Consider the following 128,867-nt stretch of genomic DNA (forward strand, 5'->3'; position numbering starts at 1 on the left):
AGGCTAATTAAAACAACTGTACCCCAAACCTTTGCTAATTCCTTTCTGGATTTGGTCCACTGGGAAATTGTTTCTCAGTGTAAACCCATTTTTGCCAAAACCCTACCCTTCCTAAATTCCTTTTGGAACTAGCCCTCTGGGAAGTTGCTTCTCAATGTAATAAACCCATTTTTTGCCAAAAACCTTGCCTGCAGATCAGGACTGTGAATTCTTTGCAAAAACCTGTCACCAGCCTGGGGACTCCATTGCTGTTAGGGTAAATCTCACCCCTCATTTCTCACATCTCAACAAAATGAAGTGTGGTTAGTTTTCTTCAACCCTTATAATAACTAGATATGGCTGTGTTTCTTCAATTAGTCATTTTTCCAGATCAAGCCAATTTAATTTGACACAGGAATGCTAAGAGAGCATTTAAAAATGAACATATATGTGTGTATATGCATATATATATATAAACTAATTCACAAGGCTCATCTTGGAATTCTTATCTCTCTTGCTGTAGAGATTCTATTGAGAATCATGTCCCACCCTGCCCTCCTGAAGTACTCATAGATACTGCCCTTGCCCAATAGCCGAATTGAAAGAGGAAGGAAGAAATGAGAAAAAAAAATAAATTAAAAAATTAAATATAAAATTAAAATTACATGAAAAAATAACTACATGTGACTTAATAACTCAGTTGTTTTATTGGTAAAATACAATTTAAATGAACACATTACATACTATGTATTTTTTAAAATAGATCTCTGATCAAAATCAAATCAACACCCTAATATTAAACACCAAACCTGTTTAATTACTTGGGCAAGCTCATACAACAAGAGGAAAAAAGATAACTTTATAAATACTTCTAAGGTAAAGAATTAAAATGTATTATTTTTTTACTTTGATTTACTTACTCAAATTTGTTCAATTTGCATAGCTTGTTTTCTACAATTTACAATTTTATTTTGCCTTCTACAGAAATTGCAAAAATAATAAACATGAAGTCATTTGGCAGTATGAACTAGAATACAACAAAGGAAAATGAAAGTGAAGTGGTTTGGACCTCATTATCAACACAATATTTAGCTGCTTGTAGTATTCATTTTTATTCTAGTTCAGTTCCTTGGATTATATTTCGAATCTTCTCAGCATCTTTTCGTACAACTTTGTTGGATGGATCAATCTTAAGTGCTGCTTCATAATCCTGTAAACCTATATTCATAAAGCAAGGGACAACAAAATATATATTTTATAGAATATAAAAAACTCATATATATTGTAATGCTGGAGAAACTGAGCAAGATAGAGATTAGAGAACAATTTAATAATTTATTTAAAAGGGAGAGATTTACTGGGACCAAGTGGATCCATGGTTTGGTCCCAGGGCTGAATGAGACTATCATCTCAAAGAATCCACCATGGACTATGGGATACGAGATTCTTTTATAGGGTAATAAGAACAATGACATAATGGGGCGGGGGTACCTGGATGAGGATGACCTAATGGGGAGAGGCACCTAGGATGACATAATGGAGGGAGGTACTGGAAAGGCTTCTAATATGCTAATGATGTCTAAAATGGATCAAGACCTTTATCCCATTAAAAATTAAAAGGGAATAAGTATAGCCTAAGGTCTAATATATAAGACCTTTATCCTATCAAACATTAAGAAGGAATGATTATAACCTGAGGCAGAGTAATTAAATAGGACAATTAGGGAAACTGGGTCAGAACATTAAAAGAGAACTGTGGCACAACAATATTACATATATATATGTACACACGTGTGAGTGTGTATACCTCACACCTACCCACAAATATATATATATATAAAACTTATTGTTCTACAAAACTGGGTCTTACTAGAATATAGATATATATTTCTGTCCTGATATTGGATCTTTACAGTTTCCTGCCTTGTCATTGTGATGATAGGATTTATCTTCTCTTTCATGCATTTTTGATCAATCCACTCAACTGACTCCTTCCTATATGGCTAAAAACATGTTTATTTTTTTCAAATGCTAAAATACACATCCTGAGATTCATCCCTCCCAAATGATTACAATTCTCTTTCTCTCTAATACCTCTTGTTAAACTTAGTACCTTGCACAGAATAGGTGCTTAGTGAAGCCCATGTTGATTTGAATTGAAACTTCCTTAAAATGTTGTCTTCACCCTGATATAAACATTTTGGAGAGCAATATGGGACTATACAATAAAAAAGCCCTCACTGGGTTATATTTTTTAACTCAACAATTTCATTCCTAAAATTTTATACTAAAATATCAAAAAGAGGCCTATCTGTACAAAAACATTAAATGTTTATTTATTTAAAATATCCTATACATCAAACAACATTCTTGATTGTGTTTGACTATCTGAATTGTCTAAATAATTTATCTGAACAAATTATGGTATATTAAATGAATGAATTCTTATGGCTCCATGAAAATAGCAAATAAAAATACAAGAAAATACAGAGACTTAGGTAAAGTTACTTAAAATGAGTCCAAAAGAACCAAAACTGTATACTCATTGATTAAAAATATATCCATACATTTTTTTCTTTAAAAATAACCAAGTCATTACCAAAGTAAATAAATTTTAGAGACACTTGAAAGGTAACATAATTATCCTGACCCAGTCTGAAGAGGGAACCCCAAAACTGAAAATCCTTAAAGGGGAAAACCTCCTTCGACTCTGCCTCAGTGAGGGGTCTCCACCCCAAGCACAAACAGTTTAATGTTTGTTATCTGAGTGGGGTCAGCTCAATCCCGAAACCTACTGACTTCAATTCAAATTCTAACCCTAGCTAAAACCCAGTGAGGAGCCAACCTGGGACTCCACCCACGAGCCCCCCTTCAGCTTGCAACCAAAACCCCCTATTATAAAAGAGCCAGCCTGAAGCCCTCTCTTTGCAGAGATTCCAAACATGCCAACTAAGTCATGGTTGGCATCCCAACGAGCCTCTGTCCACTGGAATACAGTTTCCAGTGCCCTTTCTCTTTACTCTCACCTGTTTCCTTAACCTGACTTTAACCTTACTTCCAACCCCCATAATAAACCTCTTTTATCAATCTAGGTTTTCAGGTCTCTAAATACCTTTACAGGGGACTCTTGTGCCGCCAGAAGGGAATCCCAGAACTCCCTACACTTGTGCCACCACTAGACCTCATTTAGACCTTATTTAACTCCCTGACCACTAGTAACCCTAATTTCATTTGGGTACCCCAAATCTAAACCTCATCAAGTCCTGAATCAGTTTCTCTGCTTCAGTTTATAATAATCAGCTCAAAGCTCAGTCCTGCAAAACCTCACCTCCTTTATTATCAGAATATTTGATAAGGATAAAAAGATATTTTAGAATATCAGAATGCCTCCCCATCCCAAGCTACTGGAATGTCAGATACCATCTTATCAAGATTCCTCTCCCCATCTCTGGGGTTTGTCCCCCCATTAGGTCATCTCATCCCCCATGCCCTGTCAGAACCAGATTGTCAGAGTCCTGTTCCCACTCTCAGCACTCTGACTCTGCCCCTGCCTCAATCAACCCCCTGAGTCTGAGCCATATGTGTATAGGTCAATATATAGATTAAATACTCTCTACTCTCTATCTTGCCTCAGTTTTTCCACCATTACAATAAGAACAAACAAGAACAAACACATTTTTGTTTATAGTCTGCTGTGATTAGCTCTAGAATGCTAAGAGTTTATGGAAGATTTTCTTTATGTTTTTGTATTTATTTGATATTTTTGTTGATGATTATTAAATTTATCATAAATTTTGTCTTTACTCAATGCTTTTATTTCCCCCTTAGCATTCACTCTTCTCTTCTTAATTCTTTATAATCTGATTTCTATTTCCAACATTCTACTGAAATTTTCCTTCCAAAGTTAACAATGATAGATAAGTAGACAGATGGACAGACATGCATATATCATATAAAAAGGCTTATTAAGCATTTATTATATGACAATTTCTCTGTCAAGTTCTCTGGTAAAATATAAATACACAAGTAATTGGCTAGCCATTATGCCAAATTTGCCCATGCTTCATATGTTACTACTTAAGGTATTGTGCCACAGTTCCTTAATTGTCTTACTTCAGTTTCCTGAATTGTTCTGCCTGAGTTTCCCTAATTGGTCTTGCCTCAGTTTCCTTAATTGTTCTGCCTCTATCTCCTTAGTTGCAAACCCCCCCCCTCCAGTTTATTAAGACTAGTATAACTCAGAGGTTATAAATTCTCAATGTGTAAACTCAAAAAGGGGGAGTCCAGACTTCCTGGCTCTAAACTAGACATATTCTTAACTCCCAGTTTGTTAGAATTTATGGTCCTACCCCGCAACCTGTCAGAATCAGATTGATAGTTCCTGCCTGTAGATTCCCCAATCACCAGAGTTTGGACTCCACTCCCTGCCTTTGTTTAGCTATTCACATTCTCTGCTGGATGATTTTGGACATCATCCCTGGGGGCAGCATGCCCGCAGTACAATCTCTCCCTCTTAGAAATCCAAATAAAATATTAAAAACTCTAATCTCTATCTTGCCTCAGTTTCTCAGGCATTACAAAGGATAAGCATCAAACCATTTTTTAATTTAAATCTCTTATTTTCAGCTTTGTATATTACATACAATAAGCACTTAAAATAATAATTGAATAAAACCAATTCACTGAATGAAATGAAAAAATTTAAGAAGTAACACATTACAGGTGTCTGGGAAAATTTGATAAAAATCTGAACAAGGGGTTAGAAAATCTGTATTATGCCTCATAACTTTTTCTGATTGACTTTAGAAGATCATTTAATGTCTTTGGATCACACTTTGAAGGATTAAGTGGCCTTTTTGTCCCTACTTTTTCCCTCTTTAAAGCTTTTAATCCAAAGACATTTAGGGAACAGTTTAAAAAGGAATACAATGAATATTCAACCATAGGCATAGTTTTGATGGTTGTGAAAGCCAGTCAGATACTAGCTGTACTATCAAGTATTCTTCCTAATATCATGGCCTTTTCTGAAAAATAGCCCAGGCATCTATGTATTTAAACTGAAGAGACTTAGATGTGATATGCTGCAGAGTTGCATGGAAGGAATAACTAGTATTCTTAGCCTTCCTTTTCTTCAAAAGAATCCAGATAAACCTCCCTGCAGTCTACCTGAAAGTCAATAATATTCACATGCCTCCAAGAATGCTCTGTTTTGCATCTTGTCCCTTACATACCAGAGAAAGATATTACTGGCAAAGGGCACATAGAACTTGTCCAGAAGAGTCCAGACTCAACAATATCTATAGTGTTGCTCAGATTTCACACTGGCTGATAAGATTTGGTCAAGTCATTATCAGGAAGAAGAGTAGAAAACTTAATGTCATCCTTGAAATCAGTTGGGCACCACTTCACAAACTAGATGCTATTCTTTGTCTTGATGGTGGCTATGGCAGCATTAACATCATTGGGAACTGTGTATAGGGGGCCCTTCAACTCAAAATAGAGAATTCTCAGTCACCATTTCTTGCTCCAGGTGACAAAAATGGAAGCTCAGAAGGAGCTTCTTAGAGCTGATTAGAGTCTAGGCAGCAAACTGGGCATTTGCCCTTTTCCCCACCTGATTCAGGATATAGAATGAAAGCATTCACATGCTTCATACCTGAAAAAAAAAAGCAAAATAGTACAGGAGCCAATAGTTCACTTTTGTGAATCTGATGAACTCTTTTAGTTCACCAATCAATTAGAGGTCTCATCTTCCACTGCAAAACTTCTCAGGAAGGAATTGTGGAAGGCCCACCCACAAATTCTCACATGGTTACTCAACCAGAAATAGCAATGGAGCATGCTTTAGAGAGGCAGGAAAAAGCCCTCCCCCTGCCCCAATATATAGGCACCACATTTTTCCTCCACCTGGCTTGAAATTTCCATGTTTGGAATTACAGATCAGTTAGACAGCAAAGGTATTTTTTTCTAGAAGGCAAATAGTTAAATGCATAGTACCTGGAAATGATTCTCTAGCCCCCCCCCCCTTTTTTTTTTTTACCATATACAGATGTTAAGTAAATTTTTACTAGTTGACAAAACTTTTAATAATAGAGGGTTTCATGTCTTAAAAGCAGAGGAAAACAATTTGTGTAGAATGATACTCAGCTTTTCAAGATATGTTGTTCTCAGTTGCAAGCTTGTATCTTGTGCCCTTTGCAACTTTTTATTCAAGATTTTTCATTTGTGGTAGAACCTGAATTACTGGGATCCTGGTTGTGCTTCCTTGGTTGTAAACTTCCTTCTGGATGCTTGTGGTATTTTTTCTTTGATCTGTGAGTTGTAGATTTTGGCTATGACATTACTGAGACTTTTCCTTCAATGCTTTTACTTTCAGATGGTGATAGGAAGATTCTTTTGATCTTTACTTTGTCTTGTGATTCTAAGAGATCTAGGCAGTTTTTGAAATATGATGGTGAAGGGGAAAAAAGCATTATAGCATCCAGGCTTTTAAAAAATCATGTTTTTTAGGCAAGTAATGATTTTTCTCTACTTGACCTGTTTTTCAGAGCAATTGTTTTTTAATAATAAATGGCTTACATTTTCTTTTATTTTTATCTTGCTATGTCATATAGTCATTGATTTCTGTTTAATCTATTGTGGTTTTCAGAAATTCCATTACTTGGGGAAATTTTACTTTCTTTAGAGCTTTTATTTCATTTTTCCCTCTCTTATTTTATTTATTCTAGATATTCCTGTAGTTAATGTGAAATATTTTTTTCCTTTCAGTATATGCTTGTAGCTATTAAAGAGTGACTCTCTCATTCTAAGACCTTTTGTGAGGCACATTGTATAATAAAATTTTTTATGCTGGTGTCTTCTGTGGTTTACTCATCTCTCCAGATTTACTTTCTAAAATGGGACTTTGTGCTAGGGTCAGGTTCTACCCCTTGTATTTTTGGGTGGGATGGTCAGCCTTGCTTGGTCTCATCCCAAATTACCTGGGATTCCTGTGCTAACCTTCTCTTCCTAGAGTCCATTCCATATCAGAACCTTTGAGGTTTTCAACACTATTCTCAATTTGTACCTGTTGAAAGTGATCTCTACCATCCTCTTATCATAATCTACTTTTTATAATACCTATTTGCATGTGTTGGATTCATTCCCACTTTGCAATTAGATTATAAATTCCTTGAATTTAAGGACCAACTTCTTTTTAATCTTAGTATTCTTAGTAATTACTTTGGCATCCTATATATGGCATATATGTGCTTAATCATTATTTATTGAGCAGGTAAATTTCAACTGGATAACATGAAAGAAAGTAGGTAAAAGTATGAGAGTAGGATTTGAATGACACAATACCTGGTTTGATTACCACTGGTGGAGAAATAAAATATTAATAGCTAACAGTTTTTTAACCACAACATCCTTCTGTGGGAGGCAATGGAAATATTTTCCTTTCAAATGAGGAAACTGAAGCCCAGAAAGTCCATACTCTTTCATATATGACAACTAGGAAAAGGACCATTGGCTTCTAGGATTACAGCTCTAGAACTAAAAGAGATTTAAGAAATCATCTAATCCCCTTATTTTGCATATGAAGAAATGGAGATCCAGTGATTATATTACTTAGCCAAACTTACACTGTAACTCATATCTTCCACTCAACATCTATAAACGGAATTCTAAAAGAAAAACTTTGCTTGTTTCAGAATTTTGCCTTGAGTTGGCAATACCTAAGGCATGTAGGACTGCTGGTCCTGAAGTGACAAAGATTTTATTTCAAATTATACCTCTGATACTTAGCAAATTTCTGACCTTCAGTTTCCTTTTTAATAAAATGGAGTACTAAATATTTATAATCTTGTCCTTCAAAGGATTATTGTGAGATTCATATGAGATGATGAACATAAAGCATCTTATAAATCATAACAGGCTATATAAATAAATATTATTTGAGTTTCTGTGAATAGTTATTTCTTCACAATGATTATGTATATAAATAAAGGATTAAATTATGGATGTAGCAAAAGTAGGAACCATCTGGCAAATTAGTATAGTAACATTTTCATATTGTATCCAATCTGACTATGCCTATATAATGGTCAAATAAGCTCACTATTTCCTTGTATTTTTGGATTATAGAAAGATGATAAATAACTATTGATTAAAGTCTATACTTTTATTACCTATATTTTCCATAAATGTTTTTTATCCATTTGCATTTTGTTTTCTTAAAAATCTAAATTGAATTGAAATATATTTGAAGAAAATTGACAACTATAAAAAGCAATTGAATAATCACTATTCTAACCTCAGTTTACATAATTCGAGATTAAATTTGGGAATAAGAGCAATTCTACTAAATCAAATGCCTACCTTCTACATATAATTCTAGTTGGCAGAATGCTGTTCCACGCCGCACATGAGCTTTCATTCTTGCATTTGCATTGTCTGCAACATGTGGTATAAGTAATTCCAGGGCCTTCAAAAAAACCCATAACAACCAAACATATAATAAATATAAAGACCAAGCATTTCCTATCTAAACTTGAACAAAAGCCTGACCAAAAGCTCAAATTCAAAACTAATTTCAAATCCTCCTACAATCTTTGGCCACATTATTTCTATTCATTCTCCCAGACAGCAGAGAAATTACCTATTAAGTAAATTAACACCCCCCTCTGCCCAGGTCAGAATGTGAGGACAATATTAATATGAAAATTTATTTTATGATATGGCTTATGATTTAGAATACATCTAACTATAAACTCTTGGAGGTCCTCATTCTATTTTAATCTAGCTGGATTAAAGTTACTATTTGTAACTTTTTTTGTAGTTATTTTGTGCTGCTTGGTTGATAGAATAAGGTCTATCAAAAGTTCATGAGATCTAGAGTAGAAAGAGGCCACAAAGACCATTTAGTCCTACCTCTTTATTTTGTATGGAAGGAAATTAAGTCTGTGAAAGGGGAATTAATTTATTTGGCCAAAACATAGTGGATAAATTGTGGAACTTGGATTTTAACCCTTGTCATCCAACTCCAAATCTATTGTCATTTAGATCTTTAGTTTAAAATCTGTGAGCTCTCATGAACTTGTTTGAGTATGTTAATTTTTATTTTTAAATAGTAGAAATCATATTCAAAATGAAATGTAATATTCAAATTATTAATCTTCTTTTTCTATTTTGTTAATAATATATGTTTTCATAGATATACATTTTTTTCCTTTGCACCAAAGGGGCATCCAAAAATTAGGGAGTGTTTTTTTCTTCAATATCATACTCTTTAACACAATTGTTGCTTTCTTAATTTGTTCTTTGACCTATTCATAATTTAGAATGTCATTATTAAGTTTCTATGTAGCCTTTATCTTTTGCTTGTATTCTATATGTTAATTAATATTTTTATTAAGAAAATGAGATGACAACTGGGTTGGGTAAACAATTTCTCTTTACCCAAAATATATTCTGAATCTTTTACTTGTTTAAGTATCCTATAAATGTTATCTAAAAAATGAGCAAAGAAATTTGTCACAGAAAATGAAAAATTATGCTAGTATATTTTTCTCCCCAAGCTAAAAATGGCTTGAATATGGATTAATGTTAAATTAAATTTAAAAATTTGATAGACATGCTTAAATGCAGGGTACAGAATCAGTATTACTCTTCAATAAGGATATATTTTGTTCCAGACTCATATTTTTATTCTGTATGTACCTTTATTCCAGAATCTCTACTGGTTAACTTATCGAATCTGACTAGCAATGAAATGACTGCTATGAACACTGTCCATGGCAAACAGTAGGGTCCTGAAAACCCAGTCTACATTCTAAGTAGAATGAATATTGGATCTAGAGTCAGAGGACTTGGATCCATATACTTAGCAAATCAATTTATTTCTATAAAATAAAAACTATCTTTATAGGAGAATGATATTTGTAACTCATTAGAACTTTGTCATTATTATGGCACTTAGAAGGAGTACATATAGACAGAAAGCACAGGTGTGAGTTGAATGTGAAAGGATAATATCTAAGAAAAATAAAATGAAGGAGAGAGGGAGGAATGTACTGGGAGAAAGGGAAAGGGAGAAGTAGAATGTTGTAAATTATTTTCTATAAAAAGAGGCAAGAAAAAACTTTTATATTGGAGGGGAAGAGGGGAAAAGAGGATGAGTAGGTGAATCTTTCATTAGAATTGGCTTAAAGAGGAAATAACATATACACTTAATATGGGTATAAAAATCTGTCTTAACCTGCAGGAAAATAGGAAGGGAAGGAGGGAGGGTGATAGAAGAGAGGAAATATTGGGGGAGGGAATGGTCAATAACAAAATACATTGGAGGAGGGACAGGATAAAGGAAAGAGAGAATAGGACAAATTGGGGGTGGTGGTGGAATACAGTTAGCAATAATTATAAAAATAATTTTGAAGCAAGTTTCTCCGATAAGGCCTCATTTCTCTCTCTTTTTATTTCCAAAACATATGCATGGATAATTTTTCAATATTGATCCTTATAAAACCTTATGTTCCAATTTTCCCTCCCCTTCCCCAACTCCCTCCCCTATGTATTATATGTTAAACATGTTAAAAATATGTGTTAAATCCAATATATATATACATATTTATACATTTATCATGCTGCACAAGAAATATCAGATAAAAAAAAAAACAAAATGCAAGCAAACAACAACAAAAGATGAAAATACTATGTTGTGATCCATACTCAGTCCCTACAATCCTCTCTCTGGGTACATATGGCTTTCTTCATACAAGATCATTGGAATTGATAAGGCCTCATTTCTCAAACATAAAGGGAACTAAGTTAAATTTATAGAAAAATAAGAGCCATGCTCCAATCGATAAATGATCAAAAGATATGAACTATGCCCAAAAGATTATAAAATCATGCATGTTCTTTGACCTAACAAGTCCACTAGTAGGTATGAATACCAAAAGAGATTTTTTTTTTTTTTTTAAGGGAAAAGGACCTAATGTGCAGAATGTGTATAGCAACTCTCTTTTTAGGACAAAAAAAATGGAAGTTGCAGGATGCCCATCAATTGGAAAATAACTGAATAAACTGTGGTGTGATTGTGACTGAATATTGTTGTTCCATGGGAAATGATGAGCAGGATGTCTTAGAAAAACCTGGAAATTCCTCCATGAACTCAAGCAAAATGACACGTTCTGGGTTGATCAGCTATGAATGACTTTGCTGTTCTCAGTAGTATAATGATCCAAGACTACTCTGAAGGACTTATGATAAAAAATCCTATCCATACCCAGAGAAGGAACTGATTCTGTCTGAATACAAATTGAAGCATACTCATTTTTTTTTCTTTCTTTGTTTTTCTTGAGGGTTTTTTTTTTTTAAGGGGAAGAGATCTATGTTTTCTATCACAACTTGGCTTTTATGGAAATATTTTGCATAACTTCACATGTGTTTTAATAATGGGGGCTGGAAGGGAGGATAAGGGAGAGAATCTGTAACTCAAAAGTTTTAAGAACAAATGTGAAAATTTTGTTTTAAATGTAATTAGGGAAAGTATTAAATAGAAAAAATATGAAAAAAATCTCTTCTAGCTCTAAAATTTAGTGTGCTATGATATTAATAAGATATAGTAACTATGTGATCACTGGCAAGTCACTTAACCTCTAAAGCCCCAATAGTTTCCAGCGCCATAAAAGCTACAGACAAGTTTCTGATTTGTGTTCACAAAAAGATAGATCAGTACAAAAAATAAGTGTTACTTTTATAGATTTATTGATTTCACAAATCAACAAATTTCTAACAAGAGTGAGATCTCCAAAATACATCAGCTTTTGCTTTATTTTTTAAATGATTGATCAGTCCTAGCAAACAAAATATTCTTAAAATCTCAATTAATTAAAATTATCATGAAAAACTATAAAAATAGAAAACTAATAACACAAAGTATTATGACAATATACCTTAGAAGAATCTTCAATTGTCTTGTGTAGATTTTTAAGTTTGAGGTGACAAGCAGCACGATTCAGATACAAGGATGGAATCTTGTTGTTTAATCGAATTGCCAAGTTATAAGCATTAATAGCTGCCAGATAATTTTCCGTTCCAAACAATTTGCTAATAAAATGACAATTAAAAAGAACAATAATTAAGAAATTATTTAGATTAACTAGGAATACATGGCTATAATAAATATTTAATTTTAAAATAGCTAATGCTCTTGAAATTCTCTTTAAATAAAAAATATATACACAAAGTATTCCATAACTTTGGTGCAGTTTCAATACCCAGTCTCAGTCCTCATTTAGTCCCTGGGTATTGTAACATGGCATATTCCATGTTCAATCCCAGTATTCAAAAACTTATTTCTTTAAGCCAAAAAGCACTGGAAAAATGATGTTTTTCTTAGATTTCTTGATCAGAATTCAATCTGATGAATTTTCTAGATCTTTATGGCAACATACAGTTGAGGACCTAACCTATATGTTTTTTTGAAGTTCTTCCATCTTGAAACTAACTGCAGGATTCTATTAATTTTGAAGTCTCAGTATCCCCAAGACTAAGATCTATCTTAGTTTACATTACAGGATTACATTTAGAGGGATATATACATATAGAATTCCTAAGAAATCTAGGCTTCAATGAACACAAAGTGCCTGAGTTACGTAACTCACTGAACAGTCTTGCCAGTTTTGAAACTGGCCCATTTGAGCATAATTCAAAAGCAAAAGCTTCATATTCATTTTACCCTTCCTGAGTTCTGTTATAGCATTTAGTAATAATACAATGGAATGTCTTCCGCACATAATGTTAATGATGTTTCTTCAAGTAAATGTTAAACAATACAAAGTCTAATTGTTCTATAATATTCATGAACATTTTATCTATATGCTCAAAGGATCTAAAAATTTCTTCCTGGAATCCACCATTTTAACTATAATGGGATCTTTGGCTCCAATGATAGAAATTGGAAGAAGCCATAAGAGATTAATAAAGACCCACTAGATATTTATTGGATTATTATTTATGTAGACACACAGTGGATAGATAGAACATGAATTCAAATATTGCCTCATATACTTACTAACTGTATGATTCTGGGCAAATCATTTAACTTTGTTTGCCTCAGTTTCCTTATCTGTAAAATGAGCTGGGGGAGAAAATGGCAAACCACCCTGGAATTTTAACCAAGAAAACCCCAAAGAGGCTCACAAAGAATCTGATACAATGGTGAGGGGGGGGAAGGGTGTTTGGGGGGAGGGGGCGGGAGGGAAGAAGGGAAGAGAGGAGAGGAAGAGGACTATTTAATTGAGAAATATTCTTAATCTCTAATTCTATTGAGTTCCAACCAGTATAGGAATAATGGTTAACTCTGTTTTATGGATTTCCATGGCTTTAGTATTATAAGGAAAATTCATTTCAATACCATTATCATTTTCACACTTTGCTTGCAGAGACAAGCAGCTCAAGCTTTCCTATATTTTCCAGAGTTTTCCATAGGTTTTTTTTTAAACAATGCAAAAGTCATACAGAAGTGTATGTAAATACACATATAATGTGTATATAAGTATATAAATGTTATATAATCTATATTATATATGTTATATTATGTTTTCATGTTATATATATAAAACACAGCATATGCAGGATATATACAAATATGTTACTAATTTATGTGTAATGAAATATTTGTGTGATATAAAGCATACACGTTTATAAAATATGTACACATACATATGCATGGTACATGTGTACATGTGTATACATATACATGTATATACGTACATTTACATACATAATCTCCACAATGAAAAGTATATATCAAGATAGTGTATGCAGGTAATGAGGGAGGACTCAAGTATGAATATTCTTTTGGTAATAGATGAATTATTTTTTGTAAGCATGGGGAGAACTAGACTCATAGTAAGTATATCCTGCAAAAATGAATCTAGCAGATCTTTTGTGGACTATATTAGCAAAACTCAATGGAGAACCTGAGGCTATGTATTAACTATCAGCACAACTAATTTCCTTGCAGACTACTCCAATGGACATCTTGAAACCTGAAATGCCTTTGGTATACAAGGATGAATGAGGTGCTAGGAACAATAGAAAAAGGGGACAAGGCACTACAGTCATAGCAAGCTAATTATTTTAAACTTCTCAGGGATACCAACAGCCACACCCACACTCATACCCATCCAATTAAAATGATAATAACAGTTGTATACTGGGGCTGCTGTGTGATTCTGAAATAGAGAACATCAAAATCTCTGATTTCAGGGAACTTAAGATTGTAAACTGATGTATGATTTGTGTAAATAGATGATACCATTCTAAAATATATTTATGCATTAACATTTGTACATTATAAATTTAGAAAAGCAGAAATATTAAATGTAACTTTTGTCAAACATAATGCAATACAAATTATATTCAATAAAGGGCCTATCAAGCAGATTAAAAATTGGAAACTAACATAACCCCAAAAATGAGTGGGTAAAAGAACATATACATAGAAAGCAATAAATAATTTCATACGTTATAAAAGTAGAAAAAACTAATAACAAAATTTCTCTGAAAGAACAAAGGATCAAGAATATATATATATAAAATAATGACCAAAAAAGGAAGGGCAGTGAGTAATACCAAATCTCAAGCTATACTATTAACCTATAATCACCAAAACAATTTAGTGTACTAGATAAGAAACAGACTAATCTGCAGAAGAATTTAGGTACAGAATATACATAAAGAAATGAGCACTGGAACTTATCAGTGTTTGATGAATCTAAGGATCATAGCTATTAGGGCAAGAATGTACTATTTGAGGATAACTGCTGTGGAAAACTGGAAAACAATATGGCAGAAACTAGGTATAGAACATCTCATACCACATATCAAAAACAAGCCTCAAATGGGTCCATGAGTTAGATATAACAAACAAACACATATTCAAACAAATTAGAAGAACATAGAAAAAAAATATATCCATCAGATGCATGAATAAGGAATGAATTCAAGACCAAATAAGAGATAGAGAGATTCAATGGAGATAAAAGAAAAAAATTTGCATAAAATAAAAGTTTCTGACAAACAAAACCAATGTTGCTAAAATTAGAAAAGAATAAAAAAACGGGGAAAACTTTTGGAGCAATTTTTTCCATAATGCTCTCATTTTTAAGATATATGAGGAACTCATTCAAATCTGTAGGATTTAGAATGATTATCTTTTTAAAATTTTTTTTATTTTATTAAAAAAACAATAAAAAGGAGAACAAAAAAGGAATACCAAAACAAAATAAAACAAAACAAAGAACACTGTCATATGCCTAGCAGAATATCAGGGAGGATTCAAAATATATAACAACAAATAATCTGTTCAAGAAAGTGTGTATGTATATATATATGTGTGTGTATATATGTATACATATATATACATACACACACATATATGTATATATGTATGTATATATACATATATACACACATATATTATTAAAAGAAATTATATTAATGAATGTCTATCTTTTCTTTACTTCTATGTAAATTGTTCTTTGTTCTCTGCTGCGAACCTTTTTTACTTTATATTCATTTCCTCCCTTTCATTCCCCCCATCTTCAAGCAAACTATAGTTAAGATATATTTATGTACATATGCATACACACAAACAAACACCTCATCCCTCACCCACATACACACATACCTTTCCTATCCTTATTGTGACTCTTTGCTTTAATTTTGCTCCTTAAATTTGCCTTGCTATTACTTAACTTCCCCCCACCCAAGGATCTCTCCTTTGTCTTCTTCCCTCACCCTTTGCTTCCCCTTCTGCCCATCCCTCCCCCTTAATTTTTTTGTAGATTTTAAAGGGTGCCATATCCCTCGTGCTATATATGTAGTGTTGCCTATTTAACCTATCCCTAATGTGAATAAGTTTTCAGGACTAAGAGCCTTCTTCCCCTCTCTAATGCCTCTGTATCTATTCTTCCTCTGCACCTCATTTAGATAACATAATTACTATTTTTATCTTAATTCTGCTCTAATCTTTCTTTTGAGCTACCCTATTGTTGATGTCAATCTTAAACATGTTATATATTTTCCATATTAAAAAAAACATAAACAATTTGCCCATGTTGAGTTCCTTGAAAATGATTCTTGATATTGACTCAAACATATTAAATTTTCCATTTAAGTTCAGGTTTGGCTGATAGAAAGTCCTGAAAATCTGCAAGTTCCGAAATGAACATTTTTTCTCATTTAATATCATACATAATTTTGCTGGATATGATATTTTTTGGCCATAGGGCTAGTTCTTTTAATTGTCCATAGATATGATTCCAGGACCTGTGGTCTTTTATTGTGGCTGTTGATAAATCCTGTACAATTCTAACTGGACAATTTCTCAAATGCAATCTCATTCTCTCCCCTCCTCCACTTCAACTCTAATGTCTAATCACTTCCATCAACATTGTTTATTCAATAAAGTCCTGTTAATAAATTGATACATGTATGGTTACTAAATCATACTTAATAAAAAGAACATCATAATTTAGTTTTTCACATGAAAATTATTAACCCAATATCTTTCAAGTGACCTTAAATATTGTTGGAAGCACCATACTATATTCTGGCACTTGGTGAAAATTACATAATTGTCATGTACAAACATATGCATTTATAATATCTCATCTTCAATCATTTAGACCCTGTGAAGAAAAAGCTTTGTGCATTTAGCATATACCTTTGTAGAGCTAATATCTCATATAATTTGAAATGCTATAACTATACATCTATATTTTTCAAACTGGAAAGCAGCTATTCTTTTTTTTTTTTTTTTTAATAATTTTTTATTGATAGAACGCATGCCAGGGTAATTTTTACAGCATTATCCCTTGCATTCATTTCTGTTCCGATTTTACCCCTCCCTCCTTCCACCCCTTCCCCGAGATGGCAAGAGTCCTTTACATGTTGAATGGGTTGTAGTATATCCTAGATACAATATATGTGTGCAGAACCAAACAGTTTTCTTGTTGCACAGGGAGAATTGGATTCAGAAGGTATAAATAACCCGGGAGGAAAAACATAAATGCAAGCAGTTTATATTCATTTCCAGTGTTCTTTCTCTGGGTGTACCGAAAGCAGCTATTCTTAAGTTATCAATCAGATTGGATCTGTGTATCCTCAATGTGAATGTAAAAATAAATGAACACTAAGTTTTTCAAGTGTGAATTTTGAAAACTGCATGTATTTTGAAAATAAAAAGCTGTTATAAAAATAAAGTTTCTAACTATATGCCACTAACAAAATGAAAAAAAATAAATGAAACAGAAAATTTTGGTAACTGAAGATGTAATTCCTAAAAAAAAAAAAAAAAAAAAAAGGATAGAATTTAAAATCTTGATATTTCATAAAGAAGTCCTCTTGAATTTAGAACTAAGCTTCAAAAAAGTAAATTCTAAAAGGAAACGCTAAAAAATATCAATCCCTACACTTGCAGTTTTGAAAATGTGACAATTTTTTAGCATTGAGAATTTTAGCCTCCTCAAATATTAATAATATATACTAAAGACAATAAAAAGAATCACAGAGTTGGACTAAGGGATCTGGTTTCAAGCCCTTTCTCTGATTTCTATCCCCTATGACCAAGAGCAGATTTTGACCTTTTGATCCTAAGTTTTCTCATTGAAGATTTTACTACCTTTTTCACAGTTATTGTGAGGACTGATTATAACAACTGTTTTGTTTATATTCAATTACTCAAAGAATTATTTCACAAATTTTTATTGTACAAAGAGCTATGTCTTTAAACCTGACAGCCTCTTATAAACCTTTACAAGTATATTGGGGAGACTACTAATGACTTGTGCTTAGTCTCACAGATACTGTAATTTAGGAACCATCTATTGAATCCACTTCATAATAAAACTATTTATCTGGGAACGTGACACCCTCTCCCTCTGGCAAATGATATTTTAATATTTAGATGTATTTAACATAGTGAGGTAATTTGGTTTTGGTAAACACTATAAGAAATTCAGCTATCAAAAATAATCGGGTTCACAGATCCCAAATCAAGAATCCCGGTCTCAACAAGAAAATTAAAAAATTCCATTAACTTCTGATACTGTATCAACAGGAGTGTTTCTGTGAAGCAGATCTTCTGAATTTTAAGCTTGAAAACCAAAATGGTCATAGTGATTTAAAACTGGTTTTGGGATTTTAAAGTTTCAGATTAGTTGTGACTAAAAGGTGACATGGATTTTTAAAATATAGCTGGGTAAGAACTTATTTATTTGAATAATATCCCTCCACACGATGTATCTAAAGATATCTGAGTATTCTTCAACACCATCTCCTTTCCTCATACAATGTGAGGAATGCTACTTTTATAACTATTTATTGAGAGTTGAATTGATGTAAAGTTCATTTAGATCTTCTGGCCTCAAAAATCCCTTCTAGTTCTAAATTTATGATCCTATAAGTCTAACAATTTTTTTTCTTTTGCAATTAAATAGGCAGTGCCATTCTTGAGATCACCTAAACCAAAGCATAAGAAAGCAAAGAATTTATCTTGAAAACAATAGTCTATAAAAGTGTTTTTCTTCTGAAGATGAATCCTGGTCTTCCCTGTTCCCATAATATTTTTCAATGATGGGGTTCTTTCTTCTTTGATGGTTCATTTTTTTTTAAATAAGAAGTATTACTGTAAACATCTCTAATTTTGAGGTGAGAGGTACGATGCTTCATTTCCCTCAAGCTCTCCCCTCTGACCAGGAACCTCAAACCAAGAGCTCCACCCTCCTGAAAGTGCCCACAACCAGCAGTGCCTCTGCCTTGCTGTTTCTCCACTCACCAGTTGCTGCTTCCTTCTTGTTCAGGGCTGTGTCTTAGCAGCACAGATGGGCCTGGCGGTTCCCCTAGCCAGGGTTCACTAAGTCTCCCCAGACTCAAACCCCCACTGGAGGTGAAAGTGACTGTGATTCCTACAGAAGCTCCAAGCACACCCAGCTAACTCGAGCGATCCTCATTTGAAGTTTCTACGGAGCTATCCTGGGATGTTTTTACTTCAAACAGGTTAATCTTGGCCCTGGGTCGTTCTTTAGATCTTGCAGAGCTATATCAGGAACACCCCTGTTCTGCCCCAAGCCTTCTTGATTTTTTTACCAGTCTGTGATCACCCTGAAGTGCAAATTTGTTCTATTTGGAGGAGAAATCAGGAGAACTGGAAATTTACCAACCTGCTCTACCATCTTCCCAGAATCCTCATTCTATTTCTTTACATTTTATGAAGGAAAACTTCCATTTCCAGTTAGATGCCAGGTTTGGCTATTATATAATCTCTGAGTATTTTGAAATTATCATGCACAAATTGACTCTTCCAAAAGGTTTTCTGACCTTTTATCCATATCAAACACAGTTCAGAAAAATTTTATACTAATATGCCAATGAAAATTCAGGCTATAACTTTCAGATTTAGACCTGAGAGGATAATTTAATATTACAATAATGTTCTTTCTTCTATCATTGCCTTATGAGAGTTTGTCAAGGTCACTGTGTGCATTCTTGATCCTACTGTGATAAAGATAGAGAGGTTGTATGGAGTAAGGCATCTAGCCTTCTTGTTTTGTATTGCTAGAGATTAGTTATAGGGCTGTGTATAGATGAGACATTGAAGGACTACAGAAAACTGTCTTTCCCATGGAAAACTTTCCCATCTATGTTATATTGATGGAAAGCTCCTACTGACTGTACCATAACCATATCCTGTTAATATATGACTTATTCCCAAGTGTATTTAAGTACTACTATTACTTATTTCTTCATGTTTTCAAACCAGTGTGAAAGACTAAAAATTAGGGCTTTTACTTAGCTCAGGAAAAGAGTTGATTATAGGACCAATTAGAAGGTTTATGATCTGTTTTTTTTCCCCTTGTAACTGCAAGATTTAAAAGATATCTTAACTGAATAAGAAAATTCAAGATTATACTATTAAAAATGAGAAAAGAACAAGATCAGTCACTTTTAACAGTTGAAGCTAGTGGGAGAATTCTTAATCATATGAGCAACTAATCAGTAAACAAGCATTTATATTGTCTGTTAAATGCCAGATACTATGCTAGGTGTCAGAGATACACACATCCATAAAAATAAATAAACCCTATTCTCAAATATTTAGTGGATAAGAAATCACAAAAGATAAAACATAATTTTGATAACAGGACTTTTACAAGTTTTTGCATCAACAAAATCATCAGAATTAGATAAAAAAAGAAGCTAGTCACTAGAAAAATATCTTAGTGATAAATGTCTCTGAAAAGGCCTGAAAACCAAAATATAGGGAACTAATGTAAATATATTAAAAACAAAAGTAATTTTTCAACTGATAAGTGGCAAAAGGATATGAACAATGATTTCTCATGAGAGTTACAGACTATAAACAACCGTATGAAAAATTGCTCCAAATCACTAATTGTGATAGGACCAATATCTGTTGGATTGCCCCGGGACCATGGGATAGCTTGGATTTTCCTTAAAAGACAATAAAACTTGGCCTTGATTAGCTCAAGGATGGGGCAAAACTCAAGTTGTGCTTCCCTTAACAAAGCTTTTGGGTAATCTCTGGCTGTGCTGACTTGGTTGCCTGGTCACCTAGAACATATAAGATCCACCCACACTATATTGGTGCTCATCAGAGTAGGTCGATGATTATCACTGTACCTTGTCCTGCTGAAAAGAGGACACATCTCTTTTTGAAGATGAAAGGGATTGCAGCTATGGAAGCTAAGTGCTATTATATTTTTGTCACATGTCATTATTTAGGGCTAAATATGTCTCTAAAGTGAAGCAAGCAGAACCAGGAAAACAAAATAATATAAATGGAAAGAACAATAACAAGTAACATAACACTGTATAATTATAAAATTACATGTCGTCCTAAAAAAAACATAACAGACCATTTTTTTTTCTTTTCAGAAACAGGGAGACTATAGATGTTGAATATTTAATATGCTATTAGATTTGATTGGTCTTTTAGTTAATTTTCTGAACTACTTTTTTTTTCTTTTTAAAAATTATTATGCACAAATTGACTTGTTCAAAAGGATTTCTGATCTTTTACCCAGATAATGGATGATCCTCTGGGTAGGGGAAAGATAGGAAATAGTGTGACATAGAAACATTTTAAAACCTAGAAGATACTGAGTGCTCAGTTCACTTACAAAAATCAGGATTTCCTAACTGTGGAGGTTTCTTAAGTGGAGGTATAAAGGTTTTAATAATTCATATCATCAAGAATGGTGATATCAGTTATGGAGTCCATTAAAGGGAGATGCAAAATGAACATTTTGTCCATGAACTGACTCAAAAGGATCCCAAGGTTCTGCAGGGATTCCAAAAACACCCTTCCCAATTTTGCACAGATGTTTGCTTTAAACTTATTTCTATGATTCAATAGTATTCCATGAGCTCTTCTATAAAATGAGAAAGAGTATACAAAATAACTTAAACCTACCACAAAGTTATTTTGCAAATATGAAGACTGGTCTTAATAAAATGCCAAAATGTTGCTCTTTTGAACAATTACTAATCATTTGTATGTGTTCAGAATGGATGGAAAGCTTCTCATTGTAAAAAAAAAAAAAAAGATTCTGTCACAGTTATTAATAGACTCTTAAAAAGTTCATTTCTACATTTGTTATAAAAAATGAAAGAAATGTTCATTTTATAGAAAATCTATAAAACACTGAAGATATAGAAAAATTTCATTGCCCTGAATCTACTGTCTACTGGGGCAATAGAATGACAAACATATATATGTATTAGGAAATATTATATACATGAATGTACATGTGTATGTACATGTGTATAATATTTCTTTAAAATAAAGTACTCATCACACAAATAAAATCTTATCTAAACAATTGGGAAAATATCAATTGCTCATGGGTAGACTGAGCTAATATAATAATTCTACCTATATTGGTCTACTTGTTCAGTACCTTACCAATCAAACTGATAAAAAATTATTTTATAGAGCTAGAAAAAAAATAAAGTTCATCTGAAACACAAAAAGTTCAAGAATATCAAAGCAATTAATGACAAAAAATACAAAAAATGGTGGCTTTGCAGTTACATACCTAAAACTACATTATGACGCAACAGTCATCAAAACCATTTGGTACTGGTTAAGAAATAGAATGGGATCAGTGGAATAGGTTAGATACACTTGACACAATAATCAATGACTACAGAAATCTAGTATTTGATAAACCTCAAAACTCTAACTTCTGGGATAAGAATTCACTATTTCACAAAATTTGCTGGAAAAACTGGAAAATAATATGTTAGAAACTTGGTATAGATCTACCTCTTACACCCCATACCAAAATAAGGTCAAAATGGGTACATGATTTGGGCTTAGAGGATGATACCATAAGCAAATTAGGAGAACAAGGGAGAGTTTACCTATCAGATCTTTGAAGAAGGGAGGAATTTAAGACCAAAAGAAGAGCTAGAGAACATTATGAAATGCAAAATGGACAACTTTGATTACATTATATTAAAAAGTTTTGCATAAATAAAACCAACACATTCAGGTGTGAGGTGGTACAGCTGGGGAAAAAATTTTACAACCAGTGTTTCTGATAAAAGTCTCATTTCTGAAATATATAAAGAACTGTATCAACTTTATAAGAATACAAGTTATTGCCCAATTGATAAATGTTCAAAGAATATGAACAGATAATTTTCAGATGATGAAATTAAAGCCATCTGCAGTCATATGAAAAAATGCTCTAAATCACTAATGATTAGAGATATACAAATTAAAACAATTCTAATGTACCACCTCACACCTCTCAGATTGGCTAAGATGACAGGAAAAGATAATAATAAAAGTTGGAGGGGATGTGAGAAAACTGGGACTCTATTGCATTGAAATAATCCAACCATCCTGGAGAGCAATTTGGAACTATGTCCAAAGGACTACAAAATTGTGCAAACCCTTTGATCCAGTACTGTAACTACTGGGCCTGTTTCCCAAGAAAATCATAAAGAAGGGGAAAAGATCCACATGTGCAAAAATGTTTGTAGAAATTCTTTTTGTGGTAGCAAAAGTTGGAAAATGAATAGATGCCCATCAATTGAGGAATGACTGAACAAATTGTGGTATATGAAAGTAATGGAATATAATTGTCCTATAAAAAATGATGAACAATCTGATTTTAGAAAGGCCTGGAAAGATTTACATGATGATACTGAGCAAAACAGGCAGAACCAGGAATATATTGTACACAGTGACAGCAAGATTGTGTGATGATCAACTATGAAAGACTTGGTTCTTCTCAGTGATTCAGTGGTCCAAGGAAATCCCAAAAAACTGCAAAGAAAACTCTATCTGCATCCAGAGACAGAACTATGGAGAAGACATGTAAATCAACACATGCTATGTTCACTTTTTTCTTCTTTTTTTTTTTCTCTCGTGATTTTCCCTTTTTGTCACTCAAGACTCAATCAAGATGATTCATAAAGAAATGTTTATTTTAAAAAATTAATGTATATGTATAACCAGAAAAAAAATAAACATATATAAACTAAAATACTTAAAATTTGTGCTGAAACTCAAATGGTCAGCTACCATGTGAACAGAATTCATAATCAGAAAGTTTAAAACCAAGTGAAAAATTGGACTTACTATGCCATATGAAGTTATAATGAGCAGGCCCAATATCAGTTCTATTTGTTATTCAGTCATTTCAGTCATATTTATCTCTTTATGATCCCATGTGAGGTTTTGTTGGCAAAGATATTGCAGTGGTTTGTCATTTCCTTCTCCAGCTCCTTTTGCAGATGAGGAAACTGAGACAAGCAGGGTTAAATGACTTGTGACCAGGTTATACAGCTAGTAAAGTCTGAGGCTGAATTTGAACTCAAGTTATCCTGCTTTCAGGCCTAGAACTCTATCCACTCTCAACATTACACCTATATGGATCTAATTTTCTGACTTGCAAATGGTTGATGATATTGTTTTAAACTATTTATAAGGCACAACTGAAATGCAACAAAGCTTTCTATACAAAAATACAAACTTTCTTGTCTAGATAACTAGAGGGACTTTATTATTCCTACCAATCTAATAAGTGGATGCATATATTAATGGAAATCCTCTCTGGACCTTCCCTATTAGGCTTATAAGTTCTCCCCATCATTAATACTTTTAGAAAGTATCAAAGTCTTACAAATTACAAGACATTGCCTCAAAAGAAAATGGAATAACCATTCCTTGTTTTGTCTGAAACAGCCCTCCAAATTGATGGTGAGCCTGGTACTGATTAACATGGAAATTCCATCCATCAGTGAGCCAGGCAATTGCCCATTTTTGAAAAGGAACAAGACTTTCTAGAGTAAAGATGATTTGCCACAATGACTTTAACTATGATCTCGACAAGTAATAAGTTCTCTATCTACCTCCCAAACGTGGACATAGTTGGTTATCTGTTATTTATTTCCCATAGAAGAAATTTTTGGTTTTTTATTCTGGCTGAATGAATAACAGAAAGAAAGATTAGAATTTTCAAAATGTGACCTATCCACTACTTCAGGATACAAGATTATTATATCCTGATATAAGTATAATTAATATAAAAAATTTAAACATCTCCAAATTTTGGGTTTGTTCCACTTATTTACAAAGTGGAATCTCAATAACAGTTGCAGATACTACAAGTATAATGATTCAAAATAAAGAGTCTAATTACTTTCAGGATTGGGAGATACATTCTGGTCACAATAAGTAGATAATCTGATACCACCTTTTCTTCATGAGTTGTCACCCATGCTAACCATCAGTGCTAAAATGGCTCTAGGAAAGCTGACAAGCACACTCCCAAGTCCCTTTATGTTATTATAAAGAAAAAAACTGTAAATAGTTTTAAAGTCAATCCCTTGGATTAAAATGAAGCTTTAAATTACATGAAGATAACCAATGGGATTTAGGATATCATTTTCGCTCTTTGGGTCTCTTGGTTCTACTATCATATGTGGAGTCAATATTAATCATGAAGTTTCTTGGAATTTGTATGCATGTTAGTAACAATTGAATAATATTGTTAAAACTATGAGACAATTCTCCAAGAAAATTTAGCTGGGGACAAGATATAGAGATGGGGGTGTGTGTATGTGTGTGTACCTAGACATATATATATACAGACACAGACACTCATATACACACATATATATGCACACATGTACATACATATAACAGGAAATAGAAAATATGAGGAATAAGAAATTATTATCATATTAAACTTCAGACTTTATGGTGAGGTTTAGGCACAAAGAAAGAAACTTGAGAATCAGTGAAATTAAGGCTTCAAACTGTTTCCAGGCTTTGCTGTTTATGCACATAAGGGGAAGGATAAAGAGGGATAAGACTGAATCAAAAGCCATTTGTTCTTGAGAATGTAACAAGAAATTAAAACTGTTTCCTTAGAAATTTGTAACTGTTAAGATTTCACATCTGACAGTTCTTGAAACTCCATGTTATGTCCTTCTTGTTAAAAATACAAAAAGTTCTTTGATTATTTTCTTGAGGTAAAAAATTCTTAACTGCAACATTTTATATACACAGACACCAAAACAGAAATTACTGCCTAGACTCCTTTTGAGAAGATTTAAAGCTACCAGATCATGTCTGTTATTCAGAATTCTTTGACTACATGGTTTAGAACAAAGGTATCAAAACACATGGCCCATGCAAGAAATAAATCTTGTGAACAATACTCACATTTTGGTTTTGGTATCAATTCCTTTCAAATTTTCCTTTTTCTTTCTAATAAATATTATCTGACAGTGATGGTGTTAACATTTTATTCTTCAATCCTTAAAAAACTTTTTGATAAATATTACTTATTGAGACTTAGAAATGTTAGCATAATTGACACTTCTTAGCGTGATTGAGCCAGATTAAAATGTAATTGGGAAATGTTTAACAAAAGAAATTAAAATATAGCATAAGCATTAATATGTGGTTCTCAAAGTTAATATGTGCCCACAAGGATCTTTATGTTTGATTTAGTACTGCAGTACCCACATCTCTCCCTATTTCTATTTGATTTTGACACCACTGACCTAGGAAACCATCCAACTACAAGATACAAAATGTAATAAAAAAGTGATTTTGATAGTTCTGAATAAACATAATATAGAAGCTCTTCCTTTCTTTCAACTAATCCAAAGCAACAATAAAAATGGTTGAATATACAGGGGAAAATTTAGAAGTTGAAATTTTGTTAATGTTAAAGTGCACATTTTAAAAACCAAGTTACAAACAAAAGATTTTTTTTAAATACAACTGTTTTGTAATCTTTTTTTCTATTGCCTATTTGAAATTTGTTTTTATATTGTTTATAATAATAATTTTAAAAAGACAGTATCACAAATAAAACTCATAAGTAACCTGAAATTATCTTGAAGGTATAAATACTATATATAATGTAATTCTTCTAAGATGATGGATTGGAGCCACGCTTGATGAAAGATTCTGGGAATAATAATTCTTAGAGGTTTAGAGCCACTTGTGCCTATGGCATTGATTTAGTACAGCATAGAACTTTCTTGAGGGTATTCAATTTTTTTCTTTGTATCCTGGCACAAAATGGGTTCATGATAAATACTTGTGCCTTAAGATATTTACCAATTATTAGAGAAATTATTTAGACAACATAATTTTACAAAAGTCTCTATGTTTCATTTGCTACAGAATTTTTCCTCTTAACTGGAGATCTAAGTACGTAATTAACCAGTTAATATTGTATAAAACATTCAGGAAATTATTTTTATCCTCTCAAAGAAAGCTGAAACTTACTTTCCTTTGTCCTTCAACCATTCTGGATTCTTTTCCTCTTCTTTTAAGTCATGGAGTTCAGGAATATCTTCATTCATTATTCTTCGTGCCTCTGCTTGTTTATGTAACCACTATGATAAGAAATTAAATCTTGTGAACAATATTCACATTTTGCTTTTGATAGCAATTTCTTTTAGATTTTTGTTTTTCCTTCAAATAAATATTATCTGACAATATGTTAGCATTTTATTCTTCTACCCCAAATATTACTAATTAAGATTTAGAAATATTATCACAATTGAGCCTAGTTTTCCAACTTTATTAGGAATGTAAAATAGTTCCTAATCAAATTGCACAAATAAGTACTTTAAATTTTTTTAAAGGTAAGTCTTTCTACACACACACACACACACACACACACACGCATACACACACACACATATACATATACATATACATATATATTTATTTATTTAAGATTTCTTAATCTTAAGTCAAGTCTTGGGGTTTTCTGAGCAAGTACAATTATATTATTTCCAAGATGACAAAAAATTTTGAAACATGAATTGTCATATCAGCAACTTTAACCTACCAAAAGCTTATCATAGATATTATATAAAAAAATACTATATAAAACCAGCACTTAGAAAAATAAGTAGTAAGCATAACTAATTTGCCTTTTCAAATAACATTATTATCTCACTAACAATTGGTGCCAAGAATTTACAAATTCTTTTTGCTCCTATCATTAGCAATCATTAATAAACAGTAATATCTTTAGTTTAGTAAAGATGTAAGAAACTCAGCACCAGCAGAATTCTGATAAATGGTTGAAATAAGTTATTTATGAAACATTTTCTTTGATGGTAATGGTCACCACAAACAATAACAGTTATCTCTACCTCTTCTTCTTCTGCCACTTGAGATTCTCTGAGAGCAGTTGGGAAAACTCGAGGGGTAAACTGAATTTTAATATTGCCAGTGGAACGAGGGGCAGGAACATAGTCATCTTTTAACTTCTCAGAAAATATAATTTTTGCATTTTTTCCTTCAAAAAGAATATTAACAAATATGACATTAATTTTTTTTAATTCATTGCATTTAATAACCAAACTGATAACAAAAGCATCTGTGCTTTGAAGATGTTAAAGGGAAAGAATTCCCAAATATAATCAATATAAAATAAGTCCAGAATTCTTTTTAAATTGAGAGATGTAAACATGTTGATCATATATATTTGTTCAAATCAAATCAACAGCCATTTATTAAGTATCTATTACATTCCAGACATAAGAATTATGATAGAATACTAAAACAAAAAATGAAAGTCTTGTTTAATCCCTCTTATGTGACAGTCCTTCACATATTTTATTACATCTCCCGTAAGTCTGTTCTTCTTAAGGCTAAACATTTGATTTGCTTTCAAGTGATTTTCATGTGGTACATACTTAAGCCACTCTCAAATTTATTAATACCCTTCCTAAAAGTTGGCACACAAAACTGAAAATACCACTTCAGATATAGTCTGACCAGGACAGAGTCTGAAGCAGATTCCAGTGGCCTAAACACTATGCATTCCTCAATATAGAAAAAAATAGCATTAACTTTCTTGACAGCTAAAGCAGACAGCTCATTTGGAGCTAGTAGTACATCTATTGTTAAAAATAAGTTTTTTTACTTTTTTATTAAGCTGTACTTGAAAAACACAAATTAACATGAATATTCCCACATATGAGCATAGATATACATATATATTTATATGAAATCTTGAATCTCTAAAACACCTTGCTTTTTTTTGAACATGTAATAAATTAAACATGAGTTTTAAAATTGTTCTGTTTGTGTATATCTCCTTCTAGACTTTCTTATTTTCTGTTCTTTTAAATCTTTTTTTTTGCAAATGCTTCAATGACCCTAGTTTCTTTTTTTCTTTACATTATTATTTCAACCCATCTCCTCCTCAAACTCACTTTCCCCAAGTTAAAAACAAAACAAAACAAAACACTTAAAGTGATAAATAAGCAAAACAAATTTCCCTAGGCAGGTGGACAGTAGATAGATAGAGCTAGTGGCTAAGAGTTAGGAAGCCCAGAATTTACATCTGGGCTCACTAGTTTTGAGATCCCCAAGCAAGTCACTTAACCTTTGTCTCAATTTTCCCAATGGTAAAATAAAAATTAATAATAGCACCTACCTCTCAGGGATTGTAGTGAGGGTCAAATAAGTTAATATTTGTAAAGTATTTAGCACAGTGATTGGTACATAGTAAGCACTTAATAATACTTGTTTCCTTTTCTTCAAAAAAATTGATTTAACAGATTTAATTTCTTTGGTTTTGTTATTGCTGTTTCCATAGATATATTGTATATAAATACAAGCAAAAAGAAAAGATTTTTACTCAACTATAAAATGGGGATAACAACAGAACTTACCCCCAGGGTAATTGTAAGGATCATATGAAATATTTGTAAAGTGTTTAGCTACATGCCTGGCATACAGTATTGTTGTTTAATCATTTCAGTCATGTCCAAATCTTTGTAACTCCATTTGGGGTTTTCTTGTCAAAGATACTTTGGTATTTGCCATTTTCTATTCCAGCTCATTTTACAGATGAGGAAACTGAGGCAAATAGGGTCAAGTGACTTGCCCAGAATCATCCAACTAGCAAGTGTCTGAGGCTAGATTCAAATTCAGGTCTTCCTCACTCCAGACCTAGTGCTCAATCTACTGCATTATCAGATTGACCTGGCACATACTAAGAACTTAATAAAGCACCACAAAGCACTTATCTTTCCTTTTGATCATTTATCTACTGGGAAATGGCTCTTGCTATTATATATTAGAATTAGTTACCTATGTTTTTGGGATGTCAGACCTTTATTAAAAAAATTTGCTCCAAAGATTTTTTCCTCAGTTAACTATTTTCCATCTGATTTTTACCTGCATTGATATTGCTTGTGCATAAGTATTTGAATTTAATCAATTAAATTGTTTTTTTTTCTCTCCTAATTCTCCTCATCCATTTCTTATTGCTTCTTCTATTTTCCTTTCCTGGATCTTCATCTGTGTCATGCCTATTAATTGTGAGTATCCCCTAAGAATGTGCCTTCTTTTTTTTCTTTCTCCATACCAGGGGTTTGTAACTTAAGATTCCTAGGTCCCTAAGACATCTCTGGATAGATTTCAGGAAATACATAAATTGTTTTTTAAATTATTTTGATAAATTGAATTTCAATATAATGAGGTTTGAGGTGTTTGTTTGTTTGTTTGTTTGTTTGTTTAGTAATCCTCTATATTTTATGTCATATATTTTAAAATATTCTGAGAATTGATCCACGAGTTTCATCAGACCACCAAAAGAGTCCATGACACAAAAAAGGTTAAGAACCCCCCAAGCTCTAGAATAGGAACAAGACGGCAGATTAGTGGCAGTCACCCAACTGAACTTTCCTAAAACTCCTCTCCAAAATCCTTCAAAATGTCTCATAGGAAATTTTGGAGCAGCAGAGACAACAAAGTTGGGGTGAGATATTTTTCTGGCCAAAGAAAACGTAAGAGGTAGACAGAAGAAATGTATAATATCAGGGTAGAGGTCAGATAAAGGTCTGTCTGAATTATACACAGGCTGTGGCAGCAGCTACACCAGTAGCTTTGGGAACTCTCAGAACAGAAGGAGTCAGACAACTGCTGAATTACAGGTAATTGTTTACTGGCACTGGATAGATCTGACACTGATTAGCAACTGCCACTATGCAGTTCTGGGTGGCAGTTCTAGGAGAGAAAGGAATATTGGTTATTGAGCACAAGAAAGCAGAGACTCCAGTCATAGTACCATAACAGAAAAGAATGCTAGCGCCTGCAGGTGCAAAGAAACAGGGGCCTTCCTTGATAAAAACTAGAGCACAGACCAGGAAAACAGTGACAACATATCTCCCAGGATTGTACCACTTTGATAGCACCCAAAACTTGCAGGTCCACAGAACTAGCCCTGAAAACAGCATCATGAAAAAGCCTAAAGACTGGCACGGTGCCTCCCTAACCTCAGGTGTGCAATCAACATTAACATTAGGTTTGAAATCAAGAAATAGACTAAAAAATGAACAAACAACACGAGCAAAATATTTTTTTTGACATTAAAAAGCTACTGTGGTTGCAGGTAAGATCAAGACATAAACTTGGAAGAAGATTACAATGTGAAAGCAGCTACTCAAAAAAATTCATAAAGAAAAACACTAATTGGACAGAAGCCCAGCAAAAATTTCTGGAAGAGTTAAAGAAAGAGATGATAGATGAAAAATTGGGAAAAGAAATGAGGGCAATGTAAGAAAATTATGAAGAGAGAACTGACAGCTTGGGCAGACAGGTAGTACAGTGAATAGAGTGTTAGACTTGGAGTCAGGAAAATTTATCTTCCACAGTTCACATCTCACCTCAGACATTTACTAGCTGTGTGATCCTGGGCAAGTCACTTAACTCCGTCTTAGTGCTTCATCTATAAAATGGGCTGGAGAAGGAAATGGCAGACCACTCCAGCATTTTTAACAAGAAAACTCCAAATCAAATAAAGAATCAGATATATCTGAAATGTCTGAATAACAATATTGAATATTGAAATATTGAAAATATTGAAGAAAATAACTCTTTAAAAACAAGGACTGGCCCAGTAGCAAAAGCAGCACAAACATTCAATGAAGAAAATAACTCTATAAAAAACTTGACCAAAGTGGAAAAAAGAGGTACACCAACTGACTGAAAAAATGATAATTCTTTAGAATTAGATTAAAATTAGAATTAGGTTAAGTTAGAATTAGTCAAGTGGAAACTAATGACTCCATGAGATATCAAAAAAAAAAATACATCAAAATATAAAAGATGAAACCAAAAGAGAAAGAAAATTTAAAAAAATTGTATGTGTATGTATATATATATACACACACAAAAATTGTATGTGTGTATATATATATACACACATACAATTTTTTTTTAATTTTTGGCAAAGTAATTGGGATTAAGTGACTTAACTTGCCCAGAGTCACACAGTTAGTAATGTTAAGTGTCTGAGACTGGATTTAAACTTGTTTTTCTGATTTCAGAGCTGGTATTCTATCCACTGTACCATCTAACTGCCCCAAAGAGAGATAATGTATGAATTATTGGACTCCCTGAAGGACATGACTAAAGAAAGAGCTTAGACATAACATGGGGGGAAATTATCAAGGAAAACTGTCCTGATGTCTTAGATCTAGAGGGTTAAATAGCAATTTAAATAATTCATCAATGTAGAGTCAAGATGGTAGAGAAAAGGCAAAAACTTGCCTGAGCCCTTTCCCAAACTTTTCCCTTAAACTTCTAAATAACAAATAAACAAATTCTAGAGTGGCAGAACCTCCCAAAAGATGGAGTGAAACAATTTTCTAGCCTAAAACAAGTTAGAAGTTTAGCAGAAAAGATCTGTTGCATCAGAATGAGAGTGGAGTATTATAGTCCAGTGCAGGCTATACCAATGCAGACTAGATCTTAGCAAAACAGGAGTGGTCCTTGAGGATAATTGAATCAACAATGGTGATTTATTTGTGGTGATTTCTGGACCTCTTAATCCATAGATAGTAAGGAGGATCAGACAAATAGTCAGAAGACAATTAAAGGGATCTCTTTACTGGCACCAGGGGCAAGACTTTATTCCATTGCTCATATTTGCATGTGAGTCACAGTCTTGGGTCTCAGTCTCAAAGCAAGAAGGAATACTAGCACATCAGAACTTGCAGCCAAAGGGAGCAGGTTTAGGGTAGAAAAAAGTGTTTGTGGACAATCAAAGACCAGTGCACAGTACAGGACAGTAATAAACATACTTCTGTAAGAACTGAAAATTTAAAGGTTCCCAGAATTACCTCTAAAAACAGCTGCAGAAAAAATTCTAAAGTTTGGGATATTGCCCTCTCCACTCCAGAAGCAGAGCCCCAGTTTAGCATAGTGTTAAAAGTCAAGAAATAGGCTGAAAAATGAGAAAATAGCAAAAAAAAAAAAAAAAAAAAAAGATCCTGCATTTAGAAAGTAACAATGGTGACAGGGAAACACAAACTCAGAAGTAAATACCAAAATCAAAATTCTTACATCCAAAGCCTAAGAGAAAAATATGAATTAGTCTTAGGAGGAACTAAAAAAGGATTTTGAAAATCAAGTAGAGGAAAAATTGGGAAGAAAAATGAGAGTGCTTAAAAAAAATCATGAAAATAGTTAGCACATGGCTCTCTTCACCCATGAGATGTTTCTTTTTTCTTTTTTTTTTTAAATAACTTTTTATTGATAGAACCCATGCCAGGGTAATTTTTTACAGCATTATCCCTTGCATTCACTTCTGTTCCGATTTTTCCCCTCCCTCCCTCCACCCCCTCCCCCAGATGGCAAGCAGTCCTTTACATGTTGAATAGGTTACAGTATATCTTACAATATATGTGTGCAGAACCGAACAGTTTTCTTGTTGCATAGGGAGAATTGAATTCAGAAGGTATAAATAACCTGGGAAGAAAAACAAAAATGCAAGCAGTTTATATTTATTTCCCAATATTCTTTCTTTGAGTATAGCTGCTTCTGTCCATCTTTGATCAACTGAAACTGAATTAGCTCTCTTTATCGAAGAGATCCACTTCCATCACAATACATCCTCAAACAGTATCATTGTTGAGGTATATAATGATCTCCTGGTTCTGCTCATTTCACTTAGCATCAGTTCATGTAAGTCCCATGAGATGTTTCAAACCAATTCCACTTGTTCAGTGATGAAGAGAGCCATCTATACCCAGAGGGAAAACCATGGGAACTGAGTGTGGACCACAATATAGCATTCTCACTCTCTCTGTTGTTGTTTGCTTGCATTTTGCTTTCTTTCTCAGTTTTTTTCTTCCTTCTTGATCTGATTTTTCTTGTGCAGCAAAATAACTCTTTAAATATGTATTGACGTATTGGATTTAACATATACTTTAACATATTTAACATGTATTGGACTACCTGCCATCTAGGAGAAGGGGTAGGAGTAGGGAGGGGAAAATTTGGAACAGAAGTCAATGTTGAAAAATTACCCATGCATATGTTTGTAAATAAAAAAGCTTTAATAAAAAAATGAATGAATGAATGAATATTAAAAAAATAAATAAAATAGTCAGCAGTTTGATAAAGGAGGCACATACAAAAAATTATTGTAACCAAATTGTAAAAGTGCCACAAATCCAATGAAGAGAAGAATGCCTCGAAAAGCAGAGTTGGCCTGATGGGAAAAGATATATAAAAATTCCCTGAAAAAAAAGAGAACTCACTAAAAAAATAGAATTGGCTAAGTGGAAAAGAAAGCACAAAGGTTCAATAAAGAAAACAATTGGTTATTATTGTTCTATAAGAAATGATCAGCATAATTTCAGAAAGACTTGGAGAGACTTACATGAACTGATGCTAAGTTAAGTGAGTAGAACTTACAAATTTCAAATATCTCATTGGAAAAATAGCTGACCTGGAAAATGGATTCAGGAGAGAGAAATTACGAATTAGTGGAATACCTGAAAATTATAATCAAAAAGAGTCTAGATACCATCTTTCAAGAAATTATCCTAGAATCAGAGAGTAAAGAGAATTGAATCTACTGGTCACCTCTTGAAAGACACTTCCAAATGAAAACTCCCAGAAATACCATAGTCAAATCCCAAACTTTTTAGGTCAAAGAATAAATACTGCAAAAAACCAGAAAAGAAACAATTTACATATTGTGGAGCCATGTTGATAATAAGGTAATAATTGATGGTTTCTACATTAAAAGATCAGAGAACTCAGAATATGATGTTCTGGAGGGTGAAAGAGCTAAGATTACAACCAAGAATCATCTACCCAACAAAAGTGAGTATAATATTTCAAGTATAATGAAACAGAGGTTAGAGGATTTATATTCCCACATGGGAAATAAAAACTTTCTCATTATAAGGACAATTAGTATATATAGTACAGTATAAGTGAGATTAGTATACATAGATAGAAAGCACAGGTGTAAGTTGAATGTGATGGGATGATTATCTAAAACAAATAAAATTAAGGGGTGAGAAAGAAGAATGTATTTGTAGAAGGGGGAAGGGAGAGGTAGAATATAAATTATGTGACATAAAAGAAATCCAAAAGAGATTTTATAGTAGGAGGAAAGAATTGGCTCAAAGAAGTAACCCATACATATACTCAGTTGAGATATCTAACCATATAGGAAAGGCAGGAGGGGAGAGGCATAATAAAAGGGGATGGAGCTGATAGGAGAAAGAAGAGATTAAGTAAGGCAAAAGTTAGAGGCAAAACACTCTTCAGAATGAACTGAGTGGAAGGAGAGAATAGCATAAATCAAGTAAAAACAGGATGGAGGGAAATACATGGTAATCATTACTGTGAAAAAAAAACTCTTAACCGCAAATGTCTCTGATAGACCTCGTTTCTCAAATATATAGAAAACAATCAAATTTATAGAAACAATAAGTGTCATTCCTCAATTGATAAATCATCAGAGATATGAACAGTTATCAAAATAATCAAAGCTACATATGTTCATATAAAAATGCTCTAAATGACTACTGATGAGAGAAATGCAAATTAAAACAACTTTTAGCTATCACCATACACCTTTCAGATTGGTTAATAAACAGAAAAGGAAAATGATAAAAGCTGGAAGGGATTTGGGAAAATTAAAACATTTATGCATTGTTGTTGAAGTTGTATACTGATTTAACCATTCGGGAGAATAATTTGGAACTCTGCCTAAAAGGCTACAAAATCATGCATACATATTCTTTGACCAAGCCAACTGCTACTAGGTTTATACCCCAAAGAGATTTTAAAAATATTTACAGCAATTTTTTTTAGTGGTGGCAAAGAACTGGAAATTTAGAGGATGTCTATCAATTGGTGACTTGCTAAGTTGCTATATATGATTGTGATAAAATACTGTTGTGCTATAAGAAATGATGATCAAGATGCTCTTAAAGAAATGGTCCCTAGATTTTCTCAATCACATAAAATTCTAATCCTTAAATATTGATTTGTTTGTTGTTGTTATTGACTTTTGGCTTTAGCAAAGCATTTATTTGATGATTTTTCCTTGTTATATTGATAAATAAAATGGAGAGGTTTGGGTCTTGATGTTAATAGATCTAAGTAGGATAAGAACTAATTAAATGGGTGAAGCCAAAGAAAAGTCATTCATGAATTACTATTACCTTCTGGAGGGAGATATCATTAGTTCTTGGTTTTAAATAGTCTTTTCTATATCAAAAGGCAAAGTTTTATTTAATGTGTGGCTTTATTTTATTTTTAACAAAAGTCAGTGGTGTATTTTGTTAAAAGCCTTTTCTGTTTCCATTGATATATGATTTTAAAATTGAATTTGTTATGAATATGGTCTATGATGCTAATTGTTTTCTTTATATTGAATGAATACTGCATTCCATGCAAAAGAACACTGAGGGAATGATAGAAGACAATATGTGCCAGGTTAGTCAAACAACCATCACCACTTCAATTGTTATCCTTTGTGAACCCGGGCCCTCTTATGCTTGTACTAAATGATTTAAACATGTTAGAGTTCCCCTTTTCACACGGAACCAAATAATGTAATAGTACAGCTAGCAATTCGGAGGACTTCTGATACCCGAGTTGCTTGACATATTAGTGATCCTTTGCAAAGCAAACTTCACCTGAACTCAAAGATACTTGTAACTGCTAAAACAAGTCTTGACAAGCTTAGAAAGGAAAAGTAACCATCTTGGTTTCTGACATCTAAAGGGAAGCAGACCTTTTCTGACTTATCTAAAGAACAGCAAACATCCTGCTTTCTGATTTATTGTATTTACAAGTATCTTGTACCTAGACTCTCATTACCCTTGATTTCCCAATTTGTTTTTACCTTGACCCTGGCACTCATAAAATTCATGTATGTATGAATATTTCACCCTTTTCCACTCCTCTTTGAGCAGATGAAAACATTGTCTCATTGATCCAGCTTGCAAGCTGCAATAAACGTAGTTACAATCTTTGTAGACTGTGATGGGATTCTGGTTCATTCTGTTCTCCCTTTTGGACTTGAAATTTCTTCCATTGTAGCAGTTCATAGGGATTTTTATTTTAACCCTCTCAAGAGACTATATTGAAGACAGCCAAGAAGAAACTTGTACTCAAGAGCCCAAGAAACAGCAGTGCCCTCAGGTTCCTGGAATTGCTTCCAGTCTAACCCTGCAGCTATTATCCTTTGGAAATAAACCTATTGGAAATGCTACCTGGAACTGTTTCTACAAATGCTGTAGTCTTTGCTTCCTCAGCAACGAGAGTAATGAAAAGATGATTAGCAACAAATGGCATTGTCAAATGGTTCATCATCAGAAACAGATTATCAGTAAAAATAATGTTAAAGAAGATATTTTACCAACTACTCAATTATACTCTATATACCATGGATCCTTTCCATCTAATTAACTGCTTAAAGTTCCCATAACTGGAACTTCCCCACTGAAATGTGAATTTCTTGAGAATGAAGACTGTTGCCATTTTTCTATTTGTATCTTCAGTGCTTACCTTAATGCTTTGTACATAGTAAGTATTTAATAAATGCTTTTTTTATTCATTTATTTATTCCTGATGTAAACTATCTTAAAGTATATTCTTTTTAAGATATTCCTATAGACTCTTTGCTAATATTTTATCTAATATTTTTTGCATCAATCTTCAGTAGGGGTATTAGTTAATAGTTTGCCTTTTCCCCCCTATTTTAAATATTAGATATTTGTTTCATAGAGGGAATTTAGTAGGATCCCTTATTTTCCTATTTTTTTCAAACTGTTTATATGAGTTAATTGTTTTAGAATATTTGATAGAAATCAAATGTAAATCTATTTGATCTTGAATTTTTTCCTTCTTGGTAGTTCATTTATGGCATGATAAATTTCTTTTTCAGAATTAAATTAAGTGATCAATTTTCTATTTTGTTAAAATAGCAATTTTATTATTTTTACTAAGTATTTCCTCATTTCATCTCAGTATACATGGTTAGTTTTTGTTAATGTGCCATGAAAAATTGAGATAATTATATATACTCATCTATTCTTAACTCAGTAATCATCAGAGAGCGCTAAAATTCTATTCAGATCTTTTAGTTCTTTTTTTGTTTAAATTTTTTCTTAGATTTGTTTGGATCAGAAAGGGATACATTGAATTCTCAAATATTATAGTTTTACTCTCTATTTTTCTCTATAATTTGATTACATTTTCTTTTAAATATTTAGATGATATACCATTTGGTGTATACATATTAAGTATTGATATTCACAGGATATTGGGATCATAGGTTTAAAACTGATAGGGATAGAGACCTATATTTTTACATATAAAGAAATTGAGGCTAAGTGAAATGAGCAGAATCAGGACATCATTATACATGCCAACAATAAGATTATACAAGGATCAATTCTGATGGATATGGCTATTTTCAACAATGAGATGATTCAGGCCAGTTCCAATTGACCTGTGATGGAGAGAGCCATCTATACCCAGAGAGAGGATTGTGGGAACTGAGGGTAGAGCACAACGAAGCATTTTCACTCCTTTTGTTGTGGTTTGCTTGAATTTTATTTTCTTTCTCATTTTTTTTTTTTTTACTTTTTGATCTGATTTTTCTTGTGCAACAAAATAATTGTATAAATATGTATGCCTATATTGAATTTAACATATATTTTTACCATGTTTAACATAGCTTGGATTACATTCCATCTAGGGGAGGGGATGGGAGGAATAAGGGGCAAATGGTAACACAAGGATTTGCAAGGGTTGTTGAAAAATTATCCTTACATATGTTTCAAAAATAAAAAAACTTCAATTAAAAAAAGAAGAAATGAAGCCACAAAAAAGAGGATAAAGGCTTGCTCAGAAGGACACCTATTAGTAGGCATATGGGATCTGAATGTGGGTTTTTCTGATTCCAAGCCTGGAGTTCTATCCACAACATCAAAATGCCTCTTATTATCTACTGAGGCCTATACATATATTTAAGCATAATATTTTTCTGTTTATCTCCTTTAATCATGTTTATTTTTACAATCACATTGTCTGAGATCGTGATCGTCATCTTTGCTTTTTTAAGTTCACTTGAAACATAAGATTTATATTTATCTGTAACTTGATACCTCATTCCCATCCAAAAATATTAATTACAAGTTTATTGAAGCTGTTCCTATATACCTTCCTCTTATGAAAATTCTTCTCTTCTTTCAAGGCTCAGCTTAGGATCACATCTCATTCATTGAGCCTTCTCTGATCCCCTCAATTAAATGTGTTTATCTTCTTTGAATTTTGTACTTTGTCTGGATCTCTCCTTTACTGTCATCATAACACTCTACCTTATATTTAATTATTTTTGTAATATCAAGTCTTTCTAATAAATAAAAAGCATCTTGGGGCAGAGACAGTTTTTTAAATTCCCAAAGTCTGGTATGCTTTGTGCATAGTCAATATGCAATACATGTTCATTAAGTGAATAGAATTAATAATTTATAGAAACTTCAAAGGATAGTAATATTTATCCAGGCCAAGTATACAGCTGACAACACCTTCACATTCTCAAATTTTTGATATAGTTTCTTTTGATATTTATGAAAAGATAAATATCTTTTTACAGTACAGTAGAGAGAATTCTGTACCTGGAGACAAAGAAAATTAAAATTCAAATCTGGCATCATCATCATAATAAAAAATCAGGAGGACCTGTGATCCTTTTTCTAGGATTTTCCTTTCAGCACATAGAGAAAATGAAAGAAAATAAAGTTTAAAAGACCTGTTTTCCTGTAATAGGGTACAGAAATTCATAAACAGCCCCAGTCATGCTGAAAAATCACTGAAAATCATGGATAATTTTGTTATTTGGGTAATATATTATCACTTGTGACATTACCCTTGAAGAAGAAATAACAAAATGAGGGGAAAATAGCAGTGACCATGATAGAATAGGGCACTGATTCAAGAATAAAATATCAATGTAGCAGGGAGGCTTTATAGTTACAGAATTGAACTGTTATATTGTAAGGGTAATAAATCATCAATGGTTCATATAGAAACAACTTTCAATGTATTCTAAACTGTTTCTATAAAATAATCTGTGATACATTCTATTTTCTTCGTATAAGAAAAGCATTTGGATAAACAATTTTTAAAAATTTGTTAATTATGTACTTTGTTAATCACTGTACAAAGCCCTGTGTCAAGTGATATCAAAGGGAAGGAAGGTTAAAAGCAGTCCAGAGAACAGTAAAGATTTCTTTAAAATTCTAACGACTTATTTTTTTGTTACTAAGCCATATTCTTACTTTCAATTTGTGAAGACAATAATAAAAATAAGTGATATATATGTAAATAGTTAGAAATATTAGGGTCTTAAAGCAAGAATTTTACTATGTAATATTATCACATACATGAGACATATTATCAAATAGGTATCAACCTCCTTCACTTGAAAAAAATAATACTTCAGTAAAAGGGTATTAATGTTAAGTCAGAAGAAAAACATTATATTACAATTAGATATGCATGTGTATCTTTACTTTCTTGGCTTATTAACATAAAATCTAGTGTGTAAAATGATCTTGTAAAATATATGTGGCACATTAAATTTTAAATTATAATTTGTCCATCTATAAATTTAATTTTTAAATGTTTTTAATTTTTTGTCACAAAGAGTTGTAACATACTCAACTTTAATTATTCTTAGTTGTTGAAAAGCAAAAATTATAGAACTAGCTATTAAAATTATTAGAATCAGAATTTACAGCTGAAAGGAAACTCAAGAAATTTTTATACCAATCCTTTTGCCTTCAGGCATTATTAATTCTATTTTATAGATAAGGAAACTGAAGCATGAAAAATTAAAGTAACAAAGTTGGACTCAGAATAAGGAAAAATCAATAGAGAGCCTTAAGGAGAGATAATGAAACTGATTTCCTATTGCATGGTTAGAAAAATGGGAGACTACTAATGGGCAAGGAGGTGATGCAGTGGATAAAGCACCAGCCCTGAAGTCAGGAGAACCTGAGTTCAAATCTGGTCTTAGACACTTAACACTTCCTGGCTGTGTGACCCTGGGCAAGTCACTTAACCCCAATTGCTTTAGCAAAAAAAAAAAAAAAAAAAAAGAAGAAGAAGAAGAAGAAGAAGAAAGAAAGAAAGAAAAATGGGAGACTACTAAGAGAGTGTACAATAAGTAAGACAATCAGACTCTAATCTTTAGAGAAATCAGATGGTTTTACTTCTTTTTTTAATCATTTGGGAATGTCCAGTCTGGAGGAAGAGTGAAAAATGACTGAGATAAAGCTAAATGGCAACAAGAAAGCATTTAAAAAAAAAAAAAGTAATATCTGGGATATTTTAGAATAGGAACTAAGAATCAAATTTCTTATTTGCTAGTGAATTTCTCTTTCTACATATTATGATATTTTTCACATAAGAAAATTACTGTTTTCTGGTCTTAATATTATCCACTGTGTGAAACTGACATAAATGCTTGGGGGTTTTATATTTTTTGATGCATTTTAGAAAATATCCTAGTCATTTTCAGTTATATGCCAGTACAGACAACCCCCACTTATGACCAAGAAAAACAATTAGGGGAAAAAAGTAACTGACACAGCAAGTATCTGAGACAATATATGTAACATTCCATATCTGTGGTCATTTACTTCTTTATTAAGAGTAGGGAAATAGAAAGGATTCCTTTTTTCAGATAAGGAACTGATGAAAAAAAAGAAAAAAGGAAACTCCAAAATCTATTTTACCACATAAAGATTTGTCTAAGTTTTTATTTTTAGAGTCAGTCTTATCAGCTGTTTCTGCTGTTGCTAATTGTTTTCATCTTCATCAGCTTGTGAAAATGGAATATCTATCTAGACAGAAGCAAACTTCCTAAATTTGTTTGATTCTTTTGTTCTTTATTATATTCCTATTTGGATCAGATTGTGTTGGAATCCTTACAAAATGCTAACTCATTAGAGTTGATGTTTTGGGCCAGAACCTGAAACGAGGTACTAAGTAGAACTAATTGATACAATGCTTGTGTTCACACCTTTACTCATTGGAGTTCACAAGTATGGGAGAGTCACAAAGTTACACAGTTTACAATTACATTTGGTGCCCATGTGGGGCCAGAGTTCAGCTGAAGATTGAGAAGGGAGCATCAGTTCAGTTGAGGAGAAGCTCTCTCTCGGAGGCACAACCAGATTCATCTTCATCTCACACCACTGTGGTGGCTGGGCTCCTGCACTTCACCCACTGAGACCAAGCTGGTCTGAAAGACTCGCCAGAAAGCTAGCAGAGTCCTAAGTGAAGGAGACAAGAGATTCATTCCATTTTCCATTTGGCTGGCTGATGGCAGAAGAGAGTTCAGCTGAATTTAGATTGGAGAGGAACACTCGGGTGCAGACACAGAGCACTCTGGGAGATTGAGAGCCAGAAGCCCTCTCTTGGAGGCAAGACAGATTCAATTTGGAGCTGAATTGGTGGCTGAAGAAAGCAGAGGCAGAAGCAAAGGACAATCTGCAAGAGCTCTTGGAACCAAGAGGCTGAAGGACAAACCTTTAGATTTGGAGATATTCGGAGGGAACTCTTGGAACCAAGCAGAGAGATAGGCCTCTAAGCTAACCGGGCTATATTGGAGGTAATAAAAGATCTGAACTTTTAATACCTGACTGTGTTTTGGGTGATTATTACTCTTAACCAAAACTAAGGCTGCTTCCAGAAAACCTCCCCAAGAAACCTGCTCTCACCTAGAGAGAACTATTATTTTAAAAGAAGAAAATCGCCACAAGATTGGTTTATGTGATTTGCAAAATCCGGACCCAGAGAAATCAAGTGACTTGGTCAAAGTCAAAGTCAAAAGGCACAATCAGCTGATAGAAAACTGAGCAGGGAAATTGTTATGGGCCAGAATTCTGAAACAAGGATTCTTACAAAATGTTAAGTCAGTGGAATTGATGAGACAATGGTTATCTAGTTTAGCATGGTGCTTAATAGTTCTCTAGGTTCAGTATGATTGATTTAATCTTACAACAAATAATGGTTTCCTAGTGCTATAATGATTGGCTTATACTCAGTGTAGAGCACATAAGCTGAGTCCACTTTTGTGGTGGCTGGACGCTAAAGCACAAACCCTTGGACTCAGACTCACTTCATCTCACGCCACCTTGGTGGCCTATCCTCCTGCATTTTCTCCCCTGAAACCAAGACTCCGGAAGGCCTCTAAGAAAGCTAGCTGGGCCCCAGGCAAGGAGGTAATAAAGAATTTGGACTTTACCACTTGGCTACTCTTGTGGTGATTACTGAACCGAAAGGAAGGCTGCTCCAGAGACCCCCAGAAAACTCAACAAGAGCTTACAGGAAATATTGAAGGAACATTTGCTGATAAGGTGCACCAGGTCTAGCTGTCATGCCAGAGATGTGATCCTGGGAGAAAAGCAACCAGCACTATGGCTGGTGAATGCAGAATCAATAGCGCAGGGATGCTTCTGGCTTTGGGCATTTACAGGAAAGCAGAGCTCTTGGTTTGGGATTTTAGACTAGAAGGGAGAACTGAAGGAGGATCTGAGGCCAGAGGCACCATCTCCCTACCCCAGGAGTAAAAGTGATATAATAATAAACTCCTGTATATAAATACATATATATATTTAATAAGCAGGCAAAGCAAAAAGAACCCAGTCAAAGAAAGCTATTATGGGAATAGAGAAGAGAAGTGGTCATCTTCAGGGGAGGATACTAAAGTAAAAAAAAAAAAAAAAAAAAAAGCCTTTCGTTCTCCAAAAAGTACTGTCAAATAGTCACATACCCAAAAGAAATTCATAGAAGAACTTTTAAAAGATTTTAAAAATCAAATGAGAGAGATTGGGGGAATTTTTTTTTTTTAAAGAACAATTCAAGAAAAACAAGATCATAAAAAGATCAATCAACTGAAAACAGTGATCCAGAATCCTAAGAAGAAAAAAACTTGAAAATTATAATTGGGCAAGGAAAACCAGCAAAATTATAATAGATCAAGAAATAATAAAACAAAATGTAAAGGATGAAAAAATAGAAGGGAATGTGAAGCATCTCATAAATAAAACAACTGATCTAGAGAACAGATCAAGAAGAAAAAGCAACTAACAATAAGATTCCCTAAAAGCTATGATTAAAAAAAAAGAATTTTGATACAATAATACAAGAAATAATTAAAGAAAATCACCTTAAATTGTTAGAGCAAGAGGGGAAAGTAGAAACAGAAAAAAAAATCCACTAATAACTACCTCAAAGTGATCCTACAAGGAAAATCTTACTGGGATATCACTGCCAAATTCCAAAACCCTCAGCTCAAGGAGAAAATATCATAAGCAATAAGAAGAAAAATGATTCAAATATGGCAGAACCACAATTAAAAATAACACAATACCTAGCAGCAGCTACATTAGAAGACTGCAAGTTGTGGAACACTACATATTTAAGAACAACAAAAAAAAGCAAAGCTGTGGCCAAAAATAATATATGCAGTAAAATTAAGCATAATCCTGAACAACAACAACCAAAAAAATGGATATTTTATGAATTGTCAGACATTCAGGATTTTGTTGCAAAAGAGCCGAACTTAATAGAAAATTCGACATATATAACAATCCAAGAGAAATATCAGGTAAATATCAAAAATTAACTTCAAGGGACTCAATAAGGACAAACCATTTATGCTTTATAGTGGAAATGTAAACCATATATTTAAGATTGTCATTAGAAGTTGGGTAGTTAAGAAAGATTGGGGTAGAGCTGAGTATGATGTGACTCTAAAAAAGCAAAACCATGTAGGAAAAGTTTTAAAAGAATAATTAGGTTATATGAATGAAGTGTGAGAGCAAGAACTACCACAGAGGAATTAAATGGGGGAAGAGAGTTGAAATCCTATTTTCATTGGAAATGGGTTAAGGAGGGAATAATACATATGTAAAAAGGTATAAAAATCTTCTAAATTAATAAACAAAAGGGTGAGGGAATAGGAGAGAGGACAGTTTATAGAAGGGTAGGTAGATTAACAGGAATAGCATAAATATATTTATTTATATTATTTCAGATATATTTGGAAGGCTAGCAAAGCCGTTTAAATTCAGATAGAAACAAGAGGGCAGGGGGAAAGAGTGGGGAAGCAAGAATAAGAAGGAATCCTTGGAACAGGTGGTTGCTCAAGTAATAGGAGGGCAAAGGAAGGAGGAGAAGTAAAGCAGAGATATCAGGAAGGATAGGAAACAAAAGATACACAAAAATAATAATAAAAGTCAAGAAAAGAATTTATCAATTAAAAAAGCAGGAGTTGTAATAAGATTTCAGACAAAGTTAAAGCTTAAATGGATTTAATTAAAAGAGATAACAGAGAAACTACACTTTTTGCTAGTCATATTAATCAATAAATATTTAAAACTAACTTTTTGTTAAAAATTTAGTGATGGAAGAAATGATGAATTGGTGATTACAAAAATATGGAAAGGAAAGACTTGAATTTATGAAGGAAGAGAGGATGAACAACCATAGTACAGTCTTACATAGATGTATATGAATGTATAAGTACATATATATTAACAAATATAGATGTATATGTATATGTATTTATATACATATAAATATATCCACACTTAATTGTAGCCATTCTTGGGGTGGGGAGAGGAAAGGAGAAAAAAGAATAAAGCAAAAAGTACAGAGCAGAGAATAAAAGAAAACCTTCAAGGAAGCAAAGAAAAAATGGTCAGCTTTGAATACAATGTGTAGCATCATATCAGCTTTCTTGAAATGGAAATTTATTTCTTTATATTTTGAATCCTGTCTTATATTCTGCTTTGTACATGGCAATATTTTTGCTTTCTTGTTCTTTTTCTCTTTTGTATTTAAGTTTTAAACAAATTTTTTTTAAAAAGTGTTTCTTAAGTCATTCAATATGAGCCAGATATTGCACTAAATGCTAGAAACACAAATATTATGCCTCTAAGATGATTGAGTGAGTTTCCTTTCTGATTAGATAACAAAATACTGAGCCACAACACTATATGCCTATGCAAAGCTAACTGATCTCCTAGAAACTGTAGACATGTAGAAAGCTGGATCATAGTATGGACTTTACCTTCTAGCACTTGCAAAAGATGGTGAAAAGAGTCCCCCTCTCTCCAGCTACCACTCCAGGAGATCATTCTCTCCTTGGCTGAGCTAAGGCACTTTTAACGTTCTCAAGCTGAAGAGTTAAATTTACCCTTATGTATTCTTTGTTCTGTTCCACTCTATATAAATTCCCTGACTTCTACATATATAGCTTACCTTGATAAAGAGATACACTAGCTATTGGAGATGGTCTTTAATGCAATCAATAATTGTTGGAAGGGAGCTAAGCTGGTGATAGTAAATTAAGTATTGCCTAGCTTTCCCTTGGGAGTGATCAAGAAAAGTGTCAAATATTTGGTCCCTAAAGCATTGTATCCTTGCTATTGTTAAGTCATCTCAGTCATATCTGACTTTTCATGAACCCATTTATGGTTTTCTTGGCAAAGATACTGGAGTGGTTTTGCCATTTCCTTCTCCAGTTCATTTTACAGATAAGGAAACCGAGGCAAACAAGATTAAGCAACTTGACTAGGCTCATACAGCTCGTATAGGTCTAAGACTAGATTGGATCTCAAGTCCTTCTGACTCCAGGCCCACTGCTCCATCCATGATGCCACCCAGCTGTCCCAAACTATCAATATTTGAGATGTAGTAGGAAAAACATAATTCTAGTGCAATATCCCTCTTGGAGGCAGATGAGGAAAAGTTACAAGGTTCCAGCCATGGCTTCCTTCCTGCTCCCCACAAAGATGGAAATCTAAGTCTCCCTAAGAGACTTGGAGGCCAGATCCCAAATCTAACATTTATTTATGCCATAAATGAATCAGCCATCTAAACATTAGGCAATAATGATACATCTTATACAAGAAATGTAAAAGCAAACCCCAAATTCAATGAGAGATATATGAAAATAATTAGGTATAAACAAGATACACATAGAGTAGATAAGAAATAAATTCAAGAAGGGAAAGCATTAGAAGCTGGAGTAAACGGGAAAGGACTACTGGAAAAGATGGAATTTTGAGTTAAAACTTGAAAGAAGCTAGAGAAACAAAAAAGTAGAGGTGAGGAGGTAATGTATTCAAAGCATGGGAGACAGCCAGTATAAATATATGAAGATAGAGATGAAATGTCAGATGACAAAATATGTAAAGTACAAACCTTAAAGTCCTGTATAAGTGCTAGTTATCACTACTACTGCTACTTGTTGCTACTATTATGGGAGGAAATAAGTAGGCTGGTGTAGCTGGATCACAGAGCCCATGTATGAAACTAAAGCATAATGAAACTGGAAGGCTTAAGAGGGGTTGAAAAAGAATTCCAACAGAGAACTTTATATTTGATCCTATAAAGTTTTTACTTATTCATTCATTTCAATGTTTCTGTAAAAAGAAAATAGTTTTAGGTATAATCACTAAATTTCTTTTCTTTGAACACTTATGCAATCATAAGGTACAGTATTTCACTGCTTCTTCTTTATCCAAAAATGTCATTCTCCATTCATATTCTAAACCAACAGAGAAGTTAGTCAAAGACTATGTGCTGCAACTTCCTGTCAGGAATTATTTTTTAATATTGACAACAGTATGCTAGAAGGATTTATTGCTTTTGAAATAATAATTCCTTCCCACCTCAACCCCTATCTTCATTTTATCTTGTCCACAAAAGAAGCCATTAAAAGTTTCTCAAATACAGATGTCTATAATATTTGGTTTCCTGAGGCTATTAATTAGGCTATCATAATGTGATAATACTATTACACAATCACAGGAGGTTTTCCACATCAAGATGTTTAAAAAAACTAAGAATGATGTAAATAACTATGTAAAACTTTTTTTCAGCATAGTGTTCTTATGCACAAGAAAAAAAATTAGCATCATATTCAAAGAACATTTGGAAATATTTGTGTAATTTATGTAAATTCGAAGAAACTCTATCCCAGCTCCCACTTTCCTAGATGAGTTGAGTTCCTATAACTTTGGCTCAATCTCCTCAGGAATCTAAGGTTATCTGTAGGAAATACTGCTATTGGATCCTTTCAATCATGCCAGGTTCTCTGTGACCCCATTTAGGATTTTTTTGGCAGAGATACTGGAGTGGTTTTTCATGGCCTTCTCCAGATTATTTTACAGATGAGGAACTGAGGTTAACAAAGTTAAATGATTTGCCCAGGTTCGCAGTGCTCATAAGTGCCTGAAACTGAATTTGAACTCAAGTTCTCCTGTCTCCAGGCTTGGTGCTCTATCAACTGCACCACCTAATTGCTCCTTATTCTAGGGTGCTGTATTTGAAAATCACTTCTCCCCAATATAGCAACTAGGATGTATAGGCTTCTATATTTTAAAAATGGATCTCATCATTTGGCTAAGGGAGTAGGGGATGGAAAAGAAATATAGCTTAGTGAACAGTTTACATTGAAAAACACAAAAACTACAGTATGTTGAAATTTAACAATAAAATTTCTTTAAGATTAACTATAAACGGCTTTCCAGGCCTACAGGTTTCAGTCCCCATGACTGAGTTTATCACCAAATAATATATTAAAAAGCATCCCTGAATAATATATCAAAAAGAATTATAAAACATAAAGTGTAAACTTACCTTTTAATAGAAAGGTGTTTTCTTTAAACTACTTTGTAGATCCCAAGGTCAAAGAAAAAAGAAACTGAATTACAATTTAAATGCCTAAAACTATAGCTTTACTTTAATTCCTCTTAGTCTTGTATTTTTTAGGCAAGCAAAGCAATAAATTCAACATTTCTAATCTTTATAGAAATACATGTTTGCTATGGTTAGTATTAACTCTATCTTTGAAGCGTGGTCTGGAAACATATTCTCTATCATTACTTTGAAAAGATTTCTTTTTTTTGGGGGGGGGAAGTATTTGTGACTTTTTTTTTCATTTCTGGGTCTTCATAGTTCTTATATGAAGTAAAACTTTGATTAAGAAAAGAATGGTGAAGGAGAGACCCGGTTAACTGAGGTTAAAAAAATTATTTTAATTCTGATTGAAAAATTTTTTTTAATGTACATTTTCTTTAATCACAATGAAATTTGGATAATCCAAGATTTTGTACTACCTAATGTTCAGGAATATAAAATCACTTATAGATTGTATAGGAGACTAGGCTGACTGTTTACTAGTTCCAGATCCTATTTTATAAGTTTTTTCCTTAAAAAAACAAAACAAAACAAAACTATGATCTATTTTGTAGTGACTTGTCTTTTTTTTTTAACCTCTAAGTAGAACATATCCATTGGGGGGGAATTTTTAGTTAAATTCAAATTAATTAAAACTTTATTTGATTAGGGAATAATGTAAAGGAAGAAAAGAACAAATTCAAACTTTAATTTTATATATGAAAATATAAGATTCATAAAGGTTAATATCAGCAAAAATAATTTCCCCCCAAAAATCCATACTCTAATTTGATAATTAAGAGGATCTCTTTATTAATTCCTTTAATTTTAACCAAGAGAAATTACTTTTCCAAAAAAATTAAAAAGTAATTTATAATACCTTTTGTGAAATTTTTAGACTTCATACTTTTTATGTGGTTAATTGTTTTTTTATCTTGTGATTTCTTTATCTCTTTTTCTATTTGCTTCTTTTGTTGACACATTTTAAGTTCTTTTTCTATCTTTTCTTCTTCAGCAGCAGCATTTTTTTGCTGTTCCTTCCAAGCTTCTACTTCCTTAGTTGCTTTTTGCCTCTCATTTTCTTTCAAATCTTCAATTTTTTTCCGCTCATTTTCTTCAATCTGTAAGAATTGAAATTATTAGACTCTTAAGAACATGTAAAGGCCAACATTTCATGGGAAGGAAAGAAAAAAGAGAAGAAAGTATAAGGAGAAAAGATACATACATTAAGATCATTTATCAGTCAGACCTCTCAAACTCTTGCCACCACAGTTATTATTAAGTACATATAGGTTTCTAAAAAGCACACAATTTTTCCTCCAACATTTACTCAAATTCTACCATCTACTGGACCTATGGCTATGTCTTATAACAGTTTCAGGAGTACTGGCACAATTAGAACATAGATGTGGAAATTAATTTGAAAGAAAAGAATTTCTCTCATCTGGTTGGAAAAGTTTTCATTGGTGAGTTTCAAAAACTTTTTTCCCTATGGAGTCAAATCTTAGGTTCTAAAATCAAGACCTTGCACAATGATTCATGATTTCAGCCCCAGATTTTCTCTCACTTGACAGGATATACAGAACAGGTAGAAAAAGAACCAAAGGCTTGTAGGATCATAAGAATTGCAAGGGATTTCAGAGGCCATCTAATGCAAACTCTTTATTTTACAGATGTGGAAACTAAAAACTAGGGAAGCTAAGTACCTTGAAATACTCTTCTATTTAATTGCTTCTTTTTCCTGTTTTCTGGTTTTTCTTATTGCAAAAATGTCAAAATTGGTACAATTTAATTCTTCCAACAGAGTATACACTTACTGGTCAGTGTCAAGGACCTCACATTTAGAATACTAATAGCTGAGTTAAGACAGTCTGAATTAACAAACTATCTAAATACTATGTAATTATTTCTTAGCACTTCCGTCCTTTCCCTGCCCATCCCCACCCCTTTTCTGCTATGCTACTACAATTACCAAAAAAGCAGGAGGAAGCTTCTTGGGATTAAAGATCATTTTGTATTTTCCTTTATTTTATGAGTTGCCATAACCTAAAATTCCTTACAGTTGATCAATCTATTAATAATATTAAAACAACACATTTATTTAATCTACTCCTCAGTAAGCCATTTTCCAGGACTATATTCTGTATTTCCATCATGGTATAATTTACCAAAGCTTATGCTGGTATAGTTTTTCAAGAAACCAGGTTCACAAAAGGTCAAGAGTTTCAAGGGAATTAATGAAAAACAAAACAAAATAAAATAAACAACAACAACAACAACAACAACAACAACAACAACAAAAAAGATACAAAGAATGGTAGCTTTGCTTTACCAGACCTAAAACTATATTATAAAGTGGTGGTCATCAAAACCATTTATTACTGGCTATGAAAAAGAGTAGTGGATCAGTGACTAGGTTAAGATCACAAGGACACAACAGTCAATGACTATAGTAATCTGGTGTTCATTAAATCCAAAGACTCCAGCTTCTGGGATAAGAACTCACTATTTGGCAAAAATTGCTGGGATAACTGGAAAATAAAATGGCAGAAACTGGGCATTGACCAACATCTAACACTCTATACCAAGATAAGGTCAAAATGGGTTCATGATTTAGACATAAAGTGATACTAACAGGATAGTCTACCTCTTAGATCTGTGGAGAAGGGAGGAATTTATGGCCAAAGAAGTATTAGAGAACATTATGAAATGCAAAATGAATAATTTTGATTACATTAAATTAAAAAGTTTTGCACCAAACAAAATCAATGCTGCCTAGATTAGAAGGGAAGCAGAAAACTAGAGAAAAAAGTTTTTACAATCAGTATTTCTAAAATATATAGAGAACTGACTCAAATTTATAAGAACATAAGGCATTCCCTAATGGTTTTTTTTTTTTTTAAATAAAAAAACTGATAATGGTCAAAGGATTTGAACATAAAATTTTCAGATGAGGAAATGAAAGCCATTTCTAGTCATATGAAGAAAAAATACTCTATTGATTAGAGAAATGCAAATTAAGACAATTCTGAGGTTCCACTTCACACCTTCCAGACTGGCTAAGATGACAAGAGAATGGTGGAGGGGATGTGGGAAAACTGGAATACTAATGCATTATTGATAGAGTTGTGAAATGATCCAGCTATTCTGAAGAACAATTTGGAACTATGTCCAAAGGGATATAAAACTGTGCATACCTTTTGATCCAGCAATCTCTCTACTAGGTCTTATCCCAAAGAGATCATAAAAGAGGAAAATGGACCCATATGTGCAAAAATGTTTATAGCAGCCCTTTTTGTAGTGTGAAGGAACTAGAAAATTGAGTGAATGCCCATCACTTGGGAATAGCTGAATAACTTATGGTATATGAATATATTGGAAAATTATTGTTTTATAAGAAAGGATGACCAGCCTGATTTCAGAAAAACCTGAAAAGACTTACATGAACTGATGGTAAGTGAAGTGAGTAGAATCAAGAGAACAGTGTACACAGCAACAAGAAGATTATAGGATGATCAATTGTGATACACTTGGCTCTTTTCAACAATGAGGTGATTTGAGACAATTTCAATAGACTTGGGATGAAAAGTGCCATCTGCTCCAGTGAGAAAACTATGGAGATTGAATGTGGATGGAAGTATAGTGTTTTCACCTTTTGTTGCTATTGCTCTTTTTCTTCTTTTTTGTGTTTTTCCCTTTTAATATGATTTTTCTTATGCAGGATGACAAACATGGAAATACGTTTAGAAGAATTACACGTTTAACATATATTGGATTGCTTGCTGTCTTGGTGAGGGGGAAGGGAAAGAGGAAAAGGAAAATTTGGAACAAAAAGTATTGCAAAGGTGAATGTTGAAAACTATATTTACATGTATTTGGGAAAAGAAAATACTATTTAAAAAAAGAAACCAGGTTCACCTTCATACCACAATAATGCATCACATTTATTCTCTGAAGAATGGAATTTGGCCTTATGTGCTTATAATAGCTCCTTATGTGTTTTAGATATCAAACTCTTTTTTAAAAAATTTCTTATTTTTCCAAATACATGTAAAAATAGTTTTTCGACATTCATATTGTGTTCCAAATTTTTCTCTCCCTTTTGTTCTTTCCCTCTCCCCAAAAGAGCAAGCAATCCAGTGTAGGTTAAAGGTGCAATTTTTCTAAACATATTTCCATCATGCTGTGCATGAAAAATCAAATCAAAAGGGAAAAAATACAAGAAAAGCAAAAGCAAACAATAACAACAACAAAAGGTGAAAATACATACATACTATTCTTTGATCCACATTCATTTTTCATATTTCCCTCTTTGGATGTGGATGGTATTTTCTATTACAAGTCTTTTGGAATTGCCTTGAATCATCATATTGTTGAAAAAAGCCAAGTCCATCATAGTTGATCATCACATAATCTTGTTGTTGTGTACAATGTTCTCTTGTTTCTGCTCCCTTCACTTAGCATCAGTTCATATGAGTCTTCCCAGGCTTTTCTGAAATCCAACTGCTCATCATTTCTTATAGTAAGTTATTCAGACATTCCTCAACTGACGAGCTAGATATCAAATCTTAACAGAAATATTTGATATAAAAAAATTTTCCCCAGTAACTTTCCTTCTTATATTGCAAATACATTAATTTTGCTTGTTCAAGAGTTTTTCAATTTCATGTAATCAAAATTATCTATTTTATCTTTTACAATTGGTTAAGAATACATTCTCTGTACATTGTTGTGCAAAATATCTAACCTGCTTCTCTTCTATTTTTTTGTCATAATCTTTAATATTCAAAGCACTTGAGCAAAACATTAGACCCCTCAAAAGAACTATAATATATTTTTCTAGACTTATTTCATATTATTTTCCTTCATCTTTCTATTTTCAAATTAAGGTCAAATTTTGAATTTATTATGTAATACATTAGAAGATATTGGTCTAAGCCAAATTGCTTCCATATTATTTTCTAGTTTTCCCAGAAGTTCTTATTAAATAGGAAGCAGTACCTTCCTATCTGTGTGATACTAGGCAAGTTATTTAACCCCAATTGCATGCCAAAAAAAAAAAAAAAAAAAAAAAGGAAGCAATATAAAGTAATTTGTGCTTGGAGTATATTATTGGAGGTATACTAAGTAATTAAGTTCAATTATTTCCCATTCATCCTTATTTAGTCTATCACATTGATATATTTATCTGTTTTTTACTAGAACCAAATGTTTTTCAAGATTGTCATTTTATTGTTGGTGGAGTTGTGAACGAATCCAGCCATTCTGGAGAGCGATCTGGAATTATGCCCAAAAAGTTATCAAACTGTGCATACCCTTTGATCCAGCAGTGTTTCTATTGGGCTTATACCCCAAAGAGATACTAAAAAAGGGAAGGGGACCTGTATGTGCCAAAATGTTTGTAGCAGCCCTGTTTGTAGTGGCTAGAAACTGGAAAATGAATGGATGCCCATCAATTGGAGAATGGCTGGGTAAATTGTGGTATATGAATGTTATGGAATATTATTGCTCTGTAAGGAATGACCAGCAGGATGAATACAGAGAGGCTTGGAGAGACCTACATGGACTGATGCTAAGTGAGATGAGCAGAACCAGGAGATCATTATACACTTCGACAACGATATTGTATGAGGATGTATTCTGATGGAAGTGGACTTCTCTGACAAAGAGACTTAACTGAGTTTCATTGGAGAAATGATGGACAGAAACAGCTACACCCAAAGAAGGAATACTGGGAAATGAATGTGAACTATTTGCATTTTTGATTTTCTTCCCGAGTTATTTTTACCTTCTGAATCCAATTCTCCCTGTGCAACAAGAGAACTGTTCGGTTCTGCAAATATGTATTGTATCTAGGATATACTGCAACATGTTTAGCATATATAGGACTGCTTGCCATCCTGGGGGGGGGGGAGGGAGGGAGGGGAAAAAACGAAACATAAGTGATTGCAAGGGATAATGTCGTGTAGAAATTATCCTGGCATGGATTCTGTCAATGCGAAGTTATTATTAAATAAAATAAAATTTATATAAAAAAAAAAAAGATTGTCATTTTATAATATAGGCTGAGATCTGGAAGTACTATTAGTTCTTCATTCTAGTCAATCAATAAACAAATATCAAGTGCCTCTTATGTGTCAGGCATTATGTCAAGTGTTTGGGGGTATAAAAAGAGAGAAAGGCAGTTTCTGCCCTCAAAGAATTCATAATCTAATAAGGGAGATGGCAAACAAACATATATGCATAAACAAACTATATATAGGTTAAATGAAAAATAATCGAGAGAAAAGTCACTAGAATTTTTTTTAAAAATTAATATTTTTAAAATTTTTAAGTTCCAAAATCTCTTTCTCCCTCCATTTCACATACACACAGAGACATGTAGGTGTGTATATGTGTGTGTATACATATACATAAATGTCTATATCTATCTATATTATATATAAAACCATATTATGCATACTTCTATTTATAAATTCTTTCTCTGGATGTGATTAGCATCTTCCTTCAAGATTCTTTATAGCTGATTTGAGTATTTATAATACTAAAAATAACTTAGTCATTTACAATTATCCTTTGAGTGATATAGCTATTATTGTATACAACATTCTCTTGCTTCTGATCATTTCATTTTTCATCTCATGCAAATCTTTCCAAGTTTTTCTAACACCAACCTGCTTATCATTTCTTATACCATAATAGTATTCTATCACAATCATATACCATGACTTGTTTAGCCATCCCCAATTGATAAGCATTCCTTCCATATCCAGTTCTCTCCCACCACAAATAATGCTGCTATATTTTAGAACATATAATTCATTTTCCTTTTTCTCCTGATCACCTTGAGAAATGAATCTAAAGTAGTATCACTGGCTCAAAGGATATACATAGTTTTATAATGCTTTGGACATAATGCTAAATTGCCCTCCAAAATGGTTCCAGGTCATGTGTCCATTTTGACCTTATCTTGGTAAATGGTGTAAGATATTGGTCTATATCCAATTTGTGCCAATTTTCCCAACAATTTTTATCAATGAATTCTTACCCTTAAAATTCAAATCTTTACATTTGTCAAATATAAGGTTACACTATTCATTTACTGTGAATTTTATGTCTTCTCTGTTTCTCTGATCCATCTTTCTCTTTCATAGCCAGAATCAGATAGTTTTGATAATTACTGCCTTATAATATAGTGTAAGATCTGCTACTGCTAAATTGCTTTTTGTTACATTTTTAATTGATTTTTTTGATATTCTTGACTTTTTATTACTCCAAATGATGAAATTTTTTACTATCTCTTCTTGCAGGATTTTGTTGGTGATATAGAGAAATGATGATTAATGTGGATTTTATATCCTGCTACTTTGCTAAAATTATTGTTTGAAATAGCTTTTTAATTGAATCTGTAGGATTTTCCAAGTATATTATCATATCATCTTCAAAAAGAGATTTTATTACCTCATTGACCATTCTTATTCTTTCAATTTCTTTTTCTTCTGTTATTGCTTTTGCTAGCATTTCTAATATAATATTCAATAATATTGCTTATAATGAGGATCCTCATTTCACTCCTGATTTTATTAGGGAGGCTTCTAGCTTATTCCATTATTGATAATGACTGTTGATCATTTTAGGTAGATGTTTCTTATCATTTAAAAGGAAAAATCCTATTATTCCTATGCTTTCAAGTGTTTCTAATAGGAACGAGGGTTGTATTTTATCAAAGGACCTTTTTTTGGCATTTATTGATGTAATCATATGATTTTTGTTACTTTTGTTATTAATGTAATTTTATTTGTAGTTTTTCTTATGTTCAGCCATTCCTGCTATAAATCCCATTTGGTCATAATGTGTAATCTTTGTGATATATTATTATTATTATTATTATTATCTGCTATATAATATTTTATTTAGGGTTTTTGCTCCATATTCATTAGTGACATTGGTCTATAATTTCCTTTCTCTGATTCTGCTCTTCCTGGTTTAGATACCAGTACCATATGTGTTTTGTAAAAGGAGTATGGTAAGACTATTTCTTTGACTATTATTAAATAACTTATTTAATTTTGGAATTAGGTGATTTTTAAATGTTTGGTAAAATTCATTTGTAAATCTATTTGGTCATGATGTTTTTTTCTTAAGAAGCTTATTTATGGCCTGTTCAATTCCTTTTTCTAAAATAAGTTTATTTACATATTTTATCTCCTGTTCTGTTACTCTAGAGAGTTTATATTTTTTAAGTATTCTTCCATTTCATTTACTTTGTTAAATTTATCGCCATATAATTGGGCAAAATGACTTGTAATAACTGCTTTGATTCATCATTGTGCTATGTTTACCCCTTTCATTTTTGATATTAGTGATCTTGTTTTTTCTTTTCTCTTACTAAAAATCATGTTAACCAATAGTTTATTTTATTTTTTCATAAAACCAATTCTGAGTTTTATTTATTAAATCAATGGTTTTCTAACATTCAATTGTGTTAATCTCACCCTTAATTTTTAGGATTTCCAATTTGGTATTTAATTGGATATTTTATAATTGTTCTTTTCCTAGTTTTTTGAATTCTCATTTGCATACTCAATTCATTGATGTGCTCTATTTTATTTTCTATATACATTTTCCTTTATTACTCTTTTGAATACCACAAATTTTGGTATATTGCTTTATTATGATCATTCTTTTAAATAAAATTACTGTTTCTACAACTTGTTGTTTAATTCACTCATTCTTTTAATATTAGGCTCGTTAGTCTCCAGTTAATTTTTAATCCACTTTTCCATGGTCCCTTATTAAATATAATTTTTATTGCATTATGATTTGAAAAAATACATTCAATTTTTTTTCATTTAACTAAAATTTTGTGCCAATAGATGGCCAGTTTTTGTCAAGGTACCACCTATTAGTGAGGGGAGAAAAGTCATAATCCTTACTATTCCCATTCAATTCTTTCAGATATCATATTTAGCTAATATAAAATTTTATTCATCTTCTTGACTTCTTTCTTATTTATTTTTGATCAGATTTATCTAGTTCTGAAAGGAGAAGGCTAAAGTCCTTTACTATTACAGTTTTTCTCTCTATTTTCACTCATAATTCAATTAGATTTTCTTCTAAATATTTAGATGCTATAGCATTTGGTGCATATAGGTTTAATATTAATGTTATTTCATTATTTATGGTACCTATTAATATAAGTTTTCCTGTAATCTATTTTAATTTTAACTTTGTTTTTTTGCATCTTCTAAAGGATAATAAATTCTATTCTAGCCTTCAATTTTTCACTCTGTGTATCATTTTAAATAATATATAAACAACATATTATTGAATTCTGTTTTTAATCAATTCTGCTATCCATTTCCATGTCATGGTTAAGTAGAAGAGTTAATCTTGGTAAGGAGTAAGGCCTTTGTGTGTGACAAAAGTGAAGGAAGAGATAGTGGAGGAAGGGATGAGTAATAGGAGATAAAGAGAGATGACAGTAAGATCATAAGGAAGCTAGAGTAGGATTGCCTAGCAGCCCAGCTCAGTTGAACATGTATAATATAAAATTGTAGTGACCAAATCAGAATTATTCTATGAATTTCTCTAATTTTGTTCAGCAACATGTGTATAGGAATAAGGCAGCAGATGGAGGGAGAGACCCAAAGTTGAGACTTAGCAGGCCATAATTGGTAAAATGATGAAGAGGCTGGAGATTCAAGAGACAAAGAACTTAAGTTGAACTAGTTAACCAGGGGTTATGATGCTAATATAGGGGAGATAGTCTGGGAGAAAACTTAAGAGATCAAGGAATTGGAGATCACGATATATACAAAAAGCTGTGTGTGCCTGAGGTGGAGCAAAGGAACAAATCATGAAAACAAAATAGTTTGAGGAATGTCAATATATGTCAATATTTCAATATATATGTTGAAATTTCCTAGTGTGAGGGTAGGAGTTGGGTAGGAAAGAAAAATTGTAAGCTACTTATTAGGGAAGGTAGGGGAAAGACCTGGAGATCAACAGCTATGAGGATTCTGATTAGATGGTAAAGATGAGTAGCATGAATGGAAGAGAAGTTATTGAGTGATAGAAACAAGGAGAGAATTTGGAAGTGACAATAGGGAGCAAGGAGCATTCCAACTCCCTCTTGTTCAAGAAGTGGAATAGAAATGAAGGTACAGCTAATACTAGCAAGGATGGCCATGAAGGTTGTGTTATAGAGGTGGGGGCTTGTAAGAGAATCCAAGTTTCAATAATAGAATATGTTAAGATGAATGCAAGTTTGTTGCCTATGAAACAGGTATTCCAGAGGGCACAGTGGGAGAGGAAGGTGGTGTTTGGTTGGAGGTTTGCAGTGGAAGGTTTGAGGAAAATGAGAATAAAGAATAAAGTGATGGGGGACAGGGAAGGGGTTTTGGATGATGAGCTTTAGGAGTTCAAAATCACTGGGATGTGTAGAATATAACCAAGCGTGAGAATCCTTATCATCAAGTGGAAAGTGTCAACTGTCTTCCTAAAGAGGCTGCAGATCTAGCTGTCCACAGCTACAGCAAGAGATAGAAGGCAGTCAAATGATTAGATAGGAGGTCCCATTTCACTATCCCATCTCCCTTTTAAGTCTGGAAATTAAGCAGAAAATGGTACAGCAACAGATGGAAATCAAATCTGTACAGCACACTGACTTTCTTCTTATGATAGACAGAAGTAGCAAGAAATGGAAGGTCTGAGATCAAAGGCAAGGTTGTTCTTCTCTGCACTAGAGATTCTCCATTCGGAAGTTGGGAAATTAGACTGGCAACAGGAGGTGGGAGTTGACATGTGCTGGCACATATAAGGGTCAGTCCAACCTACCTTTTAAATTATTTCCTTTGATATTCTGGATTTTTTGTTCCTCCAAATGAATTTTATTATTTGCTAGCTCTATAAAATGTATTCTTGTGATAGTTTGATCAATATATTACTAAATTTATAAATTAATTTTGATAGAATTATCATTTTTAGTATATTAGCATGGCTTAGCCATGAAAAACATAAATATGTTTTTCCAGGTTTATAAATTGTTCTTTTTCTCTTTAAGAATTATTTTGTGATTGAAACTATCCAAGTATAGAGTATACTTAGACAGACTGACTTCCAAATGTTTTATGAACTGTGTAGTTATTTGGAGGGATTTTCTTTACTAGAAATTATGTCCTGGATCTGGTTATTATATTGAAATGATGCTCACTTTTGTGGGTTTGTTTTATAGCATAATGCTTTGCTGAAGTTATTGTCTCAGTTTCTTTGTTGACTCCCTAGGATTTTCTAAGTGAATCATTTACATCATCAGTAAATAAGAAAAGTTTTGTCTCCACTTTGCTTATCTGTACATTTTTAATGTCTCTAAGCTTACTGCAAAGGCATATCTTTCCTTTTCTATAGTGACCATATGAGGAAGGGGAACACAATCACATTGCTTCTAGATTCTTAAGCATTAACATAGTTCTAAATATTTTAAATGTGAGTTTTTTTGTCTAATAATTATTGATGAGATACTACTGGAGAAATTGAATCATCCATTGTCATATGTGCAACAAATGAAATAGGAAAAGAGAAGATGATGCTAAGTGGAAAGATGCCTTAATAGTAGAATTAACAGTGTTGGTTTTATTGTATGGTCAAAGGCAACATTTTGCAATGACCTTGAATCCATCCCCTATCATCTTCTTACACAACCTATCTCATTTTTTAATTTCTTCCATTCCTCCTTCCAACAAATGTTCAAGTCTCTTTCATCCTAAATACAAACTAAAAAAATCTTCTCTATGCTATTTTTCCTTAGCCAAAGATCTAGTAAAAGCTGCTTATAATTATTGTCTCTACTTCTCTCACTTTCAACATCTTCCAAAGTTACCAAGGATCTCATAATTATTAAATTTGATGACTTTTTATTAATCTTCACCTTATTTTTGTCCTCTCTGTAGCATTATATAGTAATGATCATCTTTTCCTCCTAGTTATTCTTTATTTGGAATTCTGTTACATATTTTCTTTTGGTTCTTCTGTCTAACCACTTCTTTTCAACTTTCTTTGATGAGTAACCATCTATGGATGCCTAAATTATGGATATACCTCAAGGCTATGCCTTAGGCTTTCTTTTCTACTATTTCTATAATCTCTTACTTATTGATTTTATCAGCACCTAAGGATTTAATATTTCTATGCAGGTCATTTCTAAATATGTATGTAGTTCCAATTTCTTTCCAGTCAAATATCACTATAATTATTAACTTATTAGATATCTCAAATGAATATGCAACAGACATATGAAATTTAATATGTCCAAAACAGAAGTCATTATATTCTTCCCCAAAACCCACTCCTCTCTGAACTTCCCTATTTCTATAAACTGATCTGTTCATGTAGATTTGAAATCTCAGTGTTACCTTTATTTACTTTCTCACTCACACTAGATATTCAATCAGTTGTCAATCTTGTTTCTGCCTCCACAGTATCTCTCACTTTTGCCACCTTCTTTCCATACAGCTTTCACTTTAGTCCAGGCCCTTAACTCTTACCCAGATCACTGCAGTAATTTCCTAATTGTGGTACCTCACCACCCCAACTTGTCTCCCTCCCCGCTTTAATCCATCCTCCATTCAGCCATCAGTGGCTCCTCATTATCTGTAAAATCAAATATTATCTCCTGTGTTTGGAATTTAAGGCCCTTTAAGAACTGATCCTAGCCTACCTTTCCAGTCTTATCACAATAGTATTCTCACATACTCTATTGTTTATCCAATAAGGCTTTGTTCATAATAAGCACTGAGAAAGCAAAATAAAACAAAATATCATGGAAAATAATTTTAGCTCATATTTGTTTTAGAGAATGAGAAGGTAGAGAGTTTCTATTAAGAACTTAATTAGACACTCCAAATTAAATTAACATATACTGAAATAATTAGCAAGACCTCAATATATAGATGGGCATAGGATAATAGCAAAAAAATATGTTGAAAACATGGTTCAGAAGAAGAAACGAGATATTGTAAGCCATATTAAAACTCAAGTCTTTCTACCATTGATACTTAAAAAAAAAAAAAAATCAGGAGATAACAGATAACACAAGCACTGAAAAAACACCACACACACAAAAATGAAATAGGTTATGCAACACTTAAGATGGAAGATAAGGTAGCCAAGGAAAATGCTGATATAAAACACAAACTCCATTGTAAAATTCTATAAGGCAGATTTTAGACAGTTAAACAGAAATGTCTCAAAATAACAAGAAGTTAAGAGATAAGAAAATTTACACAAAGCATAGTGACTCAATTTTAAACCAGATTTTCTTGAGAATACTTAAGAATAAAACCACAACAGTAAAAAACAACAACAGATTAAACATGCAAAAAAATCTGTTAAAATGTCTATAAGAAGATATTTTCTCCATTATTAATAATGGAGCTACCATGTTTAGGTTTTAATATCATAGTCTTTAATGTCCTATATGAGAAAGAAATTACACTAAAGAAAACAAAAGTGAGACCAGAAATTTAACTATACTAGGTATACCCAATGTAGGAGATGATGTTGAGGTATCAATTCTCAAAGTATCTGAAAAAAAAAGGATATAAAATGTTGAGGAAAAAACCACACATTTTTATTACTGAAAAAGAATATTAACTAAAAAGAGAAAATATTAACTACAAACTCTAGAATTATTTTCCCATGTCTATAAAATCTTTTATCAACACATATGTGAAGAAGTTATGAAAAAGGAAGCAGGCTTTTGTGGATGATATGCTGAAGAAGATTAGAATAATAACTAGGGTTCAGATAGCATTGTCTCAAGCAAGACTTTTTTTTTCCTACCCCTGCAGCTTCAGTACAGATGAGCTCCCCAGGTTCTAGCTCCCTGCCTTATCCCTCTCCTTTCCTCAAGCAAAAAAATTTAATTACTGAACACTTCTAATTAGTAATCCTAATAGTCAAAAGACTCATAGATGAAAAGAAAACAAAATCCCACAGTGATCATTTTGTTGATTTTAACATTTTAATTCAATAGAGTGAAATGTAGCATTTTTCTAAAAACTGTCTGCAGATATTAAACTCATTTATAATTCCTTGAAAAATGTAATAATAGATAACTTTGATTGATGGTCTTCTGATTATTAATATCAATTCAAGAGATAACACTAAGGAGATGAATGCTCCCCAAATGTGTTTGCCATCATCATAGAGGTTTTTCAGACAGAATCTGATTTGAAAAGGAATTCCCTACAGATAGTGAGATCCACTTTTTGTAAATGACATTACAGACTACATCCAGCCTCTAGAACACAACAAAACCTCCTAAATAAAATCTACAATTATTCCAAGTATTCAGTCTAACGAACCCCTTGGGGAAATAAATACACACATACACACGGTGAAAAATAGCCACTGTTCAAAAGTACAGTTGAATCAAAATCTTTTAGAGGCAGTCCATTAGTATAAATGTCTTGGAACGTCACTTGGAAAGATGGGCAAGGAGTTAGAATGAGAACTCAAAAAGGAAGAATTATCTTTGAAAACTGTATGTTGCTTTTAACAACTAAATATAAATGGAATACTACAGTCTCAGAACAATTAAAATTGTGGATTATCCAATAAACAATGGAAAGATAGACATATGGTGGGTGGCAAAAGATATCATCAGCAAAGAATTTCACAGAAGTGAAGGGAATAAAAGATATCAAAGAGATGCATAACAAGGAAACAAGGTAAGTCAGTCACATAGCAAGATTAAGAATAAGCCTCCCTGTTCCACTGGTATCTGTGAAATGTAATAAGATGTCCAGTGTACCTCTTATAGGGGATTTTTGGCAAGATGGTAAGAGGTGTAGAGAGTAAGGTATTAAGAGAACCCACATTGATGGGATTATTTAAGTATTACAGAAGGCAAGATATATAATAGGCCCCTGGTACTCTGCCCTGTTAAAACCACATCTGTAGCAATGTGCTCAGTTTGGGGTGCCACATTTTAGAAAAAGTATTTACAGAGGAGTAATGATGGTGAGAGTAATAGAAATCATAGTAGGAGACATACAAGAATTAGTTGAAGGAAACAGGGATGGTTAGCCTTGAGAAAAGATGATAGTAAATATATTCAAATATTTGAATAGCTTTCACATAGAAGAGGGATTATTCTCAGAAAGCAAAAGCAAAAAGTGTAAACTATAGCTTACCTAAAAATTGGGTAATCTAGGGAGTAGATATAATGCCTGAGAAACTGAATCAAGATAGAGATTAGAGAGTATTTAATAATTTATTTTATTTTATTTATAATATAAATATTTAATTTTTAAATTAAAATTAATAAAAATAATATAAATATAAATAAAAAATAAAAAATATTTATTTTAAAGGGAGAGATTTACTGGGACCAAATGGATCCATGATTTGGTCCCAGGGAGGAATTAGACTATTGTCTCCAAGAATCCAGCAAACAATGTGAGTTCTCAATGACATATATACATATCATTCAGACTCAGGGGGGTAGACTGAGGCAGGGGCAGAGTCAGGGTGCTGAGAGTGGGAACGGGACTCTGACAGGGTCAGGCAAGCCACTGGAGATGGGATGATATAATAAGGGGAGGAATCCTGGACATGGGAAGAGGCATCTTGATAAGACAGTATCTGACATTCTGATAGCTTGAGATGGGGAAAGGCATTGACATTCTAAAAAATAAGATCTTTTAACCTTATCAAATATTCTGATTAAGAGGGAGGGGTGATTGAGCATTATAATTATAAACTGAGGCAGAACAATTAGGAAAATGGAGGCAGGACTGAGTCAGGATAATGAGGGAAACTGAGTCAGGACAATAAAAGATAACTGTGGCATAACAGAGATGGAGAATTATTCATCACTGAGGTCTTAAATTCCAGAGACTAGAAGACCAATTCTCAGAGATATTATAAATGGGATTCATATTTAGGTATGGATTGATCTTCAGGTACTTTCCTTTTCTGATTTCTGCAATTCTTTTTTTCCCCTCCCTTCTCAGGGATGTGCCTTTTGATTTAGAGATGGATCTAAGCCTACAAGTTCTTTTGAGACACCTACAATCCTGATATGGAGCCTCAACATTTTTTCTGAACCCCCAATATTATCTTAAATTTCAATCCTACATCATTGATTACCTGCTAGATATCAGCTAGATATCCCATTAGTCTCCAAAATTCAACATATTGTTGAATGTTGCTGATCTTGCCCGATCCAAAGGCTAAAAATTGGCTGAGACAAAATTAGAACCTACCTGCAGCTTTCTCTATGAACTTTTTAGTTGTTGTTCAAAACAGCTTTTATAACAGCTTCTCCAAGCTGTGCTTCCCATGAGACTCTCTGTTTAAATGCATTTAATCTGTCCTGCTCTGCCCATCTTGGACATTCCTGCATCCTGGTGCTGCATGGCAGTTCCCCATTATAATTCCTTTGTCTCAATAAAACCCTATATTTTTACTGTTTTGGTAGTCTTTTTTATTTCAAATTAACATATCTGGTATCAAGAAGTAGGATTCAAAGAACTATTTATCCAAGTCCACGTGCAACCACAGATGCCTTGTACCAGTAGAGACCACTTATGTTCCAGTCTAGATTTGATTCCATGGTTTGGCCTGGGTGAGTAACTCTCTTGAATTTTCCCAATTCCCATCTTTTTTTGGTTGATAAGTCTTGACTCTTAAACTGAGGATTTGTTAAAGACTCTTGGGCAATTTGGGATCTGTTCTAGGATGACTACTGGGCTTGTAATTATGAACTATAAGTGGCCACTCCATAAGGTCCAGCTGTGTAACACGTTTTATATTTTTGGTCTGCTTTTATGGAGTTCCACTTGTTTTAAGTGTGCTTTGTGTAGTGTGTGTGTGTGAACATAAGTGAAAAGCTGACTGATTTTTTTTTTCTTCCCCACATGGGTCTGACAAGTAGGAACCGTGTGGTAATAATACATAATGGGAACCAATAATAACAAAACAGCATTGAGAAAGAAATACTTTGAGATGACTTTTTCTCCAGGTATTCCTTTTCCCCTCCCCAGCCAATTAATTTGAACAAGTTCCTTTTCTTTGAACAGGTTTGATAAGCATATTTATGTTTATCACTGAGCTGTGCAAGTCTCTCTGCCAGAAAAAAAAATAGAACTGTTAGAAAAGTAATTTATACAGAAAAGTAGAGAATTGATTTTCCTTTACCTGCTTTCAAGTAATTTGTTTCTAACTAACTAAAACGTTAATTGGGAATTGATCTTGATTATTAGAAACGGTAAATGGAGGTTTAATTGAACCCCAAAATTAATGTTTGTAAATTACATTCAATTTGAAATTGGGGAACTGTTTGGGTTCTTGAGCATCAATCAATGTGTTTTAAATGTTAATTCATGGAAAATGGAAAAATTTGTGTGAATTGAGCACCAAACAATGTCTATATACATACATATATTTACATATGTATATATGCATGCATGTCTATACACATACACATATGATGAGATCTTGGGTTACTAGGTAGATTGGCAGAAAAAGCTTGAAGTACCAATAAAATTATTCTCTAAGACTAGCAGAAAGGGCACCGAAACCCTTATAGTCCCACTCTTGTGGCGGTCTCCTATAATTCCACTTTACTGTATCCAATCAGAAAGTCAAGTTATGTCAAACACTCAGATTAAATTTCCTCTAACAATTTGTGTATGGCCCACACCATCTTAACAGAATCTCTTTTGGGTTAACCCACCACAGCATTCTCCCTCATGGTCTTTCCTATCTCCTCCCTCATTCCTCTTGGTGTCTTTCTCCTCCTTACAGCTAACTAACTCTTTTAGGATGCTAATTCCTTTTTAGGATTTAGCTGCCAATCAATGTCATACTCCTACCTCAGGGTGTATTCTTTTTTTCTGGGGTTAGTTTTGAGTTCCACTAGAGAACTTGTCTTTTTCATTGTTAATTATTAAATGTTCTCACAAATCTATTTCATATTTGCCATTCCTGGTGTCTATTTTACCTTTTCATTTTGTCTGTAATCTCTTCTCTTAAATAAATGTCCCTTTTGACAAAAAGAACGGTCATTACAAATTCATCACATGACTGTACTCCAACATTTGGTGCCAATTGTTCTCCTCAATCTTGGTATTTGATCCTAAACCTTAATCTCATCATTTGGTACCTATCTCAAATTCCATAGATTTTGCCTAAACCAAAAATTAGGCCTATACCTAAAATAATTCTAACAACACTTGTAACACTTGCTCCAATGTACTGATGGGGCATAGGAGTAGAGAAGCACTGAACTCCAAAATATATATTGGGTTTTTGGATTCTTCCTATATGGTCCATTGTGGTGTTTTCTTCTTTAATGCTTCTCTCTATGAGCAGGTTTCTTGGGGAGGTTTTCTGGAGGCATTTCAGTTCAGAGTAATAATCACCTCAAATACAGCCAGCTGATAAAATCCAAATGTTTATTTCTTATTTCTTTCCAAGCCCAGTTAGTTTTCTTAGAGGCCTCTCTCTCTCCTTGGTTCTAAGAGCTCTTGCAGCTTTGTCCTTTGCTTCTGCCTCTGCTTTCTTCAGCCTCCAGCCAGCACAAAGGTGGAAGATGGAATGAATCTGTCTCCACCTCTGACAGTGGGCTTCTCTGTCTCCCAGAGTCCTCGCCGCTGTGTCTGTCCCAGAGTGCCTCTGTGTCTGTTCCAGAGTGCTTTGTGGCCCTAAGAGCTTCTTGCTTATATGAGCTCTCTAAAGGTGTGAACACAAGCATTGTTTCTATCAGTTCCACTTAGTACCTTGTTTCTTCTGGCCCATAACATCTCCTCATAAGATCAGATCAATCATACCGAACCATGCTAAATTAGATAATTATTGTCTCTATCAACTCTAATAATTTACACTTTGTAAGGATTCCAACAGTCCATCAAGTGTTAGGGAGGACTTTGAACCTCCAAAATATATTGGGATCTTGAGTGAGTGTCTTGAAGTGTCTCAAAGGGCAAAGATATGAGCTAAGCTCCCTAGTAAAATTCACAATTAACCAGGGAGAAGGTGCCATAACAAAGGAGAAACATCATTAGGCAAGGCAAATTCTTAAAAGAATCTGCCACCATAAGGCAGGTGGTTCCTAATGAACCCATGAAGCCAAAAGATGTGTTAAATGGCTAAAGAAGTTGAGTGGGGCAGAGAGATTACACCACTGAGTGGCAGGCTAACCCTAAAAGGAATTAAGGTCCTAGTTGGGGGCAGGGAGGATATTTTTAGTAAAAGATAAATAACCTTGGGGGTTGACAAGAAAACTTGATCTTCTGATTTGACATAGTAATTGTAGGGTTTGGCAATGTCAGGAATTGAACAGTAATTTAACCAGGATAACTTAGGATAACAAAAGACCTAATCAGAATCAAAAAAGATAATCATATATCAGTGATCCTCCCAGTCTGCCTGGCTTCCATATTTTTTATAGTAATTCAGGCTCTTTCTGTTAATGCCCCTCCTTAAGGCCCTTCTAGATACTAGGTTGCTAAAAGAGACTGTTGTGTCACAGTTCCCTTTTAATGTCCTGACCCAGTTTCTCTAATAGTCCTATTTAGTTACTCTGCCTCAGGTTATAACCTTTCCCTCTTAATATTTAATGAGATAAAGGTTTTATATCTTTAGGCTATAATCATTCCTTCTTAATGTTTGACAGGATAAAAGTCTATCCATTTTAGACATCATTAGAATATCAGTAACCTCTCCAGTACCTCCCTCCATTATGTTATCCTATGTACTTCCCTCATTAGGTTATACTCATCCAGGTACCTTCCCCAGTATGTCATTGTTCTTGTTATCCTATAGAAAATCTTGCTGTCCGGATACTCAAGGCTGGATTCATAGTCACGTTCAGCCCTGGGACCAAACATAGATCATTTGGTCCCAGTAAATCTCTCCATTTAATAAACTATTAAATTGCTCTCTAATCTCTGTCTTACTCAGTTTCTCCAGCATTACAAGACAAGGCCTTTTGTTGCGATCTTATTCACCCTCATCAATACCTTGAATTAACTTAATAATTAACAATTATGGAATTAAATTTGTAAAGATTTATGTATATATGTATATACATTTCCTAGTATTGTTAACATAAAGATTAATTATAAGCAAAAATTTCTTCATTGTTCTATCTTGTAACATGTATGAGACTTGCTATTTGACATGGTTATAAATTTGTTTCAGCTCTCTTGGTATCATGGTAAAATTCTGTAATAATCAAACCTGAGGGCTATGAGATATCTTTCAATATAAGTTCTTCCTATCACTGTTAAGCAAAATTCACTAAATGTTGGATTGTTCACTTGTTAATCTTTGGAGTTTTAATCAGGGATAACTAGTCAAGCATTCATAGCATCCTCATTTTTTGTAGAAATTAAGTTCTACCTCAATTTGTTCTTTTGCATTAAAGCTGCATATAATCTTCTAAGATAATTTGGAAATGCATTCAACTGAATTGAAGTCACCTGACTGGTAATGAGTTTTGTTTCAAATTTCGCATCACTCATAAACATAGTGCAGCTCTGTGAAAGAATGTGAGTATTGCTCCACTTAGAAAACTGAATCCCCTCTCCCATTTAAAATATGCCTCGATAAGGGAGGAGAGTAAATAAGAAATTGTTTACATCTTTAATCAATTTAATCTTAATAGACTATAGTCTTAGAAACATATTTTTGCTTTAGAGGGTTAATAATTTTATTAAGTACTGATAACCACCTTTTAAACCAGATTAAATTTTAAGCTATATTTGAGAAAGAGCAGTAATGGAAGAAAAATTAAGGGAAATTATTAATAAAATGTTTTGGGGAAATTCCCAGTTCCCATTCCCCCCCAAAAAAATCCTAATTTTAAAAGTCTAGTCTCTGGAAGGACATTGCTGATAATGAGATTAGGCTAATAACTCTCCCTCAGACCCCACCAGATAAGGTAATTATTATGTTCTGTTCAGGCTTGAGTTAAAACATAAATTCTTTGAATAAATTGCCCAAGGTTGGGATTAATTTAAATAAATGATTTAGTCAAAGTTCAGGTCCAATCCCTCATTGATTAATGAGGAAAAGAATATCACAATCTGGGTTGATTCCCATCAAAGGAAACACCTCCTCTTCCTAACGCTATATAAACTGTGAGCCTGCCACAAAGTTTATCTTCAGTCTAAGAGAGATAGCCAAATGACCATTATTTTATTAATAAATGTGCTAAAATTATTAATAAAATAATTAAATTACCCAGAAACCATGTGTTTCAAACCTTCTTAATCATCATAAAAGAAGAATGTTACTTAAAATCTATTATGTGATATCTTTGAAGGCCTGATAATTTTTTGCTAGCTAATTTATTGCAACAGCTTGACAATGTTGATAACAATTGTATTCAACTCCTTGTGATTAGTGAGACTTTGCTATCTGAAGCCAAACCTTTTGGGATGTGAATTTTCTTTTTAAGCTTCATTTTCAAATTTTGTTGTGACCTTGAGCCAATACTTCATGCTCAAGGGGAAATGCAAGCAGCTTAATAGGAGTGTGATCTGTTACATATGGCCAGTGGATATCTGTCCCAGGAAAAAAGACTGAGAAACGCAACTTTGGGAAAAGCAAGGTAGGACCCTCTTGACTTAGCTTTTTATACAAGAAATTTTCCCACCTGGTTAATTCTTAATCTAGTTGTGGTCATCTTATGGTATTCTCACCTAGAATCAAATGGAAGTTAAGTGTGCTATATCATTCTGGGCTTTGGCCCAGAGGGTGCTATGGTGGTTTCAATCTGCTTTTTACTCTCATAAAAAAAATTTCTATAACTAGGGCAAGTCCTTCTTTAACTGTTGTTGCATTACTTAAAACATCTCCTTCCATTTTCAATCTAAAGATTCCATATTCTGAACAACCAAGGAAATGAGTATTTGGCTTTGTCACCTGCCTATTTAAAGTATATTCATGTATAAGATAAGGTCTTTAAATTTTTCAAAATGTCATGATTGTAAGAGTTTGTAGAATCAGTATATACATATTAGTTAATAATTAGACCCAAAACTTCTTTAATTTTGTTCTAAAGAAAAGGCTTAATCTTAAAGAAAAATAAGTTATGAAATATCCTGTGTAACCTCCAAGGGATTTTCAGTTTTTTACTTAGTTTTATTATTTAATGTGGGATTAACATTTGTATATAGAACATGCTCTGAAATGCAAGCAAACTGCACAAGGATTTAGAGAATTTGATAATAGTGATCTAGGCAAGTGTAATATCCAATCCCTTTAAGTATGGTAATTGAACAAGTTTTACTAAAGACAACTCAATTGATACATTCTGGAATTATTTACTTACTCTATTCAGATCAACTCACCACAGCCTTTTGTTAAAATAAGCATCTTTTGAGTGAATTCACTTGTGTGCATACTTAGAAAGAATGTTGTTATTAGATATTTAGCAGCATATCATCCTCCTAAAGGGGAAAGAATTCTCCTATTGACCAGTGAAAAAGACATTTCAGTTTTCATGCTCCTGGAATTCAAATATTACCATGACTCTATGTATTCAATTAACATTTTTCATTGATAAATATTTGAGCAATCACTTTAGAAAAGCATAATATCTTTGTTAAAAAACAAAATTTTAAAGTAATAGGCACAAAAAAAGTATTATAAATTAAGTATCTTGAATTCTGTTCTTGGAATGGCAGAAAAGTATATATAGGAAAATTGTTTCATTTAACAATAGGATATTTGACTAGAATTTATTACTATCTGGTGTTTTTGTTTCAAAGTATTTTAATACTATTTTTTCTGTTTCCTTCCATTAATATTTTGATTCAACACCAGATTTTAAACTTTGGTAATCTGATTTGATTTGTAGATTTTGTCTATCTACTTTTTAAATGTTTTCTTAACTATAATGTTATTATATTTTGATGCAAATTTCATTTTCATACACATCTGACCTCAGTAAGGTACCATCTATCTTTATTTTTTTCTTCCTCTCTGAAAGGTAATTAAGTATCTCTAAGTCTACTCCAATACTGAAATATGTATAAGTTGCCTAGGTAGTATTGAGATAAGGTGAGATCTTTCAAGACAGTTGTGAAAATCGAGTAAGGCTTCATCTATTTCAAAGTTTGAGTAGGGCTGAAGGACTTTAAGCATTAAGTCAAGGGCATACTTAAAGTCTCCCAGTTATCCCTGTAAGGGCATACTTAAGTCCCCTTCTTGTTATCCTCCCTATTTCAGTCAAATATGGGCAACTATGTACTTATTGGTCAAGTTCAATTTCTTGGGTAGTTTAGAATGTAAGATCCTCAGCTAATAAGGATGAGGGTCAGTGGTGGGAGAGGGTATTTGCATTAGGGATTAAAAGTGTTTACCCTGCCCCCTGTGGTGCTTCCTCCCTTCCATTGTCTGCTCAATGGGTGGGACACCCGATTCTCAGGAGAACTATAATAAACTTTGCTTTGCTTCTAGAGTCTTTTTTTATTAAATGGCTTCTGACCCACACAGTATCATATCTGTTCAAGAAATCTCTGATGATTACTATTAAAATTAATTTCTAATGAAAATGTAATGAAAAGATGCTACTAAAAATTTATCGTATATTTAATTAAATGAAGATGACTAATGAGATTAACTTTCATCACTGCTCTATAAATGAATGCCAAGTGATTTAAAGGCCATCAAGATATTCCAATCAGTGTAGTAATGCTTCAAGCTTATTGTTCTGACAGCATGGATCAATAAGTTCTTCACTAAGTGCTTTGCAATAATTTAAAATCAAGCACCTAAGATACTGATGTGTGTGAATACACATACAGACACGGACGCACATGCACAGACACATGCAAAAAAACCTGAAGAGTGATCTATTCCTTTCAAAAATTTTTGTAGATTTATCACACTGAGATATTAAGATGTACATTTTGCTATTATTCATTGTGTCACATATTCCAGAATGCCTAGGAGGAGAGACTTCCAGAAGACCAGACAATTGCAGTAGATGTTCTCAGGAATCAGACAGTAGCATGAGTTGCCTGAGTCCTAAAATATGATGGATTGGTGAAATGGACACGAGAGTGGGTTACCTTTCCCTTCCATTTCTTCACCATTAGTCATTGTTCTTTGTAAGGCATTTCTGGCTAAGGGGACTCACCCCAAGAGTTTCCATCAATGAGTCAGTCATTTCTGTGCCTCCTTTGGTCAATGACTGAATTAATCTTGACCAAGAAGGGAGGATGTTGAATGCAGTTGACCTTGCCTGAGTTGCCTGAGGTCAACTGAAACCAGAGCCTCATACCCTTTTTATCTATGGACTTACAGTTATAATGCAAAATAACTTACATATCCAATCTTTGCCTTCCATGAGACTCCTTGTCTGCAGATTATATATAGATGTAACACCCTGCCCTATTCTGCTCCTCTTGGGTGTTCCTGCATCCTGACATTGAATTGCAATTCCCTTTCCTTGGTTGAAAGACCCTAGTTTTTGCAGTGTTCTTGATATGAGGTGGCAATATTCAAAATAGAACATTATCTTGCTCATTAGATCTGCTCTTCTTCCAAGTATTCCCATGTCTGTGGAGGACATTACCTTCCTCTCAGTCACTGAGGTTCTTAATTCTAGTTATTCTTAACTTTTATCTCTTCATTATATCCTATATCTTGTCAATCATACTTATACATCTTTTATATCCATTCCCTTCTCTCACTCACATATTTCAAATACATGTCACCTCCTCTCTAGATTATTTTTATAACATATCAAGTGGCTTTTCTGCTTACAGTTATCTCCCCATTCTCAAATCCATCTTCTACAAAGCTATCAAAATAGTATTCCTAAAGCACAGGTCAGACCAGGTTGCTCATGTCCAAAAACTTTAGTAATTCCCTACTGTTTAAAGTATAAAATACAAACTCCTTAGGACAGTATTGAAGATGCTGTTATCTGCCTCAAATCTATTTTTCTAGATTTATTTCATTATTCCTCTTATATGCAAGGCAAAGTAAATTGATTATTGTTCTTTGATTCAAGTCGATCTCTTGCTTCAATGCATTCACATATGTCATCCTCTATAATCTTCATTTTCATCCCTCAGAATCTATTTCTTTAAGATAAAATTCTATCATACTTCTGTGAAGCGTTTCCAGATTCTTTGTCTCATTTTTAGTGTTATTTCCCTGCTGAAATCATGCTGTATTTACTTATTTGTATATTGCACATATGTGTTAGTTACTAGAGCATAAATTCATTAATGGGAGGAAAGGCTTCATTTTTATATTTGAATCCCCAGTGCCTTGCATTTAAGAAGTGACTAATAAATATTTGTTGAAATTAATGCAGTTGGGGCAGCTAGTTAGTGGAGTGAATATTAACACCAGCCCTGAAGTCAGGAGGACCTTAGTTCAAATCTGGCCTCAAATACTTAACAACTCCTACCTGGGCAAGTCACTTAACCTCAGTTGCCTCAGCAAAAAAACATAACAAAACAAAAAAAAAAAAAAAAAAAGAAAGAAAGAAATTAATGGAGTTGCTTCTCATTTAGGGACTCTTTGGTTCATCTTTAACTTACCTCCATCATTATTTTCAAAGCATATCTTTCATCTTCTCTTTTTGTAACAGCTTTTGCTTCAGTCAGTTCTTTTGCTTTTGCTTGTGCTTGTAAAACAGATTTTTCTCTTATTCTTTGCATCATTTCTTTGTCAACTGAAAGTTTAGAAATTTTATTTAAAATAGGACCACTGTGAATATTATTTTTATTTTGAAAAAAATGTATTAAATAATAAATGTATTTTACTTATATGTTGTATATTTATAAATATTTTACATGTAAATATATTAACACATATATTTATATAAATAATAAACATTTATTAAGCCCCTCTTATGTGTCAAGCACCATACTAAGTGCTAAGAATACAAATACAAATAAAAACAAAGACAGGTCCTGCTATTAAGGAGCTTATAATCAAATGGGAGAAGACAACACATAAAAGGAAACTGAAAAGGAATAAAGGAGAAGAAGGGAACATGACAGAGTATTCTAAAGAAGTCTAGAATCAGTATTGATGCTAGGAAAAAATAAGAAAAATTATGTTGAACCCCCTTCTTAAAATAGTAATGTATATTTGAAACTAACAGAAATGGTCCAAAGTAGGTGATAAAGCATCAGATAAGTGAATAATAATCTGGGACCTATATGACCAACAAAGAACTTTCTAACCTTTTCTTAAAGACCAAATGGACAATTTTTGGAAGCAAATATCAGATAATATAACTATAATTTTATTCCATTGGTCTTATCTATTAGGCGATATTCTGAAAATCTTTTTTGGAATATTTCTTCAAAAAGCCTCATTGGCTATGTAAATAACAAAAATAAATTTGGGAAAACAATTATCATATTATAGTACAAAGTGTTTTAGAGAAAATCACATGCCAATACTCCTTTACTTTGTCAAAGTACTTCTTGCTCTGCCAAGGGAAAAACACCAGCTATTGACTTAGAGAGTTAACTCTCCAAAAATGTTTGGTTATACCAAGCTCTGACTCTGATGACTCCAGGTTCACCCTTGATAACACCTGACATCAGGTGTTAGTGACAATCAGTGAAGTGCCAATTCACATTCTCAGTAATGCTTTAAATATGCCATTCTTCTTGGTTCCAGTTTTTGATGTGACAAAATCGAGATTTATACACAGAAGATAGATTAATATGGAAAACTAGTATGGAAAAGAAGGCAGGATATGATGATAATTTGATGCATTCAAATAGTGAGAACTAAGACTGTTTCACCTCTTTCCCTGGCCTTTTCTATAAGATGCCTTTTCTTAATAATTCTGTCTTCTTGATATTATTTTCAATTTATCTAATTGTTTGTACACAGTTGTTTGAATATTATCTTCCTTCATGAAACTATGAGCTCCCTGAGAGGAAGAACTGTCTTCTGCCATTCTTTGTATCCCCAGTTCCAGGTACAGTCCTGGCATCCTTGGAAGCACTTCATAAAAGCTACTTGACTAAGACTAAATACAAGGAGTCCTCCTATTTCCTTAGAAAAATAGTAGCCTGGCATCATGGATAAAGGGTCAGCCGTGGAGTCAGGAAGACCTGGGGTGAAATCCCGTTTCTGACATAGACTGTGTGACATAGACAAATCACAACTTCTCAGTACCCCAATCAACTCTCTAAGGGCAGAACAACAGTAATAATGATAACAACATCACTAATATTTATATAAGGTTTTACAAATATTACCTAATTTGCTAATATGTATAAACTAGAATATGTTATAGGAGGTGCTAAACTATATGAACATAGTTTCTACATACTCTTTAGGCTGTAATTCAAGAAAAAAATAGATATTTTCCCAAAGGCATATTAAAGACTATTAAGGGGACCTCTGAACTTGTCTTTCTGAGTTTCCATATTTTTCAGAAACATAGGACTCAGAGCCTGTAATGGGCTGAGGCTTGAGTTGATGCACTGAGGTCCCAAGCATGTGAGTAATTGGACCATACTCTATTAATATATATGCTTGGAGAAAGAATGGCCCCTACCCACTCTGTGCAAGTCCTGATGTGTTGTATAGGAAATGACGATGTTGGTGGGTGGAGGCAGGGGAATAGAGAAGGAAGCAGAAACAGAGACTGCTGGCTGGCGTCTTGTCACAGCTGCTGGCATTGCTATCGCGACCACCCTTCACCTCCAATTCCCTTCTGCTAGCTGGCTTCCTGTTACAGCTGCCCATATTGCTATCACAATCCTTCTTCATCTCTTCACTTCAATAAAGATTGAAGATTTTTCCCTTAACCTGAATTCCTGACTCGGGATGATTTTAAATACGCGGTCATCACAAGAGCCCTGAATGTGTCAAGGATGAACCTTTCCCCTACCTCCTACCTCATCTAAGCTGACAAAATTTGTTGTTTGTATCCCAAATCAGACTCCCTGTGTGTCCTTGGAAGTCAAGATAGGTGCTAGACACTCTGCTCTAGGATGGGAAATTGTTCCTGCAGCTAAAACTCTTGTAGATAAGCAAACCAGCCATTGTGATGAAGATGAGTCTTTCTGACTCTAGGCACAGCACTCTATCCTCTATGCCACTTAGCTATCCCATTCTTTTAGTAACCTATTTCTAATTATTAGGTTATCACGGATTATCACTGTGGTTCAGTACAGAACCTTATGTTGACCCTTATATAACCTCAGCCTAATATATCTTGAACATGCCCTAACCATGCTCAGGGCCAAATCTGCATTGAGGTTTCTTCTTATGGTCTAAGATACCCTGGTTTGATCTTATAGACAGACAAGATAAATCAAATTACACTCCAGCACTTTTCCAAACACAGATAGTAAATAACAATCCCTTGAACTCTAACAACACAGGCTATAACTTCTAAGAATTTATATCAACTCACATACAAGAATAAGTAAAGATAGAACATTAAGATCAATGCTATTATAGGAATTTTTTGGCTGAATCCTGGACCCTTTCCCAATCTCCTAAACTGTAAATCCACTGCTGAGAAATTTTTGGCTTTCTCAAAAATAATCTCACCAATCACCTGCACCAGCCCCTTCCATGAAAATGATTTTAATATCCCTGGTCTTAATTATTGCTAGGAAACTAGCAAACAACTATCCCCAGGAGTTTTACATTTCTACCTACTGTGCTGGTCCCTTCCTAGTAGTGGAAGAAAATGGCTGCTCCCTCTGTATATGCACATCCCAGTTTTGCCCTCTCAGCAGCTGCTGAATTTATTGTTTTATTTCTTCTGCAGCTATTATAGGAATAGTTCTCTTCTACTTTTACTCATACTATCCTTAGTCTTGCTCTCATTTTAGCAAATACTACTCCCTTGGTAACAATTCCCTCTACTCACTGCATTAAACAACAGATATTATGACTCCAGCTGCTGACATAGAGATCAAAGGGAGCTGAGAAATTATTGCTAATAAATTAGTAATTTAATATGCTTAACCACTCCCTTCCCTCCATCTACCTAGCATGGATATTTTTGTTTTAAAAGAAGTTGCTTATTAATCTGAAGTTAGTAGGACAATATTTCATTGATTGATAACAGAGATATATTGATAACAGATAACATAGATTGATAACAGAGATATATTGGAGCAAAGAGATCCTTTATGTAAAGTCAAAATTACAAGTTATCCCCAAATAAAAACAAAGTAGTTGCCTCAAAACTTTAGAAATTAGAACTGACTGCACACATATATTGTATCCAGGATATACTGTAACCTATTCAACATGTAAAGGACTGCTTGCCATCTGGGGGAAGGGGTGGAGGGAGGGAGGGGAAAAATCGGAACAGAAATGAATGCAAGGGATAATGCTGTAAAAAATTACCCTGGCATGCGTTCTATCAATAAAAAGATATTAAAAAAAAAAAAAGAGGTTCAAGGGTTATTTTGTCTTTTTTGTTGTTGTTGTTGTTAAATAAAATGTTGGCCTCTTTAGAAATTGTTTGGGAAAAAAAAAAAAAAAGAAATTAGAACCGATTGTCTAAAGCTCATTTAGTCACAAAGACCAAGAGACCTCTCTCTTAATTCAGGACAAGTTCCATTATAAGTAAATAGATGTATTTGGAAATCATTCTCAAGAGAATCTTTTTGCAAAAGAGATCTTAGTCAATGATACAAATATCTTAGAAAATTCAAGTTGTGTGCCAGGAAGACTATGTAGGCTCTTCCAAAATTATACCTTTTTTTTTTTTTTTTTTTGACATCTAGAATAAGAAATAACCCTATTTTTCCTTAATCATGAGAACTTAGAGCATGGAGAAGACAGGGAAATTATTCTTCTGATTTGAGAGGTAACTATCACCTTCTAAATAAATTTGAAGTAGGTCTGCAGATAACAATATTTTAAAGGAAAGCATTTTTAAGAATAACTTCTTAAAATCAAAGACATATGGAAAAACCACACCAGATCATGCAGATAAAAATCCAGCATCTTGACAATCCTTACTCTGAGACATACTGGTTATGTTATATAGTGATGTAAGTCTTTTAATCTCTTAATGCCCTAGGAATCCAACACTGAAAGTTTCAGAGAAGGCACTATCTTCTACTGGTAGAGGGCAAAATATTTCAACTGCATTTGTGTTTTGTTAATAGTCAGATAGTGAGATTTTGTGAAAAAGGTTGTTGGTTTCCATGATGTCAATGTAAAATATCAGAGATAAACTCACTTACCTTAATGGAAACTTGGTGTAGAGAAGGGGATTGGGACTAGATTCTCTAAATGAGAAATTTATTTATCTAAATGCTTATTGAACCCATTTTTTTTTTTTTTGGTTACATTACTTTCTGTGAAAACAATCTCTGTAAATTCACTCACTACTCTCTGAAGTTCTATGACTCAACAACAACACAAACCATTGCTTTGTTTTTTAAGCTGAGAGATTATATTCTAAGGTTTTCATAACTTGAGTGTTCATCCAAACTATAATCTTTATGTTTCTATAAAATTTAGTCTTATTCTCTCTTGGTCTTCATCTTTCCAGATTAAAGATTCCTTTTGTTTTCTCTTAAATTCATCATTACCTTGATATTTGAATGAACAAATCATATCCTTTCTAGCTTTCATATTATTTGTTGGGATACAGTAACCAAAATTAAATATGATACTATATAAATATGATACATAGATAAATTAAATTTTTTTACAAAGTTAGGATGAAGTTTTTTGATTTGTTTTTGCTATCCTTTGTAGAGATACTAAGCATTTTTGCACAATACTGGATTACCTGACATCTCACAAAGTACTTAGCTTATTTACACTATAACCCAAGATGTTATTTTTACTTGAATCCAGAGCTTGCTTCTAAATACTAAAAGTCTGTGTACAGAGTTATTTGGACTCTGTATTTGGACAGAATCATCATACTAGAAGAAACTCTGAAGGTTAAATCACTTTATAGGACAATAGTTGGAATACTTTGCATCACCATAGAGAGAAAATCTTCTCTCACTGATCATCTGAGAGAAGCAAGTCAAATCAATCAGTTTTTATTAAGTACTATAATGTCCATAGTAAGTGCTTAATAAATATTTTGTACACAAGTTATCAGTTAAATGTTGGGAAAAGAAATATTGAAGTGAAACCATCTTTTCCCTCAAGGAGCTGTTTCTACTGCAGTCAGGGGGTAGGGAGGAAGTGGAAATACTCATCAGATAATAAAACATAAGATATATACAAAATAAAACCTAAATAAGAATAGAAGGAATGCAGAAAACTGGGAGAAAACTTTCATAGACAGTCTCTGAGGGCATGACTGGATTTGGAATATTGCTGTGGAGCAGAAAATGATGAGTTGTTAATTTAGAAAAACATGGGAAAACTTTGACTTATGAAGTAAGATGCTATCCACCTTCAGAGAAACAGATGATAGGAAGAAATAAAAATAGTACAATCTTACACATATGAGTGTATATATGTACATATGTGTATGTTTATAGAGATCTAGATATTTGTATTTGTATATTCATGCTTAATTCCGGCCTCCTTGAGGGGAAGGAAGAGGGAAAAAATAAAGTAAAAAGTACACAGTAGAAAACAAAAGAAAACGAACAAGGAAGCAAAGAAAAACTGGGCAGTTTGAAAATGTGGTATAGTATTTATTATACAGGTTTTCTTGGAATGGAAATTTATAGAATCCTCTTTTATGGTTTGTTGTATAAATGGCAATTTTTTTCCTCATTGTGTATTTAAATTTAAAATTTTCAAAATTTACAAAAAAAACCAAAAACTAAACCAAAATAAATGTACAATGATGGGAGTGGGAAGAATCCTAATAACTGGGAGATTTAGGAAAAACTGCTAAAGAAAGTAGCACTTCAGCTAAGCCTTGAAGGAAGTCAAGAGTTTTGAGAGGTAGAGGCTTTCTAGGCAAAACTGAGATGGGAAAAGAAGTGTCATGTTTAGGTCAATCTGTGTAGATGACAGAGCTTTGAGAGGAGTCCTATGTACACAATCTAGGAATATAGGTACCAAACAAAGGATCTTGTAGCATCATTAAGAACCTAAAGTTGATGCCAAGGAAAACTAGGTTTTTCTTTGGATTGTGTTGAACCAGGAAGACTTTTAAACACTTTCCATATTCAATGTCATATACATTTATTCATTCAAAACACTACTGCTGTTCTGATTACAAATAACTTCCCAATCCTGACTATTTCTGGATAGGACAGTTTTGAGTACAGTGGTTACTTTCTCCATTTATCCAAAAAAATTTTTTTTAACCTATTAAACTCTTCATCTTTCATTATGATATCATATTTTCATCTCCATAAGTACTATGTTTAAAAATCTTCTCTCTTCTTCCAATGCAAAGAAAGGTAAAAAACAGAACTGATCTTAAAGCACTCACAACCTAATAGGGAAAACAACAAACTAATGACTATGTACAAATAAGTTCTATATTATATATGTAAAAAAATTTTGTACATATTTTGTAACTATATATGTGATAAATTGGTGTAGTCTCAGAAGGAAAGCACTAATGTTAAAGCCTGGGAAAGGCTTCTTTCTTGAGAATAGGATTTAATAGAGACTTGAAGGAAATCAGGGAAGTTGGCATCTAGTGAAATACTGTCTTTTTTTAAAGACATAAGACTAAGATTATATTCTTTCCTCCTCTGGAAGCACTATGGTTATTTCCAAGAGGAAAAAAGGAAATAAGGTGGAAAACGGTAAATGAGTGTCCATTTTTTAATCAATGACTTACCACTTGCCAAAGAAAGGGCCTCCCACATTCCAATTTCTTTTTTAAACAATGTGAAAACAATGGCATCATTCCCAATTTTGGCTTTGCTGTTAATATCATCTATGGGAGCATAGAGAAATGCTTCAAATAAAAATGGAGGATAGTTGACCTATCCAAAAGGGGAAAAAAGAGATAAATTAATGTAAATGTATGTCTTAAAACAAGCTATTAAAAGAAATAAATACTAGGAAGAAAATAATGATTGTGATAAAATTATTGCAGGTTGTAGAAGATTAAGAACAAAACTAATGGTACAGGAGAGGGAAGGACCAAACATTTATATAGTGTCTGATAAATACTTTTTATAAATATTATTTCATTTGATTCTCACAACAACCCTGTGAGGTGGATACTATTATCATCCCTTTTTGGGAGAATAACTGTGGCAGACAGAATTAAATGTTTTAATCCAAGTCACACAGCTAGTGTCTGAGGCCATATTTGAATAAAATCATCTTGACCCCAAATCTAGCTCTCCATGCACTGTATTACCAGCTGCCTCAGCTTAGCAGGAGTCCTGGATCAAGTGTCAAGGAGCAAGATTTGAATCTAGTTCTTCAATACACTATCCGTGTGAGATCTTGGGCGAGCCATTCACTTCTCCGAGTCTCATTTGTTTCCTCATCTAAATTAGGGCCATGAACTAGATGGCTTTTGAGATCCTTCCAAGTCTAGATCTTATGATCTTTGAGCTTGTTTTGCTTACACCAGCTTTTCTCTGAAGCTCCCATCATCGTGAATCTGATGCTATTTGATTATCTGATACTGGGTGGCTATATCTGGATTTAAATTCATCTAAATGTTAATTTTTTTTTTAATTCAGAGCTATAGGGAATTTTATTCCCATATAGCATATTATGACCAACATTGCCCATCTGCTTCCGTCTTGTAACAGGTAACAAATCACCAAGTAACAGAAAAGGGAGGGCAAGGTGGGGAAAGATAAAGTAGAACAGGGCGCCCCGCGGGCTCTTTGCAAGGAGCCCACCTTGAGGTAATTTTCCGTGCAGAAGATGTCGGCGTTCCCAGGCCGGACGCCTCGGAGGGGCAAAGAGAGGTATACCGCGGACTCGGTCTGCTGCCAGCTGTAGTCTTTTATTTGCAGGGGTGGCATCTTCCACAAAGGCCCTCAAAGGAAGGACACCAGCAATGCGTTACTAGCCGCGCTCCTCTCAGTTGCTAAGGAAGCCTGACCCTTCCCAAAGCTCTTCCGGGGCAAGTTGGGCTAGGTAAGGCCTTCTCCGGGAAGGGAGAAGACTGGACCTGCGAGGCCGACGCCCCACTATTCTGAGCCCCTCCCAGTCCCTCCTCCCCAGGCGGAGGCTTAGACCACGCGTTTCTACTCTCTGGCGCAGGTCGCGTGCGGTTTAGTTAGTGCGTGAAGGACTGAGATCGGAGACCAAAAGGTTTTGGGGGTTGTTTTTTTGTTTTTTTTTTTTTTTTTTTTTTGGAGGGGAGGAGGAGAAGGGGTGTTTTTTTTTTTTTTTTTTTGAGGCACCGCGCAGCCGCATAATGGGAACGGAAGCGCATAATCTGTTGCAAGGCTTTGATAGGTGAGGACGAGGTCGAACCTCGTAGTGGAATAACGTCTACGTCTGGGGCAACTTTCACGCAGAGACTGCGCTACTCCGCGCCAGGCCTCGGCTCTCTTTGAGGGCCGGTCATTACACGTGGTAGGTGGGGAACGAGGAGGGGGAAAGTACTACACCTGCTATGCAAACAAAAGCTAGCCCCTGCGAATCCGCAGGCTCATTGTGGCCGTCAATATAGACTCCAGACACGGAAATCCTGCTATGAGGAGCCCGAAAAGATGCCTTAACCAGCATTTTTGAGAATCATTAATAATAAAATCACCGGCACTCAGTTTCCTCACGTGTAAAATGAAAAAGTTTGGACAGTTAAGGTCCCTTTTAGCTGTACTATATTGTTGTGTGATTTTGAGGAGTCCAGAAGTTTTTCTAAAGTTCCAGGCCTGGGGAATGTGTGAGTGAAAAAGCTTATGCTTACTATATTAACATGCTTCAATAGATGAGCAGTGGATAAGCTCTCTAAACCGGTCCCCCAAAGACCTGATTTCAAATGTGACCTGATCATGTTCAGGCTGTCAATCTTCCTTTTCTTTCTGCATCTTTCTAAATCTTACTTTCAAAGTCGGTGCTTCTATTGACATCCATATTGCCTTCTTCATAGGGCAGCTTGCTCAATTGACTTTGATAATTAATAGCCTTCTATTGGAGGTCCAAGGTAAATTAGAGCTACTTGGATACATAGTTGCACAAGATGAAGTGAGGAATGACTGAGATAATGGATACCAATAATAGTTAACTTTGACATAATGTTTCAAAGTTTGCAAAGTATTTTTACATAGATTATTTTATCCTCAAAACAACTCTGGGAATTAGAACTCTCCCACCCCCATTTTATAAAATGGGTAACAGGCAGACACAGGTTAAGTAATTACTATTTTGCCCAGGGTCACACAGCTAGTAAATATCTCAGGGACTGTGGTAGTAATATAGGAGAGAACATATGGAGACATATTTGTATTTTTGTTCTTGCTATAACTTCTTAGTAAATATTCCCTTGTATTAATGACTAATTGGTGTTAATTGGTTAAATGATACTGGGATACTAATTATTGGCAATAGGTATGAGGTAAAATTCACTGGAGTAATAGTATTAGAAGAGACACACAGCCCCTTAGGATATTCCTAGAACTCTGAGAGCATGATGTAACCAACTATGCTCTAAGAGCAATTTGCCAGTATGCATGTGGATTGAAAAAGTAAGTCCTAGAGCCTTGATACATAAAGTTAAAGATAATAATGAATTTAGGGTTTTATCTAAAATAGTCTTATCATCCTGACTTTATTTTCTTTTTTTTGAAAGAGTTCCTAGACTATTAGATCAAGGTAATACCATAGATATTTTTTAGCTACATTTTTGCAAGATATTTGACACAGTAGTGCTTGCTATTCTTATATCAACAATGATTGAATGACCCGACTCACAAAGCAGAGTTAAGAGTAATTTTGACTTGTAGATCTTTTAATGGAATGTCCCAGTGAACTGTATTTTTTTCTGAGATATTTAACATGTTTATAATGACTTGGATAAAAGTATACAAAAGTGTATTTATCACATTTGCAGATCTCACAAAGATAAGAGGCATAGGCAATACACAGAATGAAAGTCATTTTGTAAAAAGATCTTAATAAGTTGGAACACAGGATTGAACCCAATAAAATGAAATTTAAAAGGGAATAAAAGTAAATATTTTCATTTGTGTTTAAGTTATCAGGTTCACAAGGGCAATATGGAGGTGATATGCCTAGACAACATTTCATCTGAACAAATAACCTAGGTTTTGATTGACAGCAAGCTCAGTGTGAGTTGACAAAGCACTCAGTGAGTATCATAGCAGCTAATATAGCTAATATAATATTGGGCTGTATTGAAAGAAATAGTATTTGGGATTGAAAAAATAATAATCGACTATATTCTGCCCTGAACAGAACACATCTGAATAAGGAGCCTGAACAGAAAGTTTAGAAAACCTGGAATAAGACAGAAAGTCGGTCAGAGACAAATAAAAAGATTGCCGTGTGTGTGTGTGTGTGTGTGTGTGTGTGTGTGTGTGTATGTATGTATATAAAATAAATATATAAATTATGTAGAAATTGCTCTCTTCTTTCTAGTTTTTAATGACACTATCCTTTCTTGGTTCACCTATCTATCTGACTGCTACTTCTCAGTATACTTTGCTATAGCATCTTCATCAAGTCATATCTGCTAACAGTAGGTATCTCACAGGGCTTTGTTCTGGGTCCTCTTCTGTTCTCCTTCTACACTATTTCACTACCTGATCTCAACAACTCCCATGGATTTAATTACCATCTCTATGATATTTATCCAGACCTAATCATTTTACTAACCTTCCATCTCATATTTTCAAACTGGACATCCATTTCAAACTAGACATCACATAGCCATCTTAAACTCAACTTGTCCAAAACTGGACTCATTTTCTTTCTCCAAACCTCCTCAACTTCCTAACTTCCTTGTTACTATCCAGTATGAATCACATTCTTCCACCTCCCTGACTCCCAACCTAAGACTTACCAATTTTGTAACATTTCTTTCATCCAATTTTTCTCTCTTCTGATGTTAACACAACTTGGTGAAAGTTTTCAACTCCTCTTTGATTTTCTTACTAAGTATTAGTTGTCACTTATTCAATAGTACCAATTCTTTAATTTTATTTTGTACTTTATATTTACTGACACCTTTTCCATTTTCTTCTTTTTCTCCCTGCCTGAATGCATTTAAATCCCTGTAAATTCCTATAAAGCAAGGACCAGGTCTTAACTAAACTGTGTCAGCTTCCCCAGAGTTAACACCATAAATTGCACACAGTAGATACTTTTTAACACAAGCTTGTTACATTGAATTTCAACCAAATTTAACCCAAATCTTATCAGTTCTTAATCCAGTCTTTCCCCACATTGAACTCTCTCTTCAGTGAACTTTTATTAGTATTCAGTTGTTGCCTTACATTATTTTAATTGTTTAAATATATAAATTTTATTTCCACAAATGATTGTAACTTCTTCAATCTTTGAAGGCAGACTATGTTATGTTAACACAGATCCTAGTTTCCTTTTGAATTGAATGCTTTTCAAAAGGTTTATTTGTAAGTCTGCTGTTTGGAATATGAAAGATATGTTTTTCATTAAAACAATGTTTTATATATATATTTATATTTTAATGGCCTAGGATAAGTTCCTAAAGTAGTACACAAACCATAATACAAGTGGACTATGGTGCTAAAAGTACTGTTTCAGTGATAGATCAGTTTATGTTAAAACTTTTTGTATAATAAAATATATTGTAAATTCCAATCTGAAATACCAGTTTGCCTTGGCTGCATGAGGTGGTATATTGGTTGGGTGCCAGTTTTCTTGGACACTTGTTAATTTTGCACAAATACTTGACAAGTCACTTCAAGGGCAAGGATTTCTCAGGGTATAATGAATTGAGGATTCTGACACTATGCCTGTACTATGAACCCCACCCTCCACTGCCAGTTGTCTTCCCATAGTAAAAAAAGAAAAATTTAAAAAGCATCTTGAGGTTAGGGACTATCTTTTTTTTTTTTTTTCTCATATCTCCAGCACTAATAAATACACTGCCAAGTTCATACTAATCTCTTTAATAAATGCTTGTTATTTTGACTTTAAATTACCTACATGACGCATATAGTCTCTGATATGACTGTTTTTTGGCTTATTTCTAAGTAAATTGTTCATAAATCAAAAACTGTATTTTTTCCTTCTCATAACACAATCTAGACATAATGGACACTCAGATATTTGTGGACTAACTTTTTTCTTAGGTGTTTGACCTAGATCATTGATTCCCAGCATTTTTATTCTCAAACCTCTTTCAACAAGAACAAAAATTGTGTTATGATGCCCAAGGTAATTTAATATAATATTCATAGTGTTCTTTTAGATTTAATTACGTGTTTACAAAAATTATAACTTTTTATCTCTAAAAGCTACAAACAACTACAGAAACAAACTTGAAATGCTTTAAACATGCACATTTGCATGTACTTGTTGACACAAAGGAAAAACATTTGTAGCCTAATTGGACAATAATTTTACTGCTTAAGATATCCTTAAATTTTTTAGCTTGAACACCATGAATCATTGGAGGGAATCCCTTGAATTGGAACCACTGCCTTAGATATTCCCTCTCATCTATATTAAGATAAGATAAAATAAGTAAAATGTAACCTGTTTCATAGCCCTTCTCAGATGAAGAATTCAGAGATATGTGGAAGATTAGTATGAATTGATGCAGAGTGAAATAAGCAGAACTAGAAATCAATCTATATGGTGACTACAAAAACATAAAGAAAGGTAATATAGAAAGACTTATGATGTTTTGCTTTAAGTCCAGCATGAGGCATATATTTTCAAATATGTCCAGTGTGATTTGTTTTGCTCACTATTTGTTATGGGTGGGTAATAGGGGAAGGAGAAAATTAGGGAAGGGGGGGGAGAAGTAATATTTTTTAAAAGATACTCAGAAAACCTTTTTAAAAGCTCATTTCTACTCATGTTTACATACTTGCACCTTTAATTCCTTTAATCCTATATTCACATTTGTATCTATACCCTGATATTCCCTTTGTATCTTTTAGAACTGTCCAGATTTGGCTGCAAAATTCCTTTTTCATGTAAATTTCCCTATACATTCAACAAAATACTCCTTAAAAACATTCTATACCCTATGATGAGTGACATTTTGGTAAACCCAATTTTTGAAAATTCAGAAACTTCTTTTATATGGCACTTCAAGGTATTTAAAATATTGTCCTTACAACATTTCTATGAGCAAGGTAGTAAGTTTATTCTTAAAAGAACTACATTATTATTTCTGTCAAAGAGGTTCTCAAGCTTTTTGTGGTTGTGGAGAAACCCTTATGCACTGTTTCCTAAAGTCCTATTTAATATAGAAGATACAAATTAAATTTAAAGGAACTCCAAGGCTCATTTATAAGACCTAAAATCCAGTTCTTCAGTTTTATAGAACTAGAAAAGGAAATGCCTTATACAAAGTGTTGGTTTCATTAACAGTAATGCTAATGAATTCTGGGGCCACAATGCTACATAATGCTTACCTGTACCAATATATGGACAAAGATGCTTGTCCCTTGCTATAAGACAAGCCCTGGTACTTAAATAAATAGGCATTTTCTCTTTAAAAATTAGCTTTATTTGAAAGAATTTACTGCAAAATAACAATATAGGAAAACTTACAATACATATTATTCAAGAAAGCCTGCCATACATAGTTTCTACTAATAGTAGATGTATTCTGATAAACAAACACTCCTTTTACTATGCACACATGACATTTGGCATAATCTTTGAAATGAAAGGCCAACAATAACTCATATTATGAACTGTCTGGATGGCAGTAACTGTAACTTTTCTTACTACTTTTCTATTTGCCACTAACCTGAAAGGCCACAGTAATGTGAATTAAAAAAAAAATGGTGGAAGACAATAAATTATATTCCTTCAGAAGTTCTTACATTTAAGAATGGTGTGTAGGGGGAGAAGAGAAAGGAATAAGATGATTTACAAATTAACTATACTTTGTAGGAATCATTTTAAACTTAAATTTTCTCATAAAGAAAATAGAATTGGCTTGTCATTATAAAGAAATTGAGAATATTTAGTTTAATAGAAGCATTTAAATAATTGAATATGAACACTTACTATTTAATCATTGAGCCAATTTTATTTCCCTGAAGATAGTAATCCATATACTATCCAAATAAAAAAGCCTAAACCATTCTGAGCAAATGATATGAGCAAGTCATATCATTGTCTTTTCTCATTTAATTTTTCCTCAAAGTTACTTGAGTTAGCAATTCATGAATCATTTAATAATAAACACTTCTTTAAACTTACACAACTGAATCAAAAATGAGAAATCAGTTTCAAAAAAACAATATGCTGAAATACCAGGCAAAAGCAAAGTGCTGAATTTTTTCCTAAATATAATTCTTATACAAAAGCAGATTCATAAAGAACACTGCACATTCAAGTTTAAAGTCATAATCAACATAATCAGTCCAAAAACTGCTAATAGACTGATCTTTTTTTTAATATATCGAGAACTAAAACCATTATCTCTTCAATCAATTTGATCATAAATACATGATCAGATGACTAAAAAGAACAAGTCAGCTATGTAGTATCTGATTCAAACCAGCATCTAAATTGTATAAAAATGAACACATATTATTAATACAGTAATACTTCATTAAGTCAGAACTTGAATAAATAAAAAGTATCAAAATTGGAATTTTTTTAAAAAGTAGTAAAATTTCTATTCTGTTCAAAAGATACATGTACTTATTTGAATTAAATCAAATGGCTAGTAGAGGGACTGCAATCAAATGATAATGCTTTGTGATTAGCATTTTATTTATATGTAAACAAATATTTGCTTTTAAGGTGCTTACAATTTTCTTAAATTATCTGATAATCTTGTACATGTGAGTTTTTCTCCTAAATATCTTTCTTTATATGGAATACAAAAGTCCAATTCAGTACTTATCTTAATCACAAATTCAGAACTAGTTTTGTTCAGGTTAATGATGTTTTACATTATCCTAATGATTAAAAAAAAAAAAGAAAAACATTGGTCATTATTATCTGGAGTGGGAAAGGGGAAGGAAAAGGAAATAATGGTGGAAATCTGTTATCAGAAAGGCATTACTATAAGTATACAATTTGGTGTTTTGAAGGAATACTATTTAATATTTTCATTTAAAAATATATACAATTTATTCTAGCCTACAAAAAGTCTTGTGAAATAATTAGATGACTACGACTATGTCAAAAATAAATTTTAACCATTGATGATCACACAGTATAAGTTTAAAAGCCTGAGGTGTCAATTTGAACTTTATAATTAAATAGCATATCAACATTACTAACCACATTAAATAATCCTCCTATACATTGGGATTTTCCAGCTAATCATTTCTTCTTAAATTATGCCTGTAAGAGATGACCACATTTCCAAGAAGTATTTATTCTACTATGAATATCATGAATTGCTAACATTAAAATTATCCTTCTCTCCCAGTTCAAGGACACCAGGCCAGCCACCAATCCTTAAACAGTGATGTTTCACATACTTCATAGAGTAGCTTAAAACACACCATCATATGAAACAATTAGTATTACATAGTAATTTTGTCATAAGAATAAATGTTGGACAAAGTCTGGAAACTTTTTTTTTCCAATTTGAATTACAGTAATTTTGCCACAGACCACAGCACTAATGCATGTGTTAATTCAGACATGCTCTAATTTATAATCAGAACAAAACTCAAAAAAAAAAATTAGTTTCAAAAATACATGTCACCAATGTGGAACACACTCAGATTTGTATAAAAGTACTGAACTAATATCCCAAAAAGAGGCATATGTAAACAGTACATAAGGAAGGAATAGTTTTAATATGAAACAGTCATTTAAGTCACATACATCATGATAAGAAGCAGGACTTTCTTTTATAAAAGATAACATTTTGACTAGCAGGCAACGTCATCTATATAACATGAAAAGTACTGGTAAGTGAAGATGAAGTCCTTTAAATATAACTAGAGATAGCGTTACTAACAAGAATGAGAAAAATAAAAAAGACATACTATTTTTGTAGAAACTTCAAAATTAGAGTCCTCAACTTTTGAAGCCTCTCTTATGAGTGACCTTTACATCAAAATAGCTTATTCAATATCTTTCCCTCTATCTTTTGAGACAGGATCCCCTGTCCCTAAAGTCCACCCCACATCCAATAGAAGGTACCATTTACCTATCACTGGATAATTAAACAGGCAAAAGTATGTCATCCAGATGACCAGATGGTATTGGGTGGGGTTTTTCAAAGCTGTGAAAAAACTTGGAAATTAAAACAGCAACTATGGGTTTAGAAGAATAGAAAAAGAAATTTTTAAAAGGAAGAATAGTTAGGAAAACTGATCCCAGGCTATCTATTCCAAAATACCTCACCAACATTCCTCATGCTGCATATTTTTTCATTTCATTTTGTAATATTCCTTGAGACTCACCAATTAGAAATTCATTTGGGTTAAAAAGCATTCTATACTTTTAGGGGGATTTGATAGCTTTTAGCCATTGGCATGTAGAATAGATTAAATGAGCCATAGCTATTGATTAACACTTTCTACACCTAAAGTGTTGGGAGTAAAGGAAGAGGTAAAAGGGAGGGAAAGGTCAGTGCTAAGGCTGGTTGAAGAGCTTAACAGGCATGTCTGTATATGGCCAAGATGTCAGCATCCTAAAAAAGCCATAGAATCAACAACCAGCTTGTTTTTCTCCCAAAAGCTAGATGAAACAGCTATACTAAAGGAATGGATGTTTAGATTAGATGGGAGATTGGTAATAGAGAGCTTTGAGGAAGGTAGGGCTGAGATATGATCCTATCAGGGAGTAGCTGGGACAGCATGAGGAAATCTAGGGATCTGCAGAAAAGAGGCAATATGTAAGAGGGAAATGCAGAAACAAAAATATTAAGGCAACAGAAGACAAAATTTTATTTACTTAAAAACACTGCCTGAGGCTGACCCTGTACCAGGAAAGGGGTAGGAAGGACCCTGTTTTCCTTTTTCCATATCCTCCCTCTTCTATGGGCCATTGAGCCCTTCCTCAAAGACCCACAGGTCAGGTTACACTGTAATTCAGCTACAATATGAATTAATTAGGCTTTTATGGGCTAGCCTAGAAACCTAACCACTTCTTATAGATATTATTTCTATGGCAAAATGTGTTTTGAGTTCCAAATTTACTAATTTTTAAAAAATATACCACATTTGTAAAGGGACTTGCCTGTATCCTTTAAATTTAAAAAAAATCTAAAATTGTATAGGTTTTTTTCATGCCTTTTTACATTAGCAAAAGAAATCTAAAGCCTCTTCAGCTGCCTCCAAAAATAATCATTGTTTATATATTATTTCAACATTAATTATAAAATAGTTAACAAAGTAAAGGACATAATACACATCAGCTGTTTTAACGGGTGCAAAACAAACAAGTTCAAAAGATTATTAGATGAAGATTCTTGATACTTTTTTTACCTGGGATTAAAATCAATAGTCAAGGTTAAAGCACACTGTGAAGGAGGTCGTTCTATTGGGCAGTGTTGGAAGCTTTTAAAAAAAACACTAGATTTCTTTGTATCCTATTTTGTCATCTATGCAGAACAATCACTAGCCAAGAAAATGTCCAGTTTTATTTACACAATTATTCTAATTTTGACAATAACTCTTTAGAAATGCTTTTTAAAATACCACACAATTTAAAGTAAAAATCAGAACAGATCTAATTCTAAGCACTCTTAACTGATAAGCACAATTTATTTTTCTGTACAAACTAAGCTAATTCTATTCTAGTGAATCTGCAACATCTTTATAACCAACATGGTAGAAACTCCAATGTTATATCAAGACAAAACCTCGTGATAAGTTTTGGTAGAGGAATTGCCATTGTGAAAATTTCCACTATTAACACAGCCTTTTTAAAAGGTCTCTTGACATTTTTAGCCAAATGGAACAAGGACAGGGCTTCCAAGCCTGGATAGAAAACATTTTAAGATTTTTTTGCTCAAAAATTTTTTCTTGTTACAAAAGAAACCTTCCAAGAATGCAAAGAGTACTGCATCAGACAAATATCTCTGATGCTGGAGAATTTATATGGCATGCCTTTGTGCAAATCTTTTCATTACAAATTCTAATACTTCCAGGACAGTCTACCACTGTCCAGATAAGATATATATATATTCAATCCCTTTTTGGTCAAACTGAGCCAATCTATTGGTATTTGGCAATAGCTTATCTTTCAAAGAACAGTTAAGTATAGGAACATACTAAAAGTACTACTGCTCTAAACATACAAAAAATTCGACTATTAATATACAATTCAGATATGGTAAATACATTGTCAGAATCAAGTACATGTGGTTTCCATTTCAATATTTACAAGATAATATTTACTAATGTTGTTGCAAGCCTAAATATTTGAATGAAAACCCTCTTGATTATAAGTACATAACTTCTATATGAAAATGGAGCATGAGAAAAGAATGCTACAAACCAAATATCTTTAAATTTATTGGGGAGAGGTAAATTTATTTTGTTTTCATAGAAATAGCTAGCTGCACATCATAAAGAGCAGTGTAATTCTAAGTAGAAAGCTAAAGGAAATGCAGAATCAATTTAAGCACAGAATACACCTCAAATATTATCGTGTAGAATGTTAAGTGGACTCCGGAGAACAAACATTGAAATGCTCTATTCACAGGATCTATCTAGCTTTGTATAATATACACAAACAGAAGAAATCACGATCTCATTCTAAGAGTAGAAATACCACATGCAATGAATCATTTTTTAAAATCTTCACACAAAAGCCAAAAAAAAAAAAAAAAGTAATTGGCTAAGTTGATTACTTAAAAGTTTACAGCAATTACATATTTCCAACAAAAATACAATGTAGACAAATTAGGAATTTTACACACTACTGACTACCAACCAAGTGGCAGGAAAAGAAAAAAGGACTGACTATGGTTTAACTGGCATTATTAAGTGCTAATTTTCACAAAATGCTATCTACCTAGATTGGGGGTTCATCTATTTTTAAACTTCCTAAAAATATGTATGTTATTTACCACAGCTTTTGAGGATTTTCAGTACTTAACTTTAACTAAAGTCAAACAGAAAAAACAGACCAGAATTAAGTTCCTACTATATGTGTACAACATCTTCCTAACTGCAACATACATAGATAATGCACTGATAAGGAATATTTTCAAATGTGAAAGTAAATAAAATTGAGATAGCTGAAAAAATCTGGTATTGTTTATTTAAACACAAAATATTCTTAAAACAAGCTAAATGGACCCTAACAAAAGGGGATACTAAATTCTGTTTTATATGGTGTATTCAAAGTTCAGCACTTTGGTATAATTTATTCCATTAAAAAATACATTTGGATTCACTAATTCTGGGTTGTTGTTGTTTTTTTAATAGTTACAACCTATACGTAACCAATCTAAATTTTAGCAGATTGTTTTGAAGATTAAAGAGGCCTTTATTTCTGTATAAAATTTACAATAGTAATGAAGCTAAATATTTTAAAAACTAAAGGATAAATAATTGGCTTTATTTTTTTTTCTGTAATGTGAAATGTTAAGATCCTATGTAATAGCGATGGGAAAAAAAACTACTCTAAAAAACTGATTATCCATCAGAGCCCACTGCAGGTGGTCCAAAAGTTTCTCTCGTGCGCATTAACTGTACGTCTTTGTCAGCCATGCAAGTATCACAGCCCCATACTGCTGAAGCTTCTGCAGTCAGGAGGCCATAAGCAGTTTCAGTCATCCCTGTACAGATCCGGTGGAACCACTTCTGGCATGAAGCCTCACATAAGATGGCATCCTGATCATCATTCACTTCATTTGTACAAATGCCACAAGGATATACTGGGTCTGATGATGAATGGCCATGTCGACTAGGGTGGAGAGTGGTTTTGTTGCTCTTTTCAGAGTTACACCCATCAGCTGTAACTCTAGGTTGACGGGGCTTATTCTGAGTTCCATTTGCATGACTGTTGTTTGCATTATCAGTGCTGTTGGAGCGGTTGCTTTCTTGATTTACTGTATTGTTTCGACTAACATTTTTCAAGTCAATATTGCCCTGGTTTACAGTTTCATCCATATTGAGATGAGGGGGATGGGCAGAAGAATTCTGATTAGTGCTTTTAGTTGCTCCTTGACTAAAGTCTTGTTTTTGTGGGGGTGCTTTTGTTTGACCAAAAGTGTTTGGTGGAGGGATAAATGAATGATTTGATTCTAATTGGGAGGTAAAATTTGGATTATTTCCAGGGACAAAATTAGAAGCCAAGTCTGGATTGGATACTTGGCTGGCATTCTGTGGAGGAATCTGATTGAAGTTTTCAGCAGGATTTTGTCTAAAATGTTGATTAGACATATTAACATTCTGACTTATTGGACTATTATATGCTGGATTTCCAAAACCTGAATTATCATGTGGCCCAAAGTTAAAAGCATGAGGTCGATTAAAACCAATGCCTAAAGGATTTTGAGGAAATGGGTGTGGCTGGTTCCTAAGTGAGTAAGGACCACAGTATGGGGATGACATTCTTGGAGGTACATGAGGTGGCATTCTGAATGAGCCGTAGCCTCCAAATCCAGGATAACCAGGGCTAAGATATGGATTTGATGAAGGTAGAGGCTTATAGGAAATGGTATTATAATTGTCATCAAACGGATTAGCTGCTACTAGATGGTCAGCATTCGGATTTGGTGGTGGGGCATATTCAGACAGTGGAGGAAAAGAAGGCCCCTGAAATGAGAATGAAAAGTAAAATATGTATTATGAACAAAAGACTATAAGATAAATTATCTTTTTGTCACAGCACAAAATGACATCTTTTCTAGTCAGTATTTTTGGGCTTGTGCTACAGGAAATGTAATCCCTTACTTTTTTAAACTTTTAATTTTTTGCATTTCATAATCTTTTATTTGTATTTCATATTCATTTTTCTTTTTAAAAAATCCAACAAGAAAAGGTACCAAATTTAAATTAATCTTTATGTAATATTATAGAAGTACATGTTATTTTCATGAGAGATCACATAATTTACCTTTACTGCTATTACTTACAAATTTGGGGAAATAAGTCAATTAAGATACAAAAGATTCTAATTACAAAAATTTATTAACCTCTGAATAACTATAAAATAAGAGAATTAGAAATAGATCTGAAATATTTTCTTAGCTACATTTCAGAAAGGAGTTGTTAAAACAAGGCATTTCAGGACTATAAAGTGGAAAAATAAATTTACTGATTCAGTCACATTGCAAATTTTATAATAGTGATTTTAGTAGAAAAATATCTCTATGCACAATGTATTTATCACTAGTTTTCCATTTTAAAAAGAATGCTTCAATCTATAGGGAATAAAAATGACCTAAGTCTTCAACTATATATTTTCAACCACATACTATAGAAGCAAAGGATGCCTACTCTACTACTTTGTGTATGTATAATTATTTCCATAATACCCAATTTTTATAATGCTTTAAAAAATTAGTTTCCCCATAAATATTTCAGAGTTTTATTTTAACTGAACTATATTGTCATATTTGAAAATAGCAGAGACTTAATAAAATATGACATAAGATTTTTCAATGATTTACAAGATTTCCTGTCTTTATTTCTTCTTGCCTAAATTTATGTCTCTAGGACACAAAAATAATTTTATGGAAAGTAAAAAATTTAGTCAAGAAAGAATTGTGATAGGATCTGCGAACTGGGGTAAATATTTAACCATGTCCAATTTCCTTTCTAACTGAAAACTGGATCAAGCCAGATCAAACCAAAAAGGGGAAAATGAGAGGAAAAAAAATTTTCATGGTAATTTACCTGGGTATTTGTTTTCCGCTTTTTCTTATCTGGGCTTCCAAGTTGTACACCTGGTCCTCCTAACCCATCCAGTCCACTGTCACCACCTACAAAGTTTTGATTCAAATAATATTTTTCATTTATAAGTAAGTATAATTATGCCAGTCCTATGAAAGGAAGTCTATTACAAGCATCACTTGTTTTTATTCTAGGAAGATGAAATTATCACAGGAAACAGCACTTACCTTTTGTTATCTTTAGAATATAAAAGCTCAGTAGCTTTACATCAGAATATTCTCAAATTGATCACATAACATGAAAATTATTAATTACAATTTCTATACTTTCAAGTAGTTTTTTAAAAAGGACTTATTCTAGTTTCATTCACCGTAAAATTACTACCAAAATGAGTTTGAATATTAACCCAAAGTTGTAGCTTCATCTAGTCTGACTGCTCTATATATTACTCCCCAAAAAACCATAATCACAAAAAATGAAACTTCTAATTCAATGTAAATCTTATGCTTCAGTTCACATATTCTGTACCTATTTTTTAGACTTTGCTATAATGTTTTTGCTACTTTCTCTTCCTATTCCCCAAAATCCCTTCTCCTAATGGGGAATTTTTCCTAGAACCTCCATTTGGGGAAGGTCCCAGACCAGACAGCCTTCATTATCTGGACTTCACCATTTGGTTGCTTTCCTCTTTCATTATTTTGAGCAAGGGCTCAAATGAGCAATGGCTCCATTCTTTAGACATCCTTAGTGTTTCTTTACAGTAACACTACTCCACATTTCACATCCCTTTTAATGTGTTGTCTTCTCCTATTAGGTTATAAGTTCCTTGTAGGCATGAACCACCTTTGTTTTTATTTGAATATATATACTCAGCAGTTAATACAGTAGTACTTAATAGCAGTTAGCACATAAATATTTAACAAATAATTGGTTGACTAACTGACAAGTCAGTGAATGTTCATATCTATGACTAAAAAGTTCCACCAGGATGTTAGGTTTGCCCCATATATATGGCTAATAGGCAAAGGGATGGAGAAACACAGCTATAACAAATTCTGTTTCACAAAGCCAGCTCATTACAGTACAATATCTAGGAGACTAAATTAATTACTACGCAATTATTAATCTTTTTGTGTGTCCTAGACGCCTCTGTCTAGTGCATCCTTCCTCAGAATAACACTTTTAAACAATGAAAGGGAAGATTAAATTTCAGCTAGAAGTCAGTGAAAACAAAGATGAATTTTTTTCCCCATGCATATTCTCATTTCAGAGCAACAGAAGCATAGCTCTACCATGATGGAAGAACTTCAGATAAAACCCTAGCAATAAACTGTGTCTAGTTTCTGGGAAGTAATCTAGTTAATCAATCAGTCGTGCTACTGAAAAGCCCAATTAAGTATCTACTGTGTTTCTGGCATTGTGCTAAGTGCAGAGAAGTTCAGCATCAGTAGACTGACCATTGGGTCTTGAACTATTTCATCATGGCAACTCACAAAATAAAATAAAGAATGCCCCACTCTTGTCTACTTTTCCAGTGAGAGTAGAGTGGCAGAAAAGATAGAAGATGCTGGAAATGACACTAATTGACATGCTATTGGAGGAGCTGAGTCCTATCAATCTAGACATGTAAACACTATAAAAGAAATCAGAGGGGCAGCTAGAGGGCGCAGTGGATAGGGCACCAGCCCTGAAGTCAAGAGGACCTGAATCCATCTGGCCTCAGACACTTAACAATTCCTAGCTGTGTGATCCTGGACAAGTCACTTAATCCCAATTGCCTCAGCCAAAAAAAAAAAAAAATCAGAAGACAAAAGAAAGGGAAAGCCATATGAAAATATTCTCTATGGAGAAGTGTTAAAGCCCATGCCTAGGTGAAGGGGCAGGTCAGTTCTCCGAGAGCCTGCACAGCTGTGAATCATAAACTTATAGGAGTTGCAAAGCAGCCTTCACAGATGTCCGTTGTGAATTGGGAATGAAATAAATTGGAGGCAAGAGGGAAGAGGAAAGAGGTCAGAGAACAGAGAACCAACTACCTCTGAGTCTCCTTGTATCATTATCATCCTCTCACATGAAGAGATCTGTTCTACAGGTTTGAGTTAGACCTCCAGCAGCCACTAGCAGTTGGCTTCCATATCACAACATATGATGCCTGAACGTGGGACATAAGAAACACAAGAAACCAAAAAGCAGCTGCACTCCAGAGCTGTTTGTGAGTAGGATCCTCTCAGAGTTCCTTCGGTAACCCGCCAGGAAGGAAAGGGAGAAAAGACCAGGTAAGAGTTTTTAGTTGGGATAAGTAAAGAGGCCAGTACATCAAAGGGCAAGCCAGGAGACTGATGAGAGACTTAAATGCCTGCTCTGACTTCAGTCCTCTTCTCTGTTTGAAAGTTTGCCTCCAGGACATCTCACAAGCTTCAATACCTTCTATAGTGCTGTTTGCACTCCCTAGCATGTGGACTAAGATACCTTAGCATGTGGACTTAGACAACAGCTAATGCATAAACTTACTGACCATGCTGTGGGGGAAAAATAATTGTGTTTCCACAAAACAAAAAATGAGGAATTGTTAAGGACCATGCCTAAGTGCAGAGGCGGGTCAATTTTCGAGAGCCTCCACAGCTCTGAATCCTAAACTTGGAGTTGCAAAGCAGCCTTCGCAGATATCCCTTGTGGATCGGGAAGGAAATAAATTGGAGGCAAGAGGGAAGAGGAGAGAGGTCAGAGAACAGAGGTCAGAGAATGCAACTAACTCTTAGTCTCCTTGTATCATCATCATCATCCTCTTACATGAAGAGATCCATTCTACAGGTCTGAGTTAGACCCCAGCAGCCACTAGCAGGTGGCTCCCGTATCACAGCAGAGAGGCTAGTAGTAGTAATAACAGTTAACTTTGTAAAATATATGTGTGTGTATATTTAATTTTATAACATCACTTTAAATATTTTTTCACAAGTATTAATTTTTTATCAGATATAGCATCCCTAAAAGTACAAATATTAATGTGTAAGCCAGTCTCTCTTTTTTAACCTCTATGTTCATCTATATAGTATATTCTTAAAACCATAATTAAATATATTCCAATACAAACACATAAAAATATTTTATCCTAATCTACACTTTTGTGTTCATTACTGCTGACTGCAGAATCAGATGATAGTCTAATAGAGGACCAACAAAGGTAAAAAACCCAAGCATGCACAAGGAATTTTATTTGTTTCGTTGTGTAAAATGGTCATGTTAGAAGTATACTATATGTCATTGGGAAGGCTCAAATAAATGCTTTGCACAGGGAGATAATACAATGGGAAAAGGGCTGTATTTCAAGTTAGAGGACTTTGGGTTTCATCTTGCCTTTGCCGCTTATAAACTATATATTCTTGGGTAAGTCATTTTACTTCTCTGACCTCAGTTATCTATAAAATAAGGGAAGAAAATTTAGACTAGATCACCTCAAGTCAATTCCAGCTCTAAATTTGTGATCGTATGAAAAAAAAAATTTTTTTCCACAAAGAAAATTCTTGTTAATTGTAAGGAACAAAAAGAAGAGGATAATATGATCCCTTAATGGTCACAGTCTAGCAAACTAACCAGTACTTAATTACTATAATTAGGCATATTAAAACTCTGACATTTAGGATCCTTTTAGTAAACTTGTAACTGTCAAGCAAGCTGTGAACAAAACTGCCTTAAATCCATTTAGGGTACAAAGTTATAAGAATTAAATTCCTAGTACAGTATGAAATGCAAAATAAATAATTTTTATTATATTAAATTAAAGATGTTTTCTACAAACAAAACCAATACAAACAAGATTAGAAGGGAAGCAGAAAACTGAGAAAAAAAAATTTACATTCAAGGGTTCTGATAAAGGCTTCATTTCTAAAATATATAGAGAATTGACTCAAATTTATAAGAAAACAAGCCTTTCTCCAATTGATAAAATAGTCAAAGGATATGAGCAGACAATTTTCAGACAAATTAAAACCAATTTTTAGTCACATGAAAAAATGTTGTAAATCACTATTGATCAAAGAAATACAAATTAAGACAATTCTGAGGTACAACCTCTCAAATTGACTAAGATGACAGGAAAAGGTAATGATAAATGTTGGAGGGGATGTGGGAAAACTGGGACACTAACACATTGTTGGTAGAGTTATGAATGGATCCAACCATTCTGCAGAGCAACTTGGAATTCTGTCCAAAGCTCTATCAAACTATGCATACCCTTTGATCCAGCAGTATTTCTTGGGCCTGTAAGAGATCATTAAAAAAGGGAAAAGGACCCACATGTACAAAAACATTTATAGCAGCCTTTTTTTGTAGTGGCAATAAACTGGAAGCTGAATGGATGCCCATCAGTTGGGAAATGGCTAAGTTATGATATATGAAAGTTATGGGATATAATTCTATTAAAAAATGATCAGCAGGATGATTTCAGAAAGTGAGTAGAACCAAAAGAACATTGTACATAACACCAACAAGATTATATGATGATCAATTCTAATGGACGTGGTTCTTTTCAACAATGCGTTGATTCAAGCCAATTCCAATAGATTCGTGATTGAGAGAGCCATCTGCATCCAGAAAGAAGACTATGGGGACTGAATGTGGATCACAACATAGTTTTTCCACCTTTTTTTGTTTCTGTTTGCCTGCTTTTTGTTTTTCCTTATTTTTCCTTTTTGATCTGATTTTTCCTATTCAGCATGATAAATGTAGAAATATGTATAGAAGAATTGTACATGTTTTAACATATATTGGATTACTTGCTGGCTAGGAGAGAGAGTGGGGAAAGAGAGGGAGAAAAATTTGGAACACAAGGTTTTGAAAGGGTGAATGTTGAAAACTACCTTTGCATGTATTTTGGGGGAAAAAAAACTATTTATACAAAAAAATTAAATTCTTAATCTACTAACTCCTCCCATAGAAAAATCTCTATTCTAAGTCCTCAATTTAGCAAATATTATGTACTTATTATGTAATTTTCTCAACTGCCAATAATGGAAAGATCAAATGAACATCCTGGGATTCCCATCCATAATGAAATCAATGAGAGATGAGTGAGGGCTTCTGGTCATTATGGTTTAGGCACAGCAGAATCCTTCAGACATTTCTTCAAGTTTCTGGAAACGAAATATATGTAGCTGTCTAGTTTTAATTTCTCCCACGTCCATGTCAGAATGCAGGGGTAAAAAAAGTACCATTAAGCAACTGCTTTTAAAACTAGAGTGTATGTTGAAATGACTCTTATTCCCTTGACATCTTCCATAAATACAAGTTGCAATTGATTCTAGAACTGAAGTCAATTCAATTTAACTTAAATATCTATTAAGTATCTACTAAGACATTGTAGTAGGGGATTAATACTTTCCTATCATTCTATAGCAATAGCTAGGAGTTAAGAAATTTAGGAGAGAAAGTGGATTGCTAGGACACTAGTTGCTACTTCCATTTGTTTATAATGTAATTTCTGCTTATTTCCTAGATTCCTCTTAACCTCTTTAAGAGACTCCCTTAAAGTAGAATATATTTATGAATAGGAGAAAACAGTGCCAAAAACTATGTAGCTGAGGGTTTTCTTTTTCTGCTAAAGCAATTGGGGTTAAGTGACTTGCCCAGGGTCACATAGCTTTCATTCTTCAACTTTCACTACTTACTGGAAATCTCTTCCTTCCCCTGGCCTTTCCTTATTTTATTAAAGGTGACACTGGACTATTAGGCTATATAAGTATAATACTGTAAGCAAAAATCTAGCTTGTAATACAAGTCAGTTGTCTACTGACTTGAAGAGGATAAATATACCTAAATATTAGAACCACATTCATACCTTCCTAATACAAGACCTATGAAATGCCATATTTAATTTTAAGTTAAAACTTCCAAATAATTTATTACTAAGATAATGTTTATGTTTCCTGTGGAAGAAGGAGACTCCTAACAATTCACCTGTCTGGGTCATAAGTCTGTTTCTGAGGAAAAGCAGCTGTTGTGTTATCTGCCTTTACACATTATTTGTCTGGGATACAGGTCTTTTTAGAATTCAAAAAGAAGTAGGTATTGAGCTAAGTCTGACTCAGAGTTCTGAGATAGTAGTTGCTTATTTGCATATGGTAAGCAATAGCACATTAGAGTGAAAGAACACAGTCTGCTTCAGTGATTTGTATATCAAGAAGAAAAATTCTGGGTTAATAACTAAAGAAATATGGACATCAGGATTGTTCTATGATTATGGGACAAATGTTACTAACTTGATTATAAATAGAACATAAGAATTTGATTACTGACCATCCAATCATTAACCAAAAATGGGGTCAGTTGTAGAAAGGACCTATCTACTGAACCAAGAAAAATTTAACAAGAGGAAGAGGCAAAAGAACAAGTTTTAAATCTTTCAGAGGAAGATTATAACTGTCTGCACTGTCATTTATTGTTAGGCAGACTAGTTAACCAATGAGAAGCTGGAGTACTCTCCACTGCAATTTGCTACTGAAAAACTATACAATTTATATTATCTATTAAAACTTGCTGCTGAAGATAAGGATTTGAGAAAATATACTTTATTCTCTAAGCTAGAAGATATTTTTCTGTGCTTCAGCTGAAAGACTGTTAAGTCTTGATTAGTTAAGCCCAAAGCTGAAAATAGCTTAGAAGCAGCAGAAAATTAGCTCAGTGGATCAATGGTCCAGCTATGATGTCCTGCCCAGTGAGGCATTAATGAAGTACCTAAGGGATCAGTTTAGCTTACTGGTGTAAAAATCTGTTGAACACTGAAGCTATATATTCATCAAAGAACTTTTATGGCCAGTTTTTTTTTAATTAAAACTTTTTATTTTTCAAAACATATACACATATGTCCACGAGGACAATTCAACATTAGCCCTTGCAAAACCTTGTGTTTCAATTCCCTCCCCTTCTACCATGCCCTCCCCTACATGGCAAGTAATCCAATTTATGTTAAACATGGGTAAAAATATATGCTAAATCCAATATATATGCATACATATTTATACATATTTATACAATTATCGTGCTGCACAATAAAAAAGAGAAACAAAATACAAGCAAACAACAAAAAGAATGAAAATGCTATGCTGTGAACCACACTCAGTTCCCACAGTCCTCTCTCTGGGTGTAGATGGCTCTCTTCATCACTGAACAGTTGGAACTGGTTTGAATCATCTCATTGTTGAAGAAAGCCATGTATGGACATTTCTTAAGATAAAAAGGACAATAAAATTTAGTTCCAGAGTTGCAAGTTGCCCAGATCACATGAGTTCCCTATTTGGGTCCTTTACTACCCTAGGACTCCAGTTTTGTGCCCATTCTCCCTATGCCTGCTGTATACATTAGCGAGAGAATATAACTGAGGTATATGGGTGGAATGTTATGTAAATATTAAATGTTTGCTTTGCATTTTCATTAAACGGTTTTGTTAAGATTAACTATTTGTGACTGATTTGTTGATGGGAAATACATTGATTGGGGTGGGGGGGAACCTCACTAGCTATAGTGCAATGCCCAGAAGAAAGAGTTAAGAGCAGTATCATGGGTCTCCTTCTGGGTAACCACCTCAAACAAAGAGCTTGAAGAAAATTAATAGTTGGATATAATGTCTAGACTTACATGAAGAAGTGAAAATACAGCCTAAAACCAACAGTCTTTTCAAACCAAACTTTCAAGATCAAAGATTTCCTGAACTTGTCCTTAGTTTTTTGGGACAGCAATGAATTCCTAGATCAAGGATTTCCTGAACTTGTCCTTAGTTTTTTGGGACAGCAATGAATTCCTAGATGTTAAAGTACTTTTAGCACCAATAAAATGAAACTTTTTCAAATATTCTATATTTTATAATTTCTGCTAATTCAACTCAGACATATTTATTGAATAACTGCCACATTAAAGTAATTGAGCTAAATTCTCAAGAAGACAAAATCAAAATAGTCTCTGTATGGGAGGAAATTATTTTCTATTGGGAAACCAAGTCAGACTAGCCTGCTACCTCAATTATTTCAACTTTGTGATATCTTATTGTATATATTATGCATTAACATTCATATTATCAAGCTCATTTGGGTGAAACTTAGCAGCTATACAATACATACTTTGGTGCTTTGAAATATCTACCATTTATCGGTGTGGATACTCCTTTCATCAATGTAAATCACAACCCCACTATGTGTTTTTATTCTGCTTATTCTTGTCTAAATTTTCCTATAAATCCTCTATAGAAAAAATTTTCAATGTGTTAAGAGCTTTTTCTTTATAGCATCACTAGAGACATAATGTCACAGTAAATAAAGAGCAGCTTTAAAGTCAGAACAGTCTGTCTTCAATTCCTGCCTCCCATAATATCTTGGGCAATCAAGATAGTCTATATCACTGAAGGGCACTTCCATGCCTGGAGTTACCCATATGGACAAAATCAAGAGGTCTAGAAAACAAACAAACATCAAGAGAATACTAGTTTAAGTGAATTTTCCAATGTAATCAAGAGAGGTAGAAAAGTGGAAAAGTGGAAAACAATTTTTCCAGCATGTATCTCAGATAAATATCTCATTTCTCAAATATATGTAAAACTGAATCAAATTTATAAGAATATAAGTAATTCCCCAATTAATAAATGGTCAAAGACTATGAACAGGCATTTTCAGATAAAGAAATCAAAGCTAGCTATAGTAAAAATAAAAAATGCTCCAAATCACAACTGATTAGAGAAATAAAAATTTAAACAACTCTGAGGTATTATGGCTTATCTATAAGATTGGTTAATATGACAGAAAAGGAGAATGATAAATGTTGGAGGGAATATGGGAAAATAATGTACCACTGGTGGAATTCTGAACTGATCCAACCACCCTAGAGAGTTATTTGGAACTATTTCCAAAGGGAAATCAAACTGCATACTCTTTGATTCAGCAATATTACTGCTAGGTCTTTATCCCAAAGAGATCATTAAAAAAAGAGAAAAGGACCTAAATGTACAAAAATATTTACAACAGTTCTTTTTGTGGTGCCAAGGAATTGAAAATTGAGAGGACGACTATCAAAAGGGGAACGACTGAACAAGTTGCATATAATTATAATGGAATACTATTGCGCTATAAGAAAAGATGGGCCAGCCGATTTCAGAAAAACACAAACTGATACAAAGTAAAGTGAGCAGAACCAGAACATTAATACACATTATACACATTGTATGCAGTAACAGCAACATTGTTGTCTTGTTTGACAATTTCAAAAAACTCATGAAGGAAAATTCTATCTACATCTAGAGAAAGAAATGATGGAGTCTGAATGCCAATGAAGGCATGTTATTTTCATTTTTCCATGTTTTTTTTTCCCCTTCTGTTCTTTTTCTCACAACATAATTAATGTAGAAATGTTTTACATAATTGCACATATATAACCTATATCAAACTGCTTACCATTTTGGGAGGAAAGGAGATAAGGGACAGAAAAAATTTGGAGTTCAAAATTTTATTTTAAAAAAATCAATGTTAAAAATAGTCTTTATATGTAATTGGAAAAACAAAATACCATTAGAAGTTTTAGAAAAAGAAGCATGTTTTTGTGATTGTTCAAAGCACAGTGCAGTCCTAAAGGTCATGTAGCCCCAATTATTTCTATGATTCAATTCAGAATTAAGCCAAAGATTCATCTGTAATAACTGGACAAGAAGCTTGTGTTGAAGGATCATTATATAGTTTCATGTCATAATTTCATTGATATATTTTCTATCAGCTTTTTTTTCTAGTATGGATGAAACAATCTCCCACAATACTGTAAATTTTATTAAAGAGACTGTGTTAATTGTACCAATAAATACAATATCACTTGTTAATGAGCATTTGGAAAACTTAGATATTCATATGAAAAATTTTTAAAGGATTGTCAGTTCATGTATATATATGGAAGTGACTGAGTCAAACAAATTATCCCTATTCCATTTAAGGTAACTGGCAAGCTAGTATGCTCCACTACCTTTATCAAGTTAAAGCAAATCTCAACTGAATCAATTAGAAGTGTAAACTATGTGTTAACAAGGTTTGGACATGTCCAATTCAATCCAGGCATTTTAATTAGGAGCAACAGGAAGTATGTTAAGATTGGTTGAAGAACTTGGCCATGCCCTTTGGGACTTGTATAAAACCAGAAAACTAGTTGGAACTGAGGATTCAAGAATCTAGCTGCTTAATGGAAGCAACCTTAGAACCTTGAGAAAAATATCTCCTAGTAGAAGGAAAGAGAGCATTTTTTCACTCCAATTTCTTCTCCCAAATACCTTGACCAAAGGAGGACTTATGCATTATAAAGAGTCACAAGATTTAAACTTTTTCATCAGAACCTAGGACAGTAGTGACTTGGCAGTACTGTCTACATAAGGAAGCAAAATCAGAATAGATAGATGGAGTAAAATGAGGAAAGACAGATTCAAGGCTTTATAAGGAGCTGAACAAAAAAACTATAGCATGCCTCAGGACTAAGGAGAGAAAAGTACTGCCAACAAGATAAACTTTTTTGTTACATGTTCTATGACACATTTCTTTCTAGGCCCACATTCCCCAGATCTCTCTCTCTGTGTCTGTCTGTCTCTCTCTCTCTCTCTCATACACACACACACACACACACACACACACACACACACACACACACACACCAGTAAAATAATGGGGAAGGAAGAGGGGATGAAAAGAAGAGGAAAAAGGTAAAGACTTATGAGCTACAATAGTAGCTATAGAAGAACACCTTTATAATCTTTAAAATTATGAAAGATTCTAAATAGCTCTTATTTATATTATATGGGTTTTATCTGCTGATACTCACCACATGAAATTAAAATGAAATTTAAAAATATTAAGTTCACTTATGATAATAAATATGTTAAATGCTAACATAAATAATACATTTTATGAAAACATTTTCCAAAAGGAAAAAAAAAACATTAGAATTGGCACTATTTTAAATATTTTGGCAAATCTCTTTAATGTCTATTTTTATAGAAGACTGGATGTCATATATGCATTCTATATTTGGTTTGTTATAATGCTTTGTTTTAAATATATGAAACAAATTTAGCTACACACAGAGGTAGTTGGGGGGAAAAAAGACGACTTTTAGTATTATATTGTAAAAATTGTTTTAACTTTGTGAACTCTCAGAGGTCCTATGATCACTCTTTGAAAACCAATGAGCTATAGCATTGGACAACCATGACCAATTAGAATCCTGAGGGGAATTATAGTAGCTATAGGGATTATGTCTGACATTGCTGTTGGAAGAATTATTGGAAGGATAATTTCAGAGCCTGTAACACACACACACACACACACACACACACACACACACACACACACACCAGTTCATATGATATTAATTCAGTGGCAGATAAATGAAAAAAAGTTGTCATTTATGCTTGCGAAGGAACCTTATATAATTTATATGTATTTTATATATACTTGGGAGGAAATTCCTGTCTGAATATGGCTGAATTTTGTTCTACCTAGTCATATTCTTTCTTAGAATCAACAAGCAGTGGGGTTCTTATATTGGCTACAACTCTGAAGTGTGTAACTCTAAAAATGTTCTCTACTTTAGAAAAAGGCCTACAAAAAGTCTACCTCTGTGCTTTTCAGATTTTCATCAAGGGAGCCCTCTTTATGAGCTCGCTTCATAAAGTTTTTTTTAGAAATGAGAAAGTAAGCACATTAGTTGGATGTTTCTAATGTTTTCTGATGCTTGGGGGAGGGACAACAAAGCATCATTTATGACTTTTCTATCCTTTAGGAATCTTCCTTATTTGTTATATATTGAGAATTGATTCTCAAATGTTTTCAAAACTGAGATATCTCTAATATAGTATGTATCTGTGAAGTTCAATCATTATTGCCTAATCAACCTTTAAATTGCTATTATCCATTATACAATGAGTAAAGGGAGACTGCCTTTAAATGTAGTGGTTTTATCAGATGAGAAAAAATTACTATAAAAAGTCAAGTCAATAAGTATCTATTAAAAGTACCTACAGATTTTTTACATTTCACATCTATTTGTAGTTCTAGTGTTTTCATCCATAATTGCTTTGGGGGAATATTTGATTTATTAGATCTCACATTCAAGCTACTCTCTAAAGGTTTGCTGTTTCTTTAACTGATTTTTGCTCTTTTATAAATAGTGTTCTTAATCTTTTATCAACTTCATTAGTGATGTTTTACAAATGAGCTTATATTCTAAATGGGCATTGCCCTTTGATCTGTTTGGCAAAGAGAAGCTAAGATGGTTTCTAGACTTTTTTTTGTCTATTTTGTATTAAACTTCTCTAAGAAACAACAATAAATATTGTATCTTTATTTTCTCATTTTCAGATAGAAAACAAAAGCCTTTTGAAATAAAGCATGTTTAATTCTCTTTAATTGCAATTAGTCTTTTCATTTTTATTTTTTCTTCTAATTTCATGTTCATTTTGAACAAATGAAAAGCCAAACTGCATCCAACACTTTTTTCTAAGTGTGACAAAGGCCTTTCGTGCATGGGGCCTCCATGAAAGATTTATGGAAATACTGGTGGATTGCATGGCATGTAAAGGCAGGTAAGTCTTATGTAACTAACAGTTTAATTAAAGCATTCAACAATGACTCTGACCTTTGCTCTGAACAGCACATGAGACAGATGGCTATGTACAGTGTATCCTGAAATTTCCATTATTACTGCTCTTTTCTGTGTTAGAATGCTTAATATATCAGTAATAAACACGTTGCTCAAATTTGGTTCTGCTCCTCATATAGCCTTGGAAGAGTCCCTCAATTTTTCGGTCTCCATTTCTCCATCTATAAAATAAGGTACCAGATGGTTCCTCCACCTGGATCTTTCAGCTATGTGGAAAAGAGCTATCATAATCATGGAAAAGACAAGTTTAGCTTTAGCAAAAGCAATGAGTCTTAGAAAAGATACAGCAATGGGTCATGTCATGAACTTAAGAAGGCAGTTTTCTGTCAACAGAAAAGAAATCATATTTCCCTTGAGTCTAATGTTGTGCCTACAGCCCTACCTCTCTCTCTGGTTCTTTTCTTATTGCAGATACCTCAACCATTATGGGCTATCTCTTCTGTTCTTCAACTAACAGCAGGTCTCCCCTTCTCTATCCTTCTTTCTTTCTGACACATGGCAGACTCAGCCACATATTTTATCTTTTCTTTTCTTTTTTTTTTTGCTGAGGCAATTGGGGTTAAGTGATTTGCTCAGGGTCACACAGTTAGGCAGTGTTAAGTGTCTGAGGTCATATTTGAACTCAGATTGTCTTGACTTCAGGGCTGGTGCTCTATCGCGCCACCTAGCTGCCCCTAAATCTTCCTTTTTCTTTGCTTGTTTTTCTTAACTGATAAGTTATGTCTTCAACCATATTACTTCAAAAGAAGTCAATGAAAACTACTGATTTTTAATCTTAGTCCATCATGTGTCCTTGACTGTATATCTAAAACTTTAGGTTTTTGCTAAGAATTATATTTTCAATTTATAGAAGTCATTTTTGATAGATTTATATACTTATATTGAGTTAAAAATGTCCCTGAAACCCATATATCTGAAAGTTTTTCTTAAATATCCCTTTCTGCATTGAGGACTGCTCATTAGAAACTAGAAAATCCTACCTGTTTTAAGTGAGATGCTGCCAGCCTAGAGCCTTGATTCAAAGATTCCAAAAGTTGCTGGCTAGGCAGTGGTGTTATTTGAAGCCCCAAATACCTTCCTGGGACAATGTTTATAACAGATAGCTGAAAATGTAGTAATAATAGCCAAAGCAAGTCATTTACATTTCTTATTCTATTGTTTGATACTTGTCATCATAGATGAGAGGCTAGGGCTTTGCCCCAGGTAGGAAATGGGGGATGGAGTACAAAAAAGAGAGATAAGTTTTCTTTCTTCAGTACCATACTGCCTTTCTACAGTGCTCTAGAACTGATGTTCCTGAAGTTTGCAATATTCTTTCTCCCTTATTTACAAAAATAGACTAGGAGAAGGGAAGGAAATAGGATCAATGGTCAACGGAGGAATAGGGACCAGAGACCATTATTTTTTGGCCCAAAAGTACTCACAATTGTACTATTTCTCCCAGGATCTACCTGCAGTGCCAAACTTTATTTATCTCCTGTGTTAGAATCCCTTGTTATTATTTGATTTGCCACATTCACCTCTTTTGGACTTTCTACTTTAAAAAAGTTTCTGAGTGGACTAGAAGTCTTTAGCCTCTTTCCTTCCTTGAATCTGAATATTTTCCAACTTAGTTTTTACCATTGGTTCCTTATGTGCCTATTTATACCAAAGTCAGAAGTATCACATTTACAAAGTCACATATAATCAAACTTAATTTGGAGGATCTTGCTAACTTCTTCATAGACCTTCTCTACTTCCTTCAGAGGAAGCAGAGCAGACATTGGTGCACAAACTTTCTTTACTTTCATTACAAAACTTCCAAGAAAGAAAATAGCTAACATTTATATAAGACTTTAAGGTTTACAAAGTCTTTACAAACCTTGTTATACTTGATCTTTACAATAATCCTCAGGAATAGGTACTTATAAAGTAATGTTACCCTTGTTTTACAAATGAGAAAATTGAGGGACTTGCCCATACTCACAAGGGTAGTAGCAAGGGTTAAAGGCTGAATATAAACTCAAGTTCTATATTCTGTTTATTGTACCATACTAGCTCTAAAACTACATGTACCATGAAGTATTTCCTGTTATCTTTGGCTGCAACAAGAAATCATTCCCACAGATTCCTTTATTTGCCTCTTCTAGTAAGTTATTCTTTCATTTGGCTGACAGTGGTCTTTCCTCTTAGTTGCAAGCTCTTTAAATCTTATGTTTTCATTCTATAGTGAGAATGTCTGTATTAACATATTTCTTCAGTAGTGTGATAGCACACAAAATACCAATAGTTTGATTAGTTTTACTAAAGAGCCTTATAACTTTGGTATTCCTAAGATCCTCTTCTACTCATCATTTCCCTATCATCACTGCTTAAGTAGAAGACAACTGCATGCATTTTTATGTATTTCATGAATTGCCAAGGCCAAAAAGTTTTATCATGTCTAGTCAATCTTCAGATGATGAGCTTTGTTGCAATTAGTGAAGCTACTTCGGGAAAGGCAAAGCCTGGTCCATACTGAAAATATTTCTACCTTTGCAGGATCTAACAGAACATAATTACACTTTATTTATTTTATAGTATTCAGGGCCACATTCATAATATTGCATCAAAATAGAAATTGAATGCTGTGCTCAGCCAAATTAAAAACCAATATTTATTCAATGCCCAAAGACTGGATAGCATTGTACTTGATACTAGATAAATGTTAGAAGATAGTATGAACAGGTTACAATATAATATAATATAACATGCATATAATACATTGTACATAATGTCACATCAATAATTAATAATATAGTTAATATGTAATAATTTTAATATAGAATTTATAAATACATACATATTGTATATGCAATATATCGTAGATCCATTGAAGTATTTCTATATATTACATAGGTATAAGAGGTTTTATAAATAGAAAAAATATTGATTTATTTCTCACTTGAGATTTTTTAAGCAAAATTGAGTGATCATCTTTCTATTATGTAACAGAAGAGATTATATCCAAGTAGAAGACTGGGCTAGATAATTCCTGAGTACTCTTGCAACTTTGATATTCAGTTCTATATGTTTTAATCTTATACATAATACCTACAGAGTATACTATAAAATATTTTATAACTGATACAGTACCACATAGCACTAAGTAAATACTTTTTTTAATGATAGCTGATCATAGGATTAGGATTAATAGTAAAGAAATACAGTTCCTAATCTTATTTCCAATGATTCACTCAAGTATGAACCAAACCACTTGCTTTTTGTGTCCTCACACAAAACACCTGCTTAACTATAGTAAACTTTATCATGGGCTTGTTTTGTGAATTAATATATGAACATAACACATTATAGAAACTAAACTGCCTAGCATTCAAGGCCCTCTATTCATGTTATCTCACACTAATCCCTTTTGTGCATTCTATATGTCAGCCAAAATGGATTACTCACAACTCCCATATAAATCCTTTACTTTGTCATGTCAATGTTCCTTTGTGCATATAGTTTCCTATCTGGATTGGCCTCCGTCATTTCCTGTTTTTACCTTTTAATTAATTACTAACTAATTTATTTATTTATTTATTTTTTGCTGATGCAACTGGGTTTAAGTGCTTGCCCAGGGTCACACAGGTAGGAAGTGTTAAGTGTCTGAGGTCACATTTGAACTCAGATCCTCTTGACTTCAGGGCTGGTGCTCTGTCGGTTGCGCCACCTAGCTGCTCCTATTGCCTTTTAATTTCTGTCCATCTTTCAAAGTCCAGCATAAATGCTAGCTTCTCCAGGAAGCTTTCCTTGATCTCTCTAACTGGTATGAATTTATTCTCTAGAAATTTCACATTTCACTGTTTTTTACTGTCTCATGTACTGCTCAGTAACATTTTTTTTTTAATTCCTATCTATATGATTATATGCACAATGAAAGCAGGAACTCTGTGAACAACAATGTGCTCTGCGTATAATAAGTTCTTTAAAAACATGGAAATGAATTAAACTAAATTGAATATATGACAAATATCTAGTAAAAGGCCTTTATAGTTAAAAGCTGCCTTTCTTTTAAAAAATATAAGTAAAAGACAGTGTCTTCAATACTTAGCTCACTGTATACACTGGATGATTTTTTTTAAAAAAAGAAGCACTCCCAGCTTTTGATTTCAGATTTTGAATATTTATGTTTCCAAATGCCAATTCACCTCTTTCTCCAAATAATGATTCTTTATCTTTACTGAGTCCCATGGGATTCAGAACTACACTTAAAAAGGTGAAGAAAGGACATGGAGATGGTGCATATGTGCGATGTATAATAAATACTTCAATTAATAAATCCCTTGGGAGTGAACTTCCTTTATAACTAAATAGTTGAGAAAAAAATTTAAATCTTCATAAATCATGTAAAAACAGAGCTTCAGTTAGTCACAAAAATACCTCCAGACACAGCTTCTATTTATCCTCTCACATAACTGAATGTACATAGGGCTGCTCATCAGAATTGTTAAATTTGAGTTGTTTATCTTCTGTAACTATGGGGAGGAAAGTTTATGCTAAGAGGCAATCTGGTATACTGGATAGAGAATCAGCCTTAGAAATAGAAAGACAAGCTCCTGACACATGTCAACTAAGCTTCCTTAGGAAGATAATTTACTTCTCAGTGCTGTAGGAAATTCTCTAAGACTATAAATCATGGCTAAGTTTGTTTTATCAAAAAAATCTCCAACATCTCTAGCTGCCTCATCCCTTTCCTCCCTAAAGGTGATAACCATTCCCATCTATTATTCTACTCAGTACTCTCTTTCTCCTATCCACTAGGAAAATCAAAAAAGATTCAAATATCAGTCATTTACACCCATTGTATTGAATTAAATATCTTTTAGTGTGAATGAATTTATTAATGGACTACTTCAAAGAATATTTTAGAGCTTTTAATTTCTAAATGTGAACTCAAAGGATTTATTTCTAACTAAGGGAATTTCAGGCAAGTGTCAAACCTTTCTTTTGAGAAAGCAGGGAAGCCTCCCAAATCACAGTTCTTATATTCTTTTCCTCTTTCTTGTTTTCCTAGGATAACCAAAGGTAGAAAATGGGAGGTGAAGGGAGGGACTAAAAAGGCCTACTTCCAAGAAAGTGCTGAGGTCTCCTTATATTCAATTTCTTTATAATGAAATTTCTTTATCACTGACTTCTAGGACCTGAAATCTCCCTATCTCTAGCACAAGTCTGTAGAGAACTCCTTGCTTCCAGAATTTTCTCTGTTCTTATACTGATGTACTCATTCTTCGGTCATACTTCCAAAGACATATTTAGTTGTCTGACTTTCAATATTATTTTACTAAGAATTTGGGTATATTTTAAATCATAAAATATTTTTAACTAATCTCAAAAAGCAGGTCCCTTCCTTGTCAAGGCTAATTCCTTGATTTCATGTCTGTCCTACTGTCTTGGTGGCAGTATGGTATAGCATCAAGAGAACTCACTGGCTTTAGCATAAAATGATCTAAGTTAAAATCCTGGGAGCTCTTCCACTGGATACATGTGTGACTTTGGTTAAGACAGTTAATCTCACTGGGCCTTAGTTTCATCAATTACAAGATGAATTTTGATTAGATGATTTTTATATCCATGATCAAAGATATTTCAATATTTCAAAAGCCTGACTTCATCAACCAACTCTTTCTATATTTGATCATCAGATTCTATTGGTCTATGAATTTTTTTCTTTTTCTTAAAACATTTTTAGAGCCACCATTCTTTAAAAAACAACAATTCCTCCCCACAAACCCTCCCCTTGAAATTGTCATCCTTCAAACTATGTTCTTACATCTCTCTCTCTCTCTCTCTCTCCTCCTTTCCTCCTCCTCTCTTTCTCGCTCTCCTCCCTCCCCACTTCTTGCTTTCTCTCCTTCCTCCCCCCCCCCTTTTTTTTTTCTCTTTTTGGCTACTAAAAACTCCTAGAAAGAATATTTTTCAAATATTTTTGCCTCTACTTCCTAACCACCCACCATCTGATGTCCAACCTCATCCATTCTACTGAAATTGCTAATGATCCCTTATATACTCAATCCAATGGCCTTTTCTCAGTCCTCAGCCTACTAGATCTTTCTACTGTTTTTGACACAATGCTGACCATCCCCTTCTTTAGCTTTTACACAACTTTCACCTGTTTTACTTCCCACCTATTCTTACTTTCTTAGCCAGATTGCCATCTTCTTCCTATACCTGACATACATGCCCTGTAAAACTCTATCCTAGACCATTTCCTCTTTTCTCACTATAATCTCATGTATATACAGATGATTTATAATCTTGTATAATCTCTCCACTTAAGTGTAGTCCCATATATCTTTTTTTGCTAGATATCTCTACTTAGATGTTCTGCAGGCACCTCCAAAAGAATATGAATTCATCTTCCCCCTCAAATTCACTTTCAAACATCCTTAAGGTATGTTTAGAGCAGCATCATCTCTCCCCCTTATCCCTCCTTTGCTCCCCTATAAACTCTCTAACTTCAGTGCCTGTTCTAACTCTTGTGTCTCCTACATCCTTCCCTCCCCACATCCAATCAGTGATCTTGGTTACCCAGTCCCACTCATTATTCCCCTATGAAATCTCTTCCTCATTACTCACATTTCAATCACTACTCTTTTTCAGGCTCTCTCCAATTATTGTATTAACTTCCACACTAATTTCTTTCCCTCTAATTTTTGGTCTCCCCAATTCATTTTTCTATACCAAAATAATCTTCCTAAAGCACTGATTGGTCTGATCATGTCACTATCAAACTGACAACCCTTCAGTGGCTCCCTAGGGCAAATGGGCCAAAATATAAACTCCTTAATATGACTCCTTAATAAACTCCTCAATGATCTTGCTACAAACCACTTTGCCAGATTTATATCACAATATTTCCCTTCATGTATTTATGTTTCAGACCAATTGAACTACTAGCTTCCTGAACAACACATGTCTTTATGTATATTCAAATAGATTTTCCTCTGTCCTTGTAAAGCACTCCCTCCTCACTTTTCCCCTTTAGAATTCTTATATTCTTTCAAAGCTCAGCTTAATTGACAACTAAGGTATCCTGTATGATACCTCTTATATCCCCTCTCCAATGATTAGTCCTTCTTTCCCACAAATTTACTTTGTATAAATTTTATTGGGTTCTTTATCTGGGTTCTTGTTATATTCCTGTAATTGAGCTTCTTGAGGACATTTTATTTATGTATCCTCAGACTCTAGCAAAGTGCTCAGCAAGTAGTAGCTGCTTAATAAATACTTGCTGAATTGTCATTTAAAGCTCAAGTCAGATGTGATCTCCTACATAAAACTTCCCTGATTCACCCACCTAAAAATATTATCTTCTTTTAAATTTTCCTGGAACAATTGGCCTGGAAGTCTCCTTTATCTAGACTGTTTCTACCCCATATTATACTTACTTATGTATACATTCCCCCCCCCCCCCCCCCCAGTAGTATATAAGCTTTTTGAGGAGAGTAGCTATGTCATTTAAAAAATTCTTTTTATTTCTTGTATCTACCACTTTCTGGCATACAACAGCTATTTAAACATCTGCTATTTCTATTTGTGATACTGAAGTATTTGAAGATACTAAAGTCAGGAAAAAAAAAAAGGATTAAACCAAGAGTCAAGAGACCCAACTCTATTGCTACTATCTAGCTTAATTTGTGTGATTTTTGACAAGTTGTTTTATTTCTTTAAGTCTCAGTTTCCTTGTATGGAATTGAAAGGATGTAATGATGAAAGGGACAATGAAGAGTGCTAGATTTAGAGTCACAAGAACAGAGTCTAAATCATGGATCTCACTGTGACCCAGGGCAAGTTACTAAACTTCTAAATATACTGTAGTAGCTCTTTAAGATTATTAAAAGATGCATAGTGAAAAGAATAGAATCAGGAGAACATTGTTCACAGCAGCAGCAATATTGTTGGACGAAGAACTGTCAGCTATTCTCAGCAATACAATCATCCAAGAAATTCCAGAGGACTATTCACCTCCAGAGAAAAAGCTGATATTAATCGAATACAGATGGAAGCGTGCTATTTTTTAAATTTTTCTTTTATTTTTCCCCTTTAATTTGAATATTCTTATAAAAATGACTAATATGAAAATGTTTTATATTGTACATGTTTTATATGTGATTGCTTACCCTGTCATGGAGGGAAGAAGGGACAAATAGAATTTGGAACTTAAAATTTAAAAACAATTTTTAAAACATTTTTATTTAAAGTTTAAAAAAAGATTATCACAAGACAGATCACTTTGATATTCTGTTGCAGTAGAGGGTTTCCATTCTCCCTGAAAAAAAAAAAAACTCTTCATTGGAAGACTTATTTTAGTTAATAGAAGTATTACTGTAGTTACTTTTTGAGAAACTAAGTGGAGTAGCTTGAGGACTTCAGAGCAGGCAATGAGCTTCTACAGCCATACTACCAATTAGAAATTCAATTAGGTAAACAACTTTCTCTTTTAAAATGCTAAATCTTCCTTCAAGAGTTAAATCCCACTCACAATTTAGTATAAATTAATCTCTGAAGGAATCTAGATTCCTCAAACTGCAAGGCAGACCTGAATGGATGGGAAAACAGGATAAAGAGAAGGCATAGAGACCTGAAGAGGGTTCAGACACTGACATTCTTCAATTTGTCCTAGGGTGCTGGCAATACTTAGGTACAATTGCCAAAGAATTCATCAAATCATTATGAGCCTCTGAATATTTAACTAGACTAGTCCTTGAATATTCAGGAATCATTAAAATTGGGATACTTGAATAAAGATACCAAGACTAGTAGGAAAAGTTTCTAAGTTCAGTTCTCCTTAATTCATCCTGATAAATTACTAATTAATCCCAAACCTTCTCATTTTGGAAGCAAAAGTTATATGTGTATGGAATTTCATTTATCCTTTGCCTCTTTATTATCAATGTAGTGTATACTTAGTATTCAGGAGATTTTCCTACTTTTGGAAACTCAAGAATGAATGTATCACTAGATAACAGTCTAATGCAAAGCTTCTTAAACTGTGGGATCATGACCTCATGTGGAATCACATAACTGAATGTGGGAGCCATGAAATTATATTTATTATCAATAAATGTTTGATTTGCAAACTTATTTGATAAACCTATATACCTAGGGTCATGTAAAACTTTCTTGGGTGAAAAGGGGTTGCAAGTGAAAAAATTTTAAGAAGCCTTGGGTCTAATGTAATGATATCTTTAGAATGGTGAATTTTGAAATAGCAAAGTTCTGCAGAATTTTGTTACAAAGATGCCCCATAAATATGTTGGTGCCTTTAATAACTCTCAAATCAGTAAACCAGTTATTACAAAATTATTTATCACAACTTTGTATAGGGACTTTTCTTTTATACTCATTAAGCAAAGTGTATCCTTAAGCCACATGAATGTATTATAAGGCATTGCCAACTAAAGACAGAGTAAACAGGTTTGAAAGCATCATCAGCTTAAATAAAATGTACATAAAGCTATATCCCTTAAGCAAGGCTAAAATATTTTTACCTAGATAATACTTAGAGACATAATTTCAATGACTGAGGTCAAAAGCATAAAACTGATAGTTGTTTCCATCCCCAAAGACCAATTTGTAATAAATGTGGCAAAATATCAAGGGAATAATTGTACCTAAGAAAATCTATTCCTTAAGGGGTCTTGGCAAGTCATAAACACAAGCATAAAGAAGACAAGCTGGCAAAGCTTCACCAATGAATAACTGAACAACAATTAAATTTCTCAGATGACTTTTGAAAGAGTTTTGAATCAGCTTGGATGAGCTCTCTCTGGGCCTCAATTTCCTTCTCTGTAAAATAAGATGATTGGCCTAGATCAGAGGTGTCAAACTCTCACCCATCCAGCCACCCACAGTCTAAATCTGATAAAAACATAATTGGAAAATGTTTAACAAATTAAATTAAAATGCAATAGAACATAGAAAATTTTAATTTGTGGTTTTAATGGGCAAAATGCCAAAGGGATTTATTTGTATTTGAGTTTGACACAGACTAGCTCCATTGACCTCTTTAAGGACTTGTTCTGCATATCAGACTTTACTTTTAAATTAGCAAATTAAATAAATAATCAATTCTCTAACTAGATGCTTCCGGTTGCCTTTTTTCTGTGCTGCCCCAACTACAGAAGATAGAGGGTTGTAAAGACTGACTTCTACAGTTACTTTTGTCCATAGAGAAATTATTTATTACACATTAATTTGGGGGGGAAATTGTTTTTCTTAATTTGTTTAGATAAATATTGTTTCCAAGAAACTTTTTTTAAAATTTTATGTAATAAACCTTTAAGTCTAAACTAAAAGTTCCACCTTCTGCACAAATTGTTTCTAGATACTCCTTAACCTAATTACTTTCCCTCTCAAGTTAGCGCTAAACTATCCTGAATAAATATTGTTTATACATAATAGCATGCATGTTGCCTTCCCCATTAGATTGTAAGCCCCTTGAAAGTAGGGACTGGTTTTTGTATTTTTTTATATCCTAGGAGTTTATATGAAAGGATACGATATTCGATGCAAAGTAGGAACTTTAATAAATATTTGCTTGCTAACTTGATTTGTTGTGCCTAAAAATGAGAAAAAGATCTAAGTAGACTTCTCCTAATTCCTATGTGAGAGCTGATCTTTCTTAATCCATTTTAGTAGAGCATACCTTCTTGATTTTCTGAAACAATGAGGCAACAGGAAAAAAACACATTCTAAAAGATCTTTCATTGTTTACAAGTAAAAATAAAGCAAAAATTAATTCATAAAACGGGATTGAGTCGTACTGTGAACGCTATTGGGTAACTGCCTATTAAATTTATAATCAGCACTAGCAAAGCGCTTTATGGTTTGCAAAGCGCTGTGAACGTTAGTGTATTTGGGATATAAATTCTTAACCGTTAAGGAAACGAAGTTTCTGGCTTGTTATTGTTGTTAATGGTGAAGGCCCTACAACCTTCCTTCCCAAAGTGTCTCGGGCAGGCAAACTAACTTTTGGAAAAATCACTCCTGGTCTCTACCACACGGGTCCTTCCTGGGCAGGTAACTCTGGTGAAGATCGAGAGCTGGCAGCACCGCGGGAGACAAGAGAGGAGTACGGAAGGGGAAGACGAGATGGAGATGCTGGAGGCGACTTCAACAGCTTGCTCCCCACACAAAATCCCCGTAGGCAACACGTCGCGCCCCGGGCATCCGTGGGGTTGCAAGCAGGGACTGGGAGGATGTCGGTCAAGGCAAAGCTCGGATCGCGCTGGGGCCAGGCGGGCTCTGTAGAGTTAGGCCCCGGACTGCGCCCCCGGAACACCTCCCCGCCCCCGCCCCTGCCCCTAACCCTCACCCACCCACCCATCTCCTCTTGCCCACCGTTCACTCACTCTCCCCTTCACCCACCTCCCCCGGCTAGTTACCTCGAACTCTCTTCAGCGCAATGGGATCCTTCTCCTGTTCTGCTGACATTACAGACTGCAAAGCATGACTCCCCCCCAGGCAGCGGGAATCGCGTTTCTTTGATGCTGCTGCCGCCGCCGCCGCCGCCTCCTCCTTCTCTCGCCGCCGCCGCTGGGGCTGCTGCTGCTCTCGGTGCTGTCGCCGCAGCCGAACCCGGGAACGACCAAGGGCGAGGGGGACGCGGGCCCGACTTTGCAAAGTTTGGCAGAAGGACCGGGCCTAAGGGCGGCCTGGCCAGCGGGGGGTCGGCAGATAGGGACGGCGATGAGGACCGCGGCCTGGGGGCAGCCCCCTTCTGGGGCCGGCGGCATGTGCGGGGGCCGAGCCCCTCTGCCGCCGCCTCCGCGCCTGGAGCCGCAAGAGCTGCTGACAGCGGGAGGCGGGAGGTCCGGGCCCGGGGTCGACTCTAGCACACACACGCACACACGCTCACACTCAGACACACACTCACTCACTCACACAGCGCCCTCTGAGGAGAGCCCTGCACCCCGCTCCAGGGCTGCATCCAGACACAAAAGCCGCCCGCTCCCGGGCCGGGCGAGGGACGTGGCCCAGCCCCACGGCTTCCCCTGCCCTAGCTCCTCAGCCCCGCACGGGGATGGGCTGCAGGGGCAGGGGGAGGGGGCCCCGCTCCCTCATCTCCTCGTCGTCGCCGCCCCTCCCCCCTGCTGCCGCCGCCTCTCCCCGCTCTTCACGTTCAGTGTCGTCCCAGCCCCCACACCGCACAGCGGGCCCTCCCGCCGCCGCCGGGCGCGCGCTCCTCTGCCTCTGCCCAAATGCACGGGGGAGGACGTGTGGCTGTAGCTGCTCCGCCACCCACCGCACACATACACACACACTCACCCTTACCCGCGCGCGCATACACACGCACGCCCCCAAATGCCCTGCGCCCGCCCTACTTCCCACCCCCGGGTTAGAGGAGGTCTGGGCTCTCGAGGTCCGATGCCCCCTAACCCCGAAGCAGATGCCGCCGCCTCCAGCGTACTGGCCCGCTTCGTGGTCGCGACCCGCGCTGCCTAGGCGCTCGGTTTCTGCACCCCTAGCGCCAGCTGCGGTGCCACCTTCCTCTGCCCGCCTAGCCCCGGGAGCCTGCCGCCAGCTAGCCAGGCTGAGTCAGTCACTGGGCACAACCCACTGGAGGAACGCTCACACCCCTCATACGAAGGGGCTTTCTTTGGGGGGGGGGGAAGGAATGACAGGGTGTATTCCTAGGAACTGGCTGTGGAAAACTTCTGAGGTGGAGGAAAAGGAGTTCATTATGCTGGCTTGGGGCACAGGGACCTGAGAATGAAATCAGGGTCCGAGGAAACTTCACCAACTGTCATCGAAGTGGGTTTTTGTGTCTCTTGAGATGCCTGAGAGTCACAAACACACCATGGCTGTTACACTTAATCTGATGTGCCTCAATGTGCAGTTTTGGCTGTGTCTCTATGAAAATCTAAAACATTAAAAAAAAAACAAAACAAACAAACAAACAAAAAAACAAAAAAATTGGTTTTATGACACAGGCAGAATATGAGAATCGGAATGGGTATGTCTCCGAAGTAAGTAACCCTGCTTCCATCTCCAACTTCTCCACCTCTGTGCAGTATCAGTTTGAGCTTCAGAGAGCTCAATGCTCAATTCATACTCAAGAAATACAGCTATCTTTGTCGTTAAGAGTATGTGTGCCTCCATGAATTGAAGTTATTCTCAGTGTAATCTACTTTTTGGTAATTATCAAAATATCACCTTTTTGTCACCTGTTTTTATATGGGTTATCTTTAAAGCACTCCAATTCAAAATCTTTTATGCCTCTCCTATATCCAATTAAATCCAAACACCAAATTGCTTTGGTCCCAATCTACCTTTTCCAGCTTTATTTTACACTATTCCTTTACATTAACCCTACTCATTGTTCTCCAAATATAATCAGTACTTTCCCCATCTTTTGCATAAGCAACTCTGCCTACTAGGATCCCTTCCTTCATTTAGCTGTTCTCCCCCCTCTCTCCCCCAACTATCTTATCCTTAAAGGCACAGTGCAAATGCTTCCGTTTTCATGACACCTTATCGGATCCTTCCAACAAGAAGAATCTCTGAGAGTCTCTTCAGAAGCCTGGCATCACATCGTACCACACTCTTGACAGCATGTGATTAATATACTACCATGTATAATTGTGTACTTGGTAAATTTGGTAAACTTCAGGACAAAGTACTATGTCTTCTTTTCTATGTCCCTTTCAATGCCTTAACACATAGTAGGCAATGAATTAATATTGAATGAATATATGAATTTAATTGGACAGTTCCCAGCTCTTGATAGCCTCTTTTGCAGGTGACAGACATTCAGATCAACACAAAAAGAATAATAAAATAATAGAGCCTAATAATCCATCCAATATATATAAGTAATCAAAAATATCTTTTTTTTAACTACTTAAAATTGGTACATTTGTGGGTTTATAGTCATTGAAGTTCTGTTCTTTCAAAGGAGGAGGTAGGCCCAGGGATAGTTGTCACTTTTTTGATTTTTTTTTTGAAAAATCTAGAGAAGTAGTATTTCAAGACCAATGAGATTGATTGGAAGTTAGGTAGTCAAATAAAGTCAAAAAAGAGTCAAATAATCCAAAGTACTTCATAAAATGACATATTTTAGGGAATGAATGGGAATTGACATTAGAATGAGTAGATAGAGGGAGCAAGGTAGAAAATAAGGAGAGAAAAAAGTAAAATAGGTCCCATGAAGGTCTTAGAGGCATTCAATAATGACCTTGAGTTTTTGATAATAGATAGCTACAGGATTTGAAAAGTTAAAGTACAAAATTACAAAATCATGAATGGAAGGAACCTCAGAGGAACCTAGCCTAACCCCTACACCAATTTTATATTTATATTTATCTTCTAGGCATCATTTGAAGACTTCTAACTATAGAGAAGTTATGAACTACCTAAACAGCACATTGTGCTTTGGGACTGATTTAACTGTTTGGTAGTTTTCCTTTAATAGTCTGTCAAATTTTGCATCTGAACCTTTAGATATAGGTGTAGTTTAAGCAACTAGTAAAAGTTTAATAATTCCTTTCCATATGACATTCCTTCACACATTTGAAGATAGCTATCAATCATATTTTCCTAAAATGTTCTTTTCAATCTATCAATCTCCTTTTGGCATTGTTTTGAGATCCCAAATCATCCTATAATAACCCTTGTTTGAATATATTTTACCTTTGTTAATGCTTCTCTAAAAATGTGATACCCAGAAATGGACACAATATTACAGGTCTGACTGAGTCAGAATACAAAACAATCATTCTCCTCAACGTGCTATTATTAAAGGTGTCCACAGTTATAGGTTCCTACTATTCATGTCTTTTTTTTTTTTTTGCTGCCACAGCACACTAACGTATTAAACTTGTGATTCACTCAAGTCCATGTATTTTCTAATAAGTTCTTTTCAGTTCCATAGATTTCTTAAGTTCCAACTATGTAAAAGGAACTATCCTAAGCACCAGAAAAGAAAAAAAAAATGAAACAGTTATTCCATGCTCTTAACGAAGTTACACTCTACTACAGGGATACAAAATGTACACAAATATAGTCAAAGAAAAATTGGGGAGGATAAAAAAAATAACCTGGGGAGCAATCAGGGAATGTGTTCCAGAGGAGGTGTCAACTGAGTCAAATCTTGAAAGAAAAGGATTCTGAGAAGCAGAGATAAGGAGAAGGTATGTTCTTGGCATAGATAATTGTTTGTGGAAATACATAGAGGTAATAAATGAAGAAATAAGTTTTAAGCATGGCTAATAGAATAGTTTGTCTAGAATATTAAGTTCATGATGGTGTAAGCATGCAATAGGGTTGGAAAGCTAAAAGGGACTCAGATTATGGAAAACTTAAAATGTCATGCCAAATTGTGCTGTAAGAAATATGGAAGTGGATAGTTTCAGAGAAACCTGGGAAGATTTGTATGAACTCATATGGGGCAAAGTGAGCAGAATCAGGAGAACAATTAATATAATAACAACATTGTAAGAACAACTTTGAAAATCTTAGGTACTGTAATTAACAAAATGATTAACCATTATACCAGAGGACTCATGATTAAGTTTACAATCTACCTCTTGAGAGGTAAGTAATAGACTCGGCATATATAGATCAAGACATAAAGTTTTTGAATATAGCAAATGCAGCAGTTCTTTCTACTTGACATATGGGCTTTCTTTTCCAATAGTAACAGGGAGGGATAGTGAAAAGGTATATTTTAGTTAACGAAAAAAAAATTTTAATTTAGAAATGTCCTATCTAGGATTTTATATTGGGAAGACACTAAAATTAGGAGACACTGGGAATTTTGAGCAGAAGAAGGATGTAACTCTATGCCTGAGAAGAAATTTTGGTAGCTATGTAATGTTAGATTATATAAGGAAGAGGCTAAAAGCAGAGACACCAATTAAAAGCCTATTACCACAGTCTAATCAAAGCAGTGTTAAAATTTATTTCTGGAGGACCAGTGATAAACTATACTACCCACTTCCTGACAAAAAGGTAATAGACTAAATATATTTACATGTTACTGTGGAAATTTGTTTTGCTCAACTATGCTTTTACAATGATTTTGTTTTTCTTTTAGAGAGGGATAGGAAAGAAAAAAAATGGTTGTTAATTTTTAAAACATATATTGAATTATTTTCATTGTTTTTACTCCACTTTACATCTATTCATATTAGTCTATTAATGCTTTTCTGAATCCTTCATTTTTTCTTTTGACACAAGTTTTTTTTCCCCCATATTGTTGAGCATCTATTTTGTTTTTAGTTCTTTTCTACAAAAAATGCCACTATGAATATTTTGTTATTTGTTACCTTTGTTTTTTTTTTGACTTCTTTGGGATAGATGTCTAGTAGTGAAATCTCTAGGTCAAAGGATATAAACATTTTTTTCCCCAAATTGTTTTCCAAAATGTTTGGACTGACTCATTATCTTCACAACAATGCATTTAATATGCCTTTCTTTCTGTAGTCCTTCCCAGCATTGCTCATCTCTTTGTTATGTTTACCAAATTGCTGAATGTAAAGTGAAATATGAGTTGTTTCCATTTATATTCTCTTATTATTAGTGATGTGGAGTATGTTTTCATGTGGTTAATAATAGTTTACAATAATTCTTCTTCTGAGAACAGTTTTTCAAATTCATAGACAATTTTGTTAAGAGGCAGCTAAAAGTGAAAAGAAATTGAAAGTGGAGATAGAAGATTTCAATTCATCTATTATATATTCACTATGTTCAAAGTATTGTGCTGGAAGCTTAAAACATGAACATAAAAATGAAATAATCCCTGCCTTCAAGCAGTTTATATTCAACTGGGGGGGGGGATATAACACATGAACAAGTAACTACAAAACATATAAAAATATTTTTGAAAACAAGAGCTAATAACTCAGGAAATACCTCCTATAGGAGATGGCATTTGAACTATATTCCAAGGGGACCTAGGGATTCTCTGATGTGGGAATAAGGGGGGAGAATTCATTCCAGACATAGGGAACCATTTGGGGAACTATTTGCACAAAAGCATAGAAAGATGAGCTAGCAGGCCATTTTGATTAGAATAAAGATGGCTGGAAGGGCAATGGTATGAAAATAAGTTGGAAAGACAGATGGGAACCAGATTGTGAAGGAATTTAGATGGCAGACTGAAGAGTTTGCCTTTTATCCTAGGAGCAATAGAGAACCAATGAAGTTTTGTAACTAGTTGGAACTGTATTTTGGGAATATCAGTTTAGCAGTTGGGTGGAGACTGTGGAAGAGGGAAGAGACTAGAAGCAGAGAGATAAATTAGAAAACTATTATTATTGTTATTGAGTTGTTTTTCACTAGTGTCTGACTCTTTGTGATCCCACTTGGGGTTTTATTGGCAAAAGTACTCCAGTATTTTTGCCATTTCCTTCTCTAGGTCATTTTACAGATAAAGAAACTGAGATAAATCAGGTTAAATTATTTGTCCAGGACCACACAGCTAGGGTCTGAGGCCAGATTTAAATTCAGGTCTTCCTGATACAAGGCCTAGAGCTCTATTCACTGTGCTACCTAGCAGAACTATGGAGGATCCTGTATACATGGAGAAAAGGCCACTGATTTGATGTTATTTGATATGAATCTATGTGACTGGCAGAATAATAAGATTCTCAAAGGGAAGTTTGGAGAGAGAATTGTTTTTAGGTACATATGAGTTCTATTTTAGACATATTGAATTTGAAAGAACTATAAGATATCCTGGTAAAGATGTCCAATGGATAGTTAAGAATTCAGGTAAAAATATAGCTAGGAAGCAGATTTTGGAGAGACCTGAACTTGTGTGAATTAATAATGAGTGAAGTAAGAACCAGGAGAATATCTTCTACAATAATAGTAATCTTGCACAGTGATCAATTTTGCTGAACTTTGGTTTTCTCAGAAATACAATGATTTAAGGCAATTCCAAAGAACTCATGATGGAGGATGTTGTCCACATCCAGAGAAAAAACTATGGAGTCTGGATGAGGATTGAAACATACTATTTTTACTTTTTTTTGTTTTTTCTTTCCTTTTTCCCCTTTTGTTCTGATTTTTCTTTTACAACATGACTAATGTAGAGATGTGTTTAATATGATTATATATGAATAATGTACATTGTACTGCTTGCCATCTTGGTGGGGGGAGAGAGGAAGGGAGAAAAAAAATAGAGATCAAGATCTTATAGAGGTAAATGTTAAAAATTTTTTAAAATACATTTTAAAATAAAAATGTGGTTAGGACTGGATTGATAGATTTGGAAATAAATTACATTGATATTATAACTAAATCCAAGTAAGCTGATCAGTTTATCAAGGATGAATGTATAAACAGAGATGAAGGCTCATGACTGAGATTTGGAAGATGTTCACAAATAATGATAATAATAGCATTTAAATAAGTTGACAAAGTACTTTGCAAATATTGCCTCATTTAATTCTGGAAACAATTTTGGGGAAAAGATGCTATTATCTCCATTTTAACAGATGAAGAAACTGAGGTAGGCAAAGGTTAAGTGGCATGTTCAGGGTCACACAGCTGAAAATGGATTTGAGCTCTTTCTATTTATTACACCATTTAGCTGCTTACCATAGTTAGTAGGAGGAGAAGGGTGATCTTACAAAGGAGAATAAGGATGAATTGTCAGGAAATTAGGAGGACAAAGAAAAAGTAATGTTACAGAAATCAAGGAAAAAAGTAGGATCCAAGAGGAAGATATGAATAATAGTATTAAAAAACTTCAGAGATAAAAGAGAATGGAGAATGAGAAAATGCCTCTGGAAGTAGCAGATAAAAAAACCTGGCAACCTTGGAGATAAGAATTTCATTCAGTGGTAATGTCAAAAGTCACATTGCTAAGGACTGAGAAATTACTGAGAACTAAAGAAAAGAAGGCAACAAAAATATAATAAATGATACTCTTTACGATTTTGAGTTCATAAAGGAGACTATATATAGGATGTTAGTTTGAGGAAATGACAGGGTTAAATTAAGATTCTTTAAGAGTAGAGTATACTTGGAATATGTTTGTAGCTAACAAGGAAAGCACCATTGGATTAGGAAAAATTAAAGATGAGAGAAATAAAAGGAATGATCAAGACAAAGGAGTTGGAAGGAGGTAATATTGAGATCATGAGTGGAGGGTTAGATTTGGCCAAAAGGAATTCACTTCTTCATTAAAGACTGGAAAAAAGAGGGGGCCATGTTGAAGGGTTTTGAGATATAATAATGGAAGAAGAGGAGGCTCATTGAAAATAATCACTTTTTTTCTCAATAACATAGGTGAAGCTAGTAAGCTAAAGCTCTGCTGAAAGGGAAGAATAAGATTTGGAAATATACATACAATTGTCAATCACGGAAGAATAAAAGGATTCCTCTGCAGCATGGTGGGCTTCCATGCAACACTGTGGGCCTGATTTAGATGAGGTAATATAAATTTGCAATAAACCCTTTGGGCTTGGTTGCAATTATTTTTTCCAGAGTTGCATGTGAATATAAAGGAAGAAAATAGATAGTGGGAGGAGCAAGGCAACCCAGAATTGGGGTCTAACAAGGTCTATTGGTGATAAACCAGAAAGATAAAAGTGTATATTCTTGAACTGGGTCAACTGAAGAGAGGGAAATGACCCCAAAGCACAGAAAAAGGAGAGAAGTGACATGAATATAAAGAGATTGGATGTGTGCTGATGAATAAAAGGTTTGCGATGGTAGGATTGAGACAGAAGGTAGGATCTTTTGATAGAATGGATGAATGTTAGAGTTCTGTATTATGCAGC

At 33.8% G+C, this 128,867-nt stretch overlaps 1 protein-coding gene across 2 annotated transcripts; it reads right to left on the minus strand.

The window, feature by feature from the left end:
• Positions 1-663: 663 nt before the first annotated feature.
• LOC127551178 (pygopus homolog 1) lies at positions 664-120,654 on the minus strand. 2 transcript variants are annotated; one of them, XM_051980697.1, is made up of 10 exons: positions 120,519-120,654; positions 82,378-82,517; positions 81,351-81,498; positions 74,167-74,300; positions 49,470-49,710; positions 27,703-27,848; positions 26,822-26,931; positions 11,919-12,072; positions 8,341-8,446; positions 664-1,197 (listed from the first exon to the last, which is right to left on the minus strand). In XM_051980697.1, exons 1-10 carry the CDS (start codon positions 120,565-120,567, stop codon positions 1,091-1,093), a joined length of 1,335 nt encoding a protein of 444 aa, XP_051836657.1. In that variant the 5' UTR covers positions 120,568-120,654; the 3' UTR covers positions 664-1,090. The 2 variants fall into 2 exon arrangements, with proteins under 2 accessions (XP_051836657.1, XP_051836659.1); XM_051980699.1 differs by lacking the exons at positions 664-1,197; positions 8,341-8,446; positions 11,919-12,072; ... (4 more) ...; positions 81,351-81,498; positions 82,378-82,517 and adding exons at positions 88,153-95,364; positions 96,448-96,533.
• Positions 120,655-128,867: the final 8,213 nt, after the last annotated feature.

This window comes from Antechinus flavipes, chromosome 2, assembly GCF_016432865.1.
Source record: "Antechinus flavipes isolate AdamAnt ecotype Samford, QLD, Australia chromosome 2, AdamAnt_v2, whole genome shotgun sequence".
NCBI classification, from domain to species: Eukaryota; Metazoa; Chordata; class Mammalia; order Dasyuromorphia; family Dasyuridae; genus Antechinus; species Antechinus flavipes.

Bases quoted from the DNA above. Each gene is read 5' to 3' on its own strand.
- LOC127551178 (XM_051980697.1), bottom strand. From the start codon at position 120,567: ATGTCAGCAGAACAGGAGAAGGATCCCATTGCGCTGAAGAGAGTTCGA. The intron at 82,518-120,518 runs GTAACTAGCCGG...CCTTCCTTTGAG, and splicing joins TGCGCTGAAGAGAGTTCGAG to GGCCTTTGTGGAAGATGCCA. The intron at 27,849-49,469 runs GTATTATAAATT...TTCTTTTTGAAG, and splicing joins GTCTAAAAATTTCACAAAAG to GAAAAAATGCAAAAATTATA.